The following is a 129,443-nucleotide window of genomic DNA, read 5'->3' on the forward strand; positions in this document are numbered from 1 at the left end:
GTTTGCCCGCAGGAAGGAGACGAGCGCGTCTTCCTATTTGCCATCCAGAAGACCACCGATCCGTGTGGTCTTGGATGGGCCGTCGCCCAAGGCAACCTCCTTGACCGGGACCTCGTCGCATGTGGCAATCCGCTGCCTCGGGGCGGTGGGGGCGGAGGTGCCAAGCCTCTCGTCACCACCCTCGGGCTTGGTCGCAGCAGCGAGGTGGTCCGCGCGCTGCTCCATGCAAGCGAGCGCGACTTTAAGGTCGCCACGGACAGAGATGGGGCCACCGGGGCCCGGCATCTTCATCTGGAGGTAGGCGTAGTGGACCGCCGCCATAAACTTCACCAACGCGGGCCTCCCCAGGACCGCGTTGTAGGGCAGACTGAGGTCCGCCACATCGAAGTTCACCCGCTCCGTGCGGAAGTTGGCTGATCCACCAAAGGTGACCGGTAGGTCGATGTGACCTAACGGCCATGTGTGCCCCGGCGTCACACCGATGATCGGTTGAGACGGCTGGAGCACCATCCCCGGGGCCTTGATAGCATCAAAGGCCGCGGGGGAAAGGATGTTGAGAGCCGCTCCTCCATCTATGAGGACACGCCCCAACTTCACATTGCAGATGGTGGGGGAAACCACCATCGCAATCTGCCCTCCCCGGGCAACGCACGGTGGGTGGTCGGTCTGGTCAAAGGTGAGGGCCACCTCCGACCACCGCGCCCGACGCGTCGCCTCATGAGTAGGGGCCGCGGCGAGAAGCTCTCGCCTCATGGCCTTGAAACTCCGGCGAGAAACGTGAGCACACGCTCCCCCGTCGACAGTGGCAATGGTGGCCCCAGGTTCTTGGAAACCTAGGTCATCATCACCGTCATCGATGTCAACGGCGGGGGCCTTCTGTTTGGCCTCACTTCGCCGTTTACCGGAGGGAACTGCCGCGGACTTGCCCTCACGGCGTTCCTGCCTCCTATCCTCCTCCCACTTCCTCGTTCGCTCAGCCAAGTTTTTGACTGCGCGACAGTCCGCGAGATCGTGGAGGGAGGTGTTGTGGACGGAGCACCACTTGCTGGCTGGGCGCTCCCTGCTGGGAGTACCAGCCTCTTTCTTTTTGTCGCTCGCAGGCCTCCCCTTTCGGGTGGCCCGCGGAGCGCCCTCGACGGCGAGGACGTGACCCTCGTCGCCGGAATGGACCGACCTTTTCTTCCTCCTCCTGTCACGCCGCCCTGTCTGAGCGGCGGATCCGGGGGCGGCCGAAGCTGCCACACCGGAACCGGAGGGGTTCCAGGTCCAGGCCTCCTCCTTACGAGCCACTCGGTCCGCGAGCTGAAAAAGCTCTGCGGTAGTCTGGGGCTCTTTGGAGGCAATCTTTTCGAGCATGCGGTTGTGCCGCACACCCCCCCTGAACGCGTAGATCACCGCGTGTGCAGGGATGCAAGGTATAGTATTGCGGACTTGGCAGAAACGCTGAATGTACGAGCGAAGGGATTCATCATCCCCTCGCTGTACTGCGTGCAAGTCCGCTTCTTCACCTGGGCGTGGATAAGTGCCTTGAAAGTTCATGGTGAACTGCTGGCACAGATCCTCCCAGGAGTGGACCGACGCGGGTGGCAGGTTCATTAGCCAACCCCGCGCCTGTCCCTTCAGGGCCATGGGAAAGAAATTCGCCATGACCCTGTCGTCTCCCCCAGCGGCCTCGATCCCGGTCGTATAGACCTGGAGAAACTCGGTGGGGTTGACGCTCCCATCATACTTCTCGGTGATGGTGGGCCGGAACCTTGGGGGCCAACGGACATTCCGAAGACTCGCCACAAAGGCTCTACAGCCAACACCACCAACCGGGGGCACGGAGGGCTGGTCCTCACGTCCATGTGGAGGTGACACCCTGGACGAAGAGGCACCCTCCGTTGCGCGGGGAGCACGCCGATCACTACGTCGGCGCTCGATGTCGAGGCGGGCATCCGGCTCTTCATGCTGATCCTCCCGAGTCGGAGGCGCCGACGAGGGAGTGGTAGCCGAATGGCGTGCAGCAGCCGCCGCTCGCCGCGCCCTCCGCCTTGATGACACAGAGCCGGTGGTGGCGGCGCCGGAGGTCCTGGTGGTGGCGGACCGTCCACCAGCACCCAGGCGCTGCTGTGCCGTCATGACCAAGTTGGCCACGTCGTCCAGCCATCGCTGGGCTGGAGACTCCGGGTCAGGGACGACGGGCGGGTGACGTAGGAGCGCGCCAGCAGCCTGAAGCGCTCCCTGGGGCGTGCTGCCGTCACCGTAGACGAGGAGGCGACGCTCCCCGTCTCGCCGCTCTCCTGCATCACCTGCGACTGGTGATGCTGTGGGTTTTTCAACCCTCTCGAGCGCCTCCCCCCGCTTAGGACTTTGGCGTGGAGGAGGTGGGGGAGTACGAGCTCGACGGCGCGGGTTTGGCTCCCCGTCGTCGCCGCTCACACTCGGAGAGAGGTCGTGCGCCTTTGCTTGCTCGGCCATTAGGCTGAACAAGGGAAACTTGGCGCACACGGAAGAGTATGAGAGCTCAGAAAACACACGCTGAGCCCCCTACCTGGCGCGCCAGATGACGGAGCTCGTGGCTCCTCACCGGGAGACCGCGCAGGCCCCCCTTTGCCAGTTCGGCCGGGGGCTTAGGGTGAGATCTCAAGCTCTCTCTGTATGTGGAAAGATCGCGTGCCTGGAAGAAACGCGAGACACGGACGATGTATACAGGTTCGGGCCGCTGGGAAGCGTAATACCCTACTCCTGTGTTTTTGGTGGATCTGTGTATGAGCAAGTTACAAAATATCAACCAGCCCTCTCCTCTCCCGGGAAAATCCAGTCCCCTCTCTTTGTGGGCATGGTCCTCCTTTTATATCTTAAGGGGATACCACATGTACCCTTCCCTTTCCAAACTGGACTTTTCTTCTCTTTATGGACGGAGATTGGTATGGTTGCCGTCCGAATGACACTTCGATGGGACAGCCCACACCTACCTCTACTCCCGGCGGAGACAGGCGCAACGTGGGATCGTGGCTGTCTGTTGCTGACGCGACCAGTGTCAGACCGGTCACAGATCGGTCATTCTTGTCCTCTATGCGTCAGTTCAGCGATCTGCATGATCACCCTTCTTTTTGTAGCATCTTGCCTGTAATGGTTGGGATGAAGCCTGGTATTCATCTAATCAGGGCTAACGTGCCATCTCTAAGAGGTAACACGCTAGCTCCGGCTGGAGACGTGTGCCTAGAGGCTCTCGTCTTGACGGGACGGGGCGAGGCGTGCGTCAGACCGCTAGTCGCCACCTAACCGTTGATCTGACCGGTCTGTGACTGGTCACAGACCGGATAAAAGAGCGCACTGCATTGCGCTGCATGCAGCGTGACACGCTTGACCAGACCGCAATAAATGCGGTTAGGTGAGTCCTACCGTGTTCACCCAACCTACGTACATAGTGCAAACCCCACAAGGGGTCGGGGCACCTCGGCCCTCGGGGCCGGGGCAGGAGCAACCCGACCCCCCCTCGGGGAAATCAGGAGGAGGGCGGACACCTCACCCTCGGGCCCGACGTCCCCGAAGGTGCCTGGCCACGTGGGCGATTCCATCTGCCTCAAGCCTCCGGGCGCAATACTCCCGGTCCCATATCACCGACAGTAGCCCCCGGCGTTATGTCAGGGCGATCATCCTTCTCAAGGGAAGCGGTCGGGCATGACGCCATTCATAAAGCCTGGTGACAGGTGGGACCGGTCTCCGTGATTGGGCAGAAACCCAACGGTCTCAAACCACGCATATCGGTAACGGTGTCTTGGCCGTCAGTCATGGGCGGTCTCTTCAAGACTGCCACATCACTTGAACAGCGGTCGAATCTGGGCGTGCAGATTCGTTTCGTCTGGAGATATGGTAACGTCGCTTCGGTCGGCGAGCGTAATTAACGCGCACACGATACGAACTATCTCGACTGCCCCAACCGCATATCCACCTCATGCGCCGCAAGCGGGCGAATGGAATTAGTGGAAGCGTGGGCGCGAGAAACGAGGGAGCGAGATAGCGAGTAACGAGGGAGCGAGATAGTGGGCACGAGAAACGAGGAGCCGGGCTCAGCGATGGCAAGGGTATAAAGCCATCGAGGAAAGGACTTGCTCCCTTCCTTTCGCCACTATTCCCCTTTCCTTCGCCGTTTGCGCCCTAAACTCTCTCTTTGCTGCGCCTCACCTTCGCCACACACGCTCGTTCTCAACCCTCTCTTTCTCCGACGACATGGCGCGGGGCTCCGCTCTGCTCGACGGTAGCGTACTACCGCCTTCCCGCATTGTGAGCGAGAGGCAGGCTGGGCTGCCGCGCCGCTTCATGCCGGAATCCGCCACCGGCCGGGAGATAGTGATGCTGGGCGAGGCGCGCCCAGCACCAGATTACCCGGGGCGGTCCATCTTCTTCCTCCCCTTCGCAATGGCCGGGTTGGTTCCTCCTTTTTCTTCTTTCTTTATGGATGTTCTGGAGTTCTACGATCTCCAGATGGCGCACCTCACCCCCAACGCAGTAATGACTTTGGCCATCTTCGCGCACCTGTGCGAGATGTTCATTGGGGTGCGCCCATCTCTTCGGCTGTTCCGGTGGTTCTTCACCGTGCAGTCGGTGTCGCCGCCGTCGGTGGTCGGTGGTTGCTACTTCCAGCCGCGGGGGCCGGTGTTGAACCGCTACATCCCCTGCGCCCTCCGCAAGAAGTGGGACGATTGGAAGAGCGACTGGTTCTACACCCCCCTTGCCAACGAAGCGCGCCTCCGACTCCCAAGCCAGCCCCTAGTGCCGGTCTCCAGCTGGCGGGCGCCAGTAGATCTGGGGGATGACTATGACGCCGTCCTCGACCGCCTGGCAGGCCTGCGATCTCAGGGGCTCACAGGGGCCATGGTGTACGGCGACTACCTCCGTCGCCGGATTGCGCCGCTCCAGCGGCGCGCCCGGAGCGCTTGGGAGTACACTGGGTCCGAAGATTACATGCGAACCCACCAGGGAGCCAGATGGGATTGGGCTCCCGAGGACCTCAAGATCGTGGTCCAAAGGGTGCTGAATCTCAGCTCCGCGGAGGCGTCTCTCATTCCTCGAGGAATCCTCCCCCTCTGCAGCGATCCCGACCGCGCCTCTATTCTGACCATTATGATGGGGGTCGGGGCCTCAGAGGAGGAAACTCCTAAGGGCCACGACGGCGCGGGCGAGAGCCGCCTGGGGGATCAATCTACCCCAGGAGGGGGTCGTGCTTCTGGGCCTCGCGCCGGGGGCTCGGGGAGCAGCCGCCCTGCCGACGCCCAGGGGAAAAGGAAGCTGGGAGGAACACCTCCCCCATCTCCTCCCCGAGGGAGCGGGGCGGCGCGTGCCAGCAATCGGCGCCCAGAGGGGGCCGCACCGTCATCGCAGCCCGAGGGGGAGCGCAAGAAGAAGCGGCTCCGCAAGATGGGGGAGACGGAACCATCCCGGGGAAACCTGATTTCCCCCCCAAGGTGGTCATTTAACCGACCCCCTCGCAGGTTCGTCCCACTCTCATTGCGACCGTCTTTCTCCTATCCCCAAAGCAAGTTTCCTCTTACCCATCTTGTTTGTCTTCTGGTTTTTTCTTCTGCTTCAGCGATGTCCCGTCGCATTCCTCCCGCCATCCCAAGTCCGGCCAATCCGAGGCCGAAGATCCGGCGGCCGCAGAGGAACGGAGGCGAGAATCTGACCGGCGAGAGGCCGCAGATCGCCTTCGGGAAGCTGAAGAGGCCGCCCGGGAGGCCGCTCGGGTTCGGCAGGCGGAGGATACCGCTCGGGAGGAGGCCGCCCGGGCTCGCCAAGCCGAAGAAGCTGCTCGGGAGGAGGCCGCCCGGGCTCGCCAGGCTGAGGCGATGGCGTCTTCCGAGGCGGTTCACGACAAGACCGCCGGCGCGTCGCTCGGGCCCACTCCCTCGGGTGACGCTCATGCGACAACCTCCGGGGCGGCTCGCGCCAAGGCCGCGGGCGCATCGCCTGGGCCCGCTCCCTCGGGCGACGCTCAGGCGACAACCTCCGGGGCGGCTCGCGCCAAGGCCGCGGGCGCATCGCCTGGGCCCGCTCCCTCGGGTGACGCCCAGGACCAAACGGGTCCGGGGGACATCCCCGAGCTCAGTGCGTCTTCTGGCGGGCCGAGCCGCGTCGCATTTTCTCCAAGGCGGCTCTTCTCCTCGTCTTCTGCCGCCCCGCTGAGTGCCGAGCCCCTTCTGCAAGCCTTGGCCGCCGCAAACACCGCGGTGCTAGATGGATTCAGCGCCCAGGTGGAGGCCTTGCGAGCGGAACGAGCGGAGCTCGAGGCCGCATGGGCGCGCGTCGAGGAGGGGCGGCGCTCGGTGGACGCCATGGTGGAGGTGGGCCGTAAGGCTCACCGCCGCCACATCTCGGAGCTTGAAGCCCGCAAGACGGCGCTGGCGGAGATCGCCCGAGAGGTGGAGGAGGAGCGAGAGGCCGCCCTCATCGCCACCACCGCGATGATTGAGGCGCAGGACTCCCTCCGCCTTCAACACGGGAGCTGGGAGGCGGAGCTAAAGAAAAAGCTCGACGCCGCCCAGGGGGTCCTTGACGCCGCCGCTGCCCGAGAGCAGCGAGCAACGGAGGCTGAAGCGGCGTCCCGGCGGCGCGAAGAGGCCCTTGAAGCCCGTGCCATGGCACTGGAAGATCATGCCGGCGCCGTGGAGACCAGCTTGGCGGACCGCGAGGCCGCCGCCGCTATCCGGGAGGCGACGCTGGCGGCGCACGAGGCCGTCTGCGCCGAAGAGGAGTCCGCGCTCCGGCTCCGCGAGGACGCGCTTGCTGAGCGGGAGCGAGCTCTTGAGGAGTCCGAGGCCGCGACACAACGGCTGGCGGACAGCCTGTCCCTCCGTGAGGCAGCGCAGGAGGAGCAGGCGCGCCGCAATCTGGGATGCGTCCGCGCCGAGAGAGCCGCGCTGGAGCAGCGGGCTGCTAACCTCGAGGCGCGAGAAAAGGAGCTGGACGCGAGGGAGCGCAGCGGCGGGGCGGCTACGGGCGAAAGCGACTTAGTCGCCCGCCTCGCAGCTGCCGAACACACCGTCGCGGACATGCAGCGCGCCCTGGACTCATCCACCGGGGAAGCCGAGGCCCTCCGCTTGTCGGGTGAGATAGGGCCCGGCATGCTTTGGGATGCAGTCTCCCGGCTGGATCGCGCCGGTCGGGAAGCGGGCCTCTGGAAAGGTCAGACAATTTCGCGCTCCACCAATCTGGAAGGCCTCGCCCCGCACCTTAGGAGGATGGCCTGGGCTGTCCAACAACTCCCCGAGGAGCTCGAGCCTTACTTTTCTTATTTCAGCATTTCAATAAAAGCAGTTTCAATTTCCTAAAGGTTGTGTCTGTGCCGTTTTTCCTTCTGAAGAATCTTAACTTGAAATAAGGTCACTCGTGCTCAACCTTGCCCTCGGGGGCTCGGTTCGGTCAGCTAAAATCGCCAAGCGGGGCCCAGAACCGAGCCGTGCCCCGGGGCGTGGTGAACTCCGGGGGGGAATCGGCAAAAACCCACAATCGGGTCACCCATAACCCTCGGTCACCATGTTCCCGGCCTGGCCAGTCTCGACATGTGGATCTCCCCAGGCACTAGCCCCGACCCGAGCCATTTGAGGATCGGGACTTGAGCACGAGCCCTTAAATCAAGCTAAAATGCAAAAGGACCACGGCACAAATCATCCTCAACTCATATGCATAGCAAAATAAAGTTAACATAGAAAATTTTCATCATTTTTGATTGCAGATTAAGTTGATCTATACAAAAAGAAGAAAGAAAAAGAAAAAATTGGAGATTGGCGGGGGCCTGGGGGCTCATTCCAATGCGCCCGGGTCGCCGGCCTCGTCGCCACCGTCGTCCTCACCGCTGGCGTCGCCCTCCTCGTCGGAGCTGGGGGCGAACGCGAGCCGAGGGGCCGACCCCTCGAAGCTTTGGACGATGTGGTTGGCGGCATCCCGGACCCGCGCGCGCGCATCGTCCTCGGTCCCGGGAGGGAACTCCTCCAGCGCCATCCATGGGGAGAAGCCGGGGTCCCTGGCCTGGTAACTCGCTAACACAAGTTCCACCGCTCCTTGGGCGAGGTCCCTCGAGGATGACTTGATGGTCTTCTCGAGCTCCTCGGGGAGTTGTTGGACAGCCCAGGCCATCCTCCTAAGGTGCGGGGCGAGGCCTTCCAGATTGGTGGAGCGCGAAATTGTCTGACCTTTCCAGAGGCCCGCTTCCCGACCGGCGCGATCCAGCCGGGAGACTGCATCCCAAAGCATGCCGGGCCCTATCTCACCCGACAAGCGGAGGGCCTCGGCTTCCCCGGTGGATGAGTCCAGGGCGCGCTGCATGTCCGCGACGGTGTGTTCGGCAGCTGCGAGGCGGGCGACTAAGTCGCTTTCGCCCGTAGCCGCCCCGCCGCTGCGCTCCCTCGCGTCCAGCTCCTTTTCTCGCGCCTCGAGGTTAGCAGCCCGCTGCTCCAGCGCGGCTCTCTCGGCGCGGACGCATCCCAGATTGCGGCGCGCCTGCTCCTCCTGCGCTGCCTCGCGGAGGGACAGGCTGTCCGCCAGCCGTTGTGTCGCGGCCTCGGACTCCTCAAGAGCTCGCTCCCGCTCAGCAAGCGCGTCCTCGCGGAGCCGGAGCGCGGACTCCTCTTCGGCGCAGACGGCCTCGTGCGCCGCCAGCGTCGCCTCCCGGATAGCGGCGGCGGCCTCGCGGTCCGCCAAGCTGGTCTCCACGGCGCCGGCATGATCTTCCAGCGCCATGGCACGGGCTTCAAGGGCCTCTTCGCGCCGCCGGGACGCCGCTTCAGCCTCCGTTGCTCGCTGCTCTCGGGCAGCGGCGGCGTCAAGGACCCCCTGGGCGGCGTCGAGCTTTTTCTTTAGCTCCGCCTCCCAGCTCCCGTGTTGAAGGCGGAGGGAGTCCTGCGCCTCAATCATCGCGGTGGTGGCGATGAGGGCGGCCTCTCGCTCCTCCTCCACCTCTCGGGCGATCTCCGCCAGCGCCGTCTTGCGGGCTTCAAGCTCCGAGATGTGGCGGCGGTGAGCCTTACGGCCCACCTCCACCATGGCGTCCACCGAGCGCCGCCCCTCCTCGACGCGCGCCCATGCGGCCTCGAGCTCCGCTCGTTCCGCTCGCAAGGCCTCCACCTGGGCGCTGAATCCATCTAGCACCGCGGTGTTTGCGGCGGCCAAGGCTTGCAGAAGGGGCTCGGCACTCAGCGGGGCGGCAGAAGACGAGGAGAAGAGCCGCCTTGGAGAAAATGCGACGCGGCTCGGCCCGCCAGAAGACGCACTGAGCTCGGGGATGTCCCCCGGACCCGTTTGGTCCTGGGCGTCGCCCGAGGGAGCGGGCCCAGGCGATGCGCCCGCGGCCTTGGCGCGAGCCGCCCCGGAGGTTGTCGCCTGAGCGTCGCCCGAGGGAGCGGGCCCAGGCGATGCGCCCGCGGCCTTGGCGCGAGCCGCCCCGGAGGTTGTCGCCTGAGCGTCACCCGAGGGAGTGGGCCCGAGCGACGCGCCGGCGGTCTTGTCGTGAACCACCTCGGAAGACGCCATCGCCTCAGCCTGGCGAGCCCGGGCGGCCTCCTCCCGAGCAGCTTCTTCGGCTTGGCGAGCCCGGGCGGCCTCCTCCCGAGCGGTATCCTCCGCCTGCCGAACCCGAGCGGCCTCCCGGGCGGCCTCTTCAGCTTCCCGAAGGCGATCTGCGGCCTCTCGCCGGTCAGATTCTCGCCTCCGTTCCTCTGCGGCCGCCGGATCTTCGGCCTCGGATTGGCCGGACTTGGGATGGCGGGAGGAACGCGACGGGACATCGCTGAAGCAGAAGAAAAAACCAGAAGACAAACAAGATGGGTAAGAGGAAACTTGCTTTGGGGATAGGAGAAAGACGGTCGCAATGAGAGTGGGACGAACCTGCGAGGGGGTCGGTTAAATGACCACCTTGGGGGGGAAATCAGGTTTCCCCGGGATGGTTCCGTCTCCCCCATCTTGCGGAGCCGCTTCTTCTTGCGCTCCCCCTCGGGCTGCGATGACGGTGCGGCCCCCTCTGGGCGCCGATTGCTGGCACGCGCCGCCCCGCTCCCTCGGGGAGGAGATGGGGGAGGTGTTCCTCCCAGCTTCCTTTTCCCCTGGGCGTCGGCAGGGCGGCTGCTCCCCGAGCCCCCGGCGCGAGGCCCAGAAGCACGACCCCCTCCTGGGGTAGATTGATCCCCCAGGCGGCTCTCGCCCGCGCCGTCGTGGCCCTTAGGAGTTTCCTCCTCTGAGGCCCCGACCCCCATCATAATGGTCAGAATAGAGGCGCGGTCGGGATCGCTGCAGAGGGGGAGGATTCCTCGAGGAATGAGAGACGCCTCCGCGGAGCTGAGATTCAGCACCCTTTGGACCACGATCTTGAGGTCCTCGGGAGCCCAATCCCATCTGGCTCCCTGGTGGGTTCGCATGTAATCTTCGGACCCAGTGTACTCCCAAGCGCTCCGGGCGCGCCGCTGGAGCGGCGCAATCCGGCGACGGAGGTAGTCGCCGTACACCATGGCCCCTGTGAGCCCCTGAGATCGCAGGCCTGCCAGGCGGTCGAGGACGGCGTCATAGTCATCCCCCAGATCTACTGGCGCCCGCCAGCTGGAGACCGGCACTAGGGGCTGGCTTGGGAGTCGGAGGCGCGCTTCGTTGGCAAGGGGGGTGTAGAACCAGTCGCTCTTCCAATCGTCCCACTTCTTGCGGAGGGCGCAGGGGATGTAGCGGTTCAACACCGGCCCCCGCGGCTGGAAGTAGCAACCACCGACCACCGACGGCGGCGACACCGACTGCACGGTGAAGAACCACCGGAACAGCCGAAGAGATGGGCGCACCCCAATGAACATCTCGCACAGGTGCGCGAAGATGGCCAAAGTCATTACTGCGTTGGGGGTGAGGTGCGCCATCTGGAGATCGTAGAACTCCAGAACATCCATAAAGAAAGAAGAAAAAGGAGGAACCAACCCGGCCATTGCGAAGGGGAGGAAGAAGATGGACCGCCCCGGGTAATCTGGTGCTGGGCGCGCCTCGCCCAGCATCACTATCTCCTGGCCGGTGGCGGATTCCGGCATGAAGCGGCGCGGCAGCCCAGCCTGCCTCTCGCTCACAATGCGGGAAGGCGGTAGTACGCTACCGTCGAGCAGAGCGGAGCCCCGCGCCATGTCGTCGGAGAAAGAGAGGGTTGAGAACGAGCGTGTGTGGCGAAGGTGAGGCGCAGCAAAGAGAGAGTTTAGGGCGCAAACGGCGAAGGAAAGGGGAATAGTGGCGAAAGGAAGGGAGCAAGTCCTTTCCTCGATGGCTTTATACCCTTGCCATCGCTGAGCCCGGCTCCTCGTTTCTCGTGCCCACTATCTCGCTCCCTCGTTACTCGCTATCTCGCTCCCTCGTTTCTCGCGCCCACGCTTCCACTAATTCCATTCGCCCGCTTGCGGCGCATGAGGTGGATATGCGGTTGGGGCAGTCGAGATAGTTCGTATCGTGTGCGCGTTAATTACGCTCGCCGACCGAAGCGACGTTACCATATCTCCAGACGAAACGAATCTGCACGCCCAGATTCGACCGCTGTTCAAGTGATGTGGCAGTCTTGAAGAGACCGCCCATGACTGACGGCCAAGACACCGTTACCGATATGCGTGGTTTGAGACCGTTGGGTTTCTGCCCAATCACGGAGACCGGTCCCACCTGTCACCAGGCTTTATGAATGGCGTCATGCCCGACCGCTTCCCTTGAGAAGGATGATCGCCCTGACATAACGCCGGGGGCTACTGTCGGTGATATGGGACCGGGAGTATTGCGCCCGGAGGCTTGAGGCAGATGGAATCGCCCACGTGGCCAGGCACCTTCGGGGACGTCGGGCCCGAGGGTGAGGTGTCCGCCCTCCTCCTGATTTCCCCGAGGGGGGGTCGGGTTGCTCCTGCCCCGGCCCCGAGGGCCGAGGTGCCCCGACCCCTTGTGGGGTTTGCACTATGTACGTAGGTTGGGTGAACACGGTAGGACTCACCTAACCGCATTTATTGCGGTCTGGTCAAGCGTGTCACGCTGCATGCAGCGCAATGCAGTGCGCTCTTTTATCCGGTCTGTGACCAGTCACAGACCGGTCAGATCAACGGTTAGGTGGCGACTAGCGGTCTGACGCACGCCTCGCCCCGTCCCGTCAAGACGAGAGCCTCTAGGCACACGTCTCCAGCCGGAGCTAGCGTGTTACCTCTTAGAGATGGCACGTTAGCCCTGATTAGATGAATACCAGGCTTCATCCCAACCATTACAGGCAAGATGCTACAAAAAGAAGGGTGATCATGCAGATCGCTGAACTGACGCATAGAGGACAAGAATGACCGATCTGTGACCGGTCTGACACTGGTCGCGTCAGCAACAGACAGCCACGATCCCACGTTGCGCCTGTCTCCGCCGGGAGTAGAGGTAGGTGTGGGCTGTCCCATCGAAGTGTCATTCGGACGGCAACCATACCAATCTCCGTCCATAAAGAGAAGAAAAGTCCAGTTTGGAAAGGGAAGGGTACATGTGGTATCCCCTTAAGATATAAAAGGAGGACCATGCCCACAAAGAGAGGGGACTGGATTTTCCCGGGAGAGGAGAGGGCTGGTTGATATTTTGTAACTTGCTCATACACAGATCCACCAAAAACACAGGAGTAGGGTATTACGCTTCCCAGCGGCCCGAACCTGTATACATCGTCCGTGTCTCGCGTTTCTTCCAGGCACGCGATCTTTCCACATACAGAGAGAGCTTGAGATCTCACCCTAAGCCCCCGGCCGAACTGGCAAAGGAGGGCCTGCGCGGTCTCCCGGTGAGGAGCCACGAGCTCCGTCACCTTCAATTGCTTAACCTCCCTCCTCAGGCCCAATAGCCTATTGGCCCATTTATATGAGGCGGTATATATATTGCTGCTTAACCCTAACCCTAGTTCCTCATTCCCTCGCATCTCTCTCTCTCTCTTGGGCTCTCGGTGGCGGTGCAGTGCACGGGAGGGGTGCCGCGGCGCACAGGAGGGAGTGCGGGTGGTGACACACAGGTGGAGCACAGGCGGTGGAGCGGCGGCGCATGCAGGCAAGCCTGCCCACTCCGTCCTCCAGTGGGTACCCATCGGGCATGACCGTGACCGTTGAGAATGGGCACAGGCGTGAGGTTTTACCCGATAGGCTTGGCGGGCATAGGTCGGGCGCGAGCACATGGGTCTCGGGTCGGGAATGGATTCGCTCTGCCCGTGCTTGACCCGACCCATTGCCATCCCGGCACCAGGCCCCCGTCCTTGCTGCTCGTTCTGTCTTCCCCCATATAATTAAGGAACAAGGGCCTGACGGATGGTTGTGGTGTCCACCTAGTTCCTTCCCTCTACTCTCTCTTCGGTAGGGGTAGATTCATACTTCTGTTGCCATAAAAAATAGTGCCACTAGTGTCCAGCAACTAATTACCAATTTTTTTACAGTGTCCTCAAGTAGAAATCGGTTCTTCCGATGTCCTCCAACAAAGAGTGTGAACTCTAGGGGTGTGTTTGCAAAAGCAAGTTCCCAACACTCCCCTCTCATTTTCCGCGTGCACGCTTTTCAAACTGCTAAACGGTGTGTTTTTTTAAAAAAGTTTCTACACAAAAGTTGTTTAAAAAATCATATTGATCCATTTTTGAAAAAAAAATTAGCTAGTACTTAATTAATCACGTGTTAATGGACCGCTCCATTTTCCGTGGATAGGAGATGGGTTTCCAACACCCACCTCCAAAGACAGCATAGGTGTCCTATAGCAAATTTTATCATTTTTATACTTCACTGTATTGTTCTCACGGATTATTTACTTCACTGTATTCTTCTCACGGATTATTTACTTCACGCCTCTAAAAATATGTTTCTTACAAGACTTTCTTCTACAATATTTGTTAAATTTATTTATCAAATACTTAATTTATATCTGTATAATAATTTGTTTCGAACTAAGCCCTAGTCACTAGTCAGAGAACGGCCATCTGTGTGACCTTATTATCCTAGCATCGTGCTTATATCTAGTTTTAAGTTTGATGTTATTGGCACAATAAACTGTAGTTTCACGTGATGACTAAATGCCATCAATATTTCCTGCCTAATAGAGGCTTCTATTTCGTCTTTTCTAGGATCTGTTCACCTTGCTTCATTTTATTTTAGAAAATGTTTTTTTTGTTGACTACTTTGACTCCAAGTCAAAGTCTTTGTCAAGGCTAGGTGTTCACAACCGCACGTCGCATGCAAAGATTGTCCCTGTGGGACTCGATCGAAGAACATGTGCTCACACGTATTATAAAATCAGTATATCACACGGAGTCTTCTTGGGTCCAGTGTATTCTTCTCCTAGCCGGAGTCAATGAAATGAATCAGGCTCACATGCAGAATTGGTCGATTAAATGTTTGTCCTCGTCTGACAGGTAAATCCTGCCAAATTCTTGGCGTCAGATTTGCCAAATCTCAGGACAATGTGTGCGTTTTTATTTAAATAATAATAATGGAATGAGTTCGATGCATTGGACCAATAGAGTAATCGCCATTAGTACTCCAACTACTCCGTACTCCATATGGCTTAAAACATACTACATCGATCTCAAAATAGTGGTCACTTTGACTTTTTCTTTGCAATGTTTGACCATTCAGCTTATTTAAAAAATTAATACAAATATAAAAAAATAAAAAATCATACTTAAAGTACTTTTTATAATAAAGCAAGTCACAAACAAAATAAATAATAATTTTATAATTTTTTGAATAAAGGAAAATGATGAAACATTACGAGTAAATTTCATCTTAGGCCACTTATATTGACCTAAGTTGCACATTGGACTAGGGGTGAGTCATTTTTTTCACTTTACACCACCTATTTTTACCATCCTTTGTAAGTTGGACCAGGTTTACTGATTGGGCCACTAAGCTAGGCTTCGGCCCACGCAAGTAGGTGTGTGTTTACTAGCGGCCGGCAGTCCCCGTCCCCGGGCTCCGGCGAGGGGTCGACAGCGGTTCCGCCTCCCTCTCTGGTACGAGTACTTCCCTTCCAACCCAAAAAGGTCTCAGTTGCGTGAACTCAATAATCGACGCGCAAACGCTACCGTCAGGTCCACCGTCCACCAGTGCCAAGGTGGAGCAAGTCTCGTCATCCAGCCTTGTTGCTAACATGCTTGTTGGGTTTATGAGGTAGACAGGTATGCATCTGCTATATTCGATCATGGAGCAATGCATGGAGGAAAGTTTTGACCCTGGGACTTGGGAGAGTTGAAACAAAGCAATGTATTCCGTAATTCCTATGAGATTTGGGTTTTGTGGGGGTAATCAATATTCCACTTCTGCTCTTCGAAAAAACTAGAGTAATTAATCCATGTTCCTCGGTTGGTAACCGGAAACGTGTCGAATTTACACAAGAAAAGAGAAGATCGAATCTTGATTACTGCTAAATGGAATAGTAGGCCTTTTTTTTTTGTTTCACATGCATGATCTGAATGGGATAGTTCTGGTATGGTCTCAGATCCTGTCAACGTAATTAGATGTGTCGTAGTATTGTTTTGAGCGCGATAGGGCCGAGCGTGATCACCACAGGGTCCGCGTCCACTGGACGACGACATGCTCGCCCTCGCCGATGACCACCCCGACGCGTTGCACATGCTCCTGGTATCGCTCTCCACCGCCACCATGAGCAAACACCAGCTGCTCGCATGGATTAGGCCGAAGCGCAGCCCATGCCGTAAACCTGGTCCAACCTGAAAAAGATGGTAAAATTAGGTGGTGTTAAGTAAAAAGAGAAACTTAGCCCTAGCCCATTATGCCACATTGGTCATTATAGGTGGTTCAAGATGAAATTTACTCAAACAAAAACTCAAAACGATAAGTATTTTGGGACGGAGGTAGCATGGTATTTGGCAAAATAGGTATTTTCAAAACAAACAAGCAGAGAATCGGACGCATGTGCTCTTAGCCATTGCTATGCATGCTACAAGTTGTCAGTCTAAAGTGGCCACGTGCCTTTTTTTTTCTTTTTATTCCTAACTCATAGGTTACTTTTTTTTAAGATAAACTCATAGGTTACTTCTGTAGCTAGTAACACAAACATGCTAACATAGCTCAAAATGATTTTTTTCCTTCTAATTACTTGTCAAACCTTGAACCCAATCACATATTGCATTCATATTGCATTCAAATGTTTCAGAAATATACAACATCCAAAACATATTGACTGCAACACTAACAATCACTATATGAAACATCTAGTCCCAACTAGCGAAACATAAAAAAAAAACATATGAAGCATATAATATACTTACAAAATACTTGATTTTACTAAAATATTCTTATATTATGCATGAAACATCGTATTGTAATTGTTAAAACATAAAAAAATATTTGCTAAAACATAGAAAAACAACGACATTGTAAATGAATCAATGAAACATCAACAAATACTTATAGAAAGTTTGAATCATCCCATTAACATGGTGTGCAATGCTAAAACATAAAGAAAATCGACGGAATATAGTCACGTGAGATCTTGTTATAAAGATTTATAATAGTGACGAATCCAACTATATAATTAGTTCGTAGTTTGAATAAATAGTTAAAGAGAAAAATATCCTAATACTATGAATCTAAATAGATATCATATTAGTAGTAGTAGTAGTATGTGTCGTATCCGGTACTAGGTTTGTTTATTTTGGAACGGTATGGCTATAAATGATCACTTCACCAGTGAGACTTGTTTGGTTTAGGTGGGCGTTTGTACTTTTGTTAGGATTCAGAGCCTATTTGATTGCTACGCTAAGAGGAATGTGCCTAGCCTAAAGTAAGCTGGAGAGCTGCCTATGGGTTGTTTGGTTACTACCATGGTTGTTAAGGCGTTGCCGTAGCGTCGCCATAGCAGTAAGACGGTTGCAGAGGTCAAGGCGTCCACTCTGTCTTATGTTTCCTCCACTTTAAGAGGCAAAACGAGTAGAGAAAGGGAAAGAACAGGAAAAACTAGTAGAAAAAGGGAAGGAAGAAGAGGTAAGCTCATCATGGAACCTACTCCCTCCATCTCGAAAAAAATGAATCTTGAACTGGATGTGACGCATCCTAGTACAACGAATCTGGACAAAGGTATGTCCAGATTCGTAGTACTAGGATGTGTCACATCTAGTACTAGGTTGGTTTTTTATGAGACGGAGAGAGTAGTTAGTTTGTAGAGAAAGGGAAAGAAGAAGCGGCCAGAGACATTGATGGTAGCTGGTGCCTGGTGGAGAACGATGTCTCTTAAGGCATAAAACATGTGGGTATGAAGACTAATGTTGGGCTTTGGTGGGCTGGTTGCGTGGCTTAGTGACCCTTTTACCAATTTCCCCTTCTCTTCCTAATTTCTCTACCATATCCTCCACTAATCACGCCTCAACCATCTCATAAGGTGTCACAACGCCTTACGCCTCAGCGCTATGGTGCAGTGGTGGGTCGCCTTAAACCGCCTTACCGCCTTAACAACACTGGTTACTACCTTTGTATTCTCCTAGGCTTAGGCAGTTCCATGAGGCTTAGGCCACCAAAATGGTCGGCTAACTCAGACAAGCAATGGTTCCTCTCCCTGAGCTATTATTACTGGTGAAACGTCACCACTCGCGTCCATGTTAATTCTTGATCCAATTAATTCCATTTCACCTAAGCACTGCCTTCCCTAACTGAACAGAACCCCTTCTCCAATTCCAAGTTCTCGCAAGAGCACTGTCACCTCGCTCACTGTTCTTCTCCATTGCCGGTTGAACATGTCTAGCCCATCTTGCCACATCTATATCTCTGATGTATTCACTAGTGAGCTCGACGGGCCATGGTGCATTTGTGCACGTCCAATTTGTACTTATAACTCCATTTAGAATTACATCTTTAGGTCCCATTGAACTCAAGGATGACCGGAAATGATTCCCCTCGGGGCCCCAACGCACGAGAAAAAGATCGGGCGCTCTATCAGTCCATCCTCCACGTGTCTGATTGGAGGAGACCAAAACCACTACAAAACCGGATGCTCTCCTGGCCACTCATTCTCAAATCATCTCTCTCCCTCTGCATTCTTTTCCATTCCCCTCCTCTCTCTCTTTCTCTTTCTCTTTCCCTCCTCTCTATCTTCTTGCCTCGTTTATGAACAGCAAAGATACCTTCACCGTGCGTCTTCGGTGAGGTCCTGTGACTTCTTCTGCAAGTGGTTCCGCCTATCCATGGAGGCCGCGAGTGTCGTCACAGCGTTCCTTGGTGAGATGAACGTGGTGGTGCGGCCGGTCAGAGGGGTGGCCTTTAACGAGTTGGCAAAGCGGTTCGGGATGCACAAGTGGTTGTGGGCGTTGTGTGGCTGTGCAAAGCGTTAGCGCCGTACTCTATGTGCTCGTCGGTCAGCTGGAGGAAGATGATAGCCGCATGTGGAGCTGGAGGTGGTGTGTGGCTTCAGTTTGCCAGCGAAGATGGCGCAGCAAGGGCTCAAGACCAATGACAATGAGGTGAAGAAGGGTTGGGGACCAACGGCTACCCACATCGATGGAGTAGAAGGGCAACGTCTCTGTGGATTTGCAGCAGAGACCGGATGAGCCCACTCGAGAGGAAGAAGAAATCAGATCTGAACTGGTATGTTTTTATGAGTTTTTGATGTTTCAGCTAATGTATCTGGATGTTTCTTGGGGTTTGATCGAAATATTACACTTGATATATACTTCGATGGTGTTTCATATTTTTTTTGTTTACGACTCTTGTAATTTGTTGATGTTTCAGTCAATGTATCTGGATGTTTCTTGGGGTTGGATCGAAATATTGCACTTGATACTTTGATGGTGTTTCATATTTTTGTTTACGACTCTTGTAATTTGTTGATGTGTTAGCTGTTGAAGCTTGATGTTTCATCTATGAGAATAATATGTTTGAATCGTGATTAAACTGTGTTTCATCATTTAATAGTCTGAAACATTTTTAATTTAGTGGTGAAATATTTTTTTAGTAGCGGTGAAACCACGCCCGATTTATAGTTGTCCCTAAGGATGACATGTGGCTTTGATAGATAGGAAAGATGCAGGAATAACTGTTTAGAAGACTTGGATAATAAGAGAAATAAAACAAAAAGAACTTCAAGTGATTAGACCTAATGCTAACTTTTCTCTAAAATCACCATGCATTGAGTGTATACACAGGATCACAGGAATATGCATCAAGTGTATACACAGGAATTGGATGAGAGTGATTTTGAAAGCTCTAGGAAAATTTCATACAGGATTTCAGTACTACAAAATTCTTTCCCAAATCATTCATTTCAAAGGAGGCCTTAGAGTATTAAAATTTAGCAATTTCCTATGTTTCATATTCATATTATAAAATGTTTTGGGTTTTAAATATATTAATGCATGAATCTATGTATGTGCTTCATATATGTGTCTAAATCTATAATTATAGATGTTAGTGAATCTAGATAAGAAATGGAGAGGCCAAAACAACTTATAATGGAATGGAAGGAGTAGATGATAACAACTCCACCATGCTACCTATGATAAACTTGTTTCTGATAAATTATCCAAGATGAACTTGCACCACTAAATTATCCAAGATGATTAACTGTCAATGATATGTTAGATCATGATCCATTGGCAAAGATTGATTCATTTTTTTAAGAAAAATCTAAATATACACATTTTTTTATAAATGCATCCCTTTCTTTTACTGAAGATTCCAGCAATTGATATCCCTTTCACAAATAATTGACCACGCCCCCCTAAAAAAAAATTGACCACGCAAATTCGTGATCTAGAGCTTTAATATTTGGTGATAGATATTCACTACTATGCGGTAGTGCCAGCTACCAATCCTCCTACTTCTAAAAGTGTTTCAAATGCTACAAACCTACGTTTAATTAATATCCTTGTATCTTGTTCCAGTTCACTGGGATCAGTATAAAGCCAAAAAATACAACCATGTGTTTCTCCTAACATTTTTCTTCCTGTTCCACCCACTGCTCATCAGAATCATTAATAATGTCTTGTTAGGTTAGCCCGCCAAATAGTTGGCCACGGTTTCTTTTTAACCATTAGATCATGGTTGCAATTTTATAGATATTAGGCATGTAGTAGTATTTTTTGACGAATCAAAATATTTGTCAGCCATTTTAGTTTCTTTTGTCAAAGATAATAAAATATTCAGACAAAATAAACGGCCCTTCCTCTGATTAATATATTTATTTGTAACTCTGTAAGTATCTATAATATCGGTATAGTACATTAACATATTTTTACAACTAGTTCTTCCAAAGGCTATATTGTACAAAGGGTTATAATATAATGCCCATGGAAGCATAGCAAGTGACAGCTATTTTATCTGCAAACCTATATATTTCCAGTGGTATATCTTATTGTTAGGCACATTCCTCGCAGGTCTTCCTACGTCTTATTTTAAAACAAAACTACAACTACTCCCAATAATTTAAGAAGGATTGAAAGAGTTAGTGTTAGGCCAAACAAACACTAATGAAAGCATGTATAAAAGCGTGCATCCATGCATGGATATTGCAAGCTCGCATTGCATTCAGGTGTTACCTTACACATCTATAATCAGCAGAATGTCTTCCTTGGGTTTCTCCTCTCCTGGCTTTCTTCAGCTTCTTTATATCTTGAAATTCTTTTGCCTCCTACCGCTAGTCATCGGTAGCAACGAAACCGAAAGTGATCGACAAGCTCTCCTTTGCTTAAAGTCCCAGCTCACTGGTTCAGCTGAAGTTTTGTCCTCATGGAGCAATGCATCTATGGAATTCTGCAGCTGGCATGGGGTCACTTGCAGTACACAATATCCACGCCGTGTCACTGCTCTTGATCTCTCATCAGAAGGAATCACAGGCTCCATATCACCTTGTATTGCCAACCTCACTTATCTTACAAAGCTCCAACTGTCAAATAATAGCTTTTATGGCAGCATACCATCCGAGCTCGGCTTCCTAACTCAACTCAGCATCCTCAACATTAGCATGAACTCTTTAGAAGGTAACATTCCATCTGAACTCACTTCATGTTTCAAGCTTCAAAAGATCGACCTTAGCAACAACAAACTCCAAGGGAGCATACCTTCTGCTTTTGGGGATCTTACTGAGCTTCGAACACTTATACTCACTAGCAACAGGCTTTCTGGTGACATACCACAATCATTGGGAAGCAACCTTTCACTAACTTATGTCGATCTTGGGAGGAATGCTCTCGCAGGGAGAATTCCACAATCATTGGCAAGCAGTACATCTTTGCAGTTTCTTATTCTCACGAGCAATACCCTTAGTGGAGAACTCCCAAAGGCTCTCTTAAACAGTTCATCGCTTATTTTTCTTGACCTCCAACAGAATAACTTTGTTGGTTCTATACCACCTGTTACGGCAATATCGCCGAAAATGTACTATCTTGATTTAAGATTCAACCATCTCACAGGAACAATACCTTCCTCACTTGGAAATCTTTCCTCCCTAACTTATCTTTGTCTTATAGGGAACAATTTAGTTGGGAGCATCCCAGATACCCTAGGCCATGTTCCAACACTAGAGACACTGGCAGTTAATGTAAACAACTTGTCAGGGCCAGTTCCGCCATCTATCTTCAACGTAACATCACTGACATATCTTGGAATGGCAAACAACTCTCTCACTGGAAGATTACCCTCAAACATTGGCTACACGCTCCCAAATATTCAGCAATTAATCCTCCCGAATAATAAATTCAGTGGCTCAATCCCGAGTTCGCTTCTTAATGCATCCCACCTGCAGAGACTTTTCCTTACTAATAACAGCTTCACTGGGCATATACCATTCTTTGGATCATTGCAGAATTTGGAGATCCTTGACATGGCATACAACATGCTAGAAGCAGGTGACTGGAGCTTTGTCTCGTCACTCACAAATTGCTCCAAATTGACTCAACTGCTTCTGGATGGGAATAATCTTCAAGGGAACCTACCAAGTTGTATTGGTAACCTGTCTAGTAGTCTTGAGCACTTGTGGCTAAGAAATAACATGATTTCTGGGCTTATACCACCAGGGATTGGCAACCTTAAGAGTTTGAATACGTTGTACATGGATGACAATTATTTAACCGGCAATATACCACCCACAATTGGATATTTACACAACATGAATAAGTTGTACATGGATTACAATTATTTAACCGGCAATATACCACCTACAATTGGATATTTACACAGCATGGTCTTCCTGTCCTTTTCACACAACAGACTCTCTGGGCAAATCCCTGGCACTATAGGCAACCTTGTTCAACTGAATGAACTGCGTCTTGATGAGAATAACTTGAGTGGAAGCATACCTGCGAGTATACGTCACTGCACTCAACTCACAAAACTCAACCTTGCTCACAACTCACTTCATGGGACCACTATTGCATCTTAACGGGTAATACATTGTGACACCAAGCCAAGCAACATTCTTTTAGGTCATGAGATCATTGCATACGTCAGTGAATCTAGTTTAGCAAGATTTATACGCATCAGATCAAATTCATATCAAGATAGTTCAACAAGTTTGTCTTACCTAAAAGGATCTGTAGGGGCAAGATTTAGGGAGTTTGAGGTTGGATTTTGGGGGCAGCAGGGGGCAGACTGGGACACTATCCCTTGGTGTGGTGGGGAGGTGCCGGTGGCTTGCACTGATGGAGACGACACTGGTGGTGATGCAGAATTGCGTAGTTCCATTGGTGAGAACAGTCTTTTGCTCCATGACTTCACCCGAAGACCAACGGAAATGGGCCAAGTTTGTACGGATATACTCAAAATTAAGCATATATATACTACTTGATACCAAGCACTTTGCTACGGTTCACGTGGATGAATACATGTCATACATTATAAAAAGGACGTGACTACATAGAGACTGTACTTTATATTGTCTTAACTAGAAACTCATCTCAGACCTTGTTGATACATGTCTTTTTTTTCTTCTTATAGATTTTTCTTTTAAATTATTTATCCGATTTATAATCCGATTACACCATTGTTCGTTACAATTAAATCTTTACAACAAGATCTTACATGACTATATTTTGATAAAAGAAATATCTATGTTGTAAATTACTTTTATTATATATGTACGTTACTTTTATCATATATATAAATTACTTTTTATTTGATTAAATTACTTACTATACATTTATAATGTTGTGAGTTGTTTATTTTATTATCATTTTTAGTCAATTCCATAATTTGTGCCGATTAAATTTAATTTCTAGATATACTTACGCTTTTACCTCCATAACGGATCTACTTTTAATGTCATGACAAAGTTACTTCCCTTTTGTTTTAAGTTACTTCTATAATATATGTAAATTACTTTTAAGCTTTACTGAAATTACTTTTACATGTCTAAGAAGTAATTTAGTGAAATCTAAAAGCAATTTAGATATAATATAAAAGTAATTTGTATTTTTTCAACCAAATATAATCATGTGAGATCTTGTTATAAAAATTTAATTCTTACGAACACAACCGTGCAATCAGATCGTAGATCGGATGAGTAGTTTAAGAGAAATTTTTATTTGAAACATAGGTGATAGGAATATATTTTCTACTTACTTGATGATGACTAGTACTACAGTTAAGTTATCTAGATAGGGTCTCTCGTTAGCACTGAAACGAGATGCCTCTTGATTTAGATTTTGCCTTATAAAAATGATATATGTATATGTTTAAATAATGTGAAAATGATGTAAAGATAATATTTGACATTTCTTACATATTAAGTTCTAAAAATACAACAAAATTGTAAATAATATGTCATGATATTTAAATACTCTAGATAATAATTGCTAGTGGTGATGATGTGTCACACTTGCATATTGAGTTTTAAAAATTAGTAGGCATCAACTTTATAGTAAGATAGGATTCTTACAGGTAGAAGGTGATCAATGAGCATAACACTACTAGAAAAATCGTTTTTCTAGGCGGCCAAAAATAGTTTTTACAGGCAGGGGAAAGGACCGCTTGTAAAAGACTGCGAAAATAGATGATTTTCACAGGTGGCATCTCCATCTTCGCAGGCTTGAGATCCACCCACCTGCAAAAATTATCTATGCGCACAAAGAAATAAAAGGGCATAACCACCCCCACCGCCATCACCACCCCTACCCACCGGCGCCACCGCCGGCCTCCCCCTCCGCCCCCTCCCCCTCCGTCTGGCGCCGTTGCCCAAGGGGAGCGCCGCCGCCGCCGCAGGCCGGCTCCCCTCTTCCGTCTAGATCTGGGAGGTGAGGGGTCGGCGCTGTCTATGCCGCTACTGCCGTCGCCGCCGGTGGATGGATCTAGAGGAAGGGAGAGGATTGGAGCGCCGGGAGGGAGGGGAAGGGCCGGCGCTGTCTTCGGTGGCCGCCTCCTCTTCCCTCCTCACCGAGCCACCGTCGCTCCTCGTCGAGTTGGACGGCTGTCGCCGCCTCATTGCGTGCGCCGACGGTCGTCGGCTCCTCTTCCGCCGCTGCTCCTCTAGGCCGCTCCTCGCCGAGTCGGACGGCTGCTGCCGCCTCCTTGCGTGCGCCAACGGCCGTCGGCTCCTCCTCTTCCGACGCCACCGTCACCGCTCCTCTTGGCCGCTCCTCGCTGAGTCAGATGGCTGCCGCCAACTCCTTGTGTGCTCCAACGGCCATCGGCTCCTCCTCTTCCACAGCCGCCGCCACTGCCGTTGCCGCCTCCTTGCGCGCGCCAAGCCGCCGACGGCCACCGGCTCATCCTCGCGGTAGAGACCACTCATCCAAATTTTTGAAGTTGCAGAGAGGGAGAGGGAGAGGGAGAGGGAGAGGGAGAGAGGGGGGAGAGGATAAGGATGGGTGGGTGGTGGGTGGTTGTGGGGAATACGTTTTATTGAGTGGTCATGTTTTTCCAGGCAGACCTCTTTAAGTGGTCTGCCTGTGAAAGGAAAAGTATTTTTGCAGGCGGATCTCTTAAGGGACCCGCCTGAAAAAATTGATTTTCGCAGACGAATGACAGTCTCACCCCCAGCTGCCATTTTCGTAGGTGGCTGTTTGGCTCCGAGGGACCAACCCGTCTGCGAAAATGGTTTTTTAGTAGTGTAATAACGTTACTAGTGTGTTGGCACAAGCTCCAGCGCCATGTTGTTGAGCTCCAAGTCATCTATCTTACGTGTAACTTGCTGGATTGCTTTTAAAGCTTCGTTGTAACACAGCTGAAACTTCTGGCATTTGTTGATATAAGGATGATTGTTCGGCTTGGAACTTGCTAAATTTCCTGAAACATCATCATTATAGTATGCTTAAAATATGCTTGAAACTACTGAAACTAGAGGCTCAATGTAAACTTGTGCATTAGAGATCCAAATAAAGTATGGAATGGGCGAAGAGAGATCAAGTCTATAGTTTTGGAGTGCTTGTTTCAGAAATGGTCATGGGCATTAGTCCGATAGATGAAATATTCAGTGACGGTACAAGCCTGCGTGATCTTGTCGCTAGTAACTTTCCCAAAGATATATTCAAGGTTGTTGATCCCACCTTGCTACAAGATGATATCGATGCAACAGATCTGCAGAGTTGCGTTATTCCGTTGGCCAGAATAGGACTCTCTTGCTCCATGACTTCACCCAAAGACCGATGCGAAATGGGACAAGTTTGTACCGAGATCCTTAGAATCAAGGATGCACTATCAAAGATAGATGGTGAATGAAGAGAAGAGAAACATTTGCGCTGCTGGCACGAGCTCCAGTCCACTACAGTCGGCAATGAGCGCAAAAGGAAATGCGGCTCAGCGAGCGAGCACAAGCGAGAAGGACGGATATACCAGAAGAAGAGAATTGCTAGGATTATAGCTAGCAACAGAGGTGGATGTAAATAGCTAAAGAAGAATACCAATGTAGCACCTTATGGTTTTTGCCCCAATTTTCTTTAGTCCAGTTTGGTTAGTGACATTTGCAGAAAGTACTAGCATTTCTTTGGGTATTAGTATACTTTGTTAAATTTATCTTATAGAGACATATTTTCGGCACTTTAAAATTTGTCTCATATGTAAAGGTATTTTCTTAAGGCATTTAAAACAATGTAAAGGTATTTTTCCAAATATTAATATATATAAAGTAACTAGATATAATTAACACAAATCATATATATACATGTAATTATGAGGTTGAGATGGTTAGTGCATTAAAGGTTAAAATAGTTAACTCATGAGGAACTCATGAGGTCTGGAGTTCAAGGATTGGTAAGGAATAAATTTTTTGTTTTTTTTTTCATATTGATTTGCTATAGTTGCCGCAACGTGCCTCTATTTGCATAGAGACATCTTATAAAATATCTCTTAGTTCGTAGAGATAATTTACCAAAAGGCACTTAATTATGAGACACTCTTCAAAATATCTCTATAACACTGTAAAGGCATTTTAAAAATATCTCTATAGTATTGAGAAAATGTCTCTACAAGATATATTTGTTGTAGTGATATACAATATTTTCATACATAAACTTTAACACATGGTATACAAAGTTTTTTATACGTACGTACACCATGTATATAAAGTTTACGTATAGAAACTGTGTATATGTAAATATCTAAACTTTATATATAGATGGGAGGGTACATTTTATAACACATCATACATGGTTTATTACATTCGCTTGATACATGGTTGATTCATCCATTCCAATATATATTCCATAAGAACTGCATTTAAATTATTTTTCGAGCAAAACGTAGAACGGTAGACACCATGGGAGAAGCCGAGAACATGTAGGCTCCTGTCCACACAACCTTGTAGTGGACGGACGTCTTACATTTCGTCCCGCTGCTGCCCAGAGGTGGCTTGCTTCTTCATGCCTGTGGTACGGTGGTATACAGTTAGCAAACCTCTGTTAACAAAATAAAGAACTGTATATATACATTGCCTTGGCAAAATAATCCTATAATTGTATTAGCATCTTATGTACTGTTACAAATGTACTACTTCCGTTTCATATTATCGTTATCAAACTATTTTAGATTTGACTAAATTTATAAAATTATATATATATATATATATATAGCAATATTTTTCAACACAAAAGAAATCTATATTCAATGTTATGTTCAACGTTAGATACAATATTAAAACTAATTTAGTGCTATAAGTTGTTACTATATTTTTCTATAAAATAACTCAAACAATTTTTAAAAGTTTTGAGTCGACTTATATGATACTTCCTCCATCCACAAAAGTTACACATATTACTTTTGATACCAAGACCAAAGAGAAATTAAATCACTTTGGATATTACAAAAACAATGAGTGAATGCAAGTATGCAACCAATGAGTATTTAGATGACTTCTTGGATTCTAATAAAACATTTAATTTACCTCTACATTTAAGTCTTGAATGTATAAAGACTACAAATAGAAACAACTTATTTAGAAAAACTCAAATGTGAAATAGGTGTAACTTTTGTGGATAGAGGCAGTATAAATAAAAAGGAGGAAGTAAATCGTATCACTCACTCTTTGGATCTGCAGCCTCCGCGGCCTTGTCGGCACCGGTCTTGTGGCCGTGTCGTGGTGTTGGATTGTTAACGACATGCACCGTCGAGTCCAGATGTGCTACTTTCTCCGGATCCGCGGCGCCTTTGCTTTGTCGATGTACGAGAGTAGAGTTTACGAGACCCACCATACATCGGGACGACTGCGACGGCTGCGCGAAGCACCGCGACGCGGGCGGACGGCGCCGTCGTGAATAATCGCATCATTCCTGCGGCGCTCTTTAATTAATTAAGCTGAGCACTCGATCGAGAAGTAGTAGTACTGGAGTACAACCACAGGACACGCTACTGATCAATCACTGAGGAGTGATCGGTGGATATGCCTCGGCTCTGTGCTGAAGTGTGCTTTCCATCGTCCCGACTTCCGATGGTATTTATGTGGTTTGTGCTCCGCGGTGGGACGGAGTTGTCTTACCGGTGATTCGTCACAGTAGTTGGTGGGTTTATGTAGTTTATGACTCGCTGTTGTCGGGGTCAATATAGCATACGCGCAGAGTATAATTAAGAATAGTAGTATCGGCAATCCCAACTTAAAAAGTAGTAGTATCAAGTACTTCATCTATCCTTATAAGATATTTTGGTTGGATGAGACATTTTAGTAGTACGAATCTAAACATTCAGATTTATAGTATTAGGATGTATCCCGTTCGACCAAGGACGGATGGAGTAGTTTTCATACTTGCATGCTACTCCCTCCGTTTCAAAATATTTGACACCGTTGACTTTTTAGCACATGTTTGACCGTTCGTCTTATTCAAAAAAATTTGTGAAATATGTAAAACTATATGTGTACATGAAAGTTTTTTTAACAATGAATCAAATGATATGAAAAGAATAAATAATTACTTAAATTTTTTTAATAAGACGAATGGTCAAACACGTAATGAAAAGGCAACGGTGTGAAACATCTTGAAACGGAGGGAGTATAGATACTATGTGTAGAAAGCATATGCTAAATGGGTGATTTCTTTAAAATAAATTCTCATCCAATCACCTCTCTTTTGTATGAGATGGTTTCATCTTTTTCGTTCTCTCCTCGTTAATTCTCTTGCCACCTTAGGTTTTCTTTTTTTTTCGGGGAAAAAAGGGAATATTACTCAGGAATAATATCGCCAATTACAAGCTTTGAGATAAAGGTGCAGCCATTCTCACACCAAAATCTTGATAACTTTTCACAGCGACTTTTATTAGCTAGGATATGACTAAATAAATTTTGGCTTCTGTGAATCTTCTTGAGCAAACAGTCCCGGCTTCCAGCGAGAAGATCCTTAATCTTCTAATAACAAAGCCTAACTCCGAGCGCTCATTTTTTTAGCTTGGATCATTTGCAAAGCTACCAAGCAATCCGATTCTATCTAGACTGGGAGCAGAGTCCACTGAAGCGCCAAGGTGATACCTTCTCTGCACGCAGCCAACTCTACTTCTCGTGCACTGTTACAGATATTCAGAGTTTTGCAGGAGGCAAAAACCACCCTCCCTTCCCAGTCCCTCATGACTATGCCGATACCCCCCTCACCTTCCGCAGCATCAAAGGAGCCATCTACATTAACCGTCATCTACCCGATCTGCGGCCTCACCCATTTCTGTTTGAAAGCTGGACTGGATCTAGATGAAACAGCCTTTCCACCAGCAGATACAGGCACAACATTTTTCCCTTTCCCTGAAACATCTACATTCTTTTGTCGGATGTTGAACAGTGACTGAATGTAGCTCTCCAGAAATCTTTTAGAAGCCTCGATTGATGGAGGTATTTTCTCATGGATGATCTCATTACAAACAAACCAGTTTCGCCATAGCACCAAGAGGAAAGCAACCCGTTCAGACTCGGAAAACCTGTCTAAAAGATCAAATAGCCAGGCAGGGTTGTCCACACGCACGTCAGTAAGCCTAGGGAAGTGCCCTTCTCTCTGCGTAGCCAGCAGCAAAAATGTTGACTGGGAACAACGGAGAAGAGCATGTTGTGTGTCTTCAATTTCTGTCCCACATACCCCACAAGTGGCTATCCGCTCTAGCTTTCTTTTAGTTTTATTATATGACAATGTATTTATTGTTATGGAAAATAATTGAGGTGGAAAGGTTAGGAATGCTCCTAAGCCAACTAGTACTATCTTTACGTGGAAAAGAAAGAAAAAAAATGAAAAGTGTCGAGCAAACAAGAATTTACTAGTTACATAAAGGAATTTCAGAAATCTGTATGGTACTACTTATCGAGTTTATTCCATATTCAACGATACACCGAGCTCAATAGTATGTATTTCGTATGAAAATACCTCTAGTAACCTTTAAAGCACATCATTCCTGTATATGTGCGAGAGAACGGCCTCCATATACAAGCATCGTTATAAGTTTGCATTTTTTGGCAAGAAACTCCTGTTTCAGGTGACTAACAAATGAGTAAATGGTACCAAAATTTATTGCCTAACAGAGGTTCTGTTCCGTCAATTCACCTTGTTCATTTGTTTTGACTATACTTTGACTCCAAGTCAAAAGGTTGCCAACGTTAGGTATTCGAAAATGCCACAAATTAAGATGTGTTCACATCTTAGTATCCCACGGGGTCCTCTTCGGTCGTCTCGATTGGTTAATTAAAATTCTGTCCTCGTCTGGCATACAAATCCTGCCAAATTTCTTGGTTAGATTGTCATATCAAGCTCAGGACAATGTGTTTTGTTTTCATTTGGTGGATGAGTTTGATGCATACACCAATAGCTATTAAATTAGGTTGGACTGAATAATCGCCTACTACTTTCCTCACTACCACATAAACGATTTTCATGTACGAGCCCCTCATTAGATTCCAGGCAGTCCATAACTGACCGCGTCTGGAAAGATCGTCCTCCTATTTTTGCGTGTGGACCCTTAGAGGAACACACGCGAAAATCGATTTTCGCATGCGGGCCTCTTAAGGGTCCGCACGCAAAAACAAGCCTATTTTTGCAGGCGGACCTCTTAAGAGACCGCACGCGAAAATACGCTCCCTCCTCAGGCATTTTTTCCTCTCAACCACTTCAAAAATTCTATCTTATCATCTCCACCTACCCATCCTTATCCTCATTTCTTCTATATATATCTCTCTCGTCTCTCATCTCTCACGGGCGGCGGCGGGCTCGGTGGGCAACGGGCGTGGGGCGGCCGGCGACGGCGGGTGGCGGCAGCGCGGTCTCGCGCTCCCCCGTGGCGGCCGAGAGTGGCAGCAGGCGGCAGCAGCGCGCCCTCGCATGCGGGCAGCAGCCGGGAGCGACGGCGCCGACGGGTGGCGGCAGCGCAGCCTCACGAGCGCTCCCCGGCGGCGTCACCCCTCGCCCGCCCGGATCTAGAGGCGGCGCCCCTCTCTCGCTCAGATCCGATGGTTGGCGGCAGTGACGCAACCGGGAGCGGCGGTTGGCTCGAGAACCGGCCGCGGCAGCCATTCGCGGCGGAAGGCGGCGGCGGCGGCGACCATGAGGAGGGCAGCCGCTAGGGTTATGGTTTGGATTTTATTTTTTTTTTGGGGGGGGGGGAGTTTCCATGTGGACGACATAAGCCACCCACATATGAAAATTAGATATTCTCGTGCGGGTGCGTCACCCGCACGAAAAAATCGGGTTTTTGCAGACACTTGGGTGCATACGGACGGGTGATTCGCACGCGTAAACCCTTTTCAGCCACACAGAAAAATCGTTTTTTTAAGTAGTGCCTCCGACTCAAAAACATATCATATATGAGAAAATAAGTACTTTTGATACAAGCACTAAAATTAGTTGGAAACTACTCCCTGTGTCAACAAATATAATCACTTCTAAGTTTTTTTTATGAGAGATTGAAAATGAAAGAAAAATAATATAATTTCCCTCATTAAACAAGGAGTGGTTAGGGGGTAAGATTGGGTGAATGTTAAATCCAAAGTGGTTAGGTGGGAAAGAGTACTTTAAATATGCTTATAGTATATTACTCACTCTATCCCATAATATAAGATATGCACACATTCCAAAATTAAACTTTAAAAATATTTGACCAACAATTATTATTATATAAATTATATTTTATTTGCTAAAATTAATATTATTGGATTGACATTTAAATTTACTTTAAGATAGTTATAATTTTGTTATAATAAATTTTATAGTATGTGAGAAATTATAAGTCAAAGATTAGTTTTGAAGATTGTGAGCTAAGTTTTATCGGGCCTTATATTATGTGATGGAGGGACTAGTAATGAACAAATTCCAAACATTAGAGGTGTTTATATTTATGGACGGAGGTGTTTATATTTATGGACGGAGGGAGTAAGCTCTCATAACATATGTGATCACTTCAAGTGTTGGAATATGTTTGCTTTAGGCCACTGATGAAGCAGACCAAATTTTCTCGTGGCTCTCCCTGGTGAAAACTAGAAACACATGAACGGTAAAACCTTACTCCATACGCCATGATATTGTACACTTTGTGTTACTGTTTCGCGCCGATCTTTAGAACACATGAACGGTAAAACACAAGAGTAGCAAAAATATGATCTTAGTAAGAATATATATGTAAAACATAGAAGAAAATAGGAATAACCATTTGGTTAGCCTACAGAAAAAAATACAGGAAATGAGATATAAACTTAAAAAGGAAATCCTCCAAGAGGTTATATCTCGTTATAATTTTCTGGTATCAGTAGTTGAGGTTTCCGTACAATTTGATATGATCCATTAGATTGGACAATATGAAAACTCTATATTAATTGTACTTAATTCTACAACCATTAAAAATCATCCTAAAACAGCTCTCCTCTAAAAGCCCTTCAAATGCTACAAAAGCAAGTGTTTCTCCGAGTTCTCCACTACGATCAGTATAGAGTAAAAAATCCAACCATGTGTTTCTCCAATTATTTTTCTTTGTAGAACTAAGGTGAGATACCGTATTTTTGTAATATTATTAACTAACGATGCATAAAAAGGTACTTAATACTAGAATTAGCCCCACTAATTAAATCGTTGACAAAATGTTTCTAACGGTTTGTTTTAAACATTACATTAGGATCATTGTTACAAATTGTTAGAATATAAGCCTTTGTGTAATACTAGTTTCTGATGTCTTACTATTTGTCAGCCATTTTAGCTTCGTTTGTCAACCTAATAAATTCTTTAGCCAAAATAATCGATCCTTCCTCTGATTAACATATTTTTTTTATAACTATGCAAGTAACTAATAATGCCATGGAACATTAAAAACTAACAAATGCCAACTATTTTATTTGCAAATAAACCAGATGGTCCAGGTCAAGTTCCAGTGGTATATATTATTGTTGGGCACATTCCAAACAGGTCTTCCAACGTCTTACTATACAATAAAACTACAACAACTCCCAATAATAAGCAGAGTAGACAAGGTTAGTGTTAGACCAAATGAACATTAACGAAGCTTAATCGCGCATAAAAGCGTGCATCCATGCATGGATCTCGCAAGCTCGCATTGCATTCAGTTGCAAACTTACATATCTATAATCAGCAGTAACAATGTCCTCCTTGGGTTTCTCCTCTCCTGGCTTTCTCCGGCTTCTTTACATCTTGAAATTCTTTTGCTTCCTACCATTAGTAATCAGTAACGAAACCGAAAATGATCGACAAGCTCTCCTTTGCTTCAAGTCCCAAATCACAGGTTCAGCTGAAGTTTTAGCCTCATGGAGCAATGCATCCATGGAATTCTGCAGCTGGCATGGGATCACTTGCAGTATACAATCTCCACGCCGAGTCATTGTGCTTGATCTCTCATCAGAAGGAATCACAGGCTGCATATCACCCTGTATTGCCAACCTCACCGATCTTACAAGGCTCCAACTGTCAAATAATAGTTTTCGTGGCAGCATACCATCCGAGATCGGCTTCCTAAGTAAACTCAGCATCCTCGACATCAGCATGAACTCTTTAGAAGGTAACATCCCATCTGAACTCACTTCATGTTCCAAGCTTCAAGAGATTGACCTTAGCAACAACAAACTCCAAGGGAGAATACCTTCTGCTTTTGGGGATCTTACTGAGCTACAAACACTTGAACTCGCTAGCAACAAGCTTTCTGGTTACATACCACCATCACTGGGAAGCAACCTTTCGCTGACATATGTCGATCTTGGGAGGAATGCACTCACAGGAGAAATCCCAGAATCATTGGCAAGCAGTAAATCGTTGCAGGTTCTTGTGCTCATGAACAATGCCCTTAGTGGACAACTCCCAGTGGCTCTCTTTAACTGTTCATCACTTATTGATCTTGACCTCAAACATAATAGCTTTCTTGGTTCTATACCACCTATTACTGCCATATCTCTGCAAATGAAATATCTCGATTTAGAAGACAATCACTTCACAGGAACAATACCTTCATCACTAGGAAATCTTTCCTCCCTAATTTATCTTAGTCTCATAGCGAACAATTTAGTTGGAACCATCCCAGATATCTTTGATCATGTTCCAACATTACAGACACTGGCAGTTAATTTAAACAACTTATCTGGGCCAGTTCCACCATCTATCTTCAATATATCATCACTGGCATATCTTGGAATGGCAAACAACTCTCTCACTGGAAGATTACCCTCAAAAATTGGCCACATGCTCCCAAATATTCAGGAATTAATCCTCCTAAATAACAAATTCAGTGGCTCAATCCCGGTTTCACTTCTTAATGCATCCCACCTGCAGAAGCTTTCCCTTGCAAATAATAGCTTATGTGGGCCCATTCCATTATTTGGATCATTGCAGAATCTGACCAAACTTGACATGGCATACAACATGCTAGAAGCAAATGACTGGAGCTTTGTCTCATCACTCTCAAATTGCTCCAGATTGACTGAACTGATGCTGGATGGGAATAATCTTCAAGGGAACCTACCAAGTTCGATTGGTAACCTTTCGAGTAGTCTTGAGTACTTGTGGCTAAGAAATAACCAAATTTCCTGGCTTATACCACCAGGGATCGGCAACCTTAAGAGTTTGAATATGTTGTACATGGATTACAATTATTTAACTGGTAATATACCACCAACAATTGGATATTTACACAACCTCGTATTCCTGTCCTTTGCACAAAACAGACTGTCTGGGCAAATCCCTGGTACTATAGGTAACCTTGTTCAGCTGAATGAACTGAATCTTGATGGAAATAACTTGAGTGGAAGTATACCTGAGAGTATACATCACTGCGCTCAACTCAAAACACTCAACCTTGCTCACAATTCACTTCATGGGACTATACCAGTTCATATCTTCAAAATCTTTTCTCTTTCTGAACATTTGGATTTGTCACACAATTACTTGTCTGGAGGAATACCACAAGAAGTTGGCAATCTTATTAATCTTAACAAACTTAGCATCTCAAACAATAGGTTGTCTGGTAACATCCCATCCGCTCTTGGTCAGTGTGTGATTCTTGAATCTCTTGAGCTGCAAAGTAATTTCCTTGAAGGGATAATTCCAGAATCTTTTGCAAAATTGCAAAGCATCAATAAATTAGATATTTCTCATAACAAGTTGTCTGGAAAAATCCCAGAGTTCCTTGCGTCCTTCAAGTCTCTAATTAATCTTAATTTATCCTTCAACAATTTTTATGGACCACTTCCAAGTTTTGGTGTTTTTCTGGACACTAGTGTGATCTCAATTGAAGGAAATGATCGTTTATGTGCAAGGGCACCATTGAAAGGTATACCTTTTTGTTCTGCATTGGTGGACAGGGGAAGGGTGCACAGGTTATTGGTTCTAGCTTTCAAAATAGTTACACCAGTTGTTGTTGTTGTTATCACCATTTTGTGTTTTCTAATGATTCGTTCAAGGAAGAGAGTGCCTCAAAATTCGAGGAAGTCAATGCAACAAGAGCCGCACTTGCGACTATTCAATGGGGACATGGAGAAGATTACATATCAAGACATTGTGAAGGCCACAAATGGGTTTTCCTCCGCTAATTTGATTGGATCAGGATCATTTGGAACGGTTTACAAGGGCAATCTGGAATTCCGACAAGATCAAGTAGCCATCAAGATTTTTAACCTTAGCACATACGGAGCACATAGGAGCTTTGCTGCAGAGTGTGAAGCCCTAAAAAATGTCCGCCATAGAAATCTTGTCAAAGTCATCACTGTGTGCTCTTCAGTGGATTCTACAGGGGCAGAATTTAGGGCCTTGGTATTTGAATACATCCAAAACGGGAACCTTCAAATGTGGTTACATCCAAAGGAACATGAGCATAGTCAAAGAAATTTTCTGACATTATGCCAGAGGATCAATATAGCTTTAGACATAGCATTTGCTCTGGATTATCTTCACAACCGTTGTGCAACTCCACTCGTACATTGCGACTTGAAGCCAAGCAACATTCTTTTAGGCCCTGACATGGTTGCATATGTCAGTGATTTCGGTCTAGCAAGATTCATATGCACAAGATCAAATTCAGATCAAGATAGTTTAACAAGTTTGTATTGCCTAAAAGGATCAATCGGATACATCCCACCAGGTGAGATAGCTTTTTTAAAATAAAGTTGTTCTTTTTTTGTTTTTCTTAGACCCATGCAAAACAATTTGCTGTGCCTATTATCTAATTTTATACTTATTTTTAATTTAACTGCAGAGTATGGCATGAGCGAAGAGAGATCAACAAAGGGTGACGTCTATAGTTTTGGAGTGCTTCTTCTGGAAATGGTCACAAATATTAGTCCGACAGAAGAAATATTTAATGACGGTACAAGCCTGCGTGATCTTGTCGCTAGTAACTTTCCCAAAGATACATTCAAGGTTGTTGATCCCACCATGCTACAAGATGAGATCGATGCAACTGAGGTGCTGCAGAGTTGCGTTATTCTGTTGGTCAGAATAGGACTCTCTTGCTCCATGACTTCACCCAAACACCGATGCGAAATGGGACAAGTTTGTACTGAGATCCTTGGAATCAAGCATGCGTTATCAAAGATAGATGGTGAATGAAGAGAAGAGAAACATTTGCATTGTTGGCGCGAGCACCAGTCCCTGCTACAACAGCTGTGAGCGCAAGGGGAAAGGTGACTCAGGAGCGAGCACAGCCTAGGATGACGGCTATACTAGAAGAAGGAAGAGATTTGCCAGGATTGTAGCTAGCAACAGAGATGGATGTAAAGAAGAATACCAATGTACCATCTTATGTTTTCCCCCTTTTTTCAGTCCATTTCCGTTTGTGACATTTGCAGAAGGAAGCATTCATTTGGGCATTAGCATGTCTCATGTGCTGTGTACATCCAAGTGGATGTAGAGGCCGGGTTATTTAATCTATTATCTTAAAGATTAGCAATGTCTCATTTTTCTTTAATTATCGTGAGTGGGATATTCCTAAAAGAACAATTCCAAGCGGTTAGAGCGCAATCCATCTATGCAATTGGTATCCAGACAAAGCTAATTAATCAGATGTCTACAGAATCTGGATTTGGGGACTAAACCTCGAATCCAGACATGAAATTCGCTTAATCGGAAGAGGCTGCGACAGCGGAACCCTACATGGATCGATCTCGCCACACGTCCGGATGGATTGACAGGCATACGTGGGGTTGCGCGTACCTGCTACTCTCGGAGTTCGAGCTGCCACCGAGCGCCGGCGTTCCTGCGGAGGGAGCCCGGTCCGCCGGCGTGGGGTCGTCTCTGTCTCTCGGCTTGGCTCTATCTGGGCTTGATTAAATCAGGGGCTATCATCCAGTCAAATAATGGAAAGAAGTCCACCTTCTCGACTGCTTCCTCAGTTCCCAAAATGTATAACTAGGATGAGGTTCTATCCAGATCTGTTTATCTTAGGATGGATTAAATCTCGTTGTAGTTGTAACATGTTGTGGTGGTCGGCCGGTGGAGGGGCGCCGGCGCGGTGTGGTGGAGGCCTCGTGCTGATCTGCTTGTCAGATGGTTTCTGAGTTGATGGGCGATGGATCTCAAGCAAGGTTGAAGGGTTTCCGGGTGAAAGCCTCGCCTGATGATTCATCGGGCTGGCAGCGTCTACGCTTTTGGGCGTCGTAACCCCCTTGAGGGCGCTGGCAAGGATACCTTTCTCCCTTGGCTAGTTTTCTCTAGGTGAAAACCACATCTCCTTAGATGGGCGATGGCGGCATCCTTGATGTCGTGACCTCCTTGGAGGCATCGCTTTTAGAGTCTCGTCTTTGTGGTGTTGTCGTTGGCCCGGCGGCGATCGGCCACAAATAGCGGGGGTCATCTCGGTGCTAGGTTTTTCTCTCAGTGGGCTGTGCTTGTGTGATTAGCATGTGGCTTTGGTTATGCATTTCAATGCACCTCCGACCTCGACAGTCTCTGTCCAGAATTTTTTTGTAACTTTATTCCTTCTTAATATACTTGGATGGCCTCCTTCAGCCTTCCCGGCGAAAAAAGTTGTAACATGTTGGAATGGAATCAAGTAGTACGGGTTAAGCTGTACTACTAGTATTTGTGCTACTCAGTTGCTATGGGCTGAGTTTTATTTGTGCTCCTCAGCTACAATATCGACCTCTAAAATCGATATTTATCAACTCCCTCGATAGTAACTTTTATAATGTCACAATCTTATTACTATATGTATATGAAGTTATTGTAAAAAATCATTATGGATAAAGTTACAACTCAAAGATCGTAAAAAGAAAAATCAAATGCCATATATTTGTAACCGGCGGAGGTCGTACTTTGCTGCTGATGCGGTACGAAAGTAGTGGTCGCTGGTCGCCGACTCGCTACATCAGCGCTAGCTGAAGATATCACATAAAAATCAATACAGAAGAAGTGCTGAACAATCTGAGGCATGTAGAGAGGTATACTTTGGCACCAACTGGCTGCACTTTATTGATACAAGACAATTGTCTACAATTGCACAGCCTGATCTGCATTATCCCTAGCAGTAACTAGCCTAACGCCAGTGGGGATTTATTCCCTGATCATAGTGTCTGAAATTATCTGAAACAACATCACAATCTCACGGTGCACAGTACACGTAAGGCAGTTCCGGACATTCGATGTAGGAGAACGGTTTTAACACGTCCCTGTGCCCAGTGTATTTAATCTTTACCCCCGGGAAGTGGATGCCCAGAACCCATACGCTCCTCTTTGCTAGGATCGATCACCGGAACTGCATCACATAAGCATGTAGTGGTGAACTACTGACTAGCAGAAATCAATAACAAAAATAGACCAAGAGCAGCAATACACATGTACTCCATATATTTGCAGAAAATGTAGAAACAGTTTTGTATGGGGTGTTGTTAGATACCAGCTGGAGAGGCTTCTTGAGACTTGGCGGCCGGAGCAGCTGGAAGATCACTGCCTGGAACGGGCACCGGCGTCGCAGACGGAGGATCACCGGATGAATAGGCCACCGGAATGGGGGAGGCGGCGGAGCTGTCAGCCATTCTCCCGATCTAGGTAGGCCGGTGGAAACTGGAGAGCATACGCTGTTCAGCGATGAGTGCATCCAGAATATATAGCCCAAGGGTGCGTGAGTGTGTCTTTGCATGGTTCGATATAGAGAGGATACTCCCTCATTTTTTTTTTAAATAGATGGTACCGTTGACTTTCAGCACGATGTTTGATTAAAACAAGTTATAACAAAAATAAACGATACTTGTATTAGTTCTTTTAATAAGACAAATAGATAAATAATAAAAATATAAGAAGTTTTGGTTAGATGTGACACATACTATGATGGGATGTAGAAGGGAGTATCTATTTATGCTTCAAGCCTTCAAGCACCCGTCCAATGGATGTCGAAGAATCACGTGCGCTGATATTTTTCTTCAGGAAATAAGGTGTGCGTTTACACCTGTACACGGAATAATAGTCGTGGTTGAATTTTCTTGGCAAGATGGTTGTGGCGAACCTGAAGAGTCAAAAAAAACCATTGTGTGAAAGATGTAGCTTCAGAAACTCTAAACTAAGGGTGTGGTTAGTTCGCGAAAAGAAAATTTTTAGATGTCACATCGGATGTTTGACCAGATGTCGGAAGGGATTTTCGGACATGATGTCGGAAGGGATTTTCGGACATGAATGAAAAAACTAATTTCATAACTCGCCTGGAAACCGCGAGACTAATCTTTTGAGCCTAATTAAGCCATCATTAGCACATGTCGGTTACTGTAGTACTTATGGCTAATCATAGACTAATTATACTCAAAAGATTCGTCATTCGTCTCGCGATTTTCATGTAAACTGTACAATTAGTTTTTGTTTTTATCTATATTTAATGCTCTATACATGTGTCCAAAGATTTGATGTGACGTTTTTGGGAAAAAAAATTGGGAAGCCTGAATGAATGCATATGTTCTGCGAGTGCTCTGCTAAAAGGTTCAGCAACTTTGGATAAAAAAAAAAAAGGTTCAGCAACTGCAACTTTCCAAATATAAAAAGCGACCAGTCTAGTTCCAGTGCATCTCACTTCTCGCACCTCGCTTTCAGTTTGGTCCATGCCCTTCCATCCAACCAAGTGACCAACTCAATTGCAAGGTGCTTTCCTGACAAGAAGATGTCCATCCATGTTGTAATAAGCGTTCACAAAAGGTTTTCAACTTTGAACAAACACTAGGTAGTACATCTGTTTATCTTCCTAGTTCCTTGCCACCATATATTGGACTAACAATTAACAGTACCATTTTTGAACAACCATTCGCACAGAAGATCTCTTCTCAGACGGTTGTAATCGACAGCAATGGCCTCTTTTAGTGCCTTATCTCAAAATGTTGCATGGGTTCTTTATCTCTGTACCTTCTTTTGTTCCATATTGTTAGCCATCTGCAATGAAACTGAATATGATAGACAGGCCCTCCTTTGCTTCAAGTCTCAGCTATCTGGTCCATCTAGAGCTTTATCCTCATGGAGCAACACATCCTTGAATTTCTGCAGCTGGGATGGAGTCACCTGCAGTGTGCGACGTCCTCACCGTGTCATTGCAATAGACCTCGCATCTGAAGGCATCACAGGTACCATATCACGTTGCATCGCCAACCTTACCTCCCTTACAACGCTACAACTGTCAAACAACAGCTTCCATGGAAGCATACCATCCAGGCTTGGCCTACTGAGTGAACTCAACAACCTCAACCTCAGCATGAACTCTTTAGAAGGTAACATCCCATCTGAACTTTCTTCATGTTCCCAACTAGAAATCCTAGGTTTGTGGAACAATTCAATCCAAGGTGAGATCCCAGCTAGCCTAAGTAAATGCATACATCTTCAGGAGATTAATCTCAGCAGAAACAAGTTGCAGGGTAGCATTCCCTCTACTTTTGGGAATCTTCCTAAGCTGAAAACACTGGTCCTCGCTAGAAACAGGCTCACCGGTGACATACCACCATTTCTAGGCAGTAGCGTTTCTCTCAGATATGTTGATCTTGGCAATAATGCTCTCACAGGAAGCATACCAGAATCCTTGGCAAACAGTTCATCTCTCCAAGTACTTAGACTAATGAGCAATAGTCTTAGTGGACAACTCCCGAAGTCTCTATTGAATACTTCATCGCTTATTGCCATTTGCCTCCAACAGAATAGCTTTGTTGGTTCTATACCCGCTGTTACTGCCAAGTCTTCCCCAATTAAATATCTCAATTTAAGGAACAACTATATCTCAGGAGCAATACCTTCCTCACTAGCTAACCTTTCTTCCCTACTTAGCCTTCGCCTTAATGAGAACAATTTAGTTGGCAACATCCCAGAGAGCTTAGGTCATATTCAAACACTAGAAATGTTGGCCTTGAATGTGAACAACTTGTCTGGCCTAGTTCCACCATCTATCTTTAACATGTCGTCCCTGATATTTCTTGCCATGGCAAACAACTCACTTACGGGAAGATTACCCTCCGATATAGGCTACACACTTCCGAAAATTCAGGGCTTGATCCTCTCAACAAACAAGTTTGTTGGCCCAATTCCAGCTTCTCTTCTCAATGCCTACCACCTAGAGATGCTTTACCTTGGTAAAAACAGTTTCACTGGGCTCATCCCGTTCTTCGGATCATTGCCAAATTTAAACGAACTTGATGTGTCATACAACATGCTAGAACCAGGTGATTGGGGCTTCATGACATCACTTTCGAATTGCTCTAGATTGACTAAACTGATGTTAGATGGGAACAACTTACAAGGAAATTTGCCAAGTTCAATTGGCAATCTTTCTAGCAATCTTGAGGCGTTATGGCTAAAAAATAACAAATTCTTTGGGCCCATACCATCAGAAATAGGTAATTTGAAGAGCCTCAATAGATTGTTTATGGATTACAATGTTTTCACCGGTAATATACCACCAACAATTGGAAACATGAACAGTTTGGTCGTTCTATCATTTGCACAAAATAAGCTCTCAGGTCATATCCCTGATATTTTTGGCAACTTAAGTCAGTTGACAGATCTGAAATTGGATGGGAATAACTTCAGTGGAAAAATACCTGCAAGTATAAGCCAGTGTACTCAACTCCAGATACTCAATATTGCTCACAACTCATTAGATGGGAATATACCAAGTAAAATATTTGAAATTTCTTCCCTTTCTGAAGAGATGGACTTATCACACAATTACTTGTCTGGAGAAATACCAAACGAAGTTGGAAATCTCATTCATTTGAACAGACTTGTAATCTCAAACAACATGTTGTCCGGCAAAATCCCATCCTCCCTTGGCCAGTGTGTGGTTCTGGAGTATCTCGAGATTCAAAACAACTTCTTTGTAGGAAGTATACCACAATCTTTCGTGAACTTAGTAAGCATAAAAAGGATGGACATATCTCAGAACAATTTGTCTGGAAATATTCCAGAGTTCCTTACATCATTGAGCTCCCTACATTCCCTCAATTTATCTTATAATAATTTTGATGGAGTAGTTCCAAGGGGTGGTGTATTCGACATTAATGCTGCAGTGTCGCTTGAAGGAAATGATCATTTGTGTACAAGAGTTCCAAAAGGAGGTATTCCTTTTTGTTCTGTTTTGACTGACCGGAAAAGGAAACTCAAGATCTTGGTTCTAGTCCTAGAGATACTAATACCAGCTATTGTTGTTGCTATAATCATTCTATCTTATGTTGTGAGAATTTATCGAAGGAAGGAGATGCAAGCAAACCCACATTGCCAACTAATTAGTGAGCACATGAAGAACATAACATATCAAGACATTGTAAAGGCTACAGATAGGTTCAGTTCTACTAATTTAATTGGCACAGGATCGTTTGGGACGGTTTATAAAGGTAATCTAGAACCTCAGCAAGATGAAGTTGCCATCAAAGTATTTAATCTTGGTACATGTGGGGCACAAAGGAGCTTTAGTGTGGAGTGTGAAGCCCTAAGAAACATTCGCCATCGAAATCTTGTCAAAATCATCACACTCTGCTGTTCAGTGGATTCTAGTGGGGCTGACTTTAAAGCCCTTGTGTTCCACTACAAGGCCAATGGGAACTTGGACACATGGCTACATCCAAGGGCCCATGAACACAGCAAGAGGAAAACTCTGACTTTTAGCCAAAGAATCAATATAGCATTGGATGTAGCATTTGCTTTGGACTATCTGCATAACCAATGTGCATCTCCGATAGTACATTGTGACTTGAAGCCAAGCAATATCCTTTTAGACCTTGACATGATTGCGTATGTGAGCGACTTTGGCCTAGCAAGATGTCTAAACATTACTGCAAATGAATATGAAGGAAGTTCAAAAAGTTTGACTTGCCTAAAAGGATCTATAGGGTACATCCCACCAGGTGAGATAACCATATTCATAATGGCCAACTCATTTGTTCTTCATATAATTCTGAGACTGGACATATATATATTCTCTAATTTATTGCATTCATAAATTAAATGCAGAGTATGGCATGAGTGAAGTGATATCAACCAAGGGTGATGTCTACAGCTTCGGTGTTCTTCTATTAGAAATGGTAACAGGGAGCAGTCCTACGGATGAAAAATTCAATAACGGTACAAGCCTTCATGAACATGTTGCAAGAGCTTTCCCCAAGAATACCAGTGAGATTGTTGATCCCACGATGCTACAAGGAGAAATCAAGGTAACAACAGTGATGCAGAATTGCATCATTCCATTGGTTAGGATAGGTCTTTGCTGCTCCGTGGCATCTCCTAATGACCGGTGGGAAATGGGACAAGTTTCTGCCGAAATCCTTAAGATCAAGCATGAATTGTCAAGCATACATGGTGCGTGAAACAAAGCATCAGCAAGACGATATAGCTAGTGTTCTACTTAAATGATACTGGTTGTACCGAGCTACCTTTTTCCATTTCATTTGGATCCTGTAAGTTTATTCTTGTACATCCATTAAGATTTTACGCAGCGCTCTAGCCATGTTTTTCGAAAAAGAAAAAAAAAGTTGGCCTAGCAAATGGTAAGACCTCAATCGGTTTGCACAGCTAGTCTCCGATCAAGGCCAATTAGGTATTTGCAGAAGCTGGATTTGGGTCAGATTGCAAAATCTCGAGTTTGGACATGACCCCGATACAAAATCAGATGATAGATCAAGCAGATAGATATACATACATAGGATAGGATAGGGGCGCACCTCCTAGCTGCCGCGCCGCTCCCTCTCGAGCGCGGCCGCCACATGGGCCTCGCCGTCGCCGGCGCATCCCCACACCGACCTACTACACCAGCCGCCATGTCCTCGCCGCCGCTCGCGCCAGCAGACCAAGCATTGGTCGCCGCAGAGAGCAGCACCGGCGGCGGCCGTGCGCCACTGCTGAATGCTGATGCCAGCCGCGGCGAGGGGATGGCCTGCTGCCGCCGTGTGGCTGCTACGTGCTCGCCGAGGCGCCGCCGTCGCCGGCTGCCGCTGGCCTGAGATGGCTGACTTCCTCGGTATTGGGCTATGAATGAATTTCATGGGCTATTGTTACCACAGGAGAAAATGGACTTGGGCCGGCCTCTCGTGGACCTCTCTGGGCCCATGTAAGCTGTGTCGCAGTGTAGGCCGGTCTCAAATTCTCAATTCGGAAGTGCCTAACCTTTGTGCTTTCGGCTACAATATAGTAAAATTTTGCTATATATTTATCGATAAATTTTCTATAAAAAATTTGATAGATATAATTATAGTGTAAGTTACATGTAACTATAATATAACTCATACTCATACGTAAATTTCACAAAATTTTGAACCAACTAGATTTCTTTCAATATTCAGGTAGGCAAAGAAGGAAAAAAGAAACGCAGCGTACATACATGTGAGAGAATTCAGTCCCACAACTTCGATTTCATGAAAATAGCATGCTACGAAGGAGTTTTCAAAAGTTACATACAAGTTACATGTAAGTTATAATACAATTATACTATAATTATATTTATCGTGATTGTAGTATTGTACCATAATTACATTTATCAAATTAAGAAAATTTGTCAACAAATAGATGTAACCGTGTAAGTGACTCATCCACGAAACTCATTTATAGATCAAAATAAGTCTTGAAATTTTCACCTATAAGTGAATATGTGGATTAGCCACTACACCTACTTGATTTCGGTGTCAGCTTTAATTTTATAACATCTTCGGTGCGGTATTATGCAGTAATAAGCTATTAATCCTTCCTGTCAAATAATCCGGAGTATCTGAAAACAACATTACAAATCTATCCTGCGGTACACGTACACGTAACGCAGTAGCCAGTAGGTAGCTGCTCTAGCAGTTAGCAATGCTTGCAGCTTGACGACGACTCAACAATCTTCTGGTAATGGAGGACGGTTCTCCCAGCACGTCCCTGTAGTCTCTCAGGGATGATTCTTCAGATACTCAGGAAGCCGGTGTGTAGGGAAGTAACGATCCTCGTCGCTCGGATCCATTGGTGGATCTGCAGCACATCACCGTTAAATGCCAAACCAATATTAATTACTCCTTCCATCTATTTTTTTTATAGTCATATTTCATCTTGGCACATAGACCAAGGATAAGTAATTCTACTTATCATCCATTTAAACATGTTACTAGTCATTTCTCGTAATCAAGTGATTCATTAATATTTACATTTCTCAATGTCCATATAACCAATCAAGTGTGGAAGAATGAAGGGTCATGTATTAAATCCGAGAAAGTCATTAAGATTATAGGTTGTTGAATTGAAATATACCTATCAAAAATAAATTTTCCAGATTTGGAAATATGACTATCAAAAATAGATGGAGGGGGTATATCACAAACCAATTGTTAAATATGTGATTCAAATTTTGGGCCCACAATATATTCGGATTAGTTATCTAACAGGACTCTACTTTATAGGATTAGTTTTCTATTAGGACTCCTAGATTTCTCCTATATATATATCCTTTGTAAGCCGCACAGAGAGGGTGCGATAGCCCAATGTATCCCTTGCATTTGTATCCAATTCCTTTATAGTGATCGGCGCCCGTGGTTTTTCCCGTAAGGGTTTTCCACGTAAAATTTGTGTCTCCATTGTGCATCTATTTTCATAACAAGTGCTATCAGAGCATTGGAGATCGATCTACTAATCACACATCCACCGGTGTGATTTTTCGGATCGGAGTATCGATCTGATTGGCCTCGTCGTCGACGCCGCCGGGGAAGGAGCAGCAGCGCACGTCGCGGAGAATCGGCCGCAGCAGCAACGCGTCGTCATCGTCGCAGAAATAAATTCGGTGAGATTGAGGTGGTGTTTAGATCCAGGGACTTAACTTTAGTCCCTGTCTTTAGACACTAATTTAGAGTATTAAATATAGACTACTTACAAAACTAATTACATAAATAAAAGCTAATTCACGAGACAAATTTTTTAAGCCTAATTAATCTATAATTAGAGAATGTCTCCGTCGGCTGCTGTCGCCGCCCTCTCGACTCCGTCGGTCGCCGTCGCCACTGCCTTCCGCCGCAAACCTCCTCGGCGTCGGCCACCTCCGCCCGCCGGCCGCAGCCATCCAGGGGGACTGGATCCGCCGCCAGAGTGGCCGGATCTGTCGTCCCCCCCCCCCCCCACCAACGGTCGCGGTCGCCGCCTCCTGTCAGGAGCGGCACGCCCCTCCCGATCTGGCCGCGATAAGGCCAAATCCACCTCCGGCGGAGCCGGATCCGCCGCATCCGGCCCAGATGGCGCCGGACACTGTCGCCGCCGTCCGCTTCGCTCGGGTCCCGCCGGTGCCCCGGCCGCGCTTCTCGAGAGAGGGAGAAGGCCCCGCCGCCGCCGTCCTTGCCGCCGCGCGGCTTTGCCGGCAGCTGCTCGGGCGGCGGCGAGGCGGAGGGGAGGAGGAGAAGTTTGTGGCGGCGTGCGCGGTGTCGCCGCTTGTGTCGCCCTGGGGCGAGCGACGCGGGCGTTGGGGAAGTTTTTTTTATTGCTAATTTATGGTTATTCTTGTACATCTATTAAAACTTTAGGTAGCGCTCCAGCCAAGTTCTTCATCAAAAACTAAAAAAGTTGAGTATTTCCATGAGCATCAAGCAAATGGTAAGACCTCAACCGATTTGCACAACTACTCTCGGATCAAGTCCAATTTGGTATTTGCAGAAGCTTAGTTTTGGGTCAGATTGCAAAACCTCGGGCATGAACAAAATTAGCCCAATGGAAGGTAAATAAGATTGGAGACGGAGGCATCCAGATCAATCTCACACCGGGTAAATCGCACAAAATTAGATTATAGATCAAACATTCATAGGATAGGATAGGGGCGCACCTCCTAGCTGCCGCGCCGCTCCCTCTCGAGCGCGGCCGCCACATACTCGCATGGGCCTCGCTGTCGCCGGCATAGAGGGCATCCCCGCCGGCCTACTACACCAGCCGCCATGTCCTCACCGGCGCTCGCCCCAGCAGAGCAAGCATTGGTCGCCGCAGAGAGCAGCACCGGCGACGAGCGTGCGCCACTGCTGTGTGCCAGCCCACGGTGAGGGGATGGCCTGCTGCCGCCGTGGGCTCCGTGCTCGCTGAGGCGCCGCCGTCGCCGGCTGCCGCTCTAGCTGGCTGACTTCCTCGGTGGGCTCTATCCGGGCTTGCGTGCGGTGCGCTCTAGTGGTTGGGCCCGTATCTCGTGGACCTCTCTAGGCCCACGTAAGCTGTGCAGCAGTGAAGGCCCGGTGTCATATTCTCAGCTCTGAAGTGCCCAGCCCAACCTTACTACCTCAGGCGAAACGCTAATCAGCAGTGGAGTAATTCCACGTGACTCCCTCGTACGTCAATCTAATTAGTATCCTTTAACCATAATACCAGAAATCTTAAATCCCAACTATTAAAACCAGTACAAAATTACTATCTCGGTGGTTTTGCTAACCGGCTGAGTCGGCATATAGGTCCCACATATCATCCTCTCTCCCTTTCTTTCTCCCCACTCTCTCTCTCTCCTTCGTCCCTAATCTTATGGATTCAGCAGCAGCAAGAGTGGGTGGCATGGTGCCATGGCGACGGGAGGTTGAGGAGAAGGCGACAGTGACGGAGGAGCTTGAGGAAGTTGTATTGCCCCCGTATCTCAGCGGTGGCAAGGCGGCAGGAGTTCGAGAAGAGAACAAAGGCGGGTGACAGTAGGACAACAGTGATGAAGGAGCTCGAGGGGGCTAGGAGGCAGGAGGCATTACGAAGGTGGACGCAGTCTCCATCGTGCGGCGCCACTTATGTGAGGAGATGAATGCCATACCAGGGGGAGATGTAGGTGAAGAGATGATGGAGGAGGGAAAGAAGAGTGGAGGAGAAAGAAATAGGGATGAAGAAGTATGCGGCACCGGAGCCCGTCACCACAATCCTCCTCTAGAAGGAGATTGAGGACGGGTGGGTCTCCCTCGTCGGCTAGCCGGTTAAGGGCGACGAGGCTGCAGCTTCATCCATGGCGAGCGCTGTGGCATCCGGTGGCAAGCGGCACCGGAGCCCACTGTCGTGAGCATCCATGAGGAGGAGACCGAGGTCGTCACTGCCACCTGTCCCGTCAGTTTACACCGGTTTTAATAGGTGGAGGTTCGAGATATTTGGTTTTGCGGTTGAGAGATACGAATTAGATTAGACCTTTATTTGAGGGATTCAAAGTAGATTTGTTGCAATCAGCGGCTGATGAAGCGCGATCTGATCCACGCGGTCAGTTGGCCCATTCCTCTTTCGGCCTATGGGATTTAGCCTTTTCCATTTTTGGTTTTTTTTTTTCCATGGATGGCTTTTGTTTTTTAAGCGGGCCGACCCAATTTATTTTCACAGGCCAAATTGGGCATTTTGTTTTTCTTTTTTAGCAGGCTTTTTTCCCTTTAGCCGTATTTATACAAAGTTTATGTTTGTACCAAAACATTTATACAGTACATGTATCTTTATATATATATATATATATATATATATATATATATATATATATATATATATATATATATATATATATATATATATATATATATATATATATATATATATATATATATATATATATATATATATATATATATATATATATATATATATATATATATATATATATATATAGTAAATTTGTTTGGTGCTCCATGGTGCCCGGGCACCATTGTTGAAATTAAGTATATACCTAATTCAAATGAGTATGAAACTTTTTCAATTACTTAGATATTAACATTAGCTACTTTACTAACTAGTTCAAAGCAAGTTTGAACTGAATTTGAACTTGTTTTTGTTAGATTTTGATTCTAGGTATATAGCATCCATACATATAATTAGTTAGGTATGTAATCATGGATTGTGAAATAAAGTTAAATTTGAGTTGTTTTGTTGATAGGTATAGGTATGAATCGAGTTATTATAACTAGGTATATACTCACAATTTGAAAATTTTGAAAAATTTGAGTGATTTTGTGTATTTGATACCATGGTGCCCGGGCACCATGGTGCCCCATATGAGTGTCCTATATATATATATATATATATATATATATATATATATATATATATATATATATATATATACACACGTATATGTATATACATATAAAATTTATATGTATGCTAATACGTTTAGATTTTATACGTATAAGTATATAGTTATATACGTATAGGGTTGGCGCGCGGGCAGCCGCACATCAGCGGCTCAGAGCTAGCTGAAGCCTGAAAAAATCACGTCCAAGACAACAAAAACACTCAATAACAAAGACTGATGGACAATGAACCATGTACATATTATATTTTGGCAGCCTTCCTGCTGTGCTTTATTGTACAAGACTGTTGTCTACAATTGCACAAACCCTAGCAGAAACCGGGCTAATGCCTGGGATTTATTCACTGGTCACAGTATCCGGAGTATCTGAAAACAACATTACAATCTATCCTGCGGTACACGTAGATGTAACGCAGTATCCAGTAGGTAGGTAACTGCTCTAGCAGTTAGCAATGCTTGCAGCTTGACGACGACTCGACAATCTTCTGGTAATGGAGGACGGTTCTCCCAGCACGTCCCTGTAGTCTCTCAGGGATGATTCTTCAGATACTCAGGAAGCCGGTGTGTAGGGAAGTAACGACCCTCGTCACTCGGATCCATCGGCGGATCTGCAGCACATCACCGTTAAGTGCCAAACCAATATTAATCATATCACAAATCAATAACAAAAACACCAAGAGAATAATGAATATGTGTATACAGAGAGAAAATATGGAAGCAATTTGTGTGGGGCAGTAGCTTAGCTTTACCTGGAGCGGCTGCTGGAGACTTTGCAGCAGGAGGATTGACGACCGGAGCAGCTGGAAGGTTGCCGCCTGGAACGGCCACCGGTGCAGCTGGAGGATCGCCGGCTGAAGCGGACGCCGGGAAAGCGGAGGCGGCGGAGCTGTCGGCGAATGCCATTCGTTGTAGCTAGTCCGGCAAGGCACAAGGCTGTTCAGTTCAGCTACCCAATGTCTCCAGAATATATAGCCATTGTAAAGGTTATTTCTTTGTTGGCTAGACAGATAGATCATCAGAGATCCATTATATTCCCTGGGAACTCAAGAAGAATCACATCTATCGATATTTCTCTTCAGGAATAAGGTGTGCGTTCACATGGCACCAGTATTCGAGAATCATAGCTAGTCGGGGTTAGTTTTTCTTTAGGACTAGGAGGCTAGCAGATGTAGGAAGGTAAGTGGCAACCTGAAGAGTCAAAAATCTTGGGCATCAGCTTGTAGTTTCAGAATAACTAAATGGGGGATTGTGTGAGTGCCAAAAGGCCTACCAAGAACGACCAGTCTAGTAATTCCATTGCATGCCACATTTCACTTTCCAGTTTTCTAGACCCTTTCCAAGCAACTCAATTACAAGGTGCTTTGCTGACAGTGTTGGATAGAGGTTTTCTGTTTTGAACAAACACCAGGTAGCAAATCTGGTTGTGCATCTTCCTTGTTCCTTGCCACTATATCTTGGACTACCAACAAAACATTTGATCAGCCATTTGCGGAGAAGGTCTCTTGTTGATAGTTGGAATTAACAGCAATGGCCTCTTCGAGTGTCCTGTCTCCAAACATCGCATGGGTTCTTTGTCACTTCATCTTTTGCAGCATATCGTTAGCCATCTGCAATGAAACTGACGATAGACAGGCTCTCCTTTGCTTCAAGTCTCAGCTCTCTGGTCCATCTAGAGTTCTATCCTCATGGAGCAACACATCCTTGAATTTCTGCAACTGGGATGGAGTCACCTGCAGCTCACGAAGTCCTCCCCGGGTCATTGCAATAGATCTCTCATCAGAAGGCATCACGGGCACCATATCACCTTGCATTGCCAACCTGACCTCTCTTATGACACTTCAACTGTCAAACAACAGCCTCCATGGCAGCATACCACCCAAGCTTGGCCTCCTGAGAAAACTCAGGAACCTCAACCTCAGCATGAACTCTTTAGAAGGTAACATTCCATCTCAACTTTCTTCATATTCCCAAATTGAAATCCTAGATTTGTCAAGCAATTCCTTCCAAGGTGCAATCCCAGCTAGCCTAGGCAAATGCATACATCTTCAGGATATTAATCTCAGCAGAAACAATTTGCAAGGTAGAATCTCCTCTGCTTTTGGGAATCTTTCTAAGCTGCAAGCACTGGTCCTCACTAGCAACAGGCTCACAGATGAAATACCACCATCTCTAGGCAGCAGCTTTTCTCTCAGATATGTTGATCTTGGGAATAATGATATCACAGGAAGCATACCAGAGTCCTTGGCAAACAGCTCATCTCTCCAAGTACTTAGGCTCATGAGCAATAATCTTAGTGGAGAAGTCCCAAAGTCTCTATTCAATACTTCATCACTTACCGCCATTTTCCTACAACAAAACAGCTTTGTTGGTTCTATACCCGCTATTGCGGCCATGTCCTCCCCCATTAAATATATTTCCTTAAGGGACAATTGCATCTCAGGAACAATACCGCCCTCACTAGGTAACCTTTCTTCCCTACTTGAACTTCGCCTTTCTAAGAACAATTTAGTTGGTAGCATTCCAGAGAGCTTAGGTCATATCCGAACACTAGAGATACTGACCATGAGTGTGAACAACTTGTCTGGTCTAGTTCCACCATCTCTCTTCAACATTTCATCCCTGACATTTCTTGCTATGGGAAACAACTCGCTCGTGGGAAGATTACCCTCTGATATTGGCTACACACTTACAAAAATTCAGGGCTTGATCCTCCCGGCAAACAAGTTTGTTGGCCCAATTCCAGCTTCACTTCTCAATGCCTACCACCTAGAGATGCTCTACCTAGGTAATAACAGTTTCACTGGACTCGTGCCATTCTTTGGATCATTACCGAATTTGGAAGAACTTGATGTGTCATACAACATGCTAGAACCGGGCGATTGGAGCTTTATGACATCACTCTCGAATTGCTCTAAATTGACTCAACTGATGTTAGATGGGAACAGCTTCCAAGGAATTTTGCCAAGTTCAATCGGCAATCTTTCTAGCAATCTTGAGGGATTATGGCTAAGAAATAACAAAATCTATGGACCGATACCGCCAGAAATAGGTAATCTAAAGAGTCTCAGTATATTGTTTATGGATTACAATCTTTTCACTGGTACTATACCACAAACAATTGGAAATCTGAACAACTTAACTGTTCTATCATTTGCACAAAATAAGCTCTCAGGCCATATCCCTGACGTTTTTGGCAACCTAGTTCAGTTGACAGATATAAAATTGGATGGGAACAACTTCAGTGGAAGAATACCTTCAAGTATAGGGCAATGTACTCAACTCCAGATACTCAACCTTGCTCACAACTCATTAGATGGGAATATACCAAGTATAATATTCAAAATTACTTCGCTTTCTCAAGAGATGAACTTGTCACACAATTACTTGACTGGAGGAATGCCAGACGAAGTTGGAAATCTCATTAATTTGAACAAACTTGGAATCTCAAACAACATGTTGTCTGGAGAGATCCCATCCTCCCTTGGCCAGTGTGTGACTCTGGAGTATCTTGAGATACAAAGCAACTTCTTTGTAGGAGGTATTCCGCAATCTTTTATGAAATTAGTAAGTATAAAAGAGATGGATATATCTCGGAATAATTTGTCTGGGAAAATCCCACAGTTCCTCAACTTGCTGAGTTCCCTACATGACCTCAATTTATCCTTCAACAATTTTGATGGAGTCATTCCAACGGGTGGCGTTTTCGACATTGACAATGCAGTATCAATTGAAGGAAATAATCATTTGTGTACAAGCGTTCCAAAAGTTGGTATTCCTTCTTGTTCTGTTTTGGCTGAGAGGAAAAGGAAACTCAAGATCTTGGTTCTAGTCCTAGAGATACTGATACCAGCTATCATTGCTGTTATAATCATTCTATCCTATGTTGTGAGAATTTATGGAATGAAGGAGATGCAAGCAAACCCACATTGCCAACAAATTAATGACCATGTGAAAAACATAACATATCAAGACATTGTAAAGGCTACAGATAGGTTCAGTTCTGCCAATTTAATTGGCACAGGATCGTTTGGGACGGTTTACAAAGGTAATCTAGACCGTCAGCAAGATGAGGTTGCCATCAAAGTATTTAACCTTGGAATTTATGGGGGCCAAAGGAGCTTTAGTGTGGAGTGTGAAGCTCTAAGAAACATTCGCCATCGAAATCTTGTAAAAATCATCACTCTGTGCTCTTCAGTGGATTCCAATGGGGCAGACTTCAAAGCCCTTGTGTTCCAATATATGGCCAACGGGAACTTGGACACTTGGCTACATCCAAGGGCTCATGAACACAGTGAGAGGAAAACTCTGACTTTTAACCAAAGAATCAATATAGCCTTGGATGTAGCATTTGCTTTGGACTATCTGCATAACCAATGTGCATCTCCGCTAGTACATTGTGACTTGAAGCCAAGCAATATCCTTTTGGACCTTGACATGATTGCTTATGTCAGTGACTTTGGCCTAGCAAGATGTCTAAACAATACCTCAAATGCATATGAAGGAAGTTCAAAATCTTTGGCTTGCCTAAAGGGATCTATAGGATACATCCCACCAGGTGAGATAACCATATTCATAATGGCCAACTCTTTTTGTTCTTCATAGAATTGTGGAGACAGGACATATAAAATATCTAATTTATTACATTCATAAATTAAATGCAGAGTATGGCATGAGTGAAGTGATATCAACCAAGGGTGATGTCTACAGCTTCGGTGTGATTTTATTGGAAATGATAACAGGGAGTAGTCCTACTGATGAAAAAATCAATAATGGTACAAGCCTTCATGAACATGTTGCAAGAGCTTTTCCCAAGAATACCTATGAGATTGTTGATCCCAGGATGCTACAAGGTGAAATGAACATAACAACAGTGATGCAGAATTGCATCATTCCATTGGTCAGAATAGGTCTATGCTGCTCTGCTGCATCTCCTAAGGACCGATGGGAAATGGGGCAAGTTTCTGCCGAAATCCTTAAGATCAAGCATATATTCTCAAGCATACATGGTGTATGAAATAAAGCATCAGCAGGATGGTAGCTAGTGTTGTATTTAAATGACAATGGTTATACAGAGCTACTACCTTTTCCATTTTCATTTGCATCTTGTACATCTATTAAAGTTTTAGGCAGCGGTCATGTCAAGTTCTTCCAAAAGAAGTTGAATACATCTATGGTAGGACCAATTAAATGGTAGGACCTCAACTAATTTGCACTAGTATTCCGATCGAAGCTAGGCAATCGTCAAAGCTAGATTTGTGTCAGATTGCAAAACCTCAAGTTTGGACATGAACCCAATAGTACAAAATTAGCACAATCAAGGGCAAATAAGAGTAGAGACGGACGCACGCATCAATCTCACACCGCCTGATTCGCACCAAACAAGATGATAGATCAAAGCAGACAGATAGGCACAAATTGCAAAGGTTAGGGCCAAAGGGGGCGCACCTCATATCATAGCTGCCTTTGTGTCCCGGCTACTCTCGGAACCCTAGCTACCGCGCCGCGCCACATGGACCTCGCCGTATCTCCGGCAGCGTGCCCCGCAATAGGGCGTCCCCGGCCGCCGGCCAATCACACCACACCAGCCGCCATGCCTCGGCGCCGCAGCTCGCGCGCCAGCGAACCAAAACATCGGTCGCCGCAAGAGATCAGCACCGGGCCGCGAGCGCGCGCCGCCGCTGATGCCAGCCTCGGTGATGGGATGGCCTGCGACCGCCGTGTGTGCTGCGCGCGCGCTCGCCGGGGCGCCGCCGTCGTCGCGCGTCGGCTGCCGCGCGAGCTGGCTGATTTCCTCGGCTCGGGTCTATCTAGGCTTGTGCGCTGGCTCCCTCTTCTGGGTATGGTTGGGCTATAATTTGGGCCATCGTGGTTCGTGGACCTATCTAGGCCCAAATCAGCTCTGTCGGTCTCGATTCTCGAATTTCCTCAGTCATCAAGTGTCAAACTCTGCGCACAATTCATGTTAAGAAGACTAGCCAAAGTGAAAATCTTCTTGTTTGCAACTCCAATACAATTATTTTTATTTTTATTTATTTAACATTGTAACAAAACTCAGTCCTCCTCACTATGTGATTTAATTTATTTCCTGTGTGGTTCTGATTTTTTTCTCTCTCTCAAAGTTGGCCTCTTTGGAACGAAGGATTTTTAGATGAATGTATTGCACAAGAATTAAAATATTTTTTTAAAAAAATACTGTAAACTTCCTTTGTTAAAAAAGGAGCATTCTCATTTAACTCATTTTTTAATAATAGAAATGATTTACATCTCCGATCTATGCCCCAATAAGAATACGACTACTGAGTCAAGAAAACATAAATAAAAATACTCGAGGTTATGGGAGCATTTAACTCATAACGTTGAAGCAGCGAGAAATATTGGCCCGGTTTAGTTCCAAAAAGTTTTTCCAAAAAACATCACATCGAATCTTTGGACACATGCATGAAATATTAAATATAGATTAAAAGGAAAACTAATTGCACAGTTAGGGAGGAAATCGCGAGACGAATATTTTGAGTCTAATTAGTCCATGATTAGTCATAAGTGCTACAGTAACCTACATGTGCTAATGGTGGATTAATTAGGCTAAAAAGATTCGTCTCGCGGTTTCCAAGTAAGTTATGAAATTATTTTTTCATTCGTGTCCAAAAACTCTTTCCGATATTCGGTCAAACGTCCGATGTGACACCCAAAAATTTTCATTTTGCGAACTAAACAGGCCCATATTAAGATAAGACTTTATATTTTTACTAACTACCACAAAACTTCCTATCGGAACCGTCAGATTACCGTCGGTTCATTTCTGTGTGAGCCGCCGGTTTCAAATCCATTTGATTTTGGATGGTCTTTTTAACGCTTTGTATGCAGGCAGCAGATCAAATGAATCGGAGCTGAATATACGTGGTTCGAACAAGAGAGCGTGGAATGCATTTGTTGTCCTTCCATGGATCTTTTATCATGGAGCGTTAGATGATCAACGTTCCAAATTAATTCCAAGCATGAAAGAAGATCGTCTCTCATTGGACCGTAGGAATCAGAATCGGTACAGTTCCATAACAAAAGATTGATCTACAGTCCGTTAATTTTAAGGGGTTTTATGCCTAACGAGAATTCGTTAGTTGGACTGAGCATGAAGAAGAGGAGAATATTGATGTATGTTTAGATTTAAATATTTTGCCAAGAACATCACATCAAATATTTAGACACATGTATAGGGTATTAAATGTGGGGAAAAAAATCAATTACACAGTTTATATATAAATTGCGAGACGAATCTTTTGAGCCTAATTATGCTATGATTTGACAATGTGATGCTACAGTAAACAATTGCTAATGACGGATTAATTAGACTTAATAAATTCGTATCGCAGTTTACAGGCGGAATTTATAATTTATTTTGTTATTAGTCTACAGTTTAGTAATTCAAATATATATCCGTATACTTCCAAAACTTTACACCCAAAGAATTAAACACATCCGTATTAGATGGTACGGCTGAAGACAACAATTTCAATGGAATGATAGACAATGTCGGATACGCTTCAGATCCACCTGAAAACATTCATAATGAACCTGATGTTGCCTGATGTAAAGCTACACGTACGTACTCCCTCGATCCCAAAAAACTTAATTTCTGAAGTTTAAATTTTATCTCACAAAAAATCAAGAGAAAATTCCCTATCTAGCAAAAAAAAAAAAGTTGCTCTTCCCTCTATAACACCTAAACTTCAAAAGTTCCCAAGACATTTCTAAAATTTTCCTTCCCTGTGTAGCCTATGTAGCACTTCCGTTAGTTTTTGCACTTAACAGTGTTAACTAGCAGGAGAAAAGACGGTTCTGTCCTCTTTAGTTTCCAGACTTGCCTGTACATGATATTGGTTATTAATTACTTAAGTTAATTAATGACAAGTGAAACCACAAGAGGGTAATTATTATTTTTTTCAAAAGAGTGGATCGGCATGTTATATTTACCGTGTTACATTAAATCAAAAGAAAACACGTCTAAAATACCAACAATCATGTTCGGGCAAGTCTGAAAACTAAAGAAGGGCAAGACCATCTTTTCTCCTGCTAGTTAACACCGTTAAGTGTAAAAACTAACGGAAGTGCTACATAGGGAAGAAAAATTTTAGAAGTGCCTAGATAGGAAACTTTTGAAGTTTAGGTGCTATAGAGGGAAGAACAATTTTTTTTATGCTAGATAGGGAATTTTTTCAAAAATCAACTTCTATCACTCTACCTACTCCAGCATATAAAACGATAAGTTTTATCCTTAAATACCTTTTACCTACCTATTACTTTTACTACTTTTTCTAATAATGAGGAGTATTTTCATCATTTTTACTTCCCACTATTTTCTTCTTGGAAGTCTAGGAGTTGATATTTTGTGGGATGGAGGGAGTACTGTACGGGTGACAAGTGACAAACAGTTCGAAAGTTTCCAAAGTTTAATATTGGACTCCGCTACACTGCTGTACCCAGGTTACAAGAAGGTAGTACAAAATTAACGTAGAATATTATTCCCTATGTTTCGAAAAGAACCCAATTCTGAATTTAAATTTGGAGTTTTTTTTTAAAAAAGAATTTAAATATGGACATATAGTCTGTTTAGTAGAGCTCCAACTCCTAAATTTAGCTTCAGAAGTTGGGTTTGGAGTGAAGTTGTGGAGCAGCTTAAACTGTTCCACCTCTGTAGTTTATTTTGTGAGAGCGTTTCACCTAGCTTCGCTCTTATTTTGGATAGAGCTAAAACTGTTTAGCTGAGTTCTAGCTCCTGGACAGGTGGAGGCGTGGAGCGGGAGTTAGAGCTATGCCAAACAGGCTCGTAGTGTATATTCAAATATAAACTCAGTATTATATTTTTTTACGGGCAATTGTAAATTTACCAATGCTTTGAATTGTTATTTTAAAACTGCCACTAGAAAATTACAAAAATACCACTGGAACTATCATTCGAGTGTCATCCTTGCAAAATTGAAAAAACTAGTTGCAAATTTGCAAATGCCTCATTTTTTTTAAGACAGTGGGAGTACTCTTGAGCTATTACAATTAAAGGCTAGCGACCGTTGATCTGATAAAAACTTTACTGAATTATTGATTATGTCTCTTGGTGAACATGCTTACCAAGGGAAATGTTTCGCCAGCAAACACGTACCAAGCAAAGAAAATCGTACGCCCATTGGAAGTAGAAGTGGAAAAGATGCATGCGTGTCCAGTGATCACATCTTAGGCCATTCATTGTGGGCCTCCGTGGTATCCAGCCTCACCAGCAAAAGGAGAATATTCGCTGCCACGTACTCAATCTACATAGCATTCTCAAGTTCGCGTAGCTAAAGTTGGCTACGGGTTCCTCGTCAGGTTTGAAGGAGGGACCCATGCTTGACCTCCGCGCTATCAGCGAAAGGAAAGAGAGGAAAGAGACCTCGTCAGCATCCCCGCACTCCACGCCGCTGAGCTCGCTACTCCGCTCGGGAGAGGCCGCTCGACGCCGAACCGGACTACCCCATTCTACGCTGCAGCAGCTGCCAGAGGAGGAGGGGGAAAGCGCGGCGGAGGAGATGAGAAGGGGACAGGGAGGCGTCAGAGAAGTGGAGGCGCTCAAGGTCGAGGCCGACGTCGATTCAGAGTCGGCGCCGTCGCCGCTAGGGCTGGCTAGCACCTGTGTCGCGTGCCGTCACCGCTAGGGCTGCGCCCAGCACTGGCATCGTGCGCCGTCGCTCGGAGCTACCTCCGCCCGCCGCAACTGCGTCGCCTCGTTGCCGTGCCCATTCTGCGCCGCCGCTTGTCGTGGTCCCCCGCCACTAGATCCTGCCGCCCCGCCGCTCAGCGTTGCTCGAGGGAGAGAGGAGGGGTGGTGTGCCGAGCCGCCCCGCTACTAGGGGTGGGCAGAATAAGACCGAACCGAAGAACCGAGACCGAAAAGACCGAGACCGAAAAATTCATTCTCAACTATTGAAAGACCGAAATATATTCGGTTTATTCGGTCATGGGCCTCAATTAACCGAATTGACCGAAATAACCTAATTAGGCCCAACAGATCTAGTTGGCCCAATAAGCCCACTAATAAGAAACCCTAGGGGCAGGTGTGTCACAAGCATTGACGCATCGTTTCATCCCCATCCATCGTGGAGCGGTGTTGTCCCAACTCCCGTCTCCATCCCATCCACATCCTCCTTCGCTCCATCGCCGGGCGCAGCTTCCGCCTCCAGCCGGCGCGCCGCCTCCACCGCCGGGCGTCGCCTCCAGCCGGCGCGCCTTCGCCTCCACCGCCTGGCGCCACCTCCAGCTGGCCCGGCGCCGCCTCCACTAATTGTTGATTTGCTTTGCTTTTGCTGTTTTTACAGATAGTTTTGTTGATTTGCTTTGTTTTTGCTGTTTTTAAGGTTAGTTCGGTCTATGACCGAGACCGAACTGAACTAACCGAAGACCGATTTGCTCGGTCCTGAGATTTGTTGGAGACCGATCGGTCTTGAGATTATAAAGACCGAATTTTCAAAAAGACCGATGTACCGAACCGAATTTTTCGGTTAGACCGAATGCCCACCCCTACCGGCTGCTTCGAGCCGCTCCGCTGCCGATTGGGCTGCTCGGTGCCGGCGTCGTGTCGGTTCTGCCCGACTCTCTGCGGTGGGGAAAGGAAGAGACGGGATAGGGGAAAGTGTAAAGTGAAAAGGTGGTATTGGTGGGACCCACTATACGCTACTTGTGTATTGTGGTCTCGTGGAGTTTGCACTGTGTAACATGTGGCTAATATTGTTTTTGGTCTAGTTGACATAGGAGGTCCACCAAAATTTGGGGACGCACTCTGAACGACCATAAACCGCAAAGAGTACGATGTCTTAAGTCAGTTGCCTGGTATGTAAAATAGTAAAAAGCTAAAAGCTAAATAATAAAAGTGACTAAGCCTCTCATCGTTTCTTCTATGGCTAATTAATAAGCTACGAAAAAAATGAACGAAGCATAAAAACATAATATATGATTAAAACTTTCTTATACATGTTCTTTCCGATTTAAAAATCAATGTTGGAAAATACACCACGATGAATAACTTTAAAATAAGCTCTAAAAATTAGATTCAAAACTCAAATTAAATTTCGTTGCAACTGATAAGCCAACAACCAAAGTAAAATAAGTTTCAAAATTCAAAATTAGCTAGTATGCCTTATAAAAAGCCTGAAAGAGGAATACAAGAAAGCTGCAAGGCTCGATCAATCTCTCATGGATAGAGACACATAACAAATTATCAATCTTGCCTCCGGCGCCGGTGATGCGTATGGCTTCTCGATCTCGGCTGTGGTGACATCGTCGTCGCGTTCACCTCATGGGTGTTCCCACAGATCGATGTCTCATGTTAAGAGCTTGGATTGACCTCGCGGAGCAACTGGGAGCCAAATAAGGACAGGCCGTACATGAGTAGAAATAAACAATTAATATAACACATCGTACATTCATATTCCCTTCGTCTTAAAATATACGTAAGGGACTTTAAGGGTCTGTTTGGTTGCCCTCACCAAGGTTGGCCCGCACCAGTCCATGCAAATTCCTGATGTTTGGTTGCCTGCTTGGGCCTCCCAGCCTGTCCACGCGAATGCAAAAAAAAGCCCCTCAGCCAGGCCCGACAGAAACGGCCGATTCCCACTTCGCTGCTCGGCCTGGCTCGACTGATGTACACCGCTGCACCCGCGCCTGCACCCGCGCGTGCAACTCACGGAGGATGGGGTCACTGTTGCTTCCCAGAATCGCTCCCTCCCCGCCTCACTTCTCCCTCTCGCGAAAAAACTAGGGTTTACCCTAGCTCTGGCGGCGGCGAGGCGCGGCGCGGCGCTGCTCTCGTCGTCACTCCGGTCGCGAGCGGCGGCCCTCTCCTCCGACTCCGGCTCTTCTCCATCAGTTCCTCCCCCGGCGTCGGTCATCCTCCCTCTCGTTTGCCGGCTCTCTCCGTCGTGCCCCCCTGTTCCACCATCACTCTCCGTTGAGCACCAGGGTAAGTTCATGGATGGTTGTTCGTCGCCCATTGCAAGGTTGGGCATCCTCTTCCCTGTCCGTCCTTCCCCAGTTTTTTCTCCTCTATTTGGTTGATTTGCTGTGATTTGAGTGGATGAGAACATGGGGCCTTCATAAATCTGCTAGATCTAGTAAAAACTTATACATTTTCCTAGTTGATTATGGTAGATTTAAATGTTGAAACCATCTACTGTTGGTATCCTTTTTAGTTGTTCATTTTGTGCCAGATCTACTATTTTTTCAGTTTGCTACAGAGGAATGTTCAATGTCAGAGCAAAGTTTGGGTGCTGTTTTGTTACTATTTTGGCTGTGCACATTATTTTGCCGATTGTGTTTTGTCTAAGTAAATATTCATGGTCGATGATGGTATGCCACTGGAGGTAGCATCCCTTGGATGTGGCGGCCGTGGCATACATGCATACGAAATTGATTTGCAGTACTTAGCAGCGACAAGACCATCCTTTTATTTCTGAATTGACTATGCATTATATATGTTATTTGCATAGATGGAAGAAATGCAACGCATTCGGCGGTCCCTGATTGCTAAAGCAGCTGGATTAGTTGCTGTAATGAATGCTTACATTCTGTTTATTACAAGAAGAGCCATGCGACGTACCCCTAGGATCTCCTATGGCCCATTGTCCGAAAGGGACATAGCTAGACAATCCAATCTTAGTTTCATCTATCATACAGATGATACAAATTACTTAAATCAGCTCAGAATGAAGAGAGCCCCATTTTTTCAGTTGTGTAACTTGTTACGAGAAAGAGCGTTGTTGCGGGACAGTATACATAGCTCAGTGGAAGAACAAGTTGCCATGTTTCTTCTTGTTGTAGGCCACAACCACAGATTTAGAGCTTTGCAACCCACTTTTAGGAGGTCAATTGAAACTATCAGTAGATACTTCGCTGAGGTATTATTCTCTATTGGTGAGCTGCGAAATGAGATGATAAAACCACCCTCATCTGAGCCTCATTCAAAAATTACATCCAATCGAAGATTCAACCCTTATTTTAAGGTAAAAATTTGTTTGCAGCGTTTTGACTACAAAATATGTTCTTTCAACAATCATGTCCTAATATTTCTCACTGGTCATTAGGATTGCATTGGTGCAATAGATGGAACTCATGTGCTTGCTCGAGTTCCATCAACAATATCTGCTGCCTTTAGGGGTAGGAAGAAAGAGACCACCCAGAATGTAATGGCTGCAGTGGACTTTGATCTTAGATTTACATACGTACTTGTTGGGTGGGAAGGATCTGCACATGATGCCCTCATACTTGCAGATGCCTTGGAGAGGGATGATGGTCTTAGTGTCCCCTCAGGTAATAGAAGTGTTAAAACTAACGATTAATAAGGATTCTCATTTATCTCATATGATTATTACACTCATAGCTTTTATCTCTTAGGAAAATACTATCTCGTTGATGCTGGATATGCTGCTAGACCGGGGTTCCTTCCGCCATATTGTGGGTGTCGATACCATTTGAAGGAGTATGATAGAAGAAACTACCCTCATGATTCGAGAGAGTTGTTTAATCTAAGACACTCCTCTTTAAGGGTCACGATCGAGCGGGCATTTGGCGCACTCAAAAACCGCTTCAGAATACTCTATAACAAGCCTTTCCATCCATACAAGACCCAAGTCAAATTGGTCCTTGCATGCTGCATACTTCATAACTGGATACTTCAGTTTGGGATGGATGACCATGTGCCACTAGAGAGTGATTGGAACTCAGATAGTGATGATGAGGAGTCCGATGACTTAGATGAAGACAATAGGGGAATGGCGCAAATTAGGGATGATTTGGCTGGTGCTATGTGGAACAATAGAGGGTCGTCTAGGGTCTGACCTGCTTAGGGATTAATTTGTAACTCTCTATCTGTGAACTTAGGATGGTGTTGCACTGTTATCTATTCATGCATGATGATTGTTGTACCCTGTTGCACTGTTATCTATTAATTTGAGACCTCGAGATATTTGCAATGATGCTGTTTATTACATCTATCGATTTATGTTAAATTTATTTGTTCATTTGCATGTGGTAAATATAGGATGGCTGAGGCTGGTGGCGGGAATGGTGGCCATGGTGGCCATGGTGGACACCATGGAGCCTTGCATTGGACAACCAACATGTCTAGCTTAATGCTAAGGCGCATGGTTGAGCTTATAGCAACAGGTGTTAGGACTGACAAGGGTTTCAAGGAAGTTCACCTTAACCAAGTTGCTAGATCTTTGTCTGATCACTATGGAATTGAAATTAGTAGAACCCAAGTGTATAACCATCTTCGCAAATGGCGTCAAAGGTGGGTGCGTATCACTAGGCTCAAAGACCTTAGTGGGGCTCTTTGGGATGATCAGACCTCAACGATTATCCTAGAAGAGGAGCACTACATGGGACATGTCAAGGTTTGTGTCTAACTATCACATACAAAACACACTGCATTAGTACACATCATATCTCACTTTAAATCTAATGTTCTCATATAGGAACACCCTAAGGATGCTGAGTTTCTCAATGTGCCTTTAGAGAACTATACACAAATGGCAATAATTTTTTCAAATAGGCAAGCCACTGGGAGATTTGCTATGGGGTTAAATGAAGCACTTGGAAACCCTGCTGGTGAGGCTGACAGTGGTCTGGGACCTCTTGATGGCACTATTGGGGATGGTATTGCTGCTGGACCAAGTGGTGTGGGTGCTGAAGGTCCTGGAATTGCTGCTCGAGCAAGTGGTGTTGGGCCTACTGGTGAGGATTCTACCTCATATAAGAAGAGGAAGAGAGCATCTGCTTTGAATGAAGGTGAAGTTGCTCTCATCAGCAACATGACAGATTCAGTGAACAACATGGCTTCAGCAATAGGCGCTACTGCACATACTGAGGTTCACCCTGATTTGTGCAACACAGTGATGGATTTTCCAGGTTTCAGTGAGGATCAGTTGGACCTTGTTCTAGCTTATCTAACTAAGGAGAAGGCTGAAAGCCTTGTATACATTCAGAAGAATGAGGCTCGTCGTGCTCGTTGGGTTAGGAAGTTCCTGAATGAGCATCACCCTGAGAGCATCTAACTATTTAACTAACTATTATGGAGAGGTGGTACTGGGACACCATATTATGTAATATTGCTTAGATGCAGATTAAGGTGGTAGTGGACACCACATATATGTCTTTTGTAGAATGTTGGCTACCTGTTGATTAAGGTGGTAGTGAACACCAGTAGCTGAATGGCTTTTGTAGTGTAAACTGCAGGGTATTGCATGACCCATGTTGAATCTCTGCCTTGCTTCTTCAATGATGATTATTGCCACTGATGAATGCTTCACGCCACTGTTTGTGCTGCATATGAAAGGATGCTTCTGCACTTGCTTTTTTTATGTTGTTATGGTTCCAAGATGCTTCTGATGCATATGAAGAGATGCAATTGTGAGAGATTTCCAAGATGATTAAGATTAATAGTGTTGATTTGTAATGCATAATAACATATTTCCTGCACTTAGTTCTTTTTTGTTAGGGTCAAGCTGGAAAATACTGCAATTGATGATTAATAGTACTAATCTGTGATGCATAAGAACATACTATATGCACTTGTCATTTTACCAGATTGCATATGTATAACAATTTATTACTAATATACCAATTGGTTTAGTTTTGTATAACATCAATGTAATTGTATATACTCAAAGACCAAAATATTTGATCTGTTCCTTGTATATACTCAAAGACCAACCAAATAAAATAGACGTGCATAGCAATATTTTAAGCAATTTAGCTCACAAATAATAGTAAGCCAAAGAGCAAATAAAATTTTAACACGACCTCATGGAGTAACCTCACCGCACAGAAGTAGACACTTGAGAAAATTTTCACACCACAAACTTATTAGGGTAACCTCACCACTCATAGGAGAGGGTGTTTACACCCAAGATGCATCCATCCAACCAAACAACATCTCCTGCATGCAACCATTCCACCAATCCTTTGCTGCAACCAACCAAACATCATCTCAACAGATCCAGGTTCATCAGATGCGGGCAACCAAACAGCTGCATGTGTATCCTCTCAACCAGGCCAGACTCAGCCTGGATGGAAGAGATGAGCCAGGCTAAGGGAATACGAGCAACCAAACGCACCCTAAAGGGATACAACATATCCTAATATTGTGAATCTGGATAGACTCTTTATTCATAATTGTGGTATTAGGATGTAAATTCGTAGGACCAGAATGTGTCACATCTCTCTAAAATCTCTTATATTATGAGACGGATGAAATAGATAGTGCGTACAGGCAAGCGTTTGTTACCTCCTCGAGGGTCGTTTTTAGGATCTTGAAATGTGTCATGAGGATCAGACTCAGGTTCGAGCGGACCAACTGGCAGCCAAGGAAGAACCGATCGATCCCATATACATGAGAGAGAATAGATAATTGGAAACACACATATTAGAGTACTCATTCGTTACGGCGTTACCTGGAGAAGAATGGGGTTCCGTTTTAGGATCTTTACCTGGGTCCTGCAGGCTATGCATTGGACCAATCGACGTCTTAGTAACTGGACCATGAGGAAGGAGAATGAAAGGGTGAGAGCTGGGTCATTAATTAGCTAGGGAAGGGATCCTCTGACATGATGATTTTCTCTTGATTTCACGTCGGAGGATCCCTTTCCGGTCACCAGGGCCACGTCGTGGCTTGGATCATCAAACTCATCGAGCCAAGGCGAAAGTGCTATAGCTAAGAGCGTGTTAATTAATTACCTGGAGGAGGCTTGGACTCGCAGTTGGGTGATATGGGACGGACCACGGCGCGGATCGTCAGCTCTATGCTTAACCCGGGATGTTCTACTAGAACGGGTGTTAGTTTCAGTTGACAAGCTGCAATTAATATGCCAAACAACAGTGTTAACAGAAAACTAGCAATACATCATCATTCAGAACATACAAATTAACACAGTGCAACACCAGCCGGTAATTAATACATACCTGGAGCGGCCGGAGGCTCGACGGCCGGCGGAGCAGAAGCAGCAGCAGCGTCGCCGCCTGCAGAAACGGGAGTGGCTGCCACGACGCTGCTGATAACGGGCGCCATCTTCCTGCTACTCCTTTTGGCTGCCTAGCTAGCTAGATGTACGTAGTATTGTGTACTAGTGTGTATACTAGAGATGTTCGCTTCTACAGTTCTACTATATATGGCTATTTATATATGCGTTTCATATATCGATCAGATTCCCATGACAGACCTCAGTCACACCTCTTATGGTTATTTTTTTTATATGTGGTTCATAAATAGATCAGATTCCCGTGACACACCAAACACCGTTGAACCGTGAAGAAGCTAGAGGCGTGCGTCTACACCATAAATTAAAATAGAGTGAATTAGATATTAGGCCACATCTTATTACTAGACTTGCAAGTTAGACTAGGGGTAAACCAATATTGTCACTTTGCGATAAAAAAAAATTGTCACTTTGAAATAGGTAGTTTTGCACAAGTTTCATATTGGACTGGTGTTTCCTAATTCTCCTCTTTCTTTGCTTCATTAAGTTGAGGCCGATGTCTATTAGCTCGAGCATGGTACACCAATGCCACTAATATTGTCCCATGCTCGAGAGTGATCAGATGGCATCAGTAGTGGGCTCTTTGATTTAGAGGAAGAGGAGAGGGTGGTGTTAGGTGAAACAAATGGCAATATTATGTGGTCTAAAGTGAAAATCTTGGCTAAGACCTCGTCCAACCCGCAACAAGGGTCAAAATATATGGCCTAAACTGTAATTTACTCAATAAAATATGGCATACACCCTCTGTTATAAAATATACAAATTTAGTATGGGATATGAATACTACGAATTTAGACGACATCGAAATTGAGAGTTAGAAAATTACTGGAGAAAGAAATGTGGCATAAGGTTCAGACCAAAACTCGGTGGAGAAATGAAATGGTTCGTCTGTCAACTATCAAGTGCTTTGCTCGTACCGCCGGCTAGAACTCTACATTTTTAGATAAATGATCACCTACTGATATATCAACTCTCACGAACAATGCTATAGACCCCCCTCATCACTAAAGGCAACCGCAATGTATAAGTTGAAAGTTGGTATTAACGTGAGGCCTCAAGTAGAAATAACTTTGTGAGACTTAACAATATATATTGTTTGGCTAAGAAAAATAAGGTGGGGTCAACCCATAAAAAATCATCCTCTACCTTCTTTGAGGTATTCCACGAGTGATATGCTTCCCATGTGCAATCTTTTTTTTTTCTTTTTTTTTTCTTTGTTGCTTGCTTGTTGTAGGTAGTAGTGTAAAGACCTGTAACTATTACTACCTCCTCGCACAATGTGTACTACTAGATAACAAAGGTATATTAATTGTTTACTACCTGGTTTCTACCACGTTGTGGTTGCTCCAAGGGCTCAAAATCTTTATCTGTAATGGGCAAGCCAGTCAATTAAAATTTTTGCCGGTGATGTGGAGGCTTATCTATAGTGGCTCAAAATGATGAGCTGTTAGTGATATGAAAAATCCAGGCAACAAAATGGAAAAAAAAAAGAATCTGCTCTTCCTACCCAAGATTGTCAGTATCCCGATTTGTATCCTAGTATCTTACGATACTACGATCCTACCAAACCAAAACGATATCGATCCCACCTAGTATCCTAATTTTCATAATATCTCGATCCTACTATTCATTACTACACGATCATATGAAATCTTAGGTGATATCCCGATTCTACGATCCCTACGATACTACAAAATATTATTTAAAATAACATGGTTTGAAAATAATTAAATAAATATGCTTAAATTTATATAAAACTCAGTTAAATATATCAAAACCAACATGATTTCTCTCGATAAATGTCTCTATTTGCATAACATATATCATTATTAATTTTTTTATATAGAATGGCTATATATAACTAATATAAATATTAATTAAACTTAAAAAAAGGAAAATCGCATAGTATCCCGATACTACAATACGATATTACTTTGAGCAAAACGATATTATCTAGTATCCCGATCCTGACAACCTTGCTCCCACCGCTATCAAAGCACTCGCTCAAAGCCGCTCTTGCCAGCTCAAGCTCGGAGTGGCTGTCATCGCTATGCCCACTCGATGTAGTCATCGTCGCCGCTTTTCCACCGCACCACCCCTCTTCATGCCGGCTTGAGCTCAGAGTGGTCGGATCTAGGGAGAAACGGTAGTAAGGCAAGACAGGGTGGCAGAAGAGGGTTGGGGCCTGGGGGACACCATGTGGTTGCCGAGCATGCTCAAGGAGTTCACCATGGCTGCATCAGTCAAAGGTCAACATCATCTCTGTGGCTGTCGCCGTTTATCATCGAGTAGCTGACGACGATGACGATAGCGGCAACAGAGGTGCGGTACATGAGTGGGAGGCTGGCAATGGTGTGGCTTAGGGGGAGGATGGACAACACCGCCAACATGTGAGAAGTGGATCCGATGTAGCACTACCATGTCACTGAATGTGGAGATGGGGCAGGCAGAGGTGGAAAGGCGGTGAACTAGTGGAGCGAGCGATAGAGAGGGTGGTGGACTAGGAGGAATGCGGCATAAAATCACTATTAAGAGCATGCCTAGCTATCACATTTTGTAACAGAATGAATGAAGTTAAGTTGGACAATTGATGTGTAATTTTGTTGAATGAATGAAGACATTGTTTAATCAATCAATGAGTGAAATATAGTTTTGTTTAATGAATGAACGGTCACTGTATGTGGTTTGAATAATCTTAGACTGAATGTGGGTCAGCAATGCTAATGCTTGCGTCATATTGTTGGTCTGGAATTGTTATCGTCGGCAAAAATATGTTGGTCGGTAAAAATAATGTCGGCCGGCAAATCTAAACAACTAGAATATATTGAGTGGTCAGTTGGCAAAAATATGTCAATCAGGAAATGTCTTTGCCGACTGGTACTGGTCATCTACAACAACTCATAATAAAGAGTTGTTTTAATTAGAAGGTTATTTGTAACAACACCTATTTAGGACATATTACACACAATACTCCCTCTATTTCACATTATGAGACGTTTTAGTCTTTACATCTCTCATATAGATTTACTAACATCCATATGAATTTAAACATGTAGATAAAGCACATACATGGATCTATATGTATGAAACTATTCAAATCCCAAAACGTCCTATAATTTAGAACAGATGAAGTAATTATCACTAATGGGTCTAAGTCCCTGTAGATACTTTTGACTGTTGATTTAAATAGCCATTATATATATAATCATATGTAACATGTTTTTTTTAACCGCCACAAGTGACACATTAAAGATGTGAGATTCTGTAGAAGTATTTATATATTTTATGATTACTCTCTATTTTAATGGAAGATATGCTTTCAAATACACGTGGTTTTACTAGCGACTATCCTTGGTCAGTTCGGTCAGAGTTATATACCACCGCATCTCTGCAAAGCATATATAATTTACTTGCCAGTTACGAAAATTACTCCAACAACCCATCGGTAAAAAAGTTTAGGGTAAGGCTTTTCAAAAGCCAACCTAGAATCATCCATGCCAACTTAAAAGTAAGGTCCTAACTAAGGGCATGTTCACTTTGATGCCATTTTCAACCTTACCAAGTTTTGGTAAAGTTACCAAAAAAAGTGGCGCCCTAAACCAGCACCGGGGCAAATTCCAATCAGTGAGGGCTAGTTATTTCAGTGTGGTAGAGCTGTCCTCGTTGATGAGGGACCATTAGATGATATTATAATTTTATATTTAATTAAAAAAATAGCATAATGTGCATTAGGCTGGTTGGTAGGATATTCTACTCCAGCAATAGACTATAGAATCGGAGCGGCCGCGGTAAACATTGCCGATATAGAATATTAACAAGACGGAACAGAGCGCACACCGTTAGATTATATGTTTTGGGACAGCCGGCCTATCAAGACTTCACTACTTAAAAATTACATATAGAGGTCAGCGCTAGATGTGTCAGAACAACTAAAACCAGCACCCATAGTACATTTCCTATCTCCACATACAAAACCGGCACCTTTAATATATTATTTATAGGTATCAGTTAATTAAAAACCAACACCTATGATAAGGTGCCAGTTTCTTTTAGAAAACCGGCATCAATCCCAAACTGAGCTGAACCGGGCAAGCCGATCACGTGCCCTTATCCACCACTCGTTGTCCGCCTCCTCTCTCTTGCTCTCGCCACCTCCTCCTCGTCCTCCTCCCCGTATCTGGCATCGGCGGCGGTGGCTTTTCCCGTGGCGGATACAACGGTGGCAGTGTCAGCAGCGGGTGGGGCGGCGTTAGCGGGTTCTCCCACGGCAGGTCCGGCAGCGGTGAGGTCTCCCACAACAGATTGGGCGTTGGCGGCAGGTAGGCGGCATCGACGGGTGTTCCCACGACGATCCGGCATCGGTGGGGTTCCCGCGGCGGATCCGGCGTCGGCGGTGGGCGGGAGGGGAGGCGGCGGGCTACAAGGCGAGAGTATGAGGGGGAGAAGGAGGCTCACCCTCCTCTCCATATGGCAACGGTGGCAGAGGTGGAGAAAAATGCCGGTTGCATCGTGTTCTTGATGTTTTTTATGTTAATCTTTTTGATGTTCTTGATGTTTTTTGTGTTTATGTGTTCTTTGATCTTGTCAGGATGAAGTGGAGCTACTTGAGCATTGAGCCGCTTTTTTTTTGTTCATGTAACCTCAAAGGTGTCGGTTCCTAAACCGACACCTTTGAGAACATCTCAGAGGTGCCAATAATGGGTGCCGTTGGGAAAACTGCACTGTCAGTTTTTATCCGGTAATATACCAGACAGTGCTACCAAGAGCAACACTAGCTGTTTAGAAACCAATAGAGTTGTCGAATATCACTGTTGGTTCATCTCATAAACCTGCAATGATATTCATTTCCAGCCAAAAAATAGATTCATAACTTGATTTACATTTACATCCATTTCAAATTGCACCTCAATTTGATTGGAGAAAAGAACGAATTTGCATACATGCAAATGCTCCACGTATCTACATACTTGCATACACACAGCAACAACGACAAAACTTCACAACTTGCAGCAATAGCTTTCACAAGTTGCAGTAACAACAAAGTTTTCCAACACACAAGTTGCAGTAACAGCAAAGTTTTCCAACATACTTGCAGTAACTTCAAATTCCAACTTGCAAGATTTGCTTAGCAACAAGAATCTCACAACTAGTTGGTTTGTGTGTTGTATCGACATGGCGATAACTTGTTAAATGGACTCTAGCAACGATAGTCTAGGCTCCCTTGACATCGCGGAATCTAGGGCTACCATCTTTCTGATGAAACTTAAAAGGATTTCCAAACTAGTTAAGCATCATTGAGTGCCTCATGCTCAAATTAAGATGAATCGAGTGCTCATGCTCAGACTAAGATGATAGATTGATGGTAGTGTATATGGTAAGAATGAGGAAGAATCTAGTTACTACTCCTATATAGTAGGATAGAATTAGTTTATGAAAAATATAAGCGCACATATTATATTTATTCTTTAAATAAGTCACGACATTAAATTTGTAAACTAGTAGAACCAACTCAAATGATCTAAACATATATACGAGAAAGCTACACATGAATAAATCAAATAGAAAACATGAAGACGAGCATATGGATGATATGTTGTGTGGAGGCGATGGCTCAAGAAAATGTACACATAAATAAATTAAACATTCAAAACATCAGGACGAGATCTAGACATATATATAAGAAAATTACACACGAATACATCAAACATACAAAATATGAAGACGAGTATACAGACAATATGTTGTGTGAAGGCGGTGGCTTGGTACTCTAAAACGCATAACCAAACGAGAAAAGTCACACCTAATTTTTTCGGACTCTATGCCAATTCATCGGAGAACCCGATGAGATTTCAAACACAAAATTCACACGTATGTCACGTGTGCACGCACGCCCCTGGAGCCCAGCCAGGCGAAGCGAGGTGAGCATGTACACGGATGTTTCTCCAGTTCCCTCTACAATATATACATTGCTCAAATGGCTAGAAGAGTATTCACTCTTTTAAGAAAGTCTCTCCCCTATAACTAGCTATGTGGTACTAAAGTTTCACATGCAACTCTTTTCATGAGGTTGATCTTTATGATTTTTCTAAGAATTATTTTCTTCGAGGGCTAATGCCCATACTATAAGTCTAACATTAGTTTCTTTCTTTTATTTAGTATTGTTTGGTTGATGACTTATACTTTCATCCCAACAACCCACAAGCCCATTTGCGCAGCATATCGTCCACTATTCCACTTAATTAGTGCAATTTGCATTTGCAATCTCATTTGTATCCGTTTCACACTTGCACTTGCAAACAGAACGCTCATTGGACAGCGTTGGACAGAGATAGATGATTGCCTCCAGATCCAGATCACTCGATTTATAACGTTGTTTTGTTTTGTTTATGGGTTTAGATACCAGGCTGACAGTCTCACACCGAGAGCTGCTACCTTGACCGCTAATCATGTTCACAGATTCATTGCTCAAAGAGGATGAAGGCATGTGTTCATATTTGGTCCTATTCTTCGGTCAAGTTCTTTGCTCCGGGTTTGGTCAAAATAACTCATCATGCATTCCTACAGATGGATAGATTTCTCAGTCTGTACTGAAGTGTGAATAATTTAAGCCAAAAATGCAGGTTCAGAATAATGTAGTCGTCCGTACATATAGTTTGCTGTGAGAATCTTTTACCAGTTCTTGGTATATTGTACCCCCTCGTTCTTGGAGGAAACTTTTAATTTGGATTGTGTTTCAAATCAGTAAAATAAAAGGATGCAGCTTTCTCTCTAAAAGAAAAAAGAATAATGTACTCATACGTACATAGTTTGCTGTAAGAATCAGAAAAACCCTCTTTGCCTATGGCCAATTAATGCTGGATAAATCACATATCTATTTTGGGTGTGTTTAGTTCACATCAAAATTAAAAGTTTGATTGAAATTGAAACGATGTGATGAAAAAGTTGGAAGTTTGAAAAAAAAAAGTTGGGAACTAAACCAGGCCTTTCTCAGTCTATACTGAAATGTGAGTTTAAGCCAAATGCAGGTTCAGAATAATGAAGTTAGTACATAGTTTGCTGCGAGAGTAAGGTACACATGAATTCGTTACCTTAACACACACTAAAAAGAACAAGTATTAACGGCAGTTCCTTGATCTCACTAAATTTCTGTTAAAAACACACACGCGTGTAATATTTGTGGTACTAATATTTGAATCCTACTGGAGTCCACCACACTTATGGTGCTTGCATCAATTCCAATGTCCAAAACTAATATTGTTCGACTAAAACCAGTTCATTTTGCGGTATGTATTTGCTAATTGTTTGTTTGATTGGATTTTCTAGAAAACTTATTCGTTGGTATACAACTTTTAGAAGACATACGTGAATGTAGAATTGTGAATAATATAGGAGTAATTGCTGACAGCTTCCCAGGAGTGAGAGATAAATTCAGCTGAGGACTATATAGGCTGAATTCTCGATTGCCCATGACAGTATATACACATAGCAACTGGCAACTATTCTAGTTGCAAATGAAATAACTAGTGAGAACGCCCTCCCAAGCCCCCAACATCATACTGAAAAACAACCACTGGTAGGTACAAATATTCAAATGTGGTTGAATTGCATTGCAAAAAACGTGTATTCATGGATCATACAAGTTCCCACCGTGTCATGGATTAGATCGACCAGATGCCTGGTACCATAGAGAGTATTTATGTAGCGTAGTACTCCTATTACAAAGCAAGTTTTCATCAACTATAGAAGCTTAGCCACACAGAACTAAATGGCATGTTTGGGCGTCTTGTCCTCAGGCATTGTTTGGCTTTGCCTATCCATTATCTTTATGATTCTACCAATAGCCATCAGTGATGAACATGAAAATGATCGTCAAGCTCTCCTATGCTTCAAGTCCCAGCTCTCAGGTCCACCGGGAGTACTAGCCTCATGGAGCAATGCGTCCCAGGAGTTCTGCAATTGGCATGGTGTCACTTGCAGCACACCATCTCCCCGTCGTGTCACTGCAATAGACTTGGCATCAGAAGGCATCTCTGGCTCCATATCACCTTGCATTGCCAACCTCACCTCTCTTACAATGTTGCAACTATCAAACAATAGCTTCAATGGCAGCATACCTTCAGTGCTCGGTCTACTCGGACAACTCAACAACCTCAACCTCAGCATGAACTCTCTAGAAGGTAACATCCCTTCTGAACTTTCTTCATGTTCCCAACTTGAAATCTTAGATTTGTCGAACAATTTCATCCAAGGTGAAATCCCAGCTAGCCTAAGTCAATGCAATCGTCTTAAAAAGATTCACCTCAGCAAGAACAAGCTCCAGGGGAGGATCCCTTATGCTTTTGGGAACCTTCCTAAGCTTGAAAAAGTTGTTCTTGCTAGCAATAGACTCACCGGCGACATACCAGCGTCTTTAGGAAGCAGCCTTTCGCTCACATATGTTAATCTCGAGAGCAATGCTCTCACAGGGAGCATACCACAGTCCTTACTGAATAGTTCATCCCTCAAAGTACTTGTCCTCACGAGAAATACCCTTACTGGAGAAATCCCAAAGCCTTTGTTCACCTCCTCAACTCTTACTGATATTTACCTTGATGAGAATAACTTTGTTGGTTCTATACCACATGTTACTGCCACCCCTCTCCCTTTACAGTATCTATATTTAGGGGGTAACAAACTATCAGGAACAATACCTTCCTCATTAGGAAATCTTTCCTCCCTACTTGATCTAAGTCTCACACGGAACAATTTAACCGGTAGCATACCAGATAGTTTAGGCCATATTCCAACACTAGAACTGTTGAATTTGAATGTAAACAAATTAACTGGGCATGTTCCATCATCCATCTTCAACTTGTCATCCCTGAAAAGTCTAGCCATGGCAAATAACTCACTCACAGGGGAATTACCATCAAACTTAGGTTATACACTCCCAAATATTAAAACATTAATTCTGTCCAATAATAGGTTCAAAGGCCCAATCCCACCTACTCTTGTCAATGCTTCCAATCTGAAATCGCTGTACTTGCGCAATAATAGCCTTACTGGGCTCATTCCTTTCTTTGGATCATTGCTAAATTTGGAGGAAGTTATGTTGTCATACAACAAGCTGGAAGCAGCTGACTGGAGTTTTATTTCATCACTATCGAATTGCTCCAAATTGACAAAACTATTGATAGATGGGAACAATCTCAAAGGTAAACTGCCTCGTTCCATTGGCAATCTTTCCAGTAGTCTCAAATGGTTGTGGCTAAGAGACAACAAAATTTCTGGGCATATACCACCAGAGTTGGGAAATCTAAAGGGCTTGGAAATGTTGTACATGGATTACAATCTTTTGACAGGAAACATACCCCCGGCAATTGGAAATTTGAACAACTTGGTCGTTCTAGCCATGGCCCAAAACAACCTGTCAGGACAAATCCCTGATACAATTGGCAACCTTGTTAAGCTAACCGATCTGAAGTTAGATAGGAATTACTTTAGTGGAGGCATACCAGCAACTCTAGAGCATTGTACTCAACTGGCAATACTCAACCTTGCCCATAACTCACTAGATGGAAGAATACCAAATCAGATCTTCAAAATTTTGTCACTTCCCAAGAGTTGGACCTGTCACACAATTACTTGTTCGGAGGAATACCAGAGGAAGTTGGAAATCTCATTAATCTGAAAAACCTTAGCATCTCAAACAACAGGTTGTCTGGCAACATCCCATCCTCTCTTGGCAAGTGTGTTGCTCTGGAGTCTCTTGAGATGCAAAGCAACTTATTAGTAGGAAGCATACCAAAATCTTTTGAGAAGTTGGTAGGCATCTGGAATATGGATATTTCACAGAACAACTTGACTGGAAAAATACCAGATTTTCTTTCAAACTTCAGTTTACTATATGATCTGAATTTATCATTCAACAATTTTGAAGGAGAAGTTCCAGCAGGTGGTATTTTTCGTAATGCTAGTGTGGTATCAATAGAAGGGAATAATGGCTTGTGTGCAAGAACATCAATGGGAGGTATACCACTTTGCTCAGTACAGGTTCACAGGAATAGGAGACACAAGTCTTTGGTTCTAGTCCTAATGATAGTAATACCAATTGTTTCTATCACTATCATTCTATTAAGTTTTGCTGCATTTTTTTGGAGGAAGAGAATGCAGGTTACTCCAAAATTGCCACAATGTAATGAGCATGTGTTTAAGAATATTACATATGAAAACATTGCCAAGGCCACAAATAAGTTTTCTTCAGATAACTTAATTGGATCAGGATCATTTGCAATGGTTTATAAGGGTAATTTGGAGCTTCAGGAAGATGAAGTTGCCATCAAGATTTTTAATCTTGGTACATATGGAGCACACAGAGGTTTCATTGCAGAGTGTGAAACCCTAAGAAATGTCCGCCATCGAAATCTTGTGAAAATCATCACTTTATGTTCTTCAGTGGATGCCACTGGGGCAGACTTCAAGGCTTTGGTGTTCCAATACATGCAGAACGGGAACTTAGACACGTGGCTACATCCAAAGTCCCAAGAACTTAGCCAAGGAAAGGTTCTAACTATTAGCCAAAGAGTTAATATTGCCTTGGATGTGGCGTTTGCTTTAGATTATCTTCATAACCAATGTGCAACGCCACTAATACATTGTGACTTGAAGCCAAGCAATATTCTTTTGGATCTTGATATGGTTGCATATGTCAGTGACTTTGGCCTAGCAAGATTTGTGTACAATAGATTGACTGCACATGAAGATACCTCAACAAGTTTGGCTTGCCTAAAAGGGTCAATTGGATACATCCCACCAGGTAAATAGGCTTCCAAACTTTTGACTCAGTTTGTTCTTTATATACTTGTACAGAAATTTTAAAAAATAGAGCCTAGCCTTATAGTTTTATAAAATTTAATGCAGAGTACGGCATGAGGAAAGATATCTCAACCAAGGGTGATGTCTACAGTTTTGGAATACTTTTGTTAGAAATTATAATTGGGAGCAGGCCAACTGATGAAAAATTTAATGGCAGCACAACCCTGCATGAATTTGTTCATGGAGCATTTCCCAATAATATCTACGAGGTAGTTGATCCAACCATGCTACAAAATGACCTTGTTGCAACCGATGTGATGGAGAATTGTATCATTCCATTGGTCAAAATAGGCCTATGTTGTTCTGTGCCACTGCCCAACGAACGACCAGAAATGGGACAAGTTGCAACCATGATTCTTGAAATCAAGCACGCGGCCTCAAACAGGCATGTCAGATTAAGCTAACAGCTGCCAGGTTCTATTTCATTTATAGAAGAATATACCAATATAACATCCACTGGATATTTCACTGTAAACGTAGTATAGTTAATGACCTCATTAGAAGCTTGAATGGTAGCCACAATGCTTGCACAGGCATCCCTAGTTTTTGAATGTTGAAACCTTTTATGGTTTATATTGTGCGACTTACTTGTTCATCCTCTAATCACTATGAAGAAACATCGAATTATGAGTCTTTGAGATTGGCTCCCTTCCATTTTTGCCATCTCCGGTGGCTACCGGACGCTGCCGTGGTGTATGAAAAACAGCATACGCAAAATGGTAGCTAGTGTTCTACTTGAATGACACTGGTTGTGTTTCAGCTACCTTTCCATTTTTCATTTGCATTCTGTATGTTTAGCGACATGCATGTTTCTCAATCCACCGAAATTTACTTATCGTGGCATTAGCATTTCGTGTCGTTTCTTTTGATATAGGATGATAATTCATAATAAAATGTAAAGCAGCATAAAACATTTGTAGCCTGGTTAAGGACTTGAAGTAAAAGAGTAGTAGAGACGTAGAGCGGTAAGCATATAGAATGTCATGCTGTAAACTTACTCCACTTCTATAGATGGTTTAGGTAGCCAGGTAGGCACCGTTCCTGCCAAGTTCTTCAAAAGCAAGGGTTGAATAACTATGAGCACCAATCAAATTGTAAGGAACTCGACCGATTTGCATAGCCCTCGCCCAACGGGATACATCAAGTAAGACCGTCAAAATCGATTAGGTATTTTGGCAACCAATTTCGTTGGGAACTAATTAGTCTCCGATCAAAGCCAAATTATAGGTGTTTGCAGAAGCTGGATTTGGGTCAGATTCCAAAACCCCAAGTTCAAACATGACCCCAACACGAAATTAGCCCAATGAAAGGCATAGATTGGAGACCGGATATATACAGATCAATCTCACACCGACCTAATTAGCAGAAAATCAGATGATAGATCAAGCAGATAGGCATTCATAGGACTGGATAGGGGGAGCACCTGCTGGCTGCTTGCCTGCTCGTGTTCCTGCTAGGCTGCTACTCTCGGAGTCCCAGCTGCCGGCGCCGCTCACTCCAGAGTCCCGAGCGGCGGCGCCGCCCGTTTCGGTTTCCCTTGCGGACTCGCCGTCACCTGCATAGGGCGCCGCCGCCGCCGTCGGCTGTTGTCGTGGGAGCCCGTCGCTAGGCTACCTCTGGTTGTGGTTGGGCCATGAATCTTGGGCTATCGTTACCATGGGAAAACGGGGAGTTGGGCCAGGTGTCTCGTGGACCTCTCTTGGCCCAAGTCAGCTGTCGGTATAGAGGTCGGTCTTCAAATTCTTAACCCTGAAGGAATTCATTTCAAAACTTGTAGCCAAGTAAAAATATTCTTCTTTTTTTCTTTCTTGAAATATTTTTAACAGAAATACTATATGACAGGAACCTAACTATGGGACGGCATACTTAATGATCCCTACCCGATGCGCTATCCGCTTACACCATACATTCGTGGCCCTCCTCCTCCTTGGCTCCTTGCGATCTCTCCATCATCCTTTTTCTCTTCCACCTCGCTTGTACATGTCGAGAATGGCTCACTGCTCCTCCTCCTCGTTGTCGACTCTTGCTCATCCTCCTACTCACCACTCTCTGTTGTTGCTCCATGCCCCTGCTAGCCTGCTCCCGTCATACCTGGTATCTAGGTACAAACATGACATGGCAGGCTGTGGCTTGCTGGTTTTGGTTGAGAATCTGAGGGCAGTGGTACAAGCAGTTGCACCGCTGTATGGGCACGGAGATGGCAGTGGCAGCGCTCGAGGTTTCGATGGCCGTGGGGGCGCGATATGGTGTTCTTCCTGTGATGGGGATGTACAAGGATCCTCTTGCCCTTCCTTTTTCTTGATAGATCTAACGGAGCAAGAGGTCAAAATGATCAAATCTAGAGCATCGATTGCCTCACTCGCGTTATGTGCAGATACATCGTGCGGCTCATCATCCTCGGCTAGCACCCGCAATTATAAGCCTTAGGAGCTGTTTAGTTCACATACTAAGGTGTGTTTAGTTCACACTAAAATTGAAAGTTTTGTTGAAATTGGAATGATGTGATGGAAAAGTTGGAAGTTTGTGTATATATGAAAGTTTTGATGTGATGGAAAAGTTGAAAGTTTGGAACTAAACTCGGCCTATATTGCCTAGGTTAGCCATACTTTCTTTGTCAAACTTGTCAAATGCGAGGCTATCAAAATCCAAGCCACACTTTAGCCAACAAAATTAAATCATGCCACACCTTTTAGAGTCACTAACATCTAAGACCAATATTATAAAAGAGAAATCTTGCCACACTTATGGAAGCCAACCAAACACCTATCTAACATGGTCAAACTTACTTAACCACAAATATGGCAACTTATTGGCATCAACCAAACAGCCCCTTAGTACCCCAGTACCCAGTACCTAGCTAGGTACGAGGTACCAAGCTGCTGGGAGAAGCAGTGCGCTGTCGTTGCCTAGCCAACCGACAAGCTACCTGCCACCGGTGGGGAATTTAACTATTTGCCACTTTTAGGTTTGCCAATTATCCAAATGCCCCTCTTAGGTTTGCACTTAATAATTTGTCACCGGAGAGAGATAATTTTTTAACTATTTGCCACTTTTGCCTACGTGGCGTGCCACCGTACCGTGCCAGCGTGAAAAGCAACGTGGACCCCACCATCAGTCCCTCTCCTCTCCTTCTTATCTACCTCCGATCGTCGCCGTGACCTCCCGCCGGCCCCGCGTTGGCCCCACACCGTCGTCCCCTGCCGGCTGCAGCGGCAGCGCGTCGTTCGGCCGTAGCAACCACGCGAGGTAGAAGGTCCACGAGGAGGACGGCGAAGGCGGTGAACTTCTTGCAGGTCTCGCGGTAGTGCCTCTCCGCCTGTGACTCGTACGCTGGTGGCAGTGGTGGCGTCCGATGTCCCGGGCGGCGACGACGCCTGGTGGTGGTGTCGGTGCTCGGCGACGACGTAGTCGACCACCGCGGCGGAGTAGGTTGTGGCGGCCAACATGGCCGCCTCGCCGGCCAGTGGCCCGACCAGAGAGTCGGCGTCGGCGATGAGGAAGAAGGCGGAGACGCGGACAAGGAGGGAGGGCGTCGCCGTGTCCCTCCACACGGCGGCCGTGCCGCAGCATCGCCAGGACGGAGAAGAGTCGTGTCGCGTCGAGTCGCCGGACTCTAGTGGTGTCTGAGCTATTGGGCGTGGCGGCGGCGGCCGCGGGGCGAGCGGGCGAGCACTGGCTGGCAGTCGACTACGGCCTAGAGCCAGCGGGGGGAGTGGGCGAGCACGGGCCGGCGGCCGACGATGGTGTGTGGCCAGCGTGGGGCCGGCGGGAGGTGGGCGACAACCACTAGAGAGAAGAAGGAGAGGAGAGAGGCTGACGGGTGGGATCCACATTGCTTTCCACGGTGGCACAATACGGTGGCACGCCACGTAGGTGAAAGTGGCAAATAGTTAAGAAATTACCTCTCTCCAGTGATAAATTATTAAGTGCAAATCTAAGAGGAGCATTTTGATAATTGGCAAATCTTAAAGTGACAAATAGTTAAATTCCCTGCCACCGGTGATTCCTCTCCACTTCACTGTTCCTCTCCTCAGCTCGTCCCTTTTTCCTGCTGCTGTTGGTGTTGCCCTGCTCATACTATGGATAGAGTTTCCTTTCTGCGCTGTGGATTTAACATTTTTTTTTTTTGGGAAAGTTCACCAGTTCTTCTCAAGACGTGAAATCTCCTTCTCTTTTTTTTTTTGTGGGGTTCTGATTTTTTTTTTTTTGATCGTGGTTCTCTCTCCCTTTTTTTTTTCCAGGTATCTTGAGCGGAGGGTGCACGCAAATGAGAAAACGGGAATTCGAAAGATCGTTTTTTTTTTCCAGCGGCTAACATATGTGACCGAAGCAACAAAAACTAATTTTAAGATAAGGGTTTAATTTGCATTGCTATTCTTACCTATACAAAACCTAAAACCAGATGACAAAACTGAGCAAAAAGTTATAAAATTAGTTACAGTTTACAAGCCGAAGCTAAAACAAATATGAAAACGCTGCAAGAGGGCTCGGTCGATCGATCTTGCATATGTACTACACGTCGATAGACACCAGATAAATCATTTCTTGCCTCCTTCCCGGTGATGCATCTCTTCTCCGGTGCCGAGACCCAGCATTGTTTACAGATTACAATCAGGAAATTAAACTGGTTGTGGTGTGTTCCGCAGCAGGTTCATGTTCAGAGCTTTGAGCGACCTTGCAGATTAACCTGGACCCAAATTAATTAAGAACCGGTCATACATAGGGATACAGGTAACTAACCCACGAATCTACTTATAAATCAACATAAATGGATTATTTTGATCAATAAATAGTTTCGCGTGTTAATCACTTACTCCCTTAATCATAACATGACTGAAAATAAAACAATTAAACGGTACATTGTACATACACTCATTGTGACATATTGCAAGCGAACCTGCTGGCCTTACCTTGAGAAGAACGAGCAGGGGGGTGTTAAGGATCAGGAAACGAGTCCACAGGTGAATGCTGTTGATCTTGACCAGGATTACGGCTTGGAGGCCCTGGACCAACTGGCAACCAAACAAGATCAGAACCAATCACACATGAATATGCAAATAATTAAACACATCATGTACACACACGAATTGTGGCACAGATGTATGCAATCGCGAATTAATTAATTACCCAGAGGCTGATGAGGAGGGTGTTTAGGATCAGGAAATGAGTCAACAGGTGAGTCATGAGGACCAAACTGCGGAGCAACTGGCAGCCAAACAAGAACCGATCGATATATCACACATGAGAGAAAATAAACAGTGTTGTAACAGATACTAGCATAGACAAGCGTATATATGTTACCTCGATGACTAGGAGGAGGGTTTTTAGGATCAGGTATTGGGTCACGAGGGCCATGTCGGCTTGGATCATCATCGGATGGCGTAACTGGCAGCCAAAGCGGAACCAAATTATGCAGTGCATCATTAGTATTCATTCCGTCTTAAAATATACTCCCCTGTTCCTAAATATTTGATGCCATTAACTTTTTTAAACATATTTAACCGTTCATCTTATTCAAAAAAATTTAAATAATTATTAATTCTTTTCCTATCATTTGATTTATTGTTAAATATATACTTTTATGTATACATATAGTTTTACATATTTTACAAAAAGTTTTTAAATAATACGAAATGTTAAACATGTTTTAAAAAATCAACGGCGCGTCAAATATTTAGGAACGGAGAGAGTACTAGCGTATTAAAGCCGTTACCTGCAGGAGGAGGCTTTGACTCGCTGCTGGGTGGTAGGGGACGGACCACGGCGTGGATGGTCAGTTCTATGCTTAACCCTGGAGAGGCTGGAGGCGCGACGGCCGCCGCCGTAGGGGTGACGGCCGGAGGATCGCCGGCAGGAGCGGCCGCCGGCGGAGTGGCCGCCACGGCGTCGCTGATGACGACGGGTGCCATCTTACTCTGCATTTTCTTTTGGTTGGCTGTACTGTAGTCTGTACTGGAGCACACGCGAGATAACTGATCAGTTGCTTATAAGGCTATTTATACATGCGTTAATAACTCTCATATATATATCTCCATCGGATCAGTTTCCCATGACACCGTCACACCATGGAACCTAGACGAGTGGCGTGCGTTTACACCAGGAATGTGATGTGGCATAGACTTCAAGCTCAGAGTCAGAAAGTACTCCCTGGAGAAAACAAATGTGGCATAGACTTCCAATTTTCAAAGTTCAGAGTCAGAAACTCGGTGGTGAAAAGATATGGTTTGTCGGGGGAGGTGCTGTCCTGCGGTCAACTATCAAGTGGTTTGCTCGTGCGTCAGCCTAAAACTCAATAAATTCAGATTTCATGGCGTCATTCAATCTCACAAATTAGCCCCACTAGTTACGCGGTGGATCACGAGCGTTCACATCTATATTTTCAGATTATTCTTTATTTTAGAGAAAGAAATGCTTGCATATACACAATACGCATAACTCTTATCCACGATACCCTACCAATACCGGTTTAGTAAAAACCGGCACTAATAGGGGTTTTTTTTTTTTTGTCCCATGGACTTGTGCACGCACTGGCAAGAGAAAAAAGGGTATTGATAATATCACATCATTATATATCGCTGGATTGCTAGTCGAACCGTCACTAAATACTTCTATTCTAGTTTTTTTTTAAAAAAAACTAACATAGTAAAATAACTATTCGTGTTGGTTTTTAGGAATAACTGATAAAAAAACGAGCCGAGTGACAACGGGGCTAAGCCGAGCCGAGTGAGGGAAAAAATCTTGAAGTGTCAACCCATCGCTCTCTCCTTCTCTCCCTCTTCTCACTAGTAAGTAGTAGTCCCCTCATCCTCTCCTCCGTGAGCAGCGGCCCCCTCCCTCTCTCCTTATGCTGCATTGGCACCCCCCCCTCTCTCCTTGGATCTACCACCACAGCTGCAGATCGATGCCTCTCCCAGGTATCTTTTTTTTTTGGTTTGTAGACGTGAATTAGTGCCGGTTAAGGATTTCCTTTTTTTGTTGGTGAACACGAATTACTACCGATTCTAGGAACCAACACTATTGGGGGATGGCCCCGGGCATCCTCCGGAGCCCATAGTGAGTGACCTCACTCCACCTAGGGAGCCCCAACCTACGCGTCGGTGACATTGGGCTAGCTCCAGCCCGAAAGGACGAACCAATGTCTCCTCAAGATGATAAGCTAGGCACCCTCCGAAAACCCAAAGGCTTCGAATAACTATCAATGCTTAACAAGACAAGGAGCATTCAATACTTCCACCTACCAACCACCTAGTTCTAGGACTTCGAGTGGTTGGGTTGCAATCAAGGACCTGGAAATCTTAGGCCCATCCTTGCCAAGATCTGCTAGGATGCTAGGATCCGCAAAGCTCTATTGACCCACCAACATAATGGGCCACCAAGGGCGGCCCCCTCAGGAATTAGCCCCCTGCCCCGAGGAGGGGGCCACTTGTCAATCGCCCACTAGCCAAGGCTACCCGGAGCCGTACTAAGAACCAGCTTTGTAATTCCCCATGTCATAAACCCTGTTATATAAACAAGTAACCATGCCTTTGAGCGGCAGGTTGTTCAATAAGTCTATTTCGCTCATCTCATACACACAAGTCTATTTCGCTCAACTCATACACAGAGAACTATTGGATTTCGTTCCAACAGCCTCCCCCCAACCCACCCACTCCCCCTCCCCCACCCCCAGCACCCCCGCGGTCCACAATGCTACTCCCTCCATCCTAATATATAGGGCGTACCTGCCCTGAACGCAGAGACCAAGGATGCGTACCCGTTTTGCTCGTCCAACGTGCAACGCTTCGCTTCACGCGCAGCCCTCGACCTTCACGCGCAGTTGTGCTGGGAGAGAGAGAGAAGCCTTTTTAACTAACCAAACTGATAAGCAAATATTGCATGCGTGTAAACGGGAGTGTGAGTCTTGAATGCTTGTATGCATATGTATGGGAACGAGGAAAACTTTAATGCTTGCATGCGTTTAAACGGCTGCCGAGGAGGTGCCATACGTCCTATATTTTAGGATGGAGGGAGTAGTGTTGTAGTTCCGATTAGGGAAATGATACTTATGAGGGTTTCTATGGTTTTCTAAACATTCCGAACTTGAGACCGCCACATCATCCTCCTATGTCACCATGGGGAGGAGAATGCATGGAAGGGTGGGAGGGAGAGAATCCAGTTGGGCAGTGGCTTCCATGCAAGAGAGATAATAGAGGGAGAGGAGCCGCGGCAGAAAAGAGGGAGTAACACGGGAGAGGGAGAGAATGGAGTGGAGGAGACCATATGGGGGATTTGGCTCGTGCAATTGATTGGCCAGCTTCAACCGATTTCACTATTGGTCAGGTAGAGGTAGTATCACTGTCAATTTTTAACGTGAACCAGCAACAAAATTATTTTTGATGGTGATTATAAATAAACTGGCAGTGACGAAAGGAGTTGGACTGATGGCTCTTTACTAGCGAATGCAATTTGCATTTGCAAACCGCATTGTATTAGTTGCACACTTGCACTTCCAGACAAATTAAATCACATTAGGAAGCGGTCAATCACTGCCTCCAGACCCAGATCGATCACACAATCTTTGAAGTTGTGTTTTATTTATTCATTGCTCAGAAAGGATGAAGCCGTGTGTCCATATTTGGTTTACTAGCAGCCTAGCAGGACTGCACGAGGTCAAGTTGTTTGCTCTTGGCTTGGTCAAAATAACCCAGTGGATAGACTTCTCACTCTGTATTGAACCGTGAAGCTTGTAAAAGAAAGAGACAGGTTCAGAATAATGAAATCAGTACGTAGTTTCATTGTGATAATGACCAGAAAAAGGCTATTTTCTATATGGCCAGCGTGGATGGACGACTCAATTTTGCGTTGTCTCTTTTCAGTTACACGGAAGACAACACATCTGTAATACACATCATTACACATGGACTGATGGACACAACATTTACTTAGCTGCGAGGGCACCTCTTAACATACACACACACACACAAAAACATTTATTAAGAAGAAATTGTAAATGTGTTGGGATTAAATACAAGACCTCGGGTTAAAATCATACACCTCTTGCTACTATTCTATCAAGTCACACGCTAAATAAATGTGACTTCTAGCAAATCACTAACATCACTAATATTGGTGGCTGCAGGACTTAAACATTAATGACCACATTACATGACTGAAGCTTTTGCATCAATTCCAACAAAATGTCCAAAACTTATATTGTTCAACCAAAATCAGTTTAGTTTGCAATATGTATTTTTTTACTATTTATTAATTGCATTAGTAGAAAATTTATTTATTATTACATTATCAATACTAGTGTTAGAAGACATACATGAACATACAATTGGAAATAATATAATTTGATCCTAGGTAGTAGTTGCTAACTACTTCCTAAAAGAAAAAATAATAATAATTTGCGGACTGCATAGTCTGACTTCTCCATTGTTCATGGTAGCAACTGGCAACTATTCAAGTTGCAAAGAGAACATATCTAGTCAGAACACCCCCTTAGTCCCCAACTACGTAAATAACTCAATTGCAAGGCTTACTTGGCAACTATTGCCACTTCATATTATACAAGCTTCAACGACTACGAGCCCCAAGTAACTTGTTTTTGAAAGAAAACCTCCAAGTAATTTAAGCAGTACAGAAATAAATAATAAATGGTAGGTAAAATAGTCCATGGGTTGAATGGAAGCCAACAGACCTGAGGTGAACTACAAAAGCGTGTATTCATGGATCATCCAAGTCCCCACAGTGTCATGGATTACTAGAAACCTGATGCAATACAGAGTATTTATGCATCACAGTGCAGCTATTGCAAAGCAAGTTTTTATCTCCATAGAAACTTAGCCACAGAGAAGCAATGGCCTGTTTGGGTGTCCTGTCTTCAGGCATTGTATGGCTTTCTCTGTTCACCATCTTTGTCAGTATACCATTAGCTACCAGTGATGATCATGAAAATGATCGACAAACTCTCCTTTGCTTCAAGTCCCAGCTCTCAGGTCCAACAGGAGTACTAGATTCATGGAGCAATGCATCCTTGGAGTTCTGCAGTTGGCATGGTGTTACTTGCAGTACACAATCTCCCCGTCGTGTCGCTTCAATAGACTTGGCATCAGAAGGCATCTCTGGCTTCATATCACCCTGCATTGCCAACCTCACCTTCCTTACAAGGTTGCAACTATCAAACAATAGCTTCCATGGCAGCATACCATCTGAGCTCGGCCTACTCAGCCAACTCAACACCCTCAACCTCAGCACGAACGCTCTAGAAGGTAACATTCCTTCTGAACTTTCTTCGTGCTCCCAACTTGAAATCCTAGATTTGTCAAACAATTTCATCCAAGGTGAAATACCAGCTAGCCTAAGTCAATGCAATCATCTTAAAGATATTGACCTCAGCAAGAACAAGCTCAAGGGGATGATCCCTTCTGATTTTGGGAACTTGCCAAAGATGCAAATAATTGTTCTCGCCAGCAATAGGCTCACCGGCGACATACCACCATCTTTAGGAAGTGGCCATTCACTCACATATGTTGATCTTGGGAGCAATGATCTCACAGGGAGCATCCCAGAGTCCTTGGTGAACAGTTCATCTCTTCAAGTACTTGTCCTCACAAGCAATACCCTTAGTGGAGAACTCCCTAAGGCTTTGTTCAACTCCTCATCTCTTATTGCTATTTACCTCGACGAGAATAGTTTTGTTGGTTCTATACCACCTGCTACTGCCATTTCTCTCCCTTTAAAATATCTTTACTTAGGCGGTAACAAACTATCAGGAACAATACCTTCCTCCTTAGGAAATCTTTCCTCCTTACTTGATCTGAGCCTTACACGGAACAATTTAGTCGGGAACGTCCCAGATAGTTTAGGTCTTATTCCAAAACTAGATCTGCTGAACTTGAATGCAAACAACTTAATTGGGCATGTTCCATCATCTATCTTCAACATGTCATCCCTGACAATTCTAACCATGGCAAACAACTCACTCATAGGGGAATTACCATCAAACTTAGGTTACACACTCCCAAACATTGAAACATTAGTTCTGTCCAATAATAGGTTCAAAGGATTCATCCCACCTACTCTTCTGAATGCTTCCGACCTGAGTTTGCTTTACATGCGCAATAATAGTCTTACTGGGCTCATTCCATTCTTTGGATCATTGAAAAATTTGAAGGAACTTATGCTGTCATACAACAAGCTGGAAGCAGCTGACTGGAGCTTTATTTCTTCACTATCAAATTGCTCCAAATTGACTAAACTATTGATAGATGGGAACAATCTCAAAGGCAAACTGCCCCACTCCATTGGCAATCTTTCCAGTAGTCTCAAGTGGTTGTGGATAAGAGACAACAAAATTTCTGGGAATATACCACCAGAGATAGGCAATCTAAAGAGCTTAGAAATGTTGTACATGGATTACAATCTTTTGACGGGTGATATACCCCCAACGATTGGAAATTTGCACAACTTGGTTGTTCTAGCCATTGCCCAAAACAAATTATCAGGTCAAATCCCTGATACGATTGGCAACCTTGTTAAGCTAACTGACCTGAAGTTGGATCGGAATAACTTTAGTGGAGGAATACCTGTGACTCTAGAGCATTGTACTCAACTGGAAATACTCAACCTTGCCCATAATTCACTAGATGGGAGAATACCAAACCAGATCTTCAAAATTTCCTCCTTTTCCCAGGAGTTGGACCTGTCACACAACTACTTATATGGAGGAATACCAGAGGAAGTTGGCAATCTCATTAATCTGAAAAAACTTAGCATCTCAGACAACAGGTTGTCCGGCAACATTCCATCCACTCTCGGCCAGTGTGTTGTTCTGGAGTCTCTTGAGATGCAAAGCAACTTGTTTGCAGGAAGCATACCAAATTCTTTTGAGAACTTGGTAGGCATCCAGAAGTTAGATATTTCACGGAACAACATGTCTGGAAAAATACCAGATTTTCTTGGAAACTTCAGTTTACTATATGATCTCAATTTATCATTCAACAATTTTGATGGAGAAGTTCCAGCAAACGGTATTTTTCGTAATGCTAGTGTGGTATCAATGGAAGGTAATAATGGCTTGTGTGCAAGAACATTAATAGAAGGTATACCTCTTTGCTCAACACAAGTTCACAGGAAAAGAAGACACAAGTCTCTGGTTCTAGTCCTAGTGATAGTAATACCAATTATTTCTATTGCTATCATTTGTTTAAGCTTTGCTGTATTTCTTTGGAGGAAGAGAATACAGGTGAAGCCAAATTTGCCACAGTGTAATGAGCATAAGTTGAAGAATATAACATATGAGGACATTGCCAAGGCGACGAATATGTTTTCTCCAGATAACTTAATTGGCTCAGGATCATTTGCAATGGTTTATAAGGGTAATCTAGAGCTTCAGGAAGACGAAGTTGCTATCAAGATTTTTAACCTTGGTACATATGGAGCACATAAGAGCTTCATTGCAGAGTGTGAAACACTAAGAAATGTCCGCCATCGAAATCTTGTGAAAATAGTGACTTTATGTTCTTCAGTGGATGCCACTGGGGCAGACTTCAAAGCCCTGGTGTTCCAATACATGCGAAATGGGAACCTAGACACATGGCTACATCCAAAGGCTCATGAACTTAGTCAAAGAAAGGCTCTAAATATTTGCCAAAGAGTTAATATAGCCTTGGATGTGGCGTTTGCATTAGATTATCTTCATAACCAGTGTGCAACTCCACTAATACATTGTGACTTAAAGCCAAGCAATATTCTTTTGGACCTCGACATGGTTGCATATGTCAGTGACTTTGGCCTAGCAAGATTTATATGCAATAGATTGACTGCCAATCAAGATACCTCGACAAGTTTGCCTTGCCTAAAAGGATCAATCGGATACATTCCGCCAGGTAGAGATGAGCTTCTAAACTTTTTGGCTTAATTTGTTCTTTATTATATACTTGTATGAAAGCAGAGCCTAGCATCTAGTTTTATAACGTCTGTAAATCTGATGCAGAGTATGGCATGAGCAAGGATATCTCAACCAAGGGTGATGTCTACAGTTTTGGAATACTTTTGTTAGAAATTATTACTGGGAGAAGCCCAACTGATGAAATATTTAATGGAAGCACAACTCTGCATGAATTTGTTGACAGAGCATTTCCCAACAATATCAGCAAGGTAATTGATCCAACAATGCTACAAGATGACCTGGAAGCAACTGATGTAATGGAGAATTGTATCATTCCGTTGATCAAAATAGGCCTATCTTGTTCTATGCCACTGCCAAAAGAACGACCGGAAATGGGACAAGTTTCTACCATGATTCTTGAAATCAAGAACGCAGCCTCACACAGGCATGCTTGATTAAGCTAAGACCTGGCAGGTCCTGTTTCATGTATAGACGAAGAGTGATTTCATAGTCCTTGAAGAGGTACAGGAGGTAACATATTTTCTAATGTAAAATTTGGTACCTCTCGGTACCGTACTACTAAATATTTTGGTACCTCTTGGTGCCTCTCAAGGACTATAAAATTTCTCGTAGAACAATGCACCAATATAACATCACGTGGATATTTCTTTATGAATGCAGAATGGTTAGCGACATTATTGGAAGATTTGGTGGTAGCACGGGCATCCCTACTCTTTGAATGTTGAAACCTTTTATGGTTTGTTCTGTGCGACTTATTCCTTCATCGTCTAATCTCTATGAAAAAAAAACTAGGCCGTTTTCGTGAACTGATGAGAGGAATTGGGAGAAAAAAGTTAAGACATTGCAACAGAGGAGAGAAGAGTGGACGTACAGTAGCAGAGAAGAGAAGTGAAGATTAGGAAGGCACCAGAGACAACAAGCATCCAGGTGTGCCACAAATAGTTGCCTGTAAATCAGAGCTCAAGGACATTAGGGAAAAAATTGGACAGATTAGAGAGAGCATACAGTATATGCCAAATATATAGACAAAGGCGCAATGCATGAATATATAAAAGCATTTATAATCAAGATTTACAAATCCGATCCCAATAGAAGTGTGGATGCCTCGCCGCGAAATCCGCGGTGTCGACCATGGCCTAGTGGGCACCTGTGCAGGAGGAGAATGCAGCAAGGAACAGTTTGGTCAGGTAGTTCCATGGCAGGGAGAATACATGGATTGAGATTGGGGGCTCACCGTTGTCCCTGTTCGCAATTCACCATCGCCGGCTCACCATAGCGAGCTGCAGAGAAAGGGGGGTAAATCCGGGGGGCGAGGCCCCAGGGGGAGAGGGTAGCCAGCCGCGGGCGTCGGCGGAAGTGGAGCGGAATGCGGAAGCCGGAAGAGCTGCCGGCGGCGGAGGATTCATCAGCCGCCGCGGTCGTCTTCTTCTTCCGTCCGCTAGCCTAGCCATCCTGTACGGAGGGGCGGCGATGTACGGGACGAGGGAGCAGCGTTGGAGTAGAGAAACAGGACAAAACGGACAATACGACATTCCTCCATCCTTAAGGGCCCTTTGAATCGCATGGTAGAAAAAACAGAGAAATAGGAAAAACACATGATTCTAACAGAAATTGAAGTGTAAAACAGAGTATTGCAAGACACAGTGAAAATCCAGGAATGGTCGTTTGATTGAAGCGCAGGAAAAACGCAGAAATCGGATGAGAGAGATAGACTCAAAAGAAATTTTCCAAAAGGTTGGAGCTCTTGCCAAATTTCCTCCAAAATCCACATGCAATGTGCCATTCCATAGGAATTTCATAGGATTTGAAAAACTTCAATCTTTTGAATCAAAGGGCCAAATAGGAAAATTTCCTATAGGATTTGAATCCTATGAAATTCCTACATAAATCCTTTGATTCAAAGGAGCCCTAAAACTTTGACCATGACAGAATACGCAAAGCTCCTTAAAACTTGTTTGCAAGGCCGATGTTATCAAATACATGTTATCGACTCTAATATTGAAGAGGAAAATTAGAAAGTGGATTTTTGACTTGACATAATTTGATCTCAGAAAATGAATCATCTAAGGCAGTCAAGGGGCAAGCTATAGCCAATTTTATTGTTGAGCATCGTAATGACTAAATCGGCTTGGTTGATATAGTTCCTTGGACATTGTTTTTCTATGGATCGGTTTGCACTCATGGTTATGGTATCGGTTTGGTAATCATATCGCCTAGGGAGGCAAGTTTTGAGTTTGCCTATACTATTAAACCTTATGTAAATAATAATCAGGCTTAGTATGAATCAGTTCTCAAAATATTACAATTGTTGAAAGAGGTTGAAGCCGATACTGTTAAAATCATGGGCGATTCTTTGTTGGTCATTAGCCAATTAGCCGGAGAGTATGAGTGCAAGAATGACACGTTGATGATCTACAATAAGAAGTGCCGGGAATTGATGGATAGTTTTCGGTTGGTGACAATGAAGCATGTTTCTCGAGAGCAAAATGCTAAAGCTAATGATTTGGCTCAGGAGGCATCAGGATACAAGCCGATGACGAAAAATATTGAGATAGAAGTCGTTACAATTGCAGCCGATGATTGGAGGTATAATGTATTTCATTATTTGAAGAATCCTTCTCAATCTGCTTCAAGGAAATTACTGTCAAAGTGAGGTTGTTGAAAGGCTTTGCCGTGGCAAGTCTCATTCGTTGGGACGTAGGCTCATGTGTTGGGAAAGTAGCGGAGTACGGGTAAAGTGTACATCCACTGCAGTGTGAGTAAACCAAATCTATTCGAATAGCCGTGCTCGCGGATATTGAACCCCGAGACATGTATTACACTTGGCTAGACTCTAAATTCTTAGGGCCTGTTTGGGGGAGCTTTAGATTCTGAGAAGCAGCTGTTTGGTAGCCAGCTTCTGAGAATCTGGAAAAGCTCTAAAATCCAGCTTCTCCAGCTTCTGGCTTCTTAGTTCATTTTTCAGAATCAGTAACTACATATTCTCAGAAGCTGTGGACTGTTTGGGGCAGCTTCTAGCAGAAGCAGCTTTTGGGAAAAGCTGCAGATGGGACAAGCTCCCCCAAACAGGGCCTTAAACTAAATGGGTGGGATGTTGCATGATGATTTTATACTAGTGGATCAACTTCTCGAGAGGCGAGAAGGGGTAGACCCCAGAAAACCATGACGACCAGTGGTAGGAAGCTATCCTTGGGAACACAATGGAAGGTGGACATAACCGTCGTTGTTTAATGAACAATGGAGTTAAAGCTTGATCAGTTTATGCTAGGTCTTAGGTTTGTGCACTGATATTTGAAAACTCAGCTTTACGCAAAGTAACCATAGCCACTCCTTGTATTATCCTGTACATTACGGCATTTTGTGTGGTGGCTTGCTGAGTACTTTTGTACTCATTGTTACTCTATATATCTTTTAGCAGAGTGTTGAAGAGAAGCCCTTGTTAGTACGCTTGCGTACCTAACAAGATAATCGGAGTGCGGTTCCATTTTAGGTCTCGTTCCCCAGTCGACTGCTTGTAGCATGTCAACCGGGCCCTTGTATATTATTTTGTCTTCCGCTGTTGTTCTCTGATAGATGTTGGCCTGCCTGGCCCTAATGTAAGCATTTAACTCTCTTAGCCTGAATTCATTCGTGATATATTATGATTCGGTTATGTATGTGTGTACTAACTACTGATTTAGGGATTGGTACTGAAGAACACATAAGATTTCTGATTTTCAAAATCGGGGGTCGACAAAGGGGGATGAAGGGGAAGAAAGGGGGAGGTGGAGGAGATCGAGAAAATGAGAGGAGAGGAGGAGGAGAAGAGGAGGGGATAAGGACGAGGCAGCGCGCGCGGCTCGAGGCAGGGATTTTCGTGATTTTTTTAACTTTGGTCCTGGTTGGTATAAACAACCGGGACTAAAGATAAAAATGTGCATGTGTGTTTTCAAATCGGTAATAAATATATTTTTAGTCCCAGTTTTTACTCAAATCGGGACTAATGTGATTTTTGAGTGACCCAACAAAGATCATTTCTCCAGTAGTGAAATAAGGGCATGTACAACGGTCTTTATTAGTGGTCTCTCTATTGCCATGCAAGTAAATTTAATGGCATGGAAGAAAGAGAAATGAGTATGGTTGTTATGCATGACAACGGCTCAGAATCGACTCTTAACATTTATTAGAGCAAATTTTCTAAGAAAAAGTATTTTAATACATTAATGATTAGATATCATATTATCTTAAACTGTTTTCGTACACTAGTCTCTAGATAACGTAGTGATCATATCCGACTCTATCTTTGTACATGCCCTAAGCCCTCCTCTATCAGAATTCTGGATCCGCCACATAGAAGAATGGAAGGTGATGACACGCCATCGATCTCTCTTCTATACCAAATAGAAAGGGAGAAAGGTATGGTAGAGTACAAAATGCAGGCATTAGCGACCATTTGGTGCTGATGTTTTATTTCCTGGGCTAAACGCCATTAGCGTTAAGCTTGTCACTAACACTAAGGCCTAGTTCTTTTTCTCAACTCCAAATTTCAACTTTCTTGTTTTTTTGTTAGTACACTTTTCAAACTATTAAATGATATGTTTTTATAAAAAAAAGTTTCTATATAGAAGTTGTTTTAAAAAATCAAATAAATCTATTTTTTCAATTTTTTTTTAATAATTAGTACTTAATTAATTATGTGCTAATAAATTTTCTCGTTTCACATGCACTGAAAAATATCACCAAGTTTGGGCGCAGCTGCCCCCGTTAGGAATTCCCCAGCTAGATTCATGTTGGCCTCTCCAACACCCAAGTCACAAGTAATTAATAACATTACTGTCCACATATATATAAATCGGACCAAGTTTACATATATGGCATATAAATCACGGGAGTTTCCTCATCTTGGACGAAGTGGATAGGCCGGCGCTTCCATATCCCTCTTCCACGGTTTCTACCAGACGCGACGTGGGAAGTGGAAGGTCACCTTTTGTCTTCATCAGTGACGGAGCTAGAAAATCTTCACATCAAGTGCTGAACTGATAGGAGTTTAAATATTTCCATAAATTACATGGTATTTTTAAGATTATAACGAGCAATTAAGGATTATGGAACCAGGCATAAGGTCAGTGGCGGATCCATAGTGTAAGCATTGATTTCAGCTGACACCAATAACTTCTCGCTAATCTCTTTGCTAATACACTCTAGAAACAAGAATTATATGTATTGACATCACTATATTTGAGTAGTGACCTCAATGACTCTATTTTCTGGATCCGCCGCTGCATAAGGCTGAAGGCCTACTGCCCCATAATTGTTTCCGCCCCTGGTCGACGACGCCGGCTACGTCTTTATTCTCTGTCCCAACCGCGCAGAGGCGGGGTTGGGATTGTCATGGGGGACCTGGGGGACCTGGGGGAGGATGTCGAGGATCAGGAGGGTTGTGAATCGGGTCAATAGTAGGCGTGTGTGGAATACCTGATGCAGCACCAAGGAAGGATAAATAAATTCACTATTAAATGGGAAATCAAACAAATGAAGAAGAAATATATGGAGCCATATATACGTGGGAAGACAATGATGTACTAGCATTCGAAGGAGGAATAGAAAAATTCAGTTACATTTACGTACAAGCTGCAGGAGTAATAATGACATGTAATCCTTCCGTACTCGTAAAGAAAGTTGTTTAGGATAATGTTTAAGTCAAACTTTAGGATTATAAATTATAAATAGTACTTGTTGAGTTTGAAAATGTAAAAAATACTTCCTCCATCTATTTTTGATAGTCATATTTCATCTTGATACACAGACTAAGGATAAGTAATTCTACTTATCATCTATTTAAACATGCTACTAGTCATTACTCATAAACAAGTGATTCATTAATATTTACATTTCTCGATGCGCATAGAGCCAATCTTGTGTGGAAGAATGGAGAGTCACGCATTAAATCCGAGAAAGCCATTAAGATAATAGGTTGTTTAATTGAAATATGCCTATCGAAAATAAATTTTTCAGATTTAGAAATATGACTATCAAAAGTAGATGGAGGGAGTATATGAATATATTTGTCTTGAAAAATACTTTCATAAAAGTATACATATATCACTTTTTAATAAATATTTTTATAGAAACAAGAAGTCAAAGTTATGTTTTGGAGACCGTGTCGTTGTCCAAAACGATATACGCTACAGTTGCAAAATTCTAGTAATTAATACGTATATCAAAAGTCATAAATCTCACTTAAGAAATAATTAATGAAAAGTTCATGTAGGTTCCAGCTATCCTACCCCGTGGAGCACGATCACTGTCATGGGATGGTGCAGCCGGAGGAGGAGGAGGATTGTTGATGGCAGCGGCGGCAGGACAGCTGACGGCGGCAACTGGAGGCTGAGCTGCCGATGGAGAGCCGCAATCACTAGCAGCGGCTGGATGCTCAGTGTCCCGACGAGCAGGCGGCGGATCGCCGCCGGCGCCGCAGCCGTTAATAAGTGACATTACGGTCTGTTGCTCTGGGTGAGTGACGGCTGATGAGTGGCTAGCTGAGTTATAGATGGAACTTTGCCGTATCAGACGAGTCAGTTGTCAACGCGGCTAGACAAGTCTCCTGTAGAAACCACACGCGTTCAGATCGTGAAAATAACATCATGTAACATTGGCCGGACAAATGTTATAGTTGGCCGGGCCAATGCAGTGCATGGTGGAGATTGGAGAATGGTGACATCTCGTTATCAATGTCTGAACTCACGGGTATTGAATTGTCAAATTTGTCTGAACTCACTACCATTGAATACATTTCGTCACATACTTTTGATTACACTTGGTTTTTCAGAAAAAAATATATTTAAATATTTAAAAGATGTCATATTAGTAAAGTGTATTGCGTCCTAAGAGCACCCGCAATGGTAAAGTAAGGTGCTATCTATAAAACATGTGCATCTCAGCAATATACTAGATTAATAGTAAACCACCTCAATAGTAAGTCTACATGGGTATCTATAGCTCTCTCATGTATTGCCTCGTTTTTCTCTATTGACTATCTCTAAGTTAGTAGATAGCTTTGCTCTCTCTCTCTTCATTTAAGATCTTCCATGTAGAAAAATATGCTGACATGGATCTCTTGCAGAGAGCCTATAGATATTGTGGGTACCCTAAGCATAAAAATAAATTTTCCATGCACCGTAGTATAATCATTTCAATTTGGAAAAAAGTTTAAATTACGCTCTAAATAATTGCAGCAGTATGAATTATATCCCCTAAACTACAAAACCATACATATTACATCCCAAACTTTTTAAACCGGACGAATAACCCCCTAAATCAATCCGGAGTGGTTTTGCTCCTACCTAACACACAAATGGCAATCCAGACAGCTTAATAATAATAATCATCTATTTAGAAACGAGGGGAGTAGTACAAGTAGCCAAAGTTTGAATTGGCTTATGAAAGTTATTTTAAAACATAAAAGGAGTACATTCTAATTCTGTCGGCTCCCAATTATTTTTTAAGAAGAAATTGTAAGCGTGCTGGGGATTAAACAATGAACACAGGACCTTGGGGTTGAAACCACACATCCCTTGCTATTGCACTATCCAGTGCATATCACAGTGTATCTGTATAATGAATCTTCAATGGATGGCATGTGTGAAAGGGAATATCGACTCTTGTTAACCTTCCAGGCAATTGAATTGGTGGGAGAAGACGACGACTTGTACAGCTGATCAAAAGCATTTACTCCAACTGCTTTCTAAATAATTCACGCAACTGATAAAAGCATCTCCAGTTCCAGCTTGAATAAAAACTAGATCAGCTTTAGAGCTTAGAACAGCAATGGCCTATTTGAGGGTTGTCTCTATTGGTTGCCTTTATCTATTTGATTTCTTATGCTTCCTACCAATAGCCATGAGTGACCAAACTGAGACAGATCGACACGCTCTCCTTTGCTTCAAGTCGCAGCTCTCAGGTCCAACTGTAGTTCTAGCCTCATGGAGCAACGCATCCTTGGAGCATTGCAACTGGCATGGAGTCACATGCAGCATGAGAGTTCCTCGCCGTGTTATCGCCATTGATCTCCCATCCGAAGGCATCATAGGCCCAATATCACCTTGTATTGCCAACATCACCTCTCTTACAAGGCTGCAACTATCAAACAATAGTTTCCATGGTGGCATACCGTCTGAGCTCGGCCTCCTGAACCAACTCAGAAACCTTAACCTCAGCAGGAATTCCCTAGAAGGTAACATACCATCAGAACTCTCTTCATGTTCACAACTTCAGATCCTAGATCTGCAGAGCAATTCCCTGCAAGGAGAGATTCCACCAAGTCTAAGTCAATGTGTTCATCTTGAAAGAATTTTCCTTGCCAACAACAAGCTCCAAGGGAGAATCCCCTCTGCTTTTGGGGACCTTCCTAAACTGCGTGTACTTTTCCTGGCTAACAACAGACTTTCAGGTGACATACCACCCTCTTTGGGTAGCAGCCTTACGCTCACATATGTCTGACGGAGCTCGTGGCTCCTCACCGGGAGACCGCACAGGCCCCCCTTTGCTAGTTCGGCCGGGGGCTTAGGGTGAAATCTCAAGCTCTCTCGGTATGTGGAAAGATCGCGAGCCAGGAAGAAACGCGAGACACGGGCGATGTATACAGGTTCGGGCCGCTGGGAAGCGTAATACCCTACTCCTGTGTTTTGGTGGATCTGTGTATGAACCAGCTACAAAAGTCTCAAACAGCCCCCCCTCCAGCCCTCCAAAATCCTCCTTTTATATCTCAAGGGGATACCACATGCACCTCTCCCTTTCCAAACTGGACTGTTCTTCTCTTCATAAATGGACGGAGATCGGTACGGTTGCTGTCCGAGTGCCCTTCTGACGGGACGGCCCATACCTACCCCCACTTCCGCCGGAAACAGGTGCGACGTGGGATTATGGCTGTCTGTGGATGACGCGACCAGTGTCAGACCGGTCACAGATCAGTCATCTTTGTCCACCACGCGTCAGCTTAGCAACGTGCATGTTCGCCCTTCTTCATGTAACATTTTGCCTGTAATGGTTGGGATGAAGCCTGGTATATATCTGACCGGGGGTAACGTGCCATCTCTAAGAGGCAACACGCTAGCTCCGGCTAGAGACGAGTGCCTAGAGGCTCTCGTCTTGACGGGATGGGGCGAGGCGTGCGTCAGACCGCCAGTCGCCACCTAACCCGTGATCTGACCGGTCTGTGACTGGTCACAGACCGGATAAAGGAACGCGCTGCACTGCGCTGCATGCAGCGTGACACGCTTGACCAGACCGCAATAAATGCGGTTAGATGAGCCCTGCCGTGTTCACCTAACCCATATATGTGACGCAAAAACCCACAAGGGGTCGGGGCGCCTCGGCCCTCGGGGCCGGGACAGGAGTCACCCGACCCCCCTCGGGGAAATCAGGAGGAGGGCGGACACCTCACCCTCGGGCCCGACGTCCCCGAGGGTGCCAGGCCACGTGGGCGATTATGTCTGCCTCAAGCCTCTGGTCTCGATACTCCCGGTCCCATATCACCGACAATGTCAATCTTGGGAACAATGCTCTCACCGGAGGGGTACCAAAGCCCATGTTAAATAGTTCATCTTTGCAACAACTCATTCTCAATAGCAATAGTCTCAGTGGAGAACTCCCAAAGGCTCTACTCAACACGTTGTCACTTATCAGCATTTACCTCAACCAGAACAATTTTTCCGGTTCTATACCACCTGTTAAAACCGTGTCTCCACAAGTTCAATATCTTGATTTAGGAGAAAACTGTCTCACAGGAACAATACCTTCCTCTGTTGGGAACCTTTCCTCCCTACTTTATCTTCGTCTTTCACAGAATTGTTTAGATGGGAGCATACCAGAGAGCTTAGGACATATTCCAACACTAGAAGAATTGAACTTGAATTTAAACAACTTTTCTGGAGCAGTTCCACCATCTCTCTTCAATATGTCATCCCTGACATCTCTGGTGGCGGCAAATAACTCACTCACCGGAAGATTACCTCTAGACATCGGCTATACACTCCCAAACATTGAAGGCTTAATTCTTTCAGCAAATAAGTTTAAGGGCTCAATCCCAACTTCCCTTCTCAATTTAACCCATCTACAAATGCTATACCTAGCTGACAACAAGTTAACTGGGATCATGCCATCCTTTGGATCACTGACAAACTTGGAGGACCTTGACGTGGCATACAACATGCTAGAAGCAGGCGACTGGGGCTTTATCTCGTCACTTTCAAATTGCACAAGATTGACTAAGCTGATGTTGGATGGGAACAATCTTCAAGGAAATCTGCCAAGTTCTGTAGGCAATCTGTCTAGTGATCTCCAAAGATTGTGGCTAACAAATAATAAAATTTCCGGACCTATACCACAAGAGATAGGCAATCTTAAGAGCCTCACTGAATTGTACATGGATTACAATCAATTGTCAGAAAAAATACCTCTAACAATCGGAAATTTGCGCAAATTAGGCAAACTGTCCTTTGCTCGAAACAGACTCTCTGGTCAAATCCCAGATGACATTGGGAAACTTGTTCAGCTGAATAATCTAAATTTGGATTGGAACAACTTGAGTGGAAGCATACCTGTGAGTATAGGGTATTGTACTCAACTCGAAATACTCAACCTTGCTCACAATTCACTAGATGGAACAATACCAGAGACGATCTTTAAAATTTCTTCACTTTCAATAGTGTTAGACTTGTCATACAATTACTTGTCCGGAAGCATATCAGATGAAGTAGGCAACCTTGTCAGTCTGAATAAGCTCATCATTTCATACAACAGATTGTCTGGAGATATCCCATCCACTCTTAGTCAATGCGTGGTTCTAGAGTATCTTGAGATGCAAAGCAATTTCTTTGTAGGAAGCATTCCGCAAACATTTGTGAACATGGTAGGCATCAAGGTGATGGATATATCTCATAACAATTTATCAGGAGAAATTCCACAGTTTCTAACGTTGTTACATTCTTTGCAAGTTCTCAACTTATCATTCAATAATTTTGATGGAGCAGTGCCAACCAGTGGTATTTTTGCCAATGCTAGTGTGGTATCAATTGAAGGAAATGATTATCTGTGCACAAAAACTCCAATGAGAGGTGTGCCTCTTTGTTCAAAATCGGTTGACAAGAAAAGGAACCATAGGTCATTGGTTCTAGTCCTAACGACAGTAATACCAATTGTTGCTATCACTTTCACTTTGTTATGCCTTGCAAAATATATTTGGACGAAGAGAATGCAAGCAGAGCCACATGTACAACAGCTGAATGAGCACAGGAACATAACGTATGAAGATGTTCTAAAGGCCACAAATAGATTCTCTTCAACTAACTTACTTGGCTCAGGATCATTTGGAACAGTTTATAAGGGCAATCTGCATCTTCCTTTCAAAGAAAAGGACAATCTGCATCTTCAGGAAGAACATATCGCCATCAAGATTTTTAACCTTGATATCCATGGATCTAATAAGAGCTTTGTTGCCGAGTGTGAAACCCTACAAAATGTCCGCCACCGAAATCTCGTGAAAATTATTACTCTATGCTCTTCTGTGGATTCAACTGGGGCAGACTTCAAGGCTATAGTGTTCCCATATTTTCCAAATGGGAACCTAGATATGTGGTTACATCCAAAATCCCATGAACATATTAGTCAAACAAAGGTGCTGACTTTAAGACAAAGAATTAATATAGCCTTGGATGTAGCACTTGCTTTGGATTATCTTCATAACCAGTGTGAATTGCCATTAGTACATTGTGATTTGAAGCCAAGCAATATTCTGTTGGATAGTGACATGGTTGCACACGTCAGTGACTTTGGCTTAGCAAGATTTGTATACACTAGATCAAACGCACATCAATATACATCAACAAGCTTGGCTTGTCTAAAAGGATCTATTGGATATATTCCACCAGGTGAGATAAGCTAATTTTTAAGTTGATAATTCTGTTTAATGATACACGTGGTGTCTGGTTTCTAATTTTATGACTTCTGTAAATCTAAATGCAGAGTATGGCATGAGCAAAGATATCTCAACCAAGGGTGATGTCTACAGCTTCGGAATCCTTCTCTTAGAAATGGTAACAGGTAGTAGTCCTATTGATGAAAAATTTAATGGTGGCACTACCCTGCATGAATTTGTTGATGCAGCATTGTCCAATAGCATTCACGAGGTTGTTGATCCCACAATGCTACAAGATGATGTCAGTGTAGCCGATGTAATGGAGAGGTGTGTCATTCCATTGGTTAAAATAGGCCTCTCATGTTCAATGGCATTGCCTAGAGAGCGGCCAGAAATGGGGCAAGTTTCTAACATGATTCTTCGAATCAAGCATGCAGCCTCAAACATGAGCGTCAAATGAGGCAAATTAAGATTTGGCAATTTCATGTATGGAAGAATAATGTAATGTAACATATTTGTAGCTTTTGTTTTGTTTTCTAATCCAATGTAGTTAGTGTTCAAATGAGGCAAATTAAGATTTGGCAATTTCATGTATGGAAGAATAATATAATGTAACATATTTGTAGCTTTTGTGTTGTTTTCTAATCCAATCAATGTAGTTAGTGGTGTTAGCATTCGCCACATTCCTCTTAATTCTTCAAATTGAATATTTCTACCAGCACAGTTCAAGCCACCAGAGCTCAGTCGATTTGCAGAACTAGCATCAGACCAAACCAAGTGGATTTGGTGTCAGTTAGTACCAAATCAGGCGTGAATCCAATCCAGGGCAAAATTCGCCCAATCAAGAGCAGGGTGGAGAGGGGATGCACACAGATTGATCTCCCGCAGCCTAATCCAGCCCAAAATCCCACAATAAACCAATCAGAGAGACGGGTGAATGAGCACGTACCTCCTAGCCGCGGAAGCCCTAGTTGCCGCGACGGCCCGCTTCCTTCCCAATCCCAAGCGCCGCCCGCCTTCTGCCGCCGCTTGGACCTCGGCAACCCCAGCACTCGGCTGGCACTGCGCCGGTAACCGGTCGCCGCGCTTTCACCATGGGCGGCGATTCGCCGACGAGCCATGGCGATTGCCGTTGTCGCCGGCGGGGTGCGCGGGTGGGTGGATGGGCGGACCACAGGAGTAAATCAGGAAATAAGTTCACGGAGATGCGAGATTTTCTAAGTTCCCTTAACCGCAAAACCAGAAATCTTCGCCCCTCAACTTTACAAAACCGTCTAATTTGGTCCCAAGGCAGTACACATGGCTAGTTTTGATGATGTGGCATCCTAGTCAGCAAAAATATTTAAATAAATATGTGGGGCCCACATGTCAGTGAGAGAAAATGATGTGGGCCCAACAACTCTCTTTTTTTTTTTTCTTTTTCTCTTCTCTTCTCAACTTCTCAGCTCTCACGTGCAGGCGGGAAGATGGCGGCCGACGGCGGAGCGGGCGCGGTTGCCGGCGCAGCGGGCGCTGCGGCGCGCGGGGAAGAAGCGGGAAAGGGGGAGAGGAGGCGGCCGGCGCGACCGCCCGCGACGGCGGGAGCGGCAGCCGGCGCGCGCCTCTCCCCATCCGGAGCCACGGCGGGTTAGCAAGCGAACGGCGTACTCGCTATCGCCAGCCACGCCGCCTCCACGGCGCCGCGCACCTCCTCGGCGCGACACCGGCAGAGGATGCAGAGGAGAGCGGCCGGGGTGGACGCGTGCGCCGATGGGAGCGCCGGGAGAGGGCTCGACGACGAGCAAGCGGATGGGCAGGCCGTCGATGCTCGCTGCCGCTTCGCCTGCCTCCGGAACGCGCCGCGGAACCCGCCACGGAACGCGCGTCTGTCCAGCCGACGCATCGCCTCCGGCGTCCGCTCCTTCGGCGGCACCGTCCCCAGCTGCCTCGTCTGCCTCCGGCCGCCGCCGTTGTCGTAATGAAACACCCATTAATTAGTTTGCACGCTGCATGCAGCTAGCTAGCCAACCGGATTCATGGGGTTGTCCACCATGCCCTGCCCGACCATGGGCTGGTCCAACACGGGAGGAGGCCGTGCTTCTCCAGCTGCCCACGCAGCCCGACGCCGCTGAACATCAGCAGCTGCAGGCCGCTCAGCATCAGCAGCTGCAGGCTCCCCAGCGTCCCGGTGTGGTCGCGTGCGCCGATGGGAGCACCGGGAGAGGGCTCGGCGGCGAGCGGGAGAATGGGCAGGGAAGGTTCGAGCTACGGCCTGCAGGTGGCTGCGGCCGCCGCCCGCTGCAGGCTCCGCTCTCCGCCGCTCCGCGTGCCTGCTCGCCCGCCGTCGCCGCTAGTAGCCGCGCTCGCCCGTCGCTGCCTGCCGCCTGCTTCGCTCTCCAACGCTCCATCTACCTGCTTGTCCACCGTCGGCACTCGCAGCCACGCTTGCCCGCCGCTGCTCGTCTTGCCTGCTTCGCAGCCGCCGACTCCGCTCTCCGCCGCCGCGGCGACTGCTGCAGCTCTCCCCTCTGCGGCAAGAAAAGGAAAAGAGAAGAAGAAAGGCAGCGTTTGGCTAATGGGATGGGGAAATCATTTCCCACCCATCAAAAGGCATCTTTAAATTCTAACCATTCATTCTCTCTCTTTCATTTAATCCTAACCCTTCATTCATTTCCCAATCTCAGTCCCACCCTCCATTTCCCATTATCCAAACACACCCAAAGAGAAAGGAAGAGGATGATGCTGACAAGTGGGCCCTTACTATTTCCTTCTCACTTACACGTGGGTCCCACATTATTATTTTTATTTTTTTTGCTGACTAGGATGCCACATCAGCGAAACTGGACGTCTATACTGCCTAGGGACTGTTTTTGAACGGTTTTACATAATTGAGGGGTACACATTTCTGGTTTTGTGGTTAAGGGACTTTAAAAAAATCTCGATGTTAAGTTGAGGGACCTCGGGTGAACTTATTCCGAGTAAATCACCATCTTTCTGCAGCCAAGGGCCCATTTGCCGTAAGGCCTAGAAAGCCACGTCGTTTGTGGTGGAATGGGCTGGAACGGCATCAACAACTGTAGGCTATCGGTAACGAATCCATAATAAAAATTATTATAGATTGATATTCTAATGATATAAATTAGCTAGACTTATATAATCTGCCCTAGGTACTAGGTACAGTGAATCAGGAAAGTGTACATAGGTACACCACTGAAGGCTACTACATATGGCGGTTGACGGAGAGATTTCATCACATAGCATTTATTACGATGCGAAGAAGGGAAAGATAACCTAAAGGGAGCGGATGCACAAATGATCAGCATTCGTTTGATCTCCGTATTATCTTACAGAGAGCATAATATCGCAAGTATGGTTGTAATGTTAACTATAGAATAATTACATGAAACTAATACAAATAACTCAAACAAATATTTTACTATATCATAGCGAATTCATTCCAATAGTTGTGATCTAAATTATTGTTTAGCCTAAGCCAAAGGTGGCTACGACAAAAGATAGTAAAAGAAAAACATTTGCAAAAAGGAGTAAAGGACATGAGTGCGCAATATGGCTCCCAAGCTAGCCTGCCGAAAGGGGCCACCGTAGAAAAACTGGTCACCAACAATAGATGTGAAGGTGTAGATATTCTCATTGGTGGAGAAGCCAATCAAATCATTCTCTGCCGACCAAGCTCGTCCTTGCCCATCAATGAACTGAAGGTTTTTCGTGGATACTGCCATATTGCCACCGTCAACTGCCATGTAACCATTGCCCATAGGAGGTGGAAGAGGTGTTGGTTGAAAAGTTACATTAGTAACTACAATGCCTCCAAACCACATATTGATGGCAGAGTAAGATAGACTTTTGAAGAATGACAAAGGGATGCGCCCGACGAGTTCAGGATGCTTGTTATTAAACCCATAGTGCACCAACCAATCCCCTGATGCCATATCCTGCACATCATTATCAAAGAGAAAATAGATTAAACTTTTTTTTCTTGTTCTCGCGTAGGAGTATCATCTACTGATAAACAGGATTAATTTATGGATTGATGAAAACCAACCTTGAATACTTTAAGTGTGATGTATTGCTTGGCTCCATTTGGTTGTGAGATACCAGGGATTGGGTCGCCAGGACGTATGTATGCGCCCCTCTCGGGTCGAAAACCAGGGCAGTCTTCGTCCATATGGGAGGGATCTGTTAACGGAGAGCTAAGATCCGACGTCTTTTTTAAAGAGATAAATGATTATTTTTAGTAGCAGCAAGAGTATCACTAAACAGAATACAAAAGGTCGAATATTATGGATGTGTAAATAAAACCACCTACCTTGCAATAGAGGTCAAAAACAGGGCGTTCATCACCTGGTTTGACCTACGAGGATAGTTAAACGATCAACTAGAAACTGATGCTATGATCTTTAAGAGAAAAATAGGGACAAGAACTAAGAAACCTTCCCTCCAACCAATCTGAAATACTTCTAAACTGGATGCTGGGGCATCACCATTATCAGTTATGATCCAAACTGAACCATAACTGACCAATTGGCCTGGGGTTAACGAGAAGCCATAAACATCCATCGTTGCTATAAATCCATAGCGCACTTCATATGTGTTTGTTATGTACCCAGTCCTCTGGGAAATAAACAACAAGTTAGTTACATAAATAAGTAAAAATAACAAGAAAATTATTTTTCCTCTAAACTTTTCCCTATCCCTTTCATGCTTTTGAGTTTTGTCATCTCTCTTGTATGCCCTGGAGTTCTCATTTTGAACCACTCTATCCATTCAGTTAGTTGAAAAGCTTCTTATAAAATAATTACTAAGGCGAAAGCTTCAGTCATAGTTAATTGAATGAGAGTCGTTTTACAAATCGAAGATAAAAATTTTAAAAGAATCGCAATCAAATTTAATGAAATTTCAAAGAGCAAAAATTCAACAAATAATAATTTGCTTTTCCTATGTTTCCTCTACTTAGAAACCAGAAATTTCTACTTTTAAAACAACTTCAACCAAAATTTTAATATATCTCCATAGCGAGAGATGGTCAAATACCATTTAAAATTTTATCAATTTTAAAAATAATTTCAAAATTAAAATTTGCAGTAATATAATTATCTCCTTTGTTTTTAATCTAAAATTGTTTTTGCCTTAAGAAGTATACCTTTCAAGTTAGCCTCTATGTAAGGAGGTAGTCATTAAAAAAATCTAACGACAACTAATGGAATGGGGACAGAGTAGATCAAAACGAAAACTCATAGGTATAGGCATATAAAGGAGATGATAAAACTTAGGGGTATGGACAGAACAGCGCAAAGATTTCAGGGCACACAAAGAATTTTCTCAAATATAACACCGTATGGCAGGCAATATTAATTCTTGTATGTCAATCTATTTACTAGTATAACACTAGAAAGAGATGACTAAAATGAACCACCATATACGCTCTATCATAACTACTTAAAAAATTCGCAACTTTCTGATCGTCACATCCATATGTCCGTGTCATGCGAGCGTCTTCCCCTGTCTTCCTAGCGCAGTCAGTTTCCGTGGCACATACACCACGCAACAGGCCGCAAGCGATCAAGCCCATAAGCTGTCCGTCTGCATCATCCTCAAATCTTAGGTTCCTCCATCTCATGCGACGCCCTATCCTATTCAGTCTCATGTTCTTATCCTCGCGACGCACAACATCTAACCGAAGATCCTTCAAGAAGGGTTCTGCTGCGTGTATCAATCTTCATTGCGGTTATCAACCAAGTATGAAAATGGAACAGCTGGTAAGAAACATGTTCCGCAAGACGTCGTGGAAATATGCTCAGGAAAGCAGGACATCAACGAACATAATTTAATAAATTTTAAAAATTATCTTTAACCATATAGCAACACACGGGCCATTTTCCTAGTGAGCATAAATATTACTACATTAATATAAAAATAGATACACGTAGCTAATTATAATGGGATCAGATTATAACGGGTTTGATCAATTAATGCAATTATATCCAAACTACAATTATGTCTATAGCAAAACGTGATATGTATGTCCAATGCAATAATACTATTTGCAAAAATAAATATTAGTCTTGATCCATGCAAACGGGTTCGTTTCAAGTAAAGAACTGACCTCATTACCCTTCTCATGAATGATGTAGTATCCGTTAACGAGCTCTTTGCAGACCGCTGTTCCTCCCATTGCACCAACACATTTGCCCTGATGAACCAATCCCAAGAGTATATATGATTTGTAGATAGAAATATAAACAGATCGATACTGCTTGCAAGCCGCTTCCATTGCCAAATGCAGAGGAAAGAAGCAGGAAGCAGGTCAGAAGAACGCCGACGAAGAGAACTATGGCCATCTCGGTGGTCAATAATAATAGGTGGTCGTAGTATGATTCGAGGCTTTCGATCTGTATATATAGGTGCAACAAGCACCGGTGTTGTGAGGAATAATTGTCGTGTATCTTTTTTACATGGAAGGTGTTTTAAGAAAGAATATGTATCTTTCCTTCGAAAGAAAAGTTGTTCACGAAAGAAAACAAACTGTCCTTAATTGACTAATATATTTATATATGTGTGTATATTTTTTAGATAATGGAAAAAATTCCAGCATTTGCTTTAAAGAATATATGTGGGTATATAGACTATAGCAAGGAAAATTATAGAAGTTCGGGGAGCTGTTACTCCCTTCCTATCCCTTTCATGGCTCTAACATGCCTCTTATAAACCAGGCCAACTAGCTAAGTGGCTGACAATGGGAACATTTTTTTTAAAAAAAAATTAAGCCAATAAGAATTTTTAAAAATTTAAATTTAAAATTAATTTAAGGATATTTTTAACGTATTTTTTTTCAAAATATGTATATATAATTTTTACTTATGAATTTTGGAGAAAACATATTTTTTAAAGCGTGAAGTAAATAATCCAGTGAATAAGCGAAAGGGCTTATAACCTAGTGGTTACAAGAGCCTCAGTAGCACCTAAGATCCTGTGTTCGACTCCCCATGGGAGCGAATTTTCTAGGATTTAGGCGTTGTACCCGTCGACAGCGAGGCGTCTGTGGTAACTTCGTCAACGCTGTCGTTTGTGGTAACTTCGTCAATCTCAAGGATTTGTCGGCCCAGTGTTCGAAGATGCATATAGAGATAGGGTTTGTGTGCGCGCGTTTATAGGAGTGAGTGCGCTTGCGTTGTTAGTATCTGTGTTGTACTGTGTAATTCTAAAAAAATAATCTAGTGAATAAGCTAAAAAGAAGGCATTTGTAAGTTGTGACGATGCAAAGGAAGGGAGATAACGTAGAAGAGAGGGATGCATGCATGCATTGACATCCATTGATCCTGCACTATCTTATGGTCAGCTTAATATGGAATATCTTAAGTATTAAGTACAATTGTAATGTTTAACAGTGTTACGGATAAGACATATCTCCTTTACGTGGATTTATAGTGTACGGAGATACTACATATCTAATATTATACGGAAAAGTATATTCAAATATGGAAATAAAACGAGTCAAAAAGGAAACTACTTTCATGGGAATAGAAGACTTAAAAGTCTGACTCGGAAAAGGCAAGGTCTTCTCGGCCTAAAAGTCTGACTCGGAAAAGGAAAGGTCTCCTCAGCCCATATCCTAATATGGTTCTTTAAGTTCTACTTGGAGAAGAAGACGCCCGACCATATAAATATACCACCTCCTAGGAGGAGAGAGCATCGAATCACAACCTTAACTAGACCCACATTAAGATACAGCCAGGAGGAAGACAAGCCCTAATCATTGACATCTACTCATCTAGACATACTCGACGTATCCTAGTTGGCGGGTTAGAATAGCTAACTTGCTCCCACTGTAATCAATATGATACTCTCCACACACACACATACTCACATACATATATATATTATTGTGAAGGAAAAGAAAGATTAATGCATCATAAGTGCGGCGCCCGATCGCCACGTGGACATTCCAGATCAATCCAAAGGGATCAGACGGCCACAGCAAGGAAAGTCCCCACTGGCCATTCCAACCAAGAGGTGGCGGCACATGAAGCCTGATGGTCGCCGACGACGACCATCCAACACGAGAGTGGGATGCGGCGAAGGAAGCTAGGGAGGGAGAAGGAGTGCTTACCGAGCGCATGCGAGGTAGATAGGACGAAGGGAGCACGCTGATGGCGAAGGCCCTCGGGTTGGCGACAATGGTAGCGGTACGGTTCTAGTCTGCGAGCGAGGAGTAGTAGTTGGGTGCCTCTTCATGCTGGGCACAAGAAGAGGGGTTAGGGGATCTTAGGGTGGGTAGAAACTGCGGAGAAGGACGACCGGGGGCCGGTACCGAGGGCGGTGCTCACCTTGCTCAAAGAGGATGGAGTTTCGATTGTATTTGGCGAAGGCAAAGAGGCACCGAGGTACGTGGAGAGCTTTCGAAGCCAGCGGAGCAGGCAGAGCAGCCTGACATGGCTCTAATCGCTAGCGGTAGATGGCTGGAGGCGGCAATCGACAGTGGTAACTCGGGCTCATGGAGAAAGAGGCATTCTGGTGGCCTCTGACTTCAAAGCAGGGGACACCAGCCTACGGCGTGGCACGGCTAGTCACAGCTGCAAGAGGCAGCTGGATGCGGCGAAGCTCACATGACGTGGTGAGGAGAAGGTTATAGGCACGGGGAGCTCGAGCGCGAGTAGGAAAATGAGAGAGGGAGGTGGAAGGGCCTTGATGTGGCCTAGAGGGGGAGAGGATGAATAGGTTGTCACGCCCAGAAATTTAACCCAAATTTCCAGACTATTTTGCGTATTAAATCCCTGTCCAGGACCAGCCAGGGTACACAAAACGACAAGTAATATACAGTTCCAAACGTAAATAAAGCGTAAAATACTTACAGAAGAGGCACTTAGTCCTCACACCGAAACAAAAGCAGCAGCAGCGGAAAAAGGCGATCCTAGCGGGGCTTCAGCTCCACTCCACAGGCAAAACTCAACTGGGGTCTGAGCCTTGGTCCTCTAATTCCATCTTCAGCTCAGAAGCACTACACTTCTAAAAAGGGGGAATAATAGCAAGGCTGAGTACAACCACCGTGCTCAGCAAGCCACACCAACGATGCCGACGTGCAAGGGGATACAAGGAGGGGTTTGTGGCTATTTGCAGAAAGGCAGTTGTAAAACACTTTATTGAGCAAAACAGTAAAACGGTTGGGTAATTAAAGTAATATTGAATCTCCACTGATCAACGCTACACCACGTTGAACAGGCCCAACCAACCCATCTGAACCACAGTGTATTGGGTCGATTTATTAAGATGGGACTAATCACGGTGAATCTGATCGATCGCCCATAACCGCGGGCACGGCTATTCGAATAGTTTTACTCTGGCCAGAGGTGCACAACTGTACCCACAAGACACAACCCACCGACATGTCACCGCGTCATCATGTGCCCATGAAGCACACGTCACCATGTCGAGTGATTGTGACGAGATCCTTCGCATAACCCTCCCCTAACCATCCACACCACGCTAAGGTTTCACCCCCACCCCTCAAAAGGCAGTGGGCGGTCCCCTCTTGCGCCGCGGTGAATCCGGCAGCTGGACAACCGGACACCCCGGCCGACCCAACTCCATCACGCCCACCCTCGCCACCGGTGCCTAGGAAAGGGTCGAGCTATACTTCAGATCAAGCAGTTACCCACTCCCGCTTGTGGCAAGCGCTGTAAGTCTTACAGGGTTTCCCGTGAACCGGTCCTTAATTGCCATGGGTGCGACTCACAAAACCATGCACCCACAGCCCACCATTCAGTTGCATTTTAGTTGGATAATTACGACCATGAAACATGGCCAGATGTCACGAGCACGCAGCTCAACAAGATACTAGGATGTCTAATACTGCAATTATCCCATCGACTGAGCTAGTGGTAATTAAGCATGGCTAAGCATATAGTTCTAGCTAGGTCACATAAGTAACACGAGCTAGTCAATTTATCACCCAAGGTTGACAAAGGATAGATATCAAGTAAACATGGCACAAGCGAGCAGATAGGTAAACCCTGACCCCGTGTAATTAGCAAAACATGCATATTTATTTGTAAACGGTAAAACATTTATAAATTGGGATCAACATGCTCAAGGGGAATGTGTGACTTGCCTTGCTTCTTCACTTGGATTTTCTGAACTCTTTTCCTCGCGACCGCGGACTTCCGAAACGACGGAAACTACACGCTGGCACGCAAAACGAGGAAAAACTCTAATAAAAACCAAGAAAACAGTACATAAAAAGTAAACAAACATGTAGAGCTTAATTTTAGATGAATTTTGCAAGTTGAATGGCTCAATTCGGAGTTCGAATGAATTAGATATGAATTTTAGAAGTTTTGAGCCATTTAAATGAATTTCTAGAATTAAACTCGATTTATTGCGCAATTATTATTTATTTTTCCAAAGGAAAAGAGGGTTGCTGACGTCATCAACGGGGAGGGGCGGCGCCGGCAAGCGGGCCCCACCGGTCAGCGGCACAAGGGCGCCGGTCCACCGTGGACCGGGACCACCGAGGCGGTTCACCGCCGGTCCACGGGAACCGACGGCCCGGATCGGCCCAAAGCCGATCGGACGGCCACGAGGCGGCGCGGCTGGGCACGGTCACGGCTCAAAGCCGGCCAGCCGAGTGATGGCGCACGGCAGCGCGGCCACCGGCGACGACGGCCGACGACGGCGCGGGGAGCGGCAGCGCATGCGGGCGGTGGCGGCGCACGCTAGGGAGCGGCGGCGCGGCGCGGTAAGGTGAGGCGGCAGCCGGCTGCCCGGCACAGCCGGCAGCGGCGCGGAGCGCGGCGGCGGCGACCCGGTCGGACGGCCACCGGCGACGGCGGCGCGTCGCGAGCAGGCACAGGAGGTGGCCGACGAAGGGGAGGAAGGGGAGAGGGAGGGGAGTGCTCACCGAGCGGCACGACGGCAAACGGGCGGCCGACGGCAAGGAACGGCGGCGGCGAGGCTCCTCGGGAAGACAGCGCGACGGAGCTCCGGCAACGGGCGTCGCTCAGGAAGGGGCGGACGGGCTCGGCCTCGGTCTGAGGAAAATCAAGGAGGGGCTAGGGAGGTGAGAACTGGTGCGAGGTAAACGGAAACGACTGCCGACCACGACAATACGAGGAGGAGCTCACCGGCGACGAGGGAGGTGGAGCTCGGGCGGATTTCCGGCGAAGAGGGCCAGTGGCCGAGGATCTCCCCGTCCCTGCGGAGCCGAGGGAGGCGACGACGCGGGTTGGCGAGGACCGAAGCGGCGTTGCGACGCGGCTGGAGGTGGCCATGGTGAGGGAGAGAGGTGGTGCGCGTGGCGGCGGCGTTCCGGAGGCGAAATGGGAAAATGGAGTAGGGACCGGGGTGGAGCTCGGCGGGGCGATGCCGGCGGTGGCGGCGGCACGGCGCGGTGGTGGCTGGAGCGGCGAGGAGCGGCGGCTGGAGCTCGTCGGTGAGCGGCGGCGATGGGAGCAGCGAGGGGAGCTCGGGAGAGCGCGCGGGAGGGGGCGGCGAGTTGGGGAAATGGATGAGGGGAGGCCGGGGTACACTTTTATAGGCCCCGGAGGGGGAGATCGTGGCCGAGTGGGGCGGCAACGGCCGGCGAAGTGGCGAGGCATCGTGGGATCGTGGGGGGCAATACTGGCGCCGGTTTTTGGGGAAAAACGGGGGAGGAGGTGGAGGAGAGGTGTGGCTTCCGGTCCCACGCGAGAGAGGGCTCGAGGAGGCCGGGAATGGCGGTGACGTGGGCGGTTTTCGGCGGCCATGGCGGCAACGGCAGCTGCCGACCTGAGGTTGGGGATGACAGGTGGGGTCCACGGGTCCCACCTGTCGGAGAGAGAGGGAGGGAGAGGCCGGCTGGGGAGGCAAAACAGACTTGAGGGAGAGAGAGAGCCGAGCGGGCCGAGGGAGGGGGCCGGCCCGAGAGGGAGAGAAAGGGGGCGCGCGGGCCGCGGGAGAGAAAGGAGGGGTTGGGCCGAAAGGGGCCCAAAGAGAGGAAGGAGGATTTTAATTGTTTTCTTTTTATTTTAATTGATACAATGATCTTTGTGCTATTAAAACTATTTCTCGAGCTCCGAAAATTTGCGGAAAAATCCGGAGAGTATTTTAGGGCACAAAGAATATTACAAAATATTCTTGGCCAATGATTTTTAATTCCCTCAATAATTCACTTGATTAAGTTGATTTAACTTTTATTTAATTTCTAGAAAATGCATTATTAATTGATTTTTAAACCCGAACGAAAATCGGGGCGTTACATAGGTGTTCCTAAAAATATTATAACTTCATAGCATATTAGAATAAACAAAAATTTCGGTTCAAATCAGAACTTTCGGTATGGGATCAGAAGTTCTGGTCTCAACCAAAATGTTCGATGGATAAAACATAATCTATGAAATTGTAGCTCAAATAGACAATATGTATATGAAACAAAAGGTGACAAACAAGATATCTAAATAAGATATATGGCTACCAACTAGATCAAATAAGAATACAAATAGACCGTGCAAAAATAAGCTTAAGCATAATATTAGTAAAGGCAAGAAAGGGCAAACCAAAAGAGAAGACATGTGATTTATTTCCTGATGTTCGGATCTACTGTTCCTACGTTTTTGTTGAGGGCCATAAAGGCTAGGTCTCTTTCAAATTTTACACTCCTAGACTTCACTTTTGATTTCTTCCATTGCAAAGGTGGAATCGAAACCTTCACAATCTTTTTGTGGTACACCACAACCTTGGGTGCTCACCGGTGACACCTAGCCATCTAGGAGGCCTTAGTCTCCAAAAGTAATGAATTCAACAATTATTTTTTGGGGACGAATCTAGAGTTATTTAGATTTATCGAATATTTTACTAGGGGTCATGCATGGTGATGTAAATTTTATATATGCATACATGACTATCTGAGAAGTTCAAACAGAGGCAATCAAGTAAACACGTTAGGTGAAGAAAGTAAAGCTAACAACATGGTCACAACTCAACCTCGCCAGGAAACGAGCTCAATCGGCCGGCAACAAATACAAACCTATGAAAACAGAACTACAACGATAATAATGTTTGATTTTAAAAATTCTAATGATAATAAAGAGTAGGGGTGACAGGTGGGCTGTAAAGGAATAGTGTGGCATAAGTTGAGGTGACTTCTAAAAACTTTAAAAACGAACTCCAATGATGATTAGGTTCGATTTTTTAAATTCCAATGAAAATGAAGATATGGACCATGGGCGGCGGTGGTTGACGCAACTTATAAAAACTATAAAAACGTAAACCCTAACGAGAATCAGGTTCAATTTATTCTAATGATAATAAAGAGGAGAGACGACAAGCTGATTGTAAAGTAGTAGGGCAGTGTCGATTGACGGAATCTCCAGAAACTATAAGACGAAACAAGAGAGAGGAAATGTTTGATTTTTAAGGTCACAAGAACAATAAATAGAAATGGTGGCGAGCCAGACAAGCAGTGGAGTAGCAATGGTTGGTGTGACTTCTTAAAAACTACAAAATTATAAACATAATTATGATAAGGTCCAATTTTTTGAATGATGTGACAACGAGTTGACTATTTAATACATTTTAAAGAAAATGATGTCTAAATAGATAGATAATTTTGTATCAGGTGATATAATTACGCGGGCCACCATACTTTTTTCCAGGGCCTGCAAGGTTTACAGTGTAAATGGCATAAATCACGGGAGCTCCTTCTTGGATGAAGCAGATAGACCACGACCGGAGCTTCCATCCTCTTCTACCGGACGAGTATGAGAAGGATCGTCCTTAGAGCTGGTGACTTTGTCATGTACGTCGCCGGCGATGCCTTCATTCTCTGTCACAGCGGCGTGGAGATTGTGCGAGGGCGGGCCTGGGGGCTCAATGGGTTTCTCAGGACCTTCGTGAATGGGCTCTCCAGAAGGGGAAACCCCGTGTTGACCATCCGATGCAACTGCAACACCAAGGATTCACTGATTAAACATGAAATCAACAAAAGAAGTAAAAATATATATATATACGGACGCTCATGTGGGATATCATATTAGAGCTCCAAAGGGGACATATAAGTATTTGTCGCTTTTTAAGATGCGATAATTAAGGATTTGTCACTCACTGTCCATAGCATGTGGGTCCAGTGGTAAATCCTTTTTCACCACTTGTAAGGGTTGTCAGTATCCCGATTCGTATCGTAGTATCTTACGATACAACGATTCTACCAAGCCGAAACGATACCGATTCCACCTAGTATCCTAATTTTTATAGTATCGCGATCCTACTATTCATTACTACACGATCCTAAGAAATCTTAGATGGTATCCTAATTCTACGATCCCTACGATACTACAAAATATTATTTAAAATAACATGGTTTGAAAATAATGTAAATAAATATACTCAAATTTGTATAAAAATCAGTTAAATATATCAAAACCAACGTGGTTTCTCTTGATAAATATCTCTATTTGCATGACATATATCATTACGACATTTTTTATATAGATTGGCTATATATAACTAATATAAATATTAATTAAACTTAAAAAAAATCTCATAATATCCCGATACTACGATACGATACTACTTTGAGTAAAACGATACTACCTGGTATCCCGATCCTAACAACCTTGCTTGTAAAAAGAGTGGCAAATAGTTAATTATTTCCTCCAAAGGTGAAGAGAAAAAAAATCCAGTTACAGTACTGAACATCCAGAAGGAGTACCTACATAATCTCTCCATTCCAAAATATAAAGTAACTTTAAAATGATGTTAAGTCAAATATTTTTGACTTTAACTATTAATAACAAAAATATAAAAAAGATCAATCATGTGAGAATGATGTTACTAGAATTATCACTAAACAAACAACATAAATATGTTACTCTATTTATTTAAAATAATATATTTTTATAAATATTATCGGTCAAAGTAGTATATCGGAGACAGTGATAAGTCCAAAAATATTTGTACTCTAGGACGAAGGCACTAACTATATAAATTTACTAGACCGCACCATGATGCCACGGGAAGGTGGCATGCAAAATTGTATTATATGACTTCTCGTGATGACTTCTTCTTATAGTTATATAGACACTAAGAGTGACATCGATCATATATTTATAAATATATATACCCCATCCATCTCAAAATATATATTAGCATTGATTTTTTATAACGTTGAACCATTCACCCTATTAAAAAAATATAAGTATAATTTATTTTGTTATAACTTATATTTTCAAAAAGTTTGGTGTGATGGCATGAAATGAGGCTACAGCGGCGTGACTTTTTCGAAAACATCACAGAGTTTCACTACATATATGCATAGATGCATAGTTTGAGGAAAACTTCAGTGCTACAAAGAAATAAACATAAAACTATTATACAGAGAAAATTATATATGCACTCTTCCTTTTTTTTAAACATCTCTTGTGTACGTAAGTACATACGTACATAGAGAGGTATTATAGTTCGTTTTTAGATAGTATATATCTAATCTAATGGTTTAATGGTTGAAAGTAATGGATGTACTGATTTAAGTGTAAATTGATGGCCATATATTTTTTTCTTAATTTTTTTCTAATTCATTAGATCTATCATGTGACATCTTAAGTGTGCTGGTAAAAGTGTAGAAATGTATTACTGATACTGACCATCTGTTTGTAGTCGACTATTGTTTGTTGTGGTAATTAGGTGACATGCTCTACTTTACCTACTATTTGTTGATAGTTCCTCACTTAGTATAGTTTGTTAACTTTGGTGCTTGATGATATAAGTGCTCGTTGGATTTCAGCTAATTATTAGGTGTGGCTTGCCAAATGCTGGATAGAACTTACATACTTTTGGATTAGTGGTAACATACGATTGATATATTAGGCTAATTCTTATTGACACGGACTATTATATAGTACTACATATTAAACGTTTTAGTAAATAAGCAATTAGTTCTAAAGTAGTATTCGATTGGCTGCTCCTTATTGGTTGTAAGCACATACCCCAGTGATCGACCCATTGATCTAGAAATTATTACAAAAGAAATATCTTTTTATAATAGTATCTTAATACAATCCATCCACTACTGGAGAAGTGCTCATCTCTCCCGGTTCGCAACCCCCTTTACTCCCGGGTAGCGAACCGGGAGGGAGAATCCAGAACTAAAGATGGGTATATTTAGTCCCGGTTGATAACAACAACCGGGAGTAAAAAAGAGGGGTTGTTGTTATCAACCGGGACTAAAGAGAGGGTAGCGGGCAATCAAGATGGTCCCCTTTTCTTTTATTTTCTTTTTTATTTTCTCCCGAATCGAGTGGCATGCACATCCCCAAATCCCCAAATCAAATAACATCCCAACTCCACATCACAAATCTAAAAGTTACTCATACACACAAATCAAATACATCCCAAATCCTAAACAATACAAAACAAATCAAATACATCACAGATTATACATCTCAGATCTATACAAATGTCCAATGAATCACAAAATTATACATCTCAATAATCACAGATTTAAAAAAAAAAGGCCGCTCGCTGCCGCCGGGCGCGGCCCAACCGGCCGTCGGCCGCCTGCCCACCGCCGCGGGGCGCCACCGCCGGGAGGCGCGGCCCCGCCGGCCGCGGGCCGCCTGCCAGCCGCCGCGGGGCGTGGCCCCGCCGGCCGCCAGCCGCCTGCCCGTCGCCGCGAGGCGCGGCCCCGCCAGCCGCCACCGCCGCGCGTGGCCCCCCGGCCACAGGCCGCCGCCGGGCCTGCTCGGCGCCGCCCGGCACGGCCGCCGCCGGCCTGCCCGCCGCTGGGAGGCGTGACCCCGCCGGCCGCCAGCCGCCGCCACCGCGCGCGGCCCTCCAGCCACAGGCCGCCGCCGGGCCTGCTCGGCGCCGCCCGGCACGGCCGCCGCCGGCCTGCCCGCCGCTGGGAGGCGTGACCCCGCCGGCCGCCAGCCGCCGCCGCCGCGCGCGGCCCCCCAGCCACAGGCCGCCGCCGGGCCTGCTCGGCACCGCCCGGCACGACCGCCGCCGGCCTGCCCGCCGCCGGATGGGAGGGGAGGAGGGGAGTAGATGGGAGGAGGAGGAAGGGGAGAATGGGGAGGAGAGGGGAGGGGAGGAGGAGGCTTGGATCTGAGGGGAGTTGGAGAGGGATGATCTTATCTCTAAATATTTAGTCTGGGACTTAACCGATCAGAGATGGGAGAAAAATATTTGCTCCCGGTTAGTAACTTCAACCGGGACTAAATATAGATCTTTACTTCTGGTTGTTACTACCAACTGGGACTAAAGTGATAATCTTTAGTCCCGGTTAGTAGTATCAACCGGGACTAAAGATCCTTGGTCCCCTGACATGGCTCTGACAGGGTATAAATCGGGATTAAAGATCAAAATTTTTATAACCGAGACTAAAAACAATTTTTAGTCCCGGTTTTTACTAGATCTGGGACTATTGTAGAAATCAGCCGACCGAGCAAAGATCATTTCTCCAGTAGGATCTGAGTCATTCTATTCACTATAATTAAATTAACAATCATAACCTACATCGTATATATTTAAATGCAACGTGCGTATTACTAAAATATATTTTATATAAAAGTTTAAAACAAATCAATTAAATATATTTTCAGCTTTATAATATTTTATATTTAATTAATCTTGCACTAATGACTTGCGTCATTTCATGTGTCCTGGATAAGCTCAGTCATAGAACTAGATCAAACAAAGCCTAAGTAGAAGATATATGACATCGGTATGGTGTGAAAAGAATATATACGATCCTTAATTTTTAAAAATTATACTAATAGAGAAAACACATAATACATGAAAATAGATTCATGATAAATTTAATGATATCATTTTGACATATCATTACTTTTTACGTAGGGAGTGGATAACTTTTGAGAATTGCTAGTATCACAATTAGAGTTGTTTTTATTTTTAAAAATGCAAGTATAATTTAACTATTATATAATATATATAGTTAATTTATTTTTGTTTTTCATTGGTGTTTCGACGACATGCGCCTAATTAGAAACTCAAAATTACGTATATTTGTACACGTAATAAAGGCATAGTTAATATGGGCAGTTTCCAGTTCCAAGTGAGAAAGAAAAGAAAAAAAAAGAAAAGAAAAATAATGTCAGTAATTCGCCCGGTGTGCATACGTACGTACGTACGTTTTTTTAAATACCTACTAACGTACTTATGTGCACGTACGGCAATTTAATTGGAGATAAATTTAATCGGTCCACCATATTAAATGAAAATCGATGGCTAGATGTTTTTTTAGACATTCTATAATTATTAGAACGCCACATGGCGGTCTAGGAGCGTTTTTAGGGGTCCTATGTAGCGGCTTAGGAGGGTTTGTAGGAAGTTTAATGGACTTTTAGTATATAATAATAGAAATAGAAGATAGATAGATAATAGATAGATATCTCCTAGTTTTTCAAGGTATCTTTAAATACGGGGATCCTTCATACTCCACCATTTTATACGAATAAAGAGAAATAACAAGTTTATATCTACTACCTTGACGTGTTCTTATTCTTTGATCCAAAGAAAAATCGCAAAATTCTAAATGTCACCCCAAACTTGAGATCCTCCCTGTAAGATTATTTGTTGTTAATACCCGTCTTCTAATTTATCTTGGTTTGCGACCCAAACCAAGGTAATAAATATTGTTTATTTTGTGACCCGAATCAAGCATACCACTAAGGTAAATTTTGCTACAGGATATTTCAAATTTGTGCATTTTACTGGTAGAAACCGTAAAAATGTGTCATGGCTAGAACACCCTTAAAACCTAGTAATTTGCTAGAGAACACTCTCGAATCAATCAGAGAGAAACTCTTCAAGATGAGAATGCCCCTAGGGACAAAAGCTTGAGGCTGGAGAGAAGATGCAATTTAATATAAGCTAGCGATTTACTTGGTATGATGGCAGATTTCGAGTTGCACAATTTTCAAATTTTTTTTTACTCCAACGCTATGTTTAAAGCATATGGCCCGGGGGCATTCTCATCTATTTGAATAATTTCTCTCTACAATTGAGATGAAAGTATCCTCTAGCAAATTACTAATTTCCTAGGATGCCACTACTACCTAAACCCTCATACGGGACAACTTAATGGTACTGGTTTATCTAAAACCGACACTTATGATCCCTTCCCACCCCTCGAACGTGTCTACAATTAAAAGCCAACATCTTTGATCCCTCATAAGTGCCGGTTCATTAAAAAACCAGCACTAATAAAAATCAACACCTATAACTCTGCTATAATTGTCGATTAATAGAAAACCGGCATCAATAATTATTAGTATTGGTGTTTTTGAATGGCGTGGGTGTGAGTGCGACCATGAGAGGAGAGATCATCTTTTTTTGTTTAAGTCGCCGTTTCCACTGAGTACCCTCCTCTCCCCATCATTATCCACTCCAAGTCTCATCACCTCTCCGTCTCGAAGACCTCTACGGCGTGGGTTGGGAGAGGGGGAGGAGGGGCCCGCCAACGATCTCTCCAGCGCAGGCGGCGTCTGCCTCTTCTTCAACCCTCATCCTTGCTCGCCTCGACCAACACGCCTCCTCTTCTTTGTTGTAGCCGCGCACCGGTCCTCTTCACCCACGGCGCTCCTCTCCGCCGATGCAGCTGTAGCCGTCGATGGTCCTGTTCATCCATGGCGTCTCCTCCTCTTCACCACTGCAGCCACTGACAACCCGCATCTCCTCCTCCTCTCTTGGGGCTGGTCAGATCCATCATGAGCACGGTGGCTGGAGGATTCATCGCTGCGACCACAGGCGACCCGCTCAACGACGGCAGCAACGGCGACGGTGGTGTTCTTCTATGTGTGATTTTGATCTTCTCTCTTTCTGTAGACTCTAGGATAGCATTGAATGTTGATTTTGTTTTTCAATGTTGATTTTGTGATTGTGTTACCGGGGTGATGGGATGATGGTGATCTCAGTGGTGATCGGGAGCTGCTCGAAGCATCGACTTGAATCGAGCTAGCCTTTTTTTTTTATCCATGGAACCTCAAAGGTGCCAGTTCTAAAACTGGCACCTTTGTTTCTCCTCATCAGTGCATCCTACTAGGTATCGGCTAGGAAATCCAACACCTATACATGGCGGTTTACCAGTCGGCACCAATTTACTTTTTTTAAAGTGTCTTTTAATCATTACCCGTTTTTTGATATCTACCAACAAATTACATAAATTTTAGGTGTTCTGTACCAAAAACCTTGGTGCTATGGTTGATTTTGGGTTGCAGATTAAACAATATTTAACTGCAGCCCAAAGAGGAGAGTAGGTTGTCATATGGGCCTGTTTGGGGGAGCTTCTAGCAGCTGCAGCTTCTACTAGAATCTCCAGTTGTCAGAAGCTCCCCCAAACAGTCCAGCTTTTTACCCAGATTCTGAGAATCTGTAGTTGTAGAATCTGAAAAATGAACTAGAAGCCAGAAGCTGGGTTTTCCAGCTTCTCCAGATTCTCACCAGCTAGCTTCTCAGCAGCTGCTTCTCAAAATCTTAAGCTCCCCCCAAACAGGCCCTATCTTAAGCTTCTCAGCATTGTAGCGTGGGTGTGGTCCAGATTTGTTGAGCGAGATATTTTATATTTTGACACTCTAGAAAATGAGTTTTGATAATTTTATACAATGGCCCAGTCATAGACTGAGATGGCCCTACTTGTCATCGTCACAAGTGTTAATTTTAATGGAAGTAACAATTAGTAACGTATTGTTATTGAATGGACAACTACGTCACGTCGAAAGACGTGGTTATCTCAACTGTGGTTGGAAAGGGAAACGATTGTATTACTTAGTGAAAATTTTTTGGATCCCCCTATTACATGACCCTAGGGGGCTATTTATAGCCCCATTACAGGTTCTCCCTCTTAGGGTTTAGGTTTTACAGGGGAATTTACATGGTTACCCTTATGATAGGGACATTATTAGGGGTACACAGTGTCCTTTACATGTTTGGGCCCCTATTGGCCTAGGTAGCTTGGCCCATTCATCTTGGTGAAGCCCTCCGAGAGTGCGATGGCCCGCTGGGCCTTCTCATGTGTGGTTTGATGCTTGGCGAAGCCTATGTCTTCGCCCCAAAGCCTTCGCACGTACCGCTTTCGCCCGGGTGCCCATCCGACGAGGTCTCTTCCAGCCCATACGGTTCTCTCTTCGACCTTCGCCGCTTGCCTCCGGTCTGAGCTTGTTGCCTAAGCTTTTTGGTTTCGGTAGGTCCGGCCGAAGGCCCTTCGTGGTGTACCTCCAACACGTATAGAGCGTCGAAACATCAAATTTTATTTTGTTGCACTGGTGGAGAAACCATCTTTGGTCGGTTGACCAAATTTCACAATAGTCCCGGTTGTAATAAAAACCGGACTAAAAATTATTTTTAGTCCCAGTTCAAAAGGTTAGAGCTACTTTTTTATCTTTAGTCCCGGTTCAAAGAACAACAGGAGATGTTAGACCCCTCTATTATCTTTAGTCCCGGTTGGTGTTACCAACCGAGACTAAAGATCTATTTTTAGTCCCGGTTGGTAATACCAACCGGCAAAAAGATCAGCATGCGCGGCGGAGAGAATGAGGCGTGCGAGAGATCGAGGAGGTGGAGGCGACATCAATTAATAAGTTCTATCTCCTCCTCTCTCACCTTATCTCTTCCTCCTCTTCACCCCATCTCTTCCTCTTCCTCCTCTCCTCATTCTCTTCATCTCCTCTCCTCCCCATTGCGGCGGCGGCTGGGTGGCGGTGGATCCGGAAGGGGAGGCGACCGGCCACCGCCGGATCCGAAGGGGGAGGCGGCCGGGCGGCGGCCTCGCGTGAAGGGCCGGCGCGGAGGCCGGTGCGGCGGCACGCGATGGAGGCCGGCACTGCTGCGTGGATTTTTTTTCTTTTTTCCTTAATGTATGATTCGTTCTGTGTTGAATGTGTGATTCGATCTGTGTTGTTGTTGTGAATGATTTGGGGATGAACTATTATGCGAATGATTTGGGATAAACTATTGCGGTGAATGATGTAAATGATTTGTTGTGAATGTTTGATCTGATATATTTGGACAAAGAACAGTGAAAAAGAAAGAGAGAAAAGAAAAAAAAAACCTCCAGTCAGGACTAAACTAAAGATCAATCTTTAATCCCGGGTATTTGAACCGGGACTAAAGATAGTGATCTTTAGTCTCGGATTCTTACTGCCGGTTGGAAAACCAGGACTATAGAGGGTTACCGACCGGGAGTAAAAAGGGTTTCTCCACCAGTGTTGGGCTGGTTTTTTACGAGCCAGATCGGGGTTGCTATTGACGTCAGGCCCATCTCAGAAACACACAAAGCGATAATCCTTTTTATTTTTTTCAAATGCTCTCGCAGACAGACTGGGCAATGGCCGGCGGCTTGTTTATGATTTTTGGTTCATCCGTACGCCTCACCATTGGCTGCTCCCAACCTCCTCCTGCCTCTCCCTTCCTCCATCGGCCAGAGGAATCCAGCGAGGGCGTTGCGGGCGGCGCGGTACTGGCTTCAAATGGGGATTTAGGGCATCCCTCGATGATATATATGGTCAGTGAATCATCTCTCATGTTGCAATTTTTCCCCTGCCCTGTTTCTACACATGTTAAGTTTGCTCTAGATTTTGGCTCAGTTCGATTACAGCTTGCTATTTGGGATTTTCTCTAACCAGCAAACAAAATAAAACTGGCATCTTGTGTTTGAAGCCATGTGAAAAAGAGACAAAAAAATCTGTATCAAACACGCATCAATTAGAACATATAGACAACTAAGCTTAGCCGGATAGAGAATTTCTAATGGTGATTTTTATTCCAGGATATGCTTAATTGCTTACCACTTCTATTACACGATAAACCCAAATTGATAGCTAAACAGATTTCACTACATGCAAATAGTTCTCGAAGGAAAACAAATTCCTGTGAAGCTAAAGGATATGAAAGCCTATGCCATTATGCACCGTAGTAACATATGGACATCAGTAACAATTTGGTGTTGGAATTAATGAATGGGCCTTAGCCCACTCGAAGATTAATTCTTTGGAAAATCACAAAAGCCCACCTCATGGGATGGCATGCATGTGGAGTTTAGTACCACCTTACTTATTCTAGGAGAGGGGGACCTCCTTAAAAGGGAGGATGTCCTCCTAACCACTTGAAGCATGTGTGGTGGAGAGAAGAGGGGAAACACACGCGCGCGCTCGCTCGCCTCGCCCGGGTAGGGCAGGCGGCGCGCGTGCACGACGTACGCGTCGAATGGTCCGAAAAATTGACTCCTCACCCTTGCGCAGATGCAGCCTCCTTTTGCAGTTTTGTTTTGCTGCAAATTCGGATTTGTTTTTGTTTTGGAAACGTTCCGAAAAATCCGGTGCGTGCAAACGGCGTGGAGTCCGGATAAGTTACGCGCGACTTATCCGGTTCGGTTACGCGCAGTAGAGATCGTGCGGGCGCCCTGATCAAGCGACCCTTCTCTATATAAACCGACCTGCCGTCTTCACGCAACGATTGCGAAATCAATCTAGGGTTTGCCTCCTACTCTGTACTGCGCCGTCGCTCGTAGACTACTCCATCCCGCTCGCCGGCGTGCACCGGCGATCGGGAGAGCAGGTCTCCGGAACCTCTGCCTTTGACGTCCTGCACCGGGAGAAGGCGGCAATAAGGTTTTTTAGGAAGCGCTTCGCGCGACTGCTCCCTGTTTGTTCGCGACGGCTCGCCTTCCTCTTCGCTCGCGTGTTTCATGTCTTCGTAGACACCTGCGAAAAGTTTCGACCAAGCAACCGGTCTTTCCGTCACCTCGGTATGTGTTCAATATGTTGCGCATATTTGATCTGTTCATGTTATACTGTGTAGTTTACATGTATAGATCTAATGATGCGTTCATTCTAGTTTTCATCTGTAATATCATGATTTATTTATGGAATAGATTAAATCATTATATGTCTATAATCTCAACAATCCAAAAACCTTATTATAGGCACTGTGATTTTACTATGGCTGGTTTTGCCGATGCACTGAGACCGGATAAATTCACCGGTGTGCATTTTAAGAGATGGCAGATCAGGGTCACTCTGTGGCTGACAGCTATGAAATGCTTCTGGGTGAGTACTGGCAAACCTGAAGGAGTTCTTACTGCTGAACAGCAGAAGCAATTCGAGGAAGCCACTACTCTCTTTGTGGGATGCATTCTTAGCGTTCTTGGCGATCGTCTGGTCGAGGTGTATATGCATATGACCGACGCTAAGGAGTTGTGGGATGCACTGAATACTAAATTCGGTGCTACTGATGCTAGCAATGATCTGTATATCATGGAGCAGTTTCATGACTACAAGATGGCTGACAACCGTTCTGTAGTCGAACAGGCTCATGAGATAGAAACCATGGCTAAGGAACTCGAACTCCTTAAGTGTGTCTTACCCGACAAATTTGTGGCCGGGTGCATTATTGCAAAACTACCTCCATCTTGGAGAAGTTTCGGTACTGCACTCAAACACAAGAGACAGGAATACTCCGTTGAGGGGTTGATTGCGTCTCTTGATGTTGAGGAGAAAACTCGGGAAAAAGATGCCGCGTCTAAGGGCGATGGTGGGCAGTCCAGTGCCAATGTTGTGCACAAGGCCCAGAACAAGAGCAAGGGGAAATACAAAGCTCAGCAGACCACCAACTTCAAGAAGCAGAAGAAGAACAACAACAATCCTAATCAGGATGAGAGGACTTGCTTTGTGTGTGGCCAAGTTGGTCATCTGGCTAGAAAGTGTCCACAGCGCAAGGGGATGAAGGCACCTGCAGGGCAGACTTCTAAGTCTGCTAATGTGACCATTGGCAACACTGGAGATGGAAGCGGGTATGGTAATTTACCTACTGTTTTTTCAGTTAATCAATCTACTAATTGGTGGGTTGATACTGGGGCCAATGTACATGTTTGTGCTGACATCTCATTGTTTTCTTCTTATCAGGTCGCACGGGGTTCCACCGTCCTAATGGGGAATGGGTCACATGCTTCTGTTCATGGTGTTGGCACGGTAGATCTGAAGTTTACTTCGGGAAAGATCGTGCAGCTGAAGAACGTGCAGCATGTCCCTTCTATCGACAGGAATCTTGTTAGTGGCTCCCGTCTGACTAGAGACGGATTTAAGTTGGTTTTTGAGTCTAATAAAATAGTCGTGTCTAAACATGGATATTTTATTGGTAAAGGTTATGAGTGCGGAGGCCTGTTCCGCTTTTCCCTTTCTGATTTCTGCAATAAGTCTGTGAACCATATTTATGGCACTGTGGATGATGAGGCTAATGTTTGGCATTCACGTTTATGTCATATTAATTTTGGCTTGATGTCTCGGCTTTCCAGCATGTGTTTAATTCCTAAGTTTTCCATTGTCAAAGGTTCTAAGTGCCATAGTTGTGTGCAATCGAAGCAACCTCGCAAGCCTCACAGGGCTGCCGAGGAGAGAAACTTGGCACCACTAGAACTCCTACATTCAGATCTTTGTGAAATGAATGGGGTGTTGACGAAGGGTGGAAAACGATATTTCATGACATTGATTGATGATGCTACTAGATTTTGCTATGTGTACTTGTTGAAAACGAAAGACGAGGCTCTAGACTATTTTAAAATTTATAAGGCAGAAGTTGAAAATCAACTTGACAGAAAGATAAAAAGGCTTAGGTCTGATCGTGGTGGAGAGTTTTTCTCGAACGAGTTTGACTTATTCTGTGAGAAACATGGCATCATACATGAGAGGACGCCTCCCTATTCTCCCGAGTCTAATGGGATTGCTGAAAGGAAGAACCGCACACTGACTGACTTGGTGAATGCCATGTTGGACACCGCGGGACTGCCTAAGGCATGGTGGGGGGAGGCATTGTTGACCTCAAATCATGTGTTAAACAGAATTCCTAACAGAAATAAGGACAAAACACCATATGAGATATGGATTGGTAGAAAACCATCACTTTCTTATTTGCGCACATGGGGGTGCTTGGCGAAAGTCAATGTACCAATAACGAAGAAGCGCAAACTTGAACCTAAGACTGTGGACTGTGTTTTTCTGGGATATGCTCATCATAGCATTGCCTATAGATTTTTAATAGTTAAATCCGAGGTACCGGACATGCATGTTGGTACAATTATGGAGTGTCATGATGCTACCTTCTTTGAGAGCTTTTTCCCAATGAAGGATATACATAGTGGTTCGAACCAACCCTCTGAAATAATTCCCAGTTCAATCACACCACCAGAACAAACTGAACATACACATGAACTTGTCTCTGAGGAGGATGTCAGTGAAGCTCCTCGAAGGAGTAAGAGATAAAGGACGGCTAAGTCTTTTGGTGATGATTTCACTGTGTACCTCGTGGATGACACTCCTAAGTCAATTTCAGAAGCATATGCATCTCCTGATGCAGACTACTGGAAGGAGGCTGTCCGTAGTGAAATGGATTCCATTATCGCTAACGGGACTTGGGAGGTGACAGAGCGACCCTATGGGTGTAAACCTGTGGGGTGCAAGTGGGTGTTCAAGAAGAAGCTTAGGCCTGACGGTACTATTGAAAAGTACAAGGCTCGGCTTGTTGCTAAGGGCTATACTCAGAAAGAAGGCGAAGATTTCTTTGACACTTACTCACCTGTTGCTAGATTGACCACAATTCGTGTGCTACTTTCCCTAGCAGCCTCACATGGTCTTCTCGTTCATCAAATGGACGTTAAGACAGCTTTTCTTAATGGAGAGCTGGATGAGGAGATCTATATGTATCAACCTGATGGGTTTGTAGTTGAAGGTCAAGAAGGCAAAGTATGCAAATTGTTGAAGTCTTTGTATAGTCTGAAACAAGCTCCTAAGCAATGGCATGAGAAATTTGACAAAACATTGACATCTGCAGGCTTTTCAGTCAATGAGGCAGATAAATGTGTGTACTATCGCCATGGTGGGGGTGAGGGAGTTATTTTGTGCTTGTATGTTGACGACATACTGATATTTGGGACAAATCTTGAGGTGATAAATGAGGTTAAATCATTCTTGTCTCAAAATTTTGATATGAAGGATTTGGGAGTAGCTGATGTTATCTTAAACATTAAGCTAATTAGAGGTGAGAATGGGATTACACTCTTGCAGTCCCATTATGTGGAGAAGATATTGAATCGTTTTGGCTACATTGATAGTAAGCCTTCTCCAACACCTTATGATCCTAGCTTGTTGCTTCGCAAGAACAAGAGAATTGCTAGGAATTAACTGGAATACTCCCAAATCATTGGCTCGTTAATGTATCTGGCTAGTGCAACTAGGCCTGATATCTCCTTTGCTGTGAGCAAGTTGAGCCGATTTACCTCTAATCCGGGAGATGATCACTGGCGTGCGCTTGAGCGAGTAATGCGCTATCTGAAAGGTACTGTGGAATTGGGGCTTCACTATACTGGGTATCCTGCGGTACTGGAGGGTTATAGTGATTCTAACTGGATCTCTGATGTGGATGAGATCAAAGCCACTAGTGGATATGTTTTCACACTGGGTGGTGGTGCTGTTTCATGGAGGTCTTGCAAACAGACCATTTTGACGAGGTCAACCATGGAA

The 129,443-nt window shown here is 44.9% G+C and overlaps 13 protein-coding genes and 6 long non-coding RNA genes across 24 annotated transcripts; 11 read left to right on the forward strand and 8 right to left on the reverse strand.

Moving 5' to 3' along the window:
- The first annotated feature begins 20,383 nt into the window (after window positions 1–20,383).
- Window positions 20,384–22,809, forward strand: LOC107281299 (receptor-like protein kinase). The gene has a single exon (XM_026026137.2). The coding sequence runs from the start codon at window positions 20,449–20,451 to the stop codon at window positions 22,348–22,350; it is 1,902 nt and encodes a 633-aa protein (XP_025881922.2). The 5' UTR covers window positions 20,384–20,448; the 3' UTR covers window positions 22,351–22,809.
- A 9,838-nt stretch (window positions 22,810–32,647) lies between these two features.
- On the forward strand, window positions 32,648–36,648 carry LOC107276520 (probable LRR receptor-like serine/threonine-protein kinase At3g47570). The gene is made up of 2 exons (XM_015787361.3): window positions 32,648–35,921; window positions 36,036–36,648. Exons 1-2 carry the CDS (start codon window positions 32,939–32,941, stop codon window positions 36,386–36,388), a joined length of 3,336 nt encoding a protein of 1,111 aa, XP_015642847.1. The 5' UTR covers window positions 32,648–32,938; the 3' UTR covers window positions 36,389–36,648.
- Window positions 36,649–38,739: 2,091 nt separating this feature from the next.
- LOC4341395 (uncharacterized) lies at window positions 38,740–39,238 on the reverse strand. The gene is made up of 2 exons (XR_001546715.3): window positions 39,100–39,238; window positions 38,740–38,972 (listed from the first exon to the last, which is right to left on the reverse strand). It is a non-coding gene; the product is annotated as an uncharacterized lncRNA (long non-coding RNA).
- Window positions 39,239–40,103: 865 nt separating this feature from the next.
- Window positions 40,104–43,732, forward strand: LOC9266952 (receptor kinase-like protein Xa21). Its single transcript, XM_015787358.3, has 2 exons — window positions 40,104–43,137; window positions 43,244–43,732. Exons 1-2 carry the CDS (start codon window positions 40,104–40,106, stop codon window positions 43,594–43,596), a joined length of 3,387 nt encoding a protein of 1,128 aa, XP_015642844.1. The 3' UTR covers window positions 43,597–43,732.
- LOC136356959 (uncharacterized) lies at window positions 41,629–44,236 on the reverse strand. Its single transcript, XR_010742061.1, has 2 exons — window positions 43,951–44,236; window positions 41,629–41,835 (listed from the first exon to the last, which is right to left on the reverse strand). It is a non-coding gene; the product is annotated as an uncharacterized lncRNA (long non-coding RNA).
- Window positions 44,237–44,934: 698 nt separating this feature from the next.
- Window positions 44,935–47,349, reverse strand: LOC136357082 (uncharacterized). The gene is made up of 2 exons (XR_010742142.1): window positions 47,058–47,349; window positions 44,935–45,229 (listed from the first exon to the last, which is right to left on the reverse strand). It is a non-coding gene; the product is annotated as an uncharacterized lncRNA (long non-coding RNA).
- A 2,088-nt stretch (window positions 47,350–49,437) lies between these two features.
- Window positions 49,438–55,058, reverse strand: LOC136357097 (uncharacterized). Of its 2 annotated transcripts, none has more exons than XR_010742170.1 (3): window positions 54,699–55,058; window positions 50,003–53,046; window positions 49,438–49,861 (listed from the first exon to the last, which is right to left on the reverse strand). It is a non-coding gene; the product is annotated as an uncharacterized lncRNA (long non-coding RNA). The 2 variants fall into 2 exon arrangements; XR_010742169.1 differs by having other exon boundaries at window positions 50,003–53,681.
- Window positions 50,392–54,376, forward strand: LOC107275566 (receptor kinase-like protein Xa21). The gene is made up of 2 exons (XM_015786884.2): window positions 50,392–53,808; window positions 53,915–54,376. Exons 1-2 carry the CDS (start codon window positions 50,781–50,783, stop codon window positions 54,265–54,267), a joined length of 3,381 nt encoding a protein of 1,126 aa, XP_015642370.1. The 5' UTR covers window positions 50,392–50,780; the 3' UTR covers window positions 54,268–54,376.
- A 5,171-nt stretch (window positions 55,059–60,229) lies between the features above and the next one.
- LOC107281389 (uncharacterized) lies at window positions 60,230–66,419 on the reverse strand. 4 transcript variants are annotated; one of them, XM_015787371.3, is made up of 5 exons: window positions 66,231–66,419; window positions 66,006–66,122; window positions 65,759–65,803; window positions 65,557–65,625; window positions 60,230–60,630 (listed from the first exon to the last, which is right to left on the reverse strand). In XM_015787371.3, exons 1-5 carry the CDS (start codon window positions 66,334–66,336, stop codon window positions 60,596–60,598), a joined length of 372 nt encoding a protein of 123 aa, XP_015642857.1. In that variant the 5' UTR covers window positions 66,337–66,419; the 3' UTR covers window positions 60,230–60,595. The 4 variants fall into 4 exon arrangements, with proteins under 4 accessions (XP_015642857.1, XP_015642854.1, XP_015642851.1 ...); XM_015787368.3 differs by having other exon boundaries at window positions 65,723–65,803; XM_015787365.3 differs by lacking the exon at window positions 60,230–60,630 and adding an exon at window positions 62,257–64,654.
- Window positions 60,985–64,576, forward strand: LOC136356812 (uncharacterized). The gene is made up of 3 exons (XM_066311272.1): window positions 60,985–61,233; window positions 63,310–63,664; window positions 63,746–64,576. The coding sequence occupies exons 2-3, from the start codon at window positions 63,311–63,313 to the stop codon at window positions 64,322–64,324; spliced, it is 933 nt and encodes a 310-aa protein (XP_066167369.1). The 5' UTR covers window positions 60,985–61,233; window position 63,310; the 3' UTR covers window positions 64,325–64,576.
- Window positions 61,673–63,106, forward strand: LOC136356878 (protein ALP1-like). Its single transcript, XM_066311414.1, has 3 exons — window positions 61,673–62,272; window positions 62,354–62,579; window positions 62,976–63,106. The coding sequence occupies exons 1-3, from the start codon at window positions 61,760–61,762 to the stop codon at window positions 63,104–63,106; spliced, it is 870 nt and encodes a 289-aa protein (XP_066167511.1). The 5' UTR covers window positions 61,673–61,759.
- Window positions 66,420–74,069: 7,650 nt separating the features above from the next.
- On the forward strand, window positions 74,070–76,540 carry LOC136357114 (LRR receptor-like serine/threonine-protein kinase FLS2). The gene has a single exon (XM_066311884.1). It carries the CDS (start codon window positions 74,070–74,072, stop codon window positions 75,972–75,974), a length of 1,905 nt encoding a protein of 634 aa, XP_066167981.1. The 3' UTR covers window positions 75,975–76,540.
- Window positions 76,058–77,932, forward strand: LOC4341398 (probable LRR receptor-like serine/threonine-protein kinase At3g47570). The gene is made up of 2 exons (XM_026026328.2): window positions 76,058–77,099; window positions 77,204–77,932. Exons 1-2 carry the CDS (start codon window positions 76,058–76,060, stop codon window positions 77,560–77,562), a joined length of 1,401 nt encoding a protein of 466 aa, XP_025882113.2. The 3' UTR covers window positions 77,563–77,932.
- A 3,633-nt stretch (window positions 77,933–81,565) lies between these two features.
- Window positions 81,566–83,150, reverse strand: LOC4341399 (proline-rich receptor-like protein kinase PERK10). Its single transcript, XM_015786613.3, has 5 exons — window positions 82,872–83,150; window positions 82,460–82,543; window positions 82,286–82,363; window positions 82,069–82,170; window positions 81,566–81,845 (listed from the first exon to the last, which is right to left on the reverse strand). The coding sequence occupies exons 1-4, from the start codon at window positions 83,077–83,079 to the stop codon at window positions 82,094–82,096; spliced, it is 447 nt and encodes a 148-aa protein (XP_015642099.1). The 5' UTR covers window positions 83,080–83,150; the 3' UTR covers window positions 81,566–81,845; window positions 82,069–82,093.
- A 3,225-nt stretch (window positions 83,151–86,375) lies between these two features.
- Window positions 86,376–90,757, forward strand: LOC107275653 (receptor kinase-like protein Xa21). Its single transcript, XM_026026432.2, has 2 exons — window positions 86,376–90,030; window positions 90,138–90,757. The coding sequence occupies exons 1-2, from the start codon at window positions 87,000–87,002 to the stop codon at window positions 90,485–90,487; spliced, it is 3,381 nt and encodes a 1,126-aa protein (XP_025882217.2). The 5' UTR covers window positions 86,376–86,999; the 3' UTR covers window positions 90,488–90,757.
- On the reverse strand, window positions 90,479–91,566 carry LOC136356789 (uncharacterized). Of its 2 annotated transcripts, XR_010741782.1 has the most exons (4): window positions 91,288–91,566; window positions 91,129–91,200; window positions 90,925–90,999; window positions 90,479–90,827 (listed from the first exon to the last, which is right to left on the reverse strand). It is a non-coding gene; the product is annotated as an uncharacterized lncRNA (long non-coding RNA). The 2 variants fall into 2 exon arrangements; XR_010741781.1 differs by lacking the exon at window positions 90,479–90,827 and having other exon boundaries at window positions 90,835–90,999.
- Window positions 91,567–94,850: 3,284 nt separating this feature from the next.
- On the reverse strand, window positions 94,851–103,132 carry LOC136356965 (uncharacterized). Its single transcript, XR_010742070.1, has 3 exons — window positions 102,896–103,132; window positions 96,320–96,636; window positions 94,851–95,507 (listed from the first exon to the last, which is right to left on the reverse strand). It is a non-coding gene; the product is annotated as an uncharacterized lncRNA (long non-coding RNA).
- On the forward strand, window positions 97,410–98,598 carry LOC136356964 (putative receptor-like protein kinase At3g47110). The gene has a single exon (XM_066311688.1). It carries the CDS (start codon window positions 97,860–97,862, stop codon window positions 98,529–98,531), a length of 672 nt encoding a protein of 223 aa, XP_066167785.1. The 5' UTR covers window positions 97,410–97,859; the 3' UTR covers window positions 98,532–98,598.
- On the forward strand, window positions 99,371–102,574 carry LOC4341402 (receptor kinase-like protein Xa21). Its single transcript, XM_026026298.2, has 2 exons — window positions 99,371–101,959; window positions 102,054–102,574. Exons 1-2 carry the CDS (start codon window positions 99,520–99,522, stop codon window positions 102,404–102,406), a joined length of 2,793 nt encoding a protein of 930 aa, XP_025882083.1. The 5' UTR covers window positions 99,371–99,519; the 3' UTR covers window positions 102,407–102,574.
- Window positions 103,133–129,443: the final 26,311 nt, after the last annotated feature.

The sequence above is a fragment of the Oryza sativa genome, chromosome 6 (genome assembly GCF_034140825.1).
Source record: "Oryza sativa Japonica Group chromosome 6, ASM3414082v1".
NCBI classification, from domain to species: Eukaryota; Viridiplantae; Streptophyta; class Magnoliopsida; order Poales; family Poaceae; genus Oryza; species Oryza sativa.

What these genes read in the sequence shown, in the direction of transcription:
- LOC107281299 (XM_026026137.2), top strand. Translation starts at nt 20,449, where the DNA reads ATGTATAAAAGCGTGCATCCATGCATGGATATTGCAAGCTCGCATTGC.
- LOC4341402 (XM_026026298.2), top strand. Translation starts at nt 99,520, where the DNA reads ATGTCTGCCTCAAGCCTCTGGTCTCGATACTCCCGGTCCCATATCACC. An exon ending in TATTGGATATATTCCACCAG is followed by an intron (nt 101,960 to 102,053) that starts GTGAGATAAGCT and finishes ATCTAAATGCAG; the next exon opens with AGTATGGCATGAGCAAAGAT.
- LOC107281389 (XM_015787363.3), bottom strand. Translation starts at nt 66,336, where the DNA reads ATGGCGCCCGTTATCAGCAGCGTCGTGGCAGCCACTCCCGTTTCTGCA. An exon ending in GGAACCCCATTCTTCTCCAG is followed by an intron (nt 65,626 to 65,722) that starts GTAACGCCGTAA and finishes CTTGGCTGCCAG; the next exon opens with TTGGTCCGCTCGAACCTGAG. An exon ending in TAAAAACGACCCTCGAGGAG is followed by an intron (nt 64,655 to 65,556) that starts GTAACAAACGCT and finishes CATATGCATCAG; the next exon opens with AAGCATCTTGGAACCATAAC.
- LOC9266952 (XM_015787358.3), top strand. Translation starts at nt 40,104, where the DNA reads ATGGCCTCTTTTAGTGCCTTATCTCAAAATGTTGCATGGGTTCTTTAT. An exon ending in TATAGGGTACATCCCACCAG is followed by an intron (nt 43,138 to 43,243) that starts GTGAGATAACCA and finishes AATTAAATGCAG; the next exon opens with AGTATGGCATGAGTGAAGTG.
- LOC136356812 (XM_066311272.1), top strand. Translation starts at nt 63,311, where the DNA reads ATGGCTGAGGCTGGTGGCGGGAATGGTGGCCATGGTGGCCATGGTGGA. An exon ending in ACTACATGGGACATGTCAAG is followed by an intron (nt 63,665 to 63,745) that starts GTTTGTGTCTAA and finishes GTTCTCATATAG; the next exon opens with GAACACCCTAAGGATGCTGA.
- LOC107275566 (XM_015786884.2), top strand. Translation starts at nt 50,781, where the DNA reads ATGGCCTCTTCGAGTGTCCTGTCTCCAAACATCGCATGGGTTCTTTGT. An exon ending in TATAGGATACATCCCACCAG is followed by an intron (nt 53,809 to 53,914) that starts GTGAGATAACCA and finishes AATTAAATGCAG; the next exon opens with AGTATGGCATGAGTGAAGTG.
- LOC136356964 (XM_066311688.1), top strand. Translation starts at nt 97,860, where the DNA reads ATGGCCTATTTGAGGGTTGTCTCTATTGGTTGCCTTTATCTATTTGAT.
- LOC107275653 (XM_026026432.2), top strand. Translation starts at nt 87,000, where the DNA reads ATGGCCTGTTTGGGTGTCCTGTCTTCAGGCATTGTATGGCTTTCTCTG. An exon ending in AATCGGATACATTCCGCCAG is followed by an intron (nt 90,031 to 90,137) that starts GTAGAGATGAGC and finishes AATCTGATGCAG; the next exon opens with AGTATGGCATGAGCAAGGAT.
- LOC136357114 (XM_066311884.1), top strand. Translation starts at nt 74,070, where the DNA reads ATGGCATGTTTGGGCGTCTTGTCCTCAGGCATTGTTTGGCTTTGCCTA.
- LOC4341399 (XM_015786613.3), bottom strand. Translation starts at nt 83,079, where the DNA reads ATGCAGAGTAAGATGGCACCCGTCGTCATCAGCGACGCCGTGGCGGCC. An exon ending in GTCAAAGCCTCCTCCTGCAG is followed by an intron (nt 82,544 to 82,871) that starts GTAACGGCTTTA and finishes TTTGGCTGCCAG; the next exon opens with TTACGCCATCCGATGATGAT. An exon ending in CCCTCCTCCTAGTCATCGAG is followed by an intron (nt 82,364 to 82,459) that starts GTAACATATATA and finishes TTTGGCTGCCAG; the next exon opens with TTGCTCCGCAGTTTGGTCCT.
- LOC136356878 (XM_066311414.1), top strand. Translation starts at nt 61,760, where the DNA reads ATGGAAGAAATGCAACGCATTCGGCGGTCCCTGATTGCTAAAGCAGCT. An exon ending in GATTCAACCCTTATTTTAAG is followed by an intron (nt 62,273 to 62,353) that starts GTAAAAATTTGT and finishes ACTGGTCATTAG; the next exon opens with GATTGCATTGGTGCAATAGA. An exon ending in TGGTCTTAGTGTCCCCTCAG is followed by an intron (nt 62,580 to 62,975) that starts GTAATAGAAGTG and finishes ATGTGCCACTAG; the next exon opens with AGAGTGATTGGAACTCAGAT.
- LOC107276520 (XM_015787361.3), top strand. Translation starts at nt 32,939, where the DNA reads ATGTCCTCCTTGGGTTTCTCCTCTCCTGGCTTTCTCCGGCTTCTTTAC. An exon ending in AATCGGATACATCCCACCAG is followed by an intron (nt 35,922 to 36,035) that starts GTGAGATAGCTT and finishes ATTTAACTGCAG; the next exon opens with AGTATGGCATGAGCGAAGAG.
- LOC4341398 (XM_026026328.2), top strand. Translation starts at nt 76,058, where the DNA reads ATGCAAAGCAACTTATTAGTAGGAAGCATACCAAAATCTTTTGAGAAG. An exon ending in AATTGGATACATCCCACCAG is followed by an intron (nt 77,100 to 77,203) that starts GTAAATAGGCTT and finishes AATTTAATGCAG; the next exon opens with AGTACGGCATGAGGAAAGAT.